The 144,179-nt window shown below is 36.1% G+C and overlaps 1 protein-coding gene across 3 annotated transcripts; it reads left to right on the top strand.

Annotated features, from left to right (window-relative positions):
- The first annotated feature begins 45,207 nt into the window (after nucleotides 1-45,207).
- On the top strand, nucleotides 45,208-120,461 carry FUT8 (fucosyltransferase 8). Of its 3 annotated transcripts, XM_066321070.1 has the most exons (12): nucleotides 45,208-45,284; nucleotides 64,946-65,036; nucleotides 72,672-72,803; nucleotides 74,145-74,561; nucleotides 82,801-82,916; nucleotides 83,072-83,240; nucleotides 89,165-89,279; nucleotides 95,290-95,527; nucleotides 107,705-107,951; nucleotides 109,107-109,283; nucleotides 115,552-115,702; nucleotides 119,487-120,461. In XM_066321070.1, exons 4-12 carry the CDS (start codon nucleotides 74,359-74,361, stop codon nucleotides 119,802-119,804), a joined length of 1,734 nt encoding a protein of 577 aa, XP_066177167.1. In that variant the 5' UTR covers nucleotides 45,208-45,284; nucleotides 64,946-65,036; nucleotides 72,672-72,803; nucleotides 74,145-74,358; the 3' UTR covers nucleotides 119,805-120,461. The 3 variants fall into 3 exon arrangements, with proteins under 3 accessions (XP_066177167.1, XP_066177168.1, XP_066177166.1); XM_066321071.1 differs by lacking the exon at nucleotides 72,672-72,803 and having other exon boundaries at nucleotides 83,075-83,240; XM_066321069.1 differs by lacking the exon at nucleotides 72,672-72,803.
- The last annotated feature ends 23,718 nt before the right edge of the window (nucleotides 120,462-144,179 follow it).

The raw sequence follows: 144,179 nt of genomic DNA, 5'->3' as shown, positions 1-144,179 counted from the left end.
CAAGGAAATAAGATGCCAAGATTTATAGATATATCTTTCACCTACAGAGTTATCTCATGCGGATCAACATAAAATAACAATAATGGCAAAGTCTGGAAGAAGTTTGTACCATTGCTGTCACAGGTCTGTGGCTACATGCAAGATTTTGGCCTCAGCAACCACTGTCACCAGCATCTTCTCCACCATTACACAGTGCATCTTTCCTTTTGCTCAGACCAGCCTGAGCAAGGTGCTCTGTGAAGAACTGTGTGTGCTATTTGTAGGTAAAGGACTTGCACAGTCTGATCTATTTATAGATAATACAGTTAATCTCATCTTGAAAACAAGGAGAAAAGCGATATAGACAGTGACAGCTGTGACACTAATATATTATATTTAGCCATCACATCCTCTTCTAACCTGCTGTTTATTGAATGTCACGAGTGCACACAATTAGTCACTGTTTTGTTGTTGCTGGCTTGTGTGGTCTCCTATTCTCTGTTCAGCTTTGCAGACTCGTTAATAGTTAACTTGTGGTTTTCTGCAGGGAGCTTAACCCAGTTTATTCAAATGTTCTAACCGTATTTAGCTGGGAGTTTTATATTGTTCCAGCTTCATTTCCCACACAGCTGTACGTGCTTCTTGCAGACAAAAGGTCCGTACAGTCCTATTTATTTATTGATTACAAGATTTACACTGCTTGGGAACAGGAAGAAAACAGCAGCTGGTGGCAGGTAGAACACTTTTTTCCAATTATAGTTGAGAAGTCTTTATCATTAGTCCAGTTATACCCATCAGAGCACTCTAAACTGACCTGCTAGTATATCTTCCTTGGAAAGTTACCCCATCCAAGGCTGTGTACTGAACAAGATTGTCAAGTCTGCATCCAGAATTATGTGTTTTCTTGAGCTAACCACTGGTTTATACTGATCTTTTCTTTTCTTTTCTTTTCTTTTCTTTTCTTTTCTTTTCTTTTCTTTTCTTTTCTTTTCTTTTCTTTTCTTTTCTTTTCTTTTCTTTTCTTTTCTTTTCTTTTCTTTTCTTTTCTTTTCTTTTCTTTTCTTTTCTTTTCTTTTCTTTTCTTTTCTTTTCTTTTCTTTTCTTTTCTTTTCTTTTCTTTTCTCTCCCACATATAAGAAATCCAGAGCTACAGATTAGAATTAACTATGAGACCCATGAGAGGAAACAAACATGGTTACATCAGCAAATGATCTCTTCCAGATGGCCATGATTCTACAGTTCCTTGCTCAGAAATGGCTTGGTCATTATTTTTGTTTTGTCATAGACCAGAAACTTGCAATAAAAACCTTGCCCCAAAGCTGATCTATGTATAACACTAAACACATAAATAATATAGGGAGAATGTTTATATCTAGAAGGATGATTCTACCTTACAAATACTTGAAATGGGTGTCAGTAATGGTACTAGTAAAGATAACCTTATAGTTACATAGTACTCACAGTTGAGGGTTAAATATTTTTTCTATATTTTCCATTTTATACCTACATGCTTAAACCAGATAAAGAAGGCTATTTTTTCTTGTAATGAAATATTTTTCTCTAAATTACAACATGTGACATGATAAGGTGACATTTTAGACTTGGTCTATGTCAGAATGCTACAGAAAGAACAGCTAAGACAGCAGCAAGGAGAGATCATGTTAAAGGCAGCTAACTTCTTTCTGATAAGTAACAAGGAGAGTAGCTCCTGCCAGCTTGTCACTGCAAGAAGAAAACCCTATGATCTTAAACAGTTTCCAACTTCTGTGTTTCAGCAGTGGCAGAAAGAGAAGCAAATCTGCTTTTTATCATCCTTGTGCAGCCTGCTGTAACATCACTGTGGCTAACCTCTGGCTGTGTGAAGGACAGGACATTGCAGCAACCTCAGAGAACATGACAGAGAAAGGGGATACCATAAATAGCGAGAAGGAGGAGAAATTAGCTGAAGAAACCTTTTGGAAGAGAAGTAACTCTTTTCAGTTTTGTGTCATCTTTTGTGTGTTTAGAAAGTTTGGGTTTTAGTGAAGCTCTATCCAAACAAAAAAACCCAAAAAATCCTCCATGCTGTCCCCAAGAAAAGACCCACAGGCATCTTCTGGCCTCTGTAGACACTAAAATTATTGGGATTGCATCTCAGAGTATAAAAGCCTGTTTCCTATTTACAGATGGTGAAATATAAGTGCAGTAAATCATAGGTTGAAAATTTTGAAACTTCTCTTGAGTTGAGGAACGAATATTCCCTCACAAAATGCCAACAATGAATGTTTACAGTTTATTGACTCAGTTTGTATTTGTCTGTTCTGCACCTTTGCTGATCTGGAACAGCGTCAGCAGAGGGTCTCTTCCCCTTTGCATGAACTGCATTTGGGAAGACTCAAGTCATGCCAGAAAGATTTTATGTACGTTATCAACTTAGTGATGTGTATCGAAGAATGATGGACAAATTTCCAAGTGCAAAAACCATTTAATGATTCACCATGACTCAGAAACCTGTGATCCTGCAAGTAGCAAATACATGCAGCAAACAAAGTTGGCCAAATCTTAGAAATACAGATATATTTTTATTTAGATTGGGAAAGACAACGTTTTCTGATGTTTCCTGTAAGGTGGAATTTCTGTTGGAAAGATAATCTTCAAATACCAACACATGGGATTTCTGAAATGAAGTATGACCCCTGGCAGCTGCTGGCTGAAATTCGTGTGGTGCCCACTGGGCTCAGTGCTGCCCACCTCCTGAACAGCAGCTGTGACTTTCATGATTGTGTTAATTTTGCTCAGTGTCTGCTCCCTTCCCTGGTCTGGATTGCTGGGATATGTCTGCCCTCTGGAAGCAGTTTCAGAGTTTCTAAGTCCCCAAGCCAGTTGGCTCCCTTGCTTGTAGGGGCTGGATGCCTGGCAGTCCCTTGGAATCCCACTCCATGATTCATCAAAGATGCTGATCACATCCCAGTACTGATACCAGCCTGCTCTGACAAAGCTATTTCTTGTTGGAAAGTTCACAACCACCTTTGACTGGTAAAAATGATTAATTGATACTCCCAGAGACACTGATACACAGGCACATCATTATCACTAGTTCCCTTGCTGTATAATTACTAGACATAATTCAATATTTCTCCCATGAACAAAGCATTTACCAGTTATGCTCCACCTGCCCCTTTGGCAGTGTCCACAACACAGAATAACTGAGCACGCTTGCCAGCCCTTTCCAGCCTTCATCCTCGTGCCCTGGCACAAATTGCAAGGCAGAAGTGATCTAATGCCCATTACCCAATTGTCTTCACACAGTTCATCCTTATGTCAGCCTATCTTTTCCACATATCCACATCTCTGTCCTTGGCTGCCTGGGCCCACTGCCTTCTGTCACTTCAGTTAGGTGGCACTACTGTATTTTCCACTGCTGCATATGCTCACTTTTCTTCTCATTATCTCCTCCTTCAGTTTACTGAGCTCTCTTCTGCCTTCAAGCCTCTTTTTCCATACTGCCTATCACTGGGGAGCCAGAGCTTCCCCTTCCCATTCCTACTTCAGAAACAGTCAGACACAGCCTTTTCACATCCTATCCCTTCCTCTTCTGTTTTTCAAAAATCAGTCTCTTCTGCCTTTTTCTCAGATCTCTTCCCATTAAACACTGTCTCAATATGTTTTACCTCCTCTTTCACCATTTGTCCTGGAGCCATGACCAAGTCAGTTTTCTCTTTGTCTTGCTTCATTCATCTCCTTTCCACTCAATAACCCTAGCTCTTCTTCCACTGGGATTTGTTCCACCCAATTTGTCTTATTTCTTAAGGCTTATTTGATTCAGCTATGTGTGTGTTTATGTGAGCATTTAAATCTAATGACCCATTCTTTAACCCATTGGTAAACGGAAACCTCAGCAATAACAGAGTGAAGATCTTAAAAATACCACCTTCCTGCAGTTTTAATGGAGATTGATGATTGGGTGAAGAAAAAAGTTTTGCACTTGTCTTTCCTGCTGGAAAGGTTGCAGCATGTGCTTCTTCTTCCAGTGAATGTACAATTACTACTTATTATTCATAGTCAACACCAGGAAAAGCTTTGCTCAGAGTTTGCATTTTCCTTGACAAAAGAAAGTAAAGTCATAAGAAGCAAATTTTTAAGAAATCAGATAACAGGAATTCTGTTGCTCATGGAACTGCTCTTTTTTCACTCTTTCACTCAATGTTTCCTTATGTAACTTTGAAGTTTTACTTTTTTATTTCATATCTACTTTTATCTTGTTTTTATCAAAATATCTCATACAAATTTTTAGTCACTCAGGTTTCTGGTTTGACCTCTGTTTGTGAACCTGTTCTTTCTGCATCTTGACTTCTTTTTCAAGGTATCTTCCTTCATGTCTCCAAATTCACCTTTATGCATTGTCTTGTCCCTTAATGCTTCTGTTTCTCTTATTTTCTGTCTGAGGACTCTTCTCACGAATGTCAGTTCCTTAGTTTTATCCCTGAGCACCTTCTTTACCTTCTTTGTAGTCTGTGCCTCTGTAAGGAGAAAATTGCCTTTTAAGTGCAGAACTAAAAAAAAAAAAAAAAAAAAGAAGAAAAAAAAAAGGAAAAAAAAAAGCATTTATTTTTCTAGATGAATACAGAACCTTTCTGTAACCTTGTAAATGAATTCATAGCCACAGTGAAAGCTGATCTGCCCTTTTATCAGACTTGATAAATTTTCATATAAATGTTCACAGTTCTGTCACATGCAGAAGAAATCTTTCTCTTATTACAAGTTGAGATGCAGATTTGTTTCTGAAACATATAAAGTTATTCTGCACTATAGTTCATGCAATAAGAAGGCTGTAAGGCTTTCAAGTCATACAAGTCTTATTTTGCTTATTTTATTCTCAGTGATCTCTCAATAGTAAGTAATATTAAAAAAAAAGTGAGAAATAAAGTTGGGATCTTCTGAATAGAAGAATATCAATACTTGGCATGGAAATGTATTAAAAAACAACAAGAAGAAGAGACAACAAAAAAAAAGTTGTTCCTTCATCCTGAAATATCATCGGAATTGTTTCAGAAATACCAACAATGAGTTAAATTCATAATTTAAGAGCTAGGATCCTAAATCATATACTTGCTGAGAGAATTTCTTACAGCCTGAAACACAAATATAACTGATACAAGAAATCAAGGATAGAAGTCTTTTATAATTGAGTGACAGATAATGAGAAGCAGCAGAGAATAGATGCTCTTTAGTGGGCCTGGTTATGAGGGATGCTTCTCATTTTCAGACCACGAGCACATAGAGCAATCTCTCCAGCAGAGTTTTCAATCATTGCATTTCATATATCCTAGAGACCACACTCAACTGCCTGCATAGGAGTGAAATTAAGATCCTGCACTAAGTGAGAATTTGATTTTGCCCTTAGCAATTTCTGCAGAAAATTTTCTTAGTACTTCAGCCTGTGAAGTGTTACAGGCACAGTGTTACGACAGATAGCTTCATTCCACAACCAGTAAGAGCTCATGAGTGACAGTGGGTTCAGCTCCCAGTTTCATATCTAAATTGAGCAAAAGGAAATGAAGTAAATAGGAGCAATGAAATTGCAGCTTGCTTGTGCACCATCAGATCAGACCATAGCTCTTACACTAACATGAGATAAATGGGCACATCATACTTGACAGGCAATAACCTGAGTTCTGACCAATAGGTGGAGAGTTTTGAAATATTTTCTTTTATCTGGATTTTAGTCTTTATGTCAGGCTAGAAAAAGAAAGCTTCTCAAAATATTATTTAATATATGTGTCAAAACCTATTGTGCAAAGAGCAGTTTATGGTTTAAATTTGTAATAGCTGGCTGCCTTGTAATGTACTACTATTCATGTAATTGCCATCAAATTTTAGTGTTTTGGTTGAATAGTTATTTGCTGTTAAGTCACAATCTGCTTCTTATGCACTGCTTGTAGGGAACCATGAAATTATCTGTCTATGATAAAATAGCTTATGGAAGTGGGTAGTAGTTGAGGCTAATAGTAATGGTTATGTAATTGCAGTGAAATGTGGAGAGATTCTTCAGGTCAGTATTTTTCTAGCGTCTGTGCAGACAAGTAGTTAAAAAGTGCCTACTTTAGTTATCAGAAACACTGACTGTATGAAACATGCAGGAGAAAGGGGAAGCAATTATGAGTACATATAAACAGAGTTAAACAAAAATAAAAGTAGGCCTACATATTTTGTCAATGAGAATCTTCTTCATATGAACATTTCCAGTGGAATCCAGCAGACATCACAGACAGACTGAATCAGCTGCTGGAAGAAAAGGGTAAATTGATTCATATCATCTCAATAGCATTGATTTTGTACCTCAGATACTATGATGTTCATTCTTTTCTCGAGACCATTTTAGTGAAAACAGTTAAGAAGCATACTTGCCTTATTGCCTTATATTCTTAAGTCTTCTCAAAATTTCCCTTGCCCCTGGATTAAATGCCAAACCTTTCCTCACTTGATTTATTTTGCTTTTCTTCAGTTTTCTGTTTGTTGTTGATTTCAATTTTCTGGCATTTTCTTTTAAATTTGTGGGATTTTATTCAATAAAATTTATCCAGGAAATTGAGTGAAATGCAACCACTTAGGTGGAATATTTTCCCCAGATCTTCTGTAGCAGAAAATAAAAGCAGTGTAAACCTCTGCCATTATCTCATTTAAATCTGTTTCTGCTTTCAGCTTATAGCCTCACTAAATTAGCATTAGAGAAACAGACCTTTATGTTAAATTCATTGCAGGGCTGTGCCAGCAGGACTAGTTGCATTTTAGTGGTCCCTCATTGCCTGTTTGCACAAAATTATAGCAAAGCCCTGAATAGTAAATTAAAATGGAACACAACATTTTTATGCTGAACTTCGAGTAGTAGAAAGCTTAAGCTTCTGTAGAACCCCATTACTATTGCACAAAGCATGTTTCTCATATTTAAAATTCTGATTAATTAAAAACACTTGCAGTAATTAACATGCATGCTAGAGGAAGCCAGAAATTATCTACACAAAATTGCTTGTGGCTTATTTTGGGGCACATACAAGAAAACTTGATATACAAACTCTTTTCCTGGACTTTCTGAGTCCATGAAGTAACACTATCCTCGTATCTGGCTTTATGCTATTCCTTACAGTAGGTTTTTCTCTTACAGGCAGCTCTGTCTCTTTGAGCAGCGTTCTGCCTTGAGTGTATTTCATCTCCCAGTTTGTGACCCAGCAGTTTGCTGACCAGTTCTCCTCTTGCTTACTACCTCTAAATTTTTTTTTTTGTCAATGAGCCCTTCTTTGTCTTCTTCACACATATTACATGTATTATTATAATATAAGACACAGTAGGAAACATAATAATTAATAACTATTGCTACCAATGCAGTGTAACGAGGATTGTTGAAAGATGTTGCAGATGAGGTGAACTCAATGGCACTCAACAGTATTTAAGCCCGTATTTTGCCTTACCTCTCTGCCGTTTATTTCTTTAAAAACAAGGGCTCTCTGGGCCATAATCCTACAAAGATCCATAATAAGATGAAGTGTCTATACATAATTTAGGACTAAAAATTGCTAAAAGGATATAATAAATGCCCTAGTTTTATAGCACTGCATCTCAATATGCTCCTGTTTTATTTTACAGTCTGAGCAAGAACAAGAGTAAGCCAAGCCATCAAAAGAGTAAAGATATAGCGGTGGCTTTCATGGAGGCTTTTAACAAAATCTTCTCTGAACAACAGATTTTACTTGATAGCTAACCTGCAAATGTATACTGAATGAAATGTGACATTACTGAAATGGCTTTCATTCTTTCATAAATACAAATAGGACTGAAGTCCATATCAGCTTGTACCAGAAAGTGGGCAAAATACTTAATCCACAGTTTGTGTTGTTCTTGTTTGTGTCTGGACTGCTCAGGAACACATTGCCAATACATGTGGACCAGACAGACCACTGAACCTGCTTTAGTGTTGTCACATCTTTTTGATTAATCTCCATTTTGAGCTTTTGAGTTGATTTTGATGATACTTGTAAAAGATACTGTAGAGTCTGTGGGTGATCTGTTTATTCAGAGTGCATATGTGCCCAAGCACGCACACTGGATGGAAATTGTTCATCTCATAAAGCTGGCAGAAGACACATACTGAGTCTGCTGCTCCCCTGAATGCCCACCCAGAGTTGCAAGAATGAGTTCACCTACCAAGACTGACTTTGTGGCTCTCGTTTTTTCTACCTATTTCTAAGGTTGTGAATTCAGTGTGGTGGTAGATGTTATTCTTCTCGCCTGGTTTATTAACCAAGGAACCACTGTGCTTCTTCATGGATCTTCCACTTGTGTATGAACAATCTGTGGAATACAATTCAACGACTTTCAAAGACCTGTGCATTCTTCCAGTCAAATCCAGCACAGTCTCCCCAACTTTACAATTGACAGCTGCACATGTATTTCAAAGAAAAATGTTCTTTATATGCAAAATTTCCTTATTAAAATAACCTCTGTGCAGTGCCTCATATGGGCAACTACAATGTTTTCTGTGCATGACGGTGTAAAGACTTCAGGTGACTAAGGATGATTTTTAGACCATAGAGAGAAGGTTTTTAGCAGTTAGAGAGACCATGATACTTCTCACAGTGTCTGTCACTTAGAACTTTGTATAAATCTAAGTTGTCAGGTATAAAATACTGTGACATTAATTTTTTCCTGCATGTGGAAATAGACTATAATAGTTAGTGCAAGCTGCCTGAGATGCCTTGGATTTATCTCCTGCTTTATTGTGCACTGATTACCCCTTGTGGACAAGCCCATTACTTTCCATTAATGTGTTAATGGTTTCCCCAGAACACTCTGCAGCAGGACTTGTGGTGATGGAGTCACTTCACTTCACAAGTAAAGCAATTTGAACAAAAATCAAATTTGAATCATAGCTTTCCTAATTATTTAGGAAGTTATTTCCTAATTATTTTTCCCTCTTCGCTCTTTCTCCTGTTAGTATATGAAGATGATTTTATACCACACCACCATGTAAGTTTTTTGTCATTGAGTAATTGCATAACTCAGTCAAGAAAAGCATAACCAATATAAATTCAAGGTGGTGACACCTTTTAATACCAACAGTTATGTATTCTGTATAACATATAAAGTATGATTAACTGTTTGGGGTTACACAGAAATCAGTTAGTCAGAGTGTGAGGATGTCAGATTAAAAGGCTACGTATTTGCTGTTATTTCAAGTTGGTGGTAATTTGTTTGATTAAATATTAGCATATCCAGATTTTGCCATGCTGTGATTATGAGGGCTGATCTAGCAACAAATTGTAAACCAGGCTTATTTGATAGTGTGCTGCTCTAGAATAGGAAGAGATGGTTAAGTTTACTATTGCATGGAGTCAAGGAGGTAAGGCTTCATTTACTCTGAAATGCATCTCTGATGTTTTCACCCAAGATCCCATATAATCTAAGAATCTGTACTGGGTGTACTGGGTCAGACAAGAGGCCCAGTAAGCCCTGTGCCCCATGTCCAGCACCAGCCAGACAAGAGAGGCCCAGGAAAGAAGTACAAAGCAGGCAGGAATGACACCTTTCTCCTAACACATTCCTGCACTCCAGCTGTTTCCAGCTGTCCTTCCTAGAGCTGGATGTTATTTGGCAGTCCTAAGTAACCCTCAGAAGACCTCTCTTTGTGCCCATGTGGACTTTACTATCTGCAATTGTGGCAAGATGTTGCACAGGTCTACCATCTGTCACATGGAAAATTACCTTTCTTGTTTGCTTTGAACCTGGCTGCTGCCAGCTTCTTCTCTGTAAGATGATCTGTAAGGTCCCCCCAGTCCAATCAAATCCAATCCAGCCTGGGAGCCCTAACTAATTTAAGTCATGCTCTTAATGGAAATATTTCCTTTTGCCTTTCAGCATTACTGCTAGATTAGACCCTTCTGCCCTTTCATAATAAAAATTGTTTGGTAGCTTTTAGAACAGCTGACTTCACAACTTCTATTGCATGGAAATATTTTACTTCCGTGTATTTCTATGTACATATACGCCTGATTCTGGTACAGTGCAAATCTGTAAATTTGCTGCTTTCAAAGCAGCTCTATCTGTTTAGAGCAAATGAAGCTGTCACTGGGGATCTGCCTTTCTGTTTATTGATGATGATGTAAATTTAATAGGTCTTTGAAAATTTTTACAACTTTTGTAGCCTACCTTAAAGATAATCAATGACCTAATTCTTCAAAATAATCTCTGTACAGAATTAAATGATAAAGAGAAGTGTGTAAAACAAAGTAGAGCTATGTATTCTCCTTTTTGGACTTAATCCTACTTGTCTGATATTACTGCTGTGGTGAGAATTTGGATTATGGAAACAGGAGTCCCTTATGTAATTTATTCCATGGGTAGTAGGAGAACACAGCATATTTCAATAGTGGATACTTCAGTGCAAATTTGACAACAGTGTTTGGCATGGACGAGTAGCCTCTATACATGAAAAGTCTTTTAAATTGTGCACGTTTAGAAGAAATATTCAGTAGCATTCAAATTAAATGTGAACTCTTTAGTCAGCAAAGTGAAGCTAACTAAATGCTTTATTCAAGGAGTCTGTGGAAGAAACAGGAAAAGGTGTAGGCACAGTCTGCCTTTTTAATTTCCATGGTAAAAATCAACATGCAAATTGTTTATGCAGAAGTCAAAACCAAACCAAGCAAAGTACCTCAGACCTGGGCAGCATTCCACCCGCAGAAAATTTGTTACATCATGCCTAAAAACTGCCAGCAAGAGCTTCGGGGAATGTCAGCGCTGCAATGTCGCAATAGTCCAAGCACCACCCAAGGAACTGGCACACAGAGCACATTGCTGGGCTATGCTTTGTAGTTCTGGTCACAATTTTATTGCACGAATTCAGTACATAAATATTAACTTTGATCCACACATATGCACTTTTTCAATAGTTTGAGCAGTCATCTGAGGCAATAAGGCAATAAAGGGTTTGTTTACGATTTCTGAATTTCTGAAGATAACATTTAACAGGAAGCAAGTCATAACTGACTTCTACATTCAAACCTGTCACATGACAAATTGTATTTCACGTTTACAATATAAAACAACTCTGTCATTCCTTGTTGCCTATTGAGCCAAATTTTATGCCTTTATGAGAATAGATTTTAGCTTCTTTTTGGCCTAATAAACTTCGGGTAGAAGGTGGCAGCCTGAATAATTTGCTGCCTTATCATAGTTTCCATAGTTTCTCCTTCAGAGATACAGATGTCCAGTTTTAACCAGCTAATTTTGCTAAAGCAACGAAATGAAAGGTTGGCCAGGGATATAGACTCTCACATTTAACTAATTAAATGCCTTTTATTACTGAATAATGAATGGAGATATTTGCTGTGGCAGATGGGTTATTTGGTAACTGCTAGTTGCAGATCTTTCTTTACCACTGCTCTATTAGTCTCAGCTTACAGGGAACCCTCAGCAGTGTTTTCAGAAGACACAGGGAATGCTGAGAAGCCATGGCAAGTCACAGCAGAGGTAGAACCCTGAATGCTGAATGGCGTTTCAGCTACCAAATCCTCCAAAACTGTCAGGATAAATAGGACTCTCTAACACTATCTTTTTAGTGTCAGTGAGTAAGGCATTACTTTATTATTAGCCTGGAGGCATGTGTGTGGCCAACAAGACTCTGGCCTCTACACTAAGGCAGATACAAAGCTTATTCACTTATTTATACATTTTTAGCAAGCAAAGAAATTAATGTTCATTGGTTCTGAATTACCGAATTGTCTTCCATTAATCAATATTCTGATGTCTATTGGTTTTTGATTTCTCACTTCTCATGCTAATTAGTTTATATTTTTCAATCTTCCCTTCCAGGAAGTGACTTTGCAACACACATATACTGAGTCTTTATTAGCTTCTTCTCTATCTTCTAGTTTCTGCAAAATATCCTTGTAGTCCATCAATTCTGTGCTTCTTGTACCCAATTTCAATAATACATAACTCTCTCCCAGGCCTTCTTCACTGAAGCATATCAAGGTGAGCTTGGCAAAACTTAAAGTTTCAGTAATTTTCCCAAGCTCTATTCCCACACTAGCTACTTAGGACAACTTTGCTAAATGCTTGCGAAGAATAATTTAAGAATAACGAACTATTTGTAATTAATACATATATATTGGTTGCAATTAAAAAAATAATTTAGAAGTTAATTAAAACCATTAACTAAAATTATTAAGAGATTCTATTATTTCCAACACTTCCAGAACAATTCACTACTTCTGTGCTATTTCATAGTGCCAGCTTGGGACATCAGTGCCTATGCTGCTGTCTCTTAGTTACTTATACAATCAGCTGATTTATCAAATAATAATAGTTTCTATCAGTTTCCCTAAATCATGCATGGCACAGGATGTAAACCTTTTCCAAACTATTTGTCACTTCCACCCATCAGTGTGGATTCTGGGCCATAACTTCCTCTTGATGTCAAAGTAAAGGACCAATTCCTTATGAAATTACTGCCAAAACGATACCATTAGCTGGAATTAAGCTGGTTAGCCTCCTGCAATGAACTGCCTTCTGTGCTACATGATCATCTAATTTGTGAAGCCTTACTTAAAAATGTGTGCCAAGTGGAAAAAAGCTGCATGGAACTTGATGCTAATCACACTTACATAAACAGAGGGACTGTACTTATATTGTTCTGTGTCCACATTTCTGACATTTTCCTTTAGAAAACTGGTGGCATGGAGTGTTCCTTTGGTGTGCATGCAGCAGCATTTTGGGAAGTGTGGCCTTATATTCTCTTTTGGCTTCTAAACTGACTCTGTAGTACCTGAGGTCCATTTATGCAAAGCCATCTATGTAAAAGAGAGTATTTTCAACTGCTCACTCTGCAGGATCTCAGAGCATTTTCCAAAACAATATACATGTGTCATTTACTGAGCACTGTATGGGGCTTATTACGGCTCAGTAGATATTTCACCCATTCAATAAAACCTGCATTCAGAGCCTTCATAGAGTGGGTGTCAGTGAGAGTTCAAGAGTTGAAGAGAGGTGGCAATACCAGAGAATATAAAATCTACTGAAATAAAATTTGAACCAATAGGACTGTTAATAGCCAAAAATTCCCCCAGGAACAGGGTGTGTGATGAAATCTTATGATAAAAAAGCAGCTCACCTGCATTCACTGAAGGTTTGAACTATAAAACAAAATACTCCAATGCAATTAACCGCCCCAAGATACCAATAAAAGAACATCTTTGTCATGCCAACAGAGAAATAAAACTTTGCAATAAATTCTGATGGAAATTCAGTGTCCAATACTATTTAAAAAGAAACTGTAGCATCAGTACTTGATACATCCCATTGCTTTCCTGTGAGAGCCACCTTCTATCTGGTGATCTCAGATCTCTTCTGCATGTGTGACCTTGCTGCCTTTGAGCTGTTATCTCACCATTTTGCAGATGAGAGCAGGAAAGGTAATGATGAATAGAGTTATAAAGTGATCAAAGTTCACACAAAAAATCAACAGCAGAGCTGACAGGAGAAAGATTTTCATTCTAGTTCATCTACTCATCTACTGTATCTAACCATATTTGTCTACATTTGCAAGGTTTATCTGGTGGTGGTTTTATCCAGTCAGGTTATTGCATACAAAGTGTGTCAGGTTTTGTGCAGCTGCCCTGCCATAGGTATGTGTTAGTGTAGCACAGCTACACTTCAGCTACTCACTCCAGCATGCCAGTTCCACACCTGTCCAGCAGAGTGATGGAGTAGTTTTACAATTTACTTGCATAAAATTTCAAAACCTAAATTTAAAATCTGGACAGAATAAGTTAGAGAAGAGTAGATTAGGAAAAAAAAAAAAAAAAAAAAAAAAAAAAAAAAAAAAAAAAAAGATTTAGACAGGAAATCCAGATCAGTTTTACAGTGCTGGTGAAGCTCATAGCTACTTCAGCCCAAGAGAGCAGTTGTTCTTACTGAAAGGCAGATTGCATGAATTGCATGATTATCCAGGAAACTAGCAAAAGCCACTTCATGTGTTTATCTTTTGGCCACCTCAGGTGTTTCTCTTACTTGGAAAGAGACTATCCACACTCAGAGTAACAGAACACCATGAAAGTTTCTTTCCACTAGCGACCAATAATAATTTCTGGCAATAGCAGCTATTTTGTTCATGCCAGTGGATATTTTGGTTCATTTCAGACTATTACAATAGAGATCCAAAATGTTCTTTTACATGTGCATGTTCTGATTCAGAATATTTAGAAACTTGTTAACAAGAACAGCTCTACTATTTTAAGAGGTGAAATGGTCAAAGGTTTTGTACGTATTTTTACACCTGTATTGATGATGAGCGTGAGGTATGGCTGACTGCCACACAGAACTCAGAAGTCATTGGCAGATGAGACATGACCTGCATCATTTGTTTTGGTGGGAACAGAAGCTGCTTTGCTCACCCTGGATATGTAAAATATAATGTCAGTCAGATGGGCACACACATTTCTTTCCCTGAGTTGCTGCTGGCCACCCTCTAGGACTCTGCCTTTAGAAAGTACTCCTGAGTTGCTTCTGCATCCAAATCTTTTTGGGGTTTTGACTGACTGACATATTTGCAGTAATTGGAAATACATGTGCAGGTACTTCATAACAATACAATTTATTATTCTATTCTTTAATTGTATTATTTTAGCTATGTAAAGTTTGATGTTACTCAAGTGTGAAAGAGAACATAATCAAAAATAAGCTTATAATAATTACTACTGGTCTAAAGGCTTTTTCAATTGTGACTTTCTTTTATGACATTGCTTTAGAGGAACCCTGGAATGATTGAACCCTGCTATATAAATCTTTCTGCTCCAAGATCTGTGTTGCCATTAATGTGTTTTTGACTCCTCAGTATTTAAGCTGTTTCTAAACATGTCAGTTTTTACCAGTTCTCTCTCATGGCACTCCTATTTCTGTTATCAAATATGAACTTGGCTGTAGTATCAAGAGGAAATAGAAAGATCAAAAGGAAATAATAATTAGTATTAAAATATGTTTGTAAAAGATTACGTAAACTTTTCACCCTTGATGTCTCAAATGACAGAGGAGCTAAGCTTTCTTCAACTCCTCCCTGGAGGAAACTCTTTGAGTTCAGACAAATAGCAAGTCTTATTTGAACACAATATAAATGTAGACCATGTTGGCTTTGTAAGATTGCTTTGCTGCGCTAGCCATCGTAGAGGGTGGAGTAAAATGCTGCAACTTATCAGTTGTTCTGTGGCCACCGTGCAAAGATAAATACAGTTAGGGGGAATTAGGAAAGAATTTTGGGTTACCTTTGCTAAGATAAGACTAGATAGATTGTTCATGTGTTCCTAGCTCAGTCTATCTACCATCTGCAGCATACAGGGGAAGAGAAGAGCACAAAAAGAGGCTCATCCAATTTGAGTCCTTACGAGGTAGGAATTCTTACTTACCTACTGCAGACTTTTCAGCATAACTCTCAAGTTAGTAAACCACTTCTCTCTTGATTTCCTGTGCAAATTAAAGTTTTGTGCTACCAGTTTAGATAAAATAAATTTTAATCTCACACATGCATCATATTCATATCCAAATTTCACCTCAGAATCAGAAAAAGCTTGCAAAAGTTTATGATTAGTGCAAATAGACTACACTACAGTAGCCAAACACAAATTTACTTAGAAAGTAAAAGCGAGTCTTTTTAGCCCTCTTCCAGCACTGGCCAGATCAGTAGTTGCCTTTGTAGCAACCAGGTCCTAACCTGGGCCTTGCTCCGTTGCTTTTTGTGTTGCTAAAAGGCGTTGCAACAGGTCAGCTTAATCTGGCACAGCTGAGGAGAGAAGGCTCTCAGGCTGGGTTTTTTCACCTGAGATTAAGGTGGTTAAGAGTTTTTTGCCTCTGAAAGCCCTGAGCCAGGTCGCAAGAAAGAAGTGGAGTCTTCAAGGTCTTGTTTTCCCGATTTCTCGTGTTGTTTATTATTTCATATCTCACAGTGTTCTCCGTGCCCAGCCGAGATCTGAACAGCAGCTGGGACACGAGGTAGCTCCTCCCGCAGTGGGATGTCGCGGCCTCTTTATACAGAAAGTTACGTTATCGCCTGTTTACAGTTATGTTCCAATACCTATCACCTGTACTAAAGAGTCAGCTCTACTCTGACCCAATCCCCTTAAACTACTTTGTGCCACCGTCTCCAGAAGTTGTAGGCCAGGGGAGAAGGAAGAACCAAGGGCACTACCCTAAATCCTCCATCTTGTTCCCCATGTACCTACATTCTAAAAACTCAAAACTACATAATTTTTCATCCTACACTAAACTAAACTACTGTTTTCACATTTTTGTGGTTTGTCATTCTTCTCTCAATGTTGGAAGCCGTTCCCATGGACTGAAGTCAAAGGCAGTGCCTCCTGGGCTCTGTGCCAGGGTCTATTACCCCCCTGTACAGGTTCAAGACCCCCCTGTACAGATGCAAGACCCTCTTGCTCGAGTCCCAAACCTCTTTGCTGAGGCCTGTGGCCTCCCAGGGCACCCAAAGGAATGCCCTGGGCTCCAACAAAAGCTGCCTTAGGCAATGCTTAAATACTTAATCTAAGAACTATCAGACTTTACAAAAAGTGTACTTGTATATTACTGGAATTTAACCCTCCCTGGCTGATTCTTAGAGATGCCCTGAATTAATCACTTGAATGCTAATTCAAGAAAGGTGAAAGGTTAGCAAAGAAAACAGTTTCAATTCTTCATATCATGCAATATAACATTTTTCAAGATTACTAGAGAAGTCTTAATTATTTGGCTTTTCTAACTATATTGAATAATTTTCCTTCGTTAAGGTTAGAAGTAAATTGATCATCAAAATAATCCAGAGAATATTACAAAATGAGATAGCCAGTTCTAAAGCCTGGTAACAGCGCAGTGCCCCATAGCATTACTGACAAAAGCTTTGTTTCTCTCCACTAGCTGACAGCTTTCTGATTACAGTGGGACACTAAGGGAGCTGCCACCAAGATGGAATGCTGGATGTTAGAAGCAAAACCTTAAACAACCTTGGCATTTGGTGGAGAAACAACACAGATGGGCATCTCAGAGTAGCTTGCTCACAACAGCTCTTCATTCCCTACAGCCTTTCTTTCCCAGCAAAGAGCCTGGTATGTTTTTAACCATATGGAGGGTTTTTTTCCTTTTTTTAAAATTATTTTCTTTCTTATTTTATTTTTGTTTTGTTTTTGTTGTCTTTTTTTTTTTTTTTTTGTGTGTTTTGCTTTTTTCCCCAGGGATAATGCAATTTAATAAGTTAGAAATACAGTCTTGAGTACATCCCTCGCCATAGCAAGACCCACTTCCAGAGCTGCAAGTAGATGTTTTGCTTCAATTGTAGAAGAGCTGGTGGAAGTGAATGCTTTATTTCTTGTTTGTGACTGTGGGGAGTTTGTTTTATTTGATAAGATACAAAGCCGTGCTGTGTACTTAATTGTTAGCCACAATCTTTGCTTTTTTGCAAATTTTTGCAGCAAGTCAGTGCTGCTAGAAGCAGGAATGCCATTCAAGTGAAGGCCCCCCACATAACTTTTAAATTTCCAGGTGGGGTATGGTATCTGGTTTATCTGGCACTTGCTAGGAGGTAGATCCTTTTTCTTAATCTACTTGCTAATGGAAGGAAAAACTGGTCGTTCAAGTTACATGTGGGGCATGTGACGTGAGAATGGGCAGATAAGTAAACTGCACCGATAAATTGATTTTGCTAGCTTATTAGCTGCTTTTCCATTTGCGCCAAACACTGATAGACGCAATAACAATGAAACGCCCGTGGGAAATTTAAGAACTATTTCAATTGCAGCTACTGATGCAATAATAAATTCACATAAATTAGTCAAAAGGAAAACAAAATAATTGAGTCTAATGAAAGCTTAATTGAATAAGATGTGTTGGTATTGCCTGGTTTTAGTTTCCAGAAGTATTTATGTCCAGAATGCAGCAGAGCTCCATGTGACATGCCAGGCCGGTGCTGCAGACTGTCCTTCTCCAGCAGATCTTTTATTGGCTGCTCATTCTTTGAAAGCGTGTGCATAAACCTCTTGCAAAGGCCATGCTGAGAAAGAGGACAGCTGGGGTTATTATTTGAAAAGCCGATAGTATTTTCTCCATAAGCCACAGATAAAATGTTTCACGTTTCTATTTCAGGCTGTAAACCAGACCGGGCTGTTCTTGAGTGTAAGTTTACCTTCACAGGAAATCCATTGTTTGGAAAGCTAATGGAATCACCACGCCCTGTGAGCATACAGATGAAGCTCTCAGATAAGCTCTTGTTCTCCATGAATACCTAGAAATTATCTGATAATGCTATTGTTAAATTGCAATATTGAAAACCTTACAAGAAATGATACATTTATTTACACAAATCTGTTGGGGTTGGGAACTTGATCTGGAAGAGGAAGCAAAAGAGTAAGTAAGATTTTAAAGTCCAGTCCAATGGACCAAGATAAATCATCAGTCTGGAATAAATTACTGCAAGTTAGCAAGAACCCAAATTCCAGGGCTAAGATCTTAAAATGAGAGTTACACAAAAACACTGGCAAACTAGCAGCTTTATTTATTCCTCCCTGGATGTACACAAACCCAAAACTACTCTGAAGAAACATTTCTGCACACTCGAGCATAAAAAAACCCCAACCAACCAACCAACCAACCAACCAACCAAAAAAAAAAAAAAATTAGCACTTTCCCTTTCTCTCTTGTGGCAGAAAGGCAGAAATAGGAGCTGAGTAAAGATAGGAAATGTGTTGGTAATGAACAAGTGCATTTTCTCCATAGATGGAAAGAAGTCCAGAAGAGAGAATGAATACAGCTGTAAAGTACAATGAAAATAGTGTAGACACCAGCATTCTTTTGTATGCCTTGCACGCAATTCTTATAAAATGAATCTGAGCAAGCAAACCTTGAAATATTGTGGCAATTAACATCTTAGCAAAACCACATTAACATATTTAGAAGTTTGTAATTACTACTCAGCTCTATAAATGCTGCTTCTTCTAGTATTTTACAGTAGAAAAAATGGTGAGTTTGTCTGTCTGTAAGGATATCCTAGCTCCTTTGGGTGCAAGAAATGCATGGAGACCATGTGAAACATGAGAGAGAGGACTTCCTTTTTGTCCCCATATACAGCTACAAAAGGAACTCAGTTTCAGATTAGGTCCCACTAAAAGAGCAGGCCAAATCCATTAACATATTCAGAAAATTTGATTAGAAAATGTAATTGCAAAACTTGATTTGTTTCTATGGCAGTTCTTTCCGAGTGAGTGAAAAGTCTGATTTTTAAAGTCATATCCTCTCCCTTGCTCCTTCTATGAGTAGTCTGGCTAAATACAAACAGATTTTTAAAGGAAAAACTAAAGGCACATTTTTTTACCAGCATAATACTGAGATACTTGAAACTGTCACTCCAAAACTTAAGGCACTTGAGAAAAAAGGGACAGAGCTTTAAAAATACTGGTCCAAGTGGCTGACAGTTTATGAAATCAAGTATTTTTGCTGTCAGCAACTGAAATGAGATCTTAAAGTGAAAAGTGCTGGGCCAGCTTCAGGTGTTAGTGTCTACAGTGCAGCTCATCCAGCTTGTAATGCAAGTTACATTGTTGGATTTTAATCCTGAAGTAGCTTTTACTATGCATAGTTTTGGATAATCCAAATTTTTTGATTACACAACCCACCCAGCACATTTTAATTGTGTTTGCCCTTTGTGCCTTTTGACCTTTAAGACTTTGATTGCAATAAAACCAGTAAATAGACAGAAACAAACTGCTATGCCACCTCAAGTCCTGCTGGATTTCAAAGAGAAGACTTGTAAATGTGGAAGCGCCAAGAAAGGGTAAGTTTGCCCTGATTCATATAAACACTTTATTTAAATGCTTTGGGTACAGCTAAACAGTCCTTGGGCAATGTTTGTTGTGGTTTCACCTGCTTCAAGCTGGAAACTGAAAGTGTTTTGGTTAATGAGACAGAAAATTTTCTTGAGGTGCTCTGCAGCTGCAAGTACTTCTGTATGTTATGCTGAAACGCTACCTCCCATCTTTTAACAGCGATGCATCTCAGTAATTCGGATCTTTTGTTTTGCTTGTTTTGGTTTGTTTTTCTTCCACAGAGGAGGAACCATTGCGTTGTACTGCACTTAGAGTGACTAGCTGTACCTGCTGGCACTTCTTGGAAAAGCAGAAATAAATACAGATTTTCTTGATATCCTTTAATGGACACAGGTATAAATCTTAGTAGAAATGTTTTAAAACTTTTTTAATAACACTAGTAACTTGGGGTTGAGGGTGCTGCGAGCCGTTCAAGTATTGAGAATTCTTTTCTATATGAACGTGAGACTTAACAAGTATGAGACCTGATTTCAAAACAGTGGAAAAAAGCAACAAAAGTTCTGAGGGTTACAACAGAAACATTTGATGGATCATTTAAAATGTTGTTTTAGAATTCAAGAAATTTTGGTTTATATTACATGATTGGTAATAGTCTTAGATTTTTTTAAAGTTTTATTAAACACTGGCAGTTTCTGTAATCTCATTCTTGTTGTGTCTTAAATTTCCCTTAACCCTTGTGACATATTTTCTGTAATTCTTATGTTACATTGCATTTCTGTTACAGTTGCATTTCTGCAGTTAGCTGACTGGTGCAGTGTCTGGGTACCCAAAGTGTGTAGACTTTTACAAAGAGGAAAAATTAACTGATTTAGATTTTTCCCCCCCGCAACTCATCCTCCTCAGTATATACAGTCTTTATTTGAGGGACAAAGACATAACACCATTCCACTCCAGTTGCACTTTTCAAATGTAATTTCTACATTTGTTTCTTGTATATTCTGGTTCTCGAGCTGTTCCTACCCATGTCTTCTTCCTACTTCATATGACAAAACAAAGCTTGGATAAATTATGCTAGAAACTGTATTATTGTTTATAGTAAGCAAAGAGAGAAATACCTGTAACCGTCTCCTGTTCTGATTTTAGTTATCATTGAGTATTACCATTTTATGGTGGTCTGCAATAGGTAATATAGAATAGCTGGTATGAAATAAAGCAAATTTGTAGCACCAAGCTGCATATGGGAGGATTGAGATGTGTGTTTAACTCTGTTGTCACCTGGAGAATTGGATGTCTTTATAAGTGAAGTATTTCCAAGGTACAGTTATATGGCAATAAATATAAAACTAGGTCCACAAAACCAAACTAAGGTAACCAAAGCCTGAAACTGATGCTTAATAAAAAAACAAAACAAAACAAATTAATTTGAGAAGTACTTTTTAACATTCCTTCCAGCTCTGGTGATTCTTCCTTTCAAGTTTACTTTTACTACTATGATAGCTAAAACCTGAATTTGCATCTAATCATTCAATACTAAGGAATAAGGATTTAAGGTAGTTTTTGGAGGAGTTCTTGTTATCCATTAAGACTGCTGTATGGCTCTGGGGTTCAGAGACAGTGAAGACTAAGAGACAACTTGTTAACATTGCACAGAGAAAGAAATAGTTCATGAAAGTAGAATTTTGTTTCTAGGGAGATTTAAATGCGGACTTCAGTATGTGTTCATGAATTTAGGGGGAAAAGCCAAAATACCTTTACATTCCATTTTAGCTCAAGTTGCTAGTCAGAGGAACTTCTGAGACAGGTGGCAGAATGTCTCATCAAAGTGAAACTAGAGTTGCCCTGCTGAGATTCCACCTGCTATGTAAAAGTGCTACCACCTTCTTGCCAAGTGGAAAGAATTAGCTGACTCCAGCAGACTTTGGGTCAGTATCAGGTAAAAGTGATTCATTAGGCTCTGAGATTGAGCACTAGAAACTGTACACTCCACAAGGAGAACTAGAATCTTCCACCTTAAAATTGTCTAAGAAAATTTTTTTCTTAACCATGGTAGTGAAAAAGTGTCCCATATTCTAGTGTAAATTTCCCTTTCCAAGGGTTTCAGAGCGCAAACAGATTAAGGCTCTGCCCTTTGGTCACGGGATGAAGAGGTTGTTGAGTCACAAGAGGCATTCTATACCTAAAAATGAGCTTTTTGTGGTGAAAATAAAATAAGCTGTTTGCCTTTCAGTGTAATTTGGGAAATGTACTTCAGATTGTATGTACCTGCTGCATTTAGCATTTGTAAAAAGTTAGTGCTCTGTAACAACACTCCCCTCACCAGCTTTTCATCTCTCTCCTCAGTAATTTAATTTTCTTTCTCCCATTATGTCATGGCTTAGCACAGCTCAGGTCACAAATTCCTCAAAATAAAAATGAAGCTGATAGCAGTAGGTGCTGTAACGTGGCTAGTATGGTTAGAACTACAATATAAATAAAAACAGCTCCTAACTGTACAAGTTATGCGCAGACTGATGACATTTTACCCAATGGTATCTCCAGTGGATACTGGGTATGGTATGGCGTTATTTTCTAAGATAACATGCCTGTAGCACAGAATATCATGGGCTTGAAAGCAAGTAAACCAGCAATAGTTTCTTAGTTGCATTAAAGAATCACTTGAAATGAACATAATTTCACACCACATCACCACGAGTGTATCAATGAAGGAGCCCATCTATTCTGGCCTGATTTTTTTCCCAGTTTGAAAACATTGTATCTAAGAACTGTTTGCATTGAAAGTACCCTAATATTTTGTGGGTTGGTAATCAGATTTATGTCTATAAAACAATATTTTCCTAGCAGACAGGAAAGACCCATCAGATTTCCACTTTTCAGAAGTCTCCTGAACAATTTTACTTTCTTTTAGAATCCTTCTTTGGGCGACTTCCTCCAAGCAAATGCAACATACAGTTAAATGTATCATTTGGAAAGCCATGCCTTGGTTTCTGGATCATAAGCTTTGAGTCACAGAATGATTTGTGTTGGAAAGGGGCCTTTAAAGGTCATCTAAGCTCAAACTCCCTGCAGTAAGCAGGGACATCAACCAGATAAAGTTGCTCAAAGACCCATTCAACCTGATGTTGAATATTTCCATGCATGGGGGCTTCCTTCCCTTCCCTGCACTGCACACACTTTTGGCCCTTTTCCATATACCTAGACTTTTAAAATGTTTTTGATTTATGGAACTGGGTTTTGGAATACAAATCCTTGACTAAATTGGTCAAGCAATAAGCAATATAATTGTTAGTAGGTATAACAACTTTCGCAGTCACAGGAGCTAGCAACTGCACTCAGCACTTGACAACCATCAGCAATCTGCTTATGATCTCAATTTCTCAACTAATGTCTATTATTGTCAGTTAGGAATCAAAACCTTAGGGAAAAAAAAAAAAGATATATTAATTATTTCTGCATTTCCAGATTGCTCTGGAAGGTTGCTATGGGCACAGAATGCTGTAACTCTTCTTTCCATCCCCCAGACAATGCTTGTGGTGGTTGTGCCCCAAGCTCCATGTTAGCACGCAGCTGATCCAGAATGTATGAAGCCAAAAAAGAAAATCCAACAGACACTGGCATAATGTCTCACACCTTACAAGCACATTTGTGAATGTTTACTAGTTCTGGGGGAAACAAAACAAATACCAACAAGAGGGCTTGTGAAATAAACCAGAGAAGACAAGTGTGAAGGAATACAGGGACAGAACACCAATATGCAGGACAGTTCTTCTGAGTCTGGGAGGGGGTGCAAGGAGGATATGATAGTTACAAAATATCCATCCTTTCCAGCTCTGGCTTTTACTGAAATCACAGTATCCCCGAACATACTCCTACTACAATTTCTACTTCACGTGCTACCTTCCCATCTCTGCCATTTAGTCTCCCAAGCACACTGAAACATTACCAGCGTACATTACAAACTTTTAAAATGTATGTAGCTTTCCCACATGAATGTTTAGGAAACTATAGCTACGTTAAACGCCCTGAAATTCCATCCGAGTTCACCCGTTTACGTGCACTTTGGGGAAGGGTTTTGTTAAGCCGCAAAGGCGGAACAGTCAAGGGTGCTTGGACAAGAGCGGGCCTCTCCCAGTCCTGCTGTCACCCAGCAGACACAGAGCACTCCTTTTTCTCTCCTAATAGAAAATTCCTTGAGATTTCTGTCTTTTGTAGGATCTTCGCACTAAACCCCCTCCGCCTGCTCCCGGGCAGGATGCGCTGGCGCTGCGGGCGGGACCAGCCTGTTGCGGGCAGCAGCGCTGCCGGGGGCTGCGGGCGGCCCTGGCCGCGGCACGGCATCGCCGCCGGGGACAAAGCCACGGGGGAGGGACGCCTTCCCGGAGGGATCGAACGGCAGCTCAGGGGCGCCCTGCAACGCCGCCCCCGCGCCCCACGCCGGCCGCGCTCCCCCGCGGGAGGCAGGACCGCCGCGGCGCCGCTCGGCCGGCCGCCGCTGCTCCGCGCCCATCGCCGGGGTAAACGCGGCCGCTCCCGCCCGTCCCGCGGGCTCTCGCCGCCGCCCCGCGATTCCGCTCCCGGCGGGGACGGCCCCGCGCAGCGATCCGGGGCCGGCGCCGAGCCCGTCCCGGCCGCTCCCGGGGCGGAGGCGCGCGGGAGGAGGCGGCGGGGCGGGGGGAGCGGCGGCGCTGGAAGGTCCGGGGCGCGCATGCGCGTTCCGGCGCTCCGTGACGGGGGCGCTCCCGCGGCACCGGGGCCCGGCTCGCGCTCCCATAGGCTGCTTCCCCCGCCAGGCGCGCGCCCGCGGCGCGGCTCTTCCTACAGCGCTCGCGGGGGCGCGCGCTGCCCGGGCCGTGCGCCGCTGTCACAGCTGCCCGCGCGCCGCTCCCCGCCCTCGGCGCGCGCCCTGCCCGCGCCCCGCGCCCCGTCCCCGCCAGCTCCGCTCCGCCGCCGGCGGGTTCCTGCTTCCGTCTCCTCCCGCCGCTCCCCCGCCCCGCACCCGCGGCAGCGCCGGCGCGGGCTCCGCCGGCGGCGCCGGCACTCCGGTAAGGGGATGCGGGGGCTCAGCGGCAGCCGCGGCGGCGGGGAAGCGGGTGCCGAGGCGAGACGGGGCTGCTCCGGCCGGCGCTCCCCATCCCTTCCCCGGGCCTGGCGCCGCCGCTTTTGCGACTCGGGCGCTGCTCGGCAACCGCTGCCGCCGCCGCTGGGGCGGTGATGGCGGGGAGGAGGCCGGTCCCCGCCGTGTGCCGGGGTCTCCGTGGGCTCCCTCACCTGAGTGTCGCTGGTGGGGCCCGAGACCGCCGGAGAGCGCGGCGGAGGAAGGGGAGGCCGGGGCTCGGCGGGCGGCCGGGGCATCACCGTCGGCGGCGGGGCCGAGCCGGGCCCGGGAGGGAGATGCGTGCGAGCCCCGGGCGGCGGCGTTGCCCCGGGCGCGGCGCGGGCGGCGGGGTTCCCGCAGCGCCGAGAGCGGCTGCCGCCGTCCCGTGCGCCGCGGCCGCCGGGCGCGGGAGGCGGCCTCCAACTTTCCTTGTCCCGGGAACTGCGGCCGCCCGAGGGGACGCCTGCTTTTGGCAGGGAGGAATACACGGGAAACGTGGGCTTTGAGGACGGACCTCACGCTCTAGGGCCGCCTGGTACCTCGAGAAAGTGCTTGTCTGACACGGGTACAAGAGCCATTGGTTGTTGCCTGGGGCTTTTCCCACGGCGACCTTTCCTGTATTTCGGTGCAACTGACTTTGGTCGTGGATGCTGTTACTGGTAAGGCTCTGGCGATTTACCCGTAGGCGAGTGAGTACTTGATGTATGCTCAGGTCTTTCACACGCGTGTGCAGGTGGTGTGTGCACCGTGTTCCTGATGCACTGCAAAAACCAGGCTGCGACCCTCTCCTTTCAGAAGCTCCTGGTTGTGGGTACAGGAGGCAGGAACTATAATAGTGCCGTGGTGCAGGTTGTACCAAGAAGCCTAAGGGCAAAGGCATCAGCTGTAAAATTGCTTGTTGAAAGACTGCAGCTTCCTCGGGGCAGTTCCTGCTGTCCTTGTGCCCTCAACGCACGCATGCTGTGTGTACATGGATGTGGCGAGCAGCCCTGTGTTCAGAACACTCCTGTACTTCATCTGGGATCTTGTATTAGCACTTGACACCTCTTGTTCTCTGTGTGTGTGTGTGTTTGTATAGTGAAACATACACATCCCCTGAAAATTGTATGTTTCAGTATACATGTGTATATATATATACATACACATACTCTTTCTATCCCTTCGTACAGTATCATAATGTCTAGGCCTGAAAGTTAATGGCGTAAATACTTCAGAAAGAGTAAGCCTGAAAAGGTTTCTTGATTTTATAGTATTAATCTTATTTATTTTTCCAAGTAATTTTCCACTAGAAGTCATCAAAAACTTCAGAAGAGTCTGAACTGAAAAGTCAAATAAGTGGCCAACTTACCTGTGCTGCTGGTGCTTGGGATGCTTTTACAGATGACTGTTGTAATTCCTTTCATTATTAAAGGAAACTAGCTGTGAGGAGTTGGTGGCTCTGCTTTGATGTATTTCCAGTAGCGTCTGTTTCTCCGGTTATTGCAGGTATGCTTACTGCCAGATTTTTATTGATGCTTGTTAGGGTTTCATATGTATATGTACCTTAAGCAGACACACTAGCATATTGCAAAGTTTGCATATTTTCCCAACTATGTGTAATAAGACAGCCTTTTTCAAAGTTGGAAGTATAATTAATTACTCGTATTTCCTGACCAAGAAGCTCATCAGTGAGGGGAAGGCAGGAATAATCAACTTGGAGTGTTGAATCAGGCAAATTCACTCTTTTAGTGATGTAGCTGGCAGGACGTTTGACAACTGAGAAATACTGATGGTTGGTTGGAAGTTGTAGCTTTCTTTCCCTTTTAGTCTGTTGCCTTCATTTGTTTAAAATTTTGGCAGTTTCATGAGCTAAACAACTTAAAATATACTAGTTCTAGCTAATATGAGGAAAAAAATGTTATCTATACTTGCTGGAGTAGAAATGGAGCTGCTTCACCTTAAGTGAATCAGTAATGATTGTACTAAACCACATTTGGTTTGACATCTGTGGTTTATGATCACTTTATTGAGACTGCAAATAGAGACTTGATTGTATAATTGAATGCTTATGTATTACAAATACTGCGCACCATTCATAGCGTAAACACTTTATTTTTGGTCCATTTCTGGTTTTGTGTGGCTGTATGGGATAGGTGCTTTATCTGTCAGATCTTTTCTAAACCAAATGATTTTCCCAGGCTTGGAATGTATATGCAGTTAAAATAATAGATGATAATTTTATTTATAGTTTATCAGATCAATCTGTTCATTGACATTTCAGCGGATAAAGATGAAGAAAGTTTGGATTTGAGTATTTATATCTTGTTGCAGAGTCAGAATTAAAGTAAAAAGTCATTACTATAATCTTAATCTGGTCTGGAGGGGGAGCTAGTGTCAAAGCAAAAGTGACTTAATTTTCTGGACTCCTTCAAAAGCTTCTTGTTTGGTCATAGAATATGCTTCTAATACAGTAAGGAAAACAAATATAGATGATGCATGCTATGTATGATTGCATTAATATGCATCTCCTGTATGATGAAAGCAATCTGCAAGTGAAGTGATGTGGGATTATTTTAGGGAAATAGAGTTTTGCTATTGTGCAACAAAAACTGTATCCGAAGAACTTTGAAATTGCAAGATCAAGCTCTTATAAATCATGAAATGGCAGAATTAGAGATTCTTGTAAGACATGTAATGTGGCCTGTAAGTGTAAGGTTAAATGTTACATTTTTCCCTACAATGTTGCTTTCAGTTTATAGCATAGAATGGCATAGATGGTGTTCAGTGTGTGATACTGAATCCTTTTTCTTGCTGTCAAGTAATGTGTGGCCTCACTATTTGTTTATGTGCTGTTCATGCTGTACTTTCTTAATTTCCTCTATTGCTGTTTCATTACCTTCAGTCTCTAGTGTCTGCGTGTTTCACTAGTAATATTTTCACATAAGTCTCCTGAGATATATTATGTATTCCTTTGTGTTGGATATCCAATTTAGGGCCTTTATTATATGATTTTTCAAAATAATCTATCAGTGTTTTAATGATTTATGTGTTCTAAGATGTTTTCCCATAAAGGTCTAATTTACTAACAATAATCTGGCTTTTTTTTTTTCTGTTGTTTTTCATAAACCCCTCAACAGGGATCCATGAATGCATATCTAGAGAAGGGTTCATTGCTTGATTTGTAGTATGATGTGTGTTGATTTAGACTGCAGGTATAAATACTTAAATCTGTTGCAGTGTTAACCCCAAGGTACTAAGTCCATATTTTTGATGAAGAGTGGATTGCTCGTTAAAAGTTTGTGGGGGGTTTTAATATATATTTTTTTTCTTTTAAAGATTATTTGTGTGCAAGAAAGAAGAAGAAAATAAAAATTTCCAGGACAGTAGTAATTCCCTCACTTTTCCTACAGTACCTGTCTTATTAACTACACACTTGCCAACATTTGCAGTGCATATGGCAAGGTCCTTATATAATATAATGTTATTTTTTTTTCTAACACTTTGTTCAGTAACACAGCAAGAGTACCTTGGGCACAAGGGCACAGAGAACAAAATCAAATAACCTTTGATTTTTGTGATGTGACTGTATATTTTTTTTTTGAACCAACAGTTAGGTTTGTGATAGTCAACTGTATAAAATGCTATGAAATTCTTTTCATGTAACCAAAATGTTCAACATTCGGGATGAAAAAAAAAAGTCAGCAAGCCTGGTGGACAGGAGGAAACTCTGTCTTGTGGGATTGCACATATGACTAATACACATATAGCATGTAAGTCTTTAATAATGCTGAAATTTTTCTATTTTGCCATGAGACTTGTGCCACTTGAGCCAGCTGGGATGTGACACTAGTAATGTGTAATTCAGTTGAGCTCCAAATGATGTTGTCTGTGTGTGGTTTTCTGAGATTTTTAAGTGTTTGAAAGTAGAGGTGAAACTCTGGAATCTTGGGTTCTGTTCCGGTCTCTGGGAGTGAGCATGTTCTGATGGATACTGATTTTTCTGCTTGTTCCTTGTGAGATATCTCCATCCCAATCTTCTTTGCCCTATTCTGAAATTGTTATTGCTATCCTATTTTCCCCAAGTAAACAGTTTGTTTCTTGCTAAAGGGCTTCTTATCTGACATCCAGTACTGCTGTGCATGGAGGTTTTAACTCATAAATTGTTTATCCCAGTTTCTTTCACTGTTTGAATCCTTTCTGGCTTGTCACAGTCCTGTCTGCTGGTCTCAGGTTTCTGTCCATTACCCTCAGTTTCACATCCAGTTCTCTGTCAGAAAAAGGATCTCTCCTCTCTGTGTTTCCACTGGCTCCTGTACTGTCTTCTGTAGTTTTCCACCTTCAGTTTTGTGCTTCATTCTTTCTGGCTTCCCTCATCTGAATTTGTTTTTTCCTTTCCGGCCTGTCTTCCTACCTGTCTCAGACTTGGTCTGTATCCCAGACTCTAGATTGTGTTCGCTGTGTCAACTGTATCAGCTTTTTCCCACATTGCAATTCTTTCTTAAGTCAAATTTTATTGGCTCCTCTCTTTTCCACCCTTTTGTTTATGTGGGTAGCTTGTGTTTTCATACTCGTTGGATCCTGCAGGGGTATCACTGAGAATAAATTTAGATGCCAGTGATCCATCTTGATAGTCAGGAAAGCAAGCAGGCCTATCAAGAGATGAGCTTGACTTTGTGAGGAACTCATGTCTGAGCTGCAGTGCAAAAATGGGATGTACAAACAAGGGCAGCTGGGACAGGCTACAAGGGAGAAATTCAGAAAAATTGTCCTGTGAGTGGACAGGACAAGAGTGCAGAAGCTCCCCTAGAGGTGACACTTAGGAGGGAGATCAAGGGCAGCAAGAAGAGTTTCTTCTAGTACTTGAGTAGTGAAAAGCAGGTAAAGTAAAAGATGAGCTTCTTTTGGAATGTGGTGTGTCATAGAGACAGTGGATACAGATAAGGCTGGGATGCCCCGATCCCTCTGTTCCTTAGTGAGACATTGCCAGAAAGGTCTCCCAGGCCTCTGTGCACAGTAACAAGGGTTTGAGGAGAGTAGCTGCCAGCAGTGGCTGAGGATTCATTTGGGGATTGTTGAGAAAACTCAAATCCTGCTGGTGCATGGGGCCAAATGGACTGTGCCTGTGAGTCACAGAGCGGGCCAGAGTTACAGCGAGGTCCCTCCCCATCACCTTTGAAGCATCGTGGATACCAGAATACCCTCCCAATGGCTGAACAAATTCATATGTTGCAACCTCCAAAAAAGGCTAAAATACAGCCCAAAGAGCTACAAACTGGGTAGCTTCAAAGAGCTACAAACTGGGTTGCTTCCTGTTGGTCCCTAGGAAAATAAGGGCATGGGTGTTCTTGGAGCATGTTTCTGGTCACAAGAAGGAAGTGAATGGGAGCAATCAGCATGGATTTATCACAGGTAAATCATTCAGGACGAGGCAGATTGCCTTCTGTGGTAAGCTGACTGAATGTTTGGATGAGGTAAGAACAGTGGATTTAATTTTCATGGGCTTTACCAAGGTCTTCAACTCCATCTCCAACAATATTCTTGTATCCAGATTTGGACATTACAGACTGCTGGAGAACTAGATGATCTGAAAAAGACTGGTTGGATGGATGGACTCAGAAAGAAGTGCTTAATGTGTGATTTAGGGATACATATTGGTAACAAGAGGGATACTGCAGGGATTTGTCCGGAATAGTGACAAAGTGTGCTCTTGTGCTTGCAGATGACACCAAGCTGGGGGCAAATAGTTGTTATGCATGATGATGGGGCTGCCATCCAGAGGGATTTTGTCACTGTAAACACAATGCCCATCTGGAGCTTTATTCAAGAACAACTGCAAAGTCCTGCCCTGGTGAAAGAGGAACACCTTGCAGTGACACAGGCTAGGGGTTGACAGGCTGGAAAGCAGCTCTGCTGGAGGAACCTGGGGTCCTGGCAGACAGCACTCTGTCATCATGGATCAGCAGCAGCATGCCCCTGCAGAATCACAGAATGGTTCCCACCTACCAGTGTAAAGCCCAGCACTGAGGGCTGCTAAGGAAAAAAAACCAAACTGAACTCTATCTCAGTCAGACCCTATACAAAGGGACACAAAAGATGGTCCGGTTCCAGCCCCCCTGCCATGGGCAGGGACACCTTCCACTAGACCAGGTTGTTCAGAGCCCCATCCAGCCTGACCTGGAACACTTCCAGGGATGGGGCATCCACAACCTTGCTGGGCAACCTGGTCCGGAGTCCCACCACTTCCACAGGAAAGAATTTCTTCCTAATATCTTATCTAAACTTCCCCTTTCAGCTGAAGGCCATTCCCCCTTGCCCTATCACTACATGCCCTTGTCAGAAGTCCCTCTCCAGCTGTTGTGTAGACCCCCTTTGGGTGCTGGAAAGTGCTCTAAGGTTTCACAGGAGCCTTCTCTCCTTTTCCTCTCTCTCCGCAACCCTGACTGTCTCAGCCTAAAGAAAAGAGGGCAACAACATCCTGGCCTCCATGAGAAGGAACATAGCCAGCAGATGGAGGGAAGTGGTTGTCCCTCTCTGCCTGGTGCTCATTAGACTGGATCTAGAGTGCTGTGCCCAGTTTTGGAAAGGAAAGACGCTGATAGAAAAAAGTGAAATTGGTGGAGAGCTACCAAGATGATTCGTGAGCTGCAACACTTGTCCTGTGAGGAGAGGCTGAGAGAGATAGGTTTGTTCAGCTGGAGAAACCAGTGATCTCAGTGGAATCAACCAACAACATACCGTGGTTTTTTTTTTTTTTTTTTTTTTTTTTTTGAGAACATTGCTGAGAAGATGGAGTCAGGCTCTTTTACTGAGATGTGTGGGGAGAGAACACGAGGTAATGTTCATAAATTGAAACAAAGAAGGTTCAGGCTGGATATAAGGAAAAGCTCTTTCCATGGGAGTATTGAAGCTGTAAGAGGTTGCCCTCAGAAGTTGATCAGCTTCTGTCTTAGAGGTTTTCAGGACCCAAATAGGAAAGCTGAGCAATCCATGCTTATGTCATATCTGACTCTGAGCAGGAGATTGGACTGAGGAACATGTGGACGTCCCTTCCCTTCCCTATTATCCTGTGAGGGTACAGCTGTGGATCTTTAGTTCCCAGAAGCCTTACAGGAGTGGAGTAAGTACAGATGGAGTATGTAGGTGGCTCAGCTGCAACATATCAAAACAAAATCAGTAACAGTAACATTACAGTGAGCTTGACAAAAGCATCACTTGTATGTCAGGATAAGCATTTTGCTGTCTCTTAGAAAGATTCATGTTGAGCTTAAAGTGTACGAGTGATTAAACTTTTTGAAGAAAAACCACCTCTTGTAATGAGACAAAAGTGTATTTTATGTAGCTTTCCTTGGAAAGAGGAAAAATATGTTTTGCATACCATGTAAATGTTGAAGCAGCTTTGACATGGACACCTGGCACAGAATGGTTCATCTTGAAAAGCCTTTGGCAACTTAAACTGAAAAATGATTCTGCTGCAAGGAAGTACCTGTCAGCCTTAAAAATTGGTGATGTCTCTTGGTCATTTGTCATGATAAATATGTAAATTCATATTATGTAGCCCATAATGTATCATCTCAAGGTGATGATTTTCTGACAATCTGTTAAATCAGTTGCAATCAATTCTGATTTTACCCTCCCACCCCCAAATATTATATACTAAATTCCTCACATGATTATTACTTCTTCCTTGCCTGCCACATTTTCAGGGTGGGGAATAAATAAAGGAAGAGAAGTTATCCTAAGATGCAAGGAGCCCAGTAAATGTTTTGGAAAACTTTTGGCTAAAAGTCTTCAAATCAGAAGAGTTGCCTGTAGCAGAGAACTACTGTGAAATAACAGGCTGGGCATATATGTATATTTAAAATTTATTTTTCATTTTTGTTATTTATGTATGACATGTTATATGAGGTATGATCTTTTTCTGAGGTTTTTGCCTCTTCATCTGTATTTTTTAACCTGTACTCTTTAGGTATCCTCCCTAAAACAAATGGTGATTTCCACAGCAAAGCATAGTTTCTATAAATCAATGATTGTATTTAGTTCCTTCAAATACTAGATGCTTAAAAAGCATAATGTGCATAATTTATTTTCAGAATATATAACACAGTAAAAAGAAATACTTCGTCTGTTGGTTGATCTAGAACTTGATGAAGTTTGTGCCGCTACAATTGCTTTGTGGTAGCAATGTTCTGAATGTAAATGCTTTTTAGGAATGTGCTTTCATTATATCTTTGCTTCACAATCTTATAGTACGTTGAATAATTTTCTGTAATGTTTGAGAATTTCTTTTGGGAGGCAGTTAATAGCAATAAATATCACCATGACATTATTAATTCTGCATGCTACAGACTCCTTAGAAGCTTATGGAACATTTCTGTGAATATCTTATGGACATCAATTTTGACTTGCTGTGAATGAAACTCTTTTCTTCAAAGCATTGCTCTTACAAATGTTTTGTAAAAGAGCAGTAGGAATTCTCTTCCAATAACCTGTCAATGTTCATCTTTAGTTTATTATATTACTTATGTTTTGCTTCACCATAATTTGTTTGCACAGTGCCACAGTAACTTTTCACGGTAAATCTGATTTGTATGGGTACCAGTATATTTGTTAATCTTTTTGGAGTTTATTTTTTGAAGGTGGGGTTTTTTTGTGCATTTATGTAATAAATATTAAAGTAAGTATTTATCCAATATGCTGGTTATTGAAGAGTTCATAGAACATATTTACAAAAATATTTGTTTAAATTATTAATGTATTCAATTGCAAAAATTTTTTCTTAAGACCCTTTGCCTCTAAGGAAAATCCTGTTGACCAAGTTCAGAATGTGAGCTTTCAGCTGGAACCTTTGTCTTTAGCTCTGTGCCTCTGTTTATGATGATAAAATATGTAGTATACCTGATATGCTGTGCTTAGCTCACTTTTTCTCTCCTTTTGAGTGTTTGCTAAACAACTTGCTTTGTTTGACAGTTTGGTAACAACAAAAACTGTTCCCTTTCAAGGATACAATCATCTAATGTGGATGTAATGTGTCAGTGGCTACTCTCTCCCCACACTCCCTTTTTGATTTTTTCCCACCCTGGGCTGTATAAAACCATTCATGGCAGGGCTGTGACCTGTGTCTTTAGTTTCTCTCAGCTGCCTAGGCAAGCATTTGTTTCTTATTTAGGGCAAGAGCTGAATATACAGGAGAAAAACTTAAAACCAAACATAAATGTTTTCCTTACCTTTGAGGGTTTCACTGAGGCTCATTTGTGGTATTGTGCCATGTCTCAGTGTGCTTAGGTAGTCTCTGCCCTTCCTTTTTCTGTAGTCTGGGTTTAGAATGACTTGTTCACAGTTTACAATCGTGTCAATGCATGTCTTCACATTTCTGTTCAATAACTAAATCTGTTTCACAGTTATCTTGGAATTTGTTTTTTAACAGTACAGCATCTGACTTTTTGATCTGCCTATTGCTTGGGGTGTTTTTAAGTTATAGCAGCTAGGACAGCATGAATTACACCTTTTTCTGTATGTGGCCCACTGGAGGCATTCAGTGGCATTGAAAGATGTTCTCCTTGAGTTATTCTTCATTGCAGATGCTTCTTCAGCAGTCTGTATTTTGGACTGAACTGCTAGACATTGTCTTTGCAATGGTTTTTGTCTTCTAACGTCAATGAAGTGATGCTGGACTAGGTATCAGTACTCTGAAGTTTGCTCTGCCTGGCCGTCAAGATGGATGGCAGTTTTGGTACTATGGCAGCTTACATTACACTCTATGACAGTGTTTTCAAATTCTGCAGATACATGCCTTGTGTACTTCCTAGGGAGCAGGGGATGTTCCCTAGCAGGTTGTTGATGATTTTTTCTGATGTAAATTTTTTTCAGTGGCAGCAGGATCCTTCTAATGCATGTGAGAAAGCCCTTTTTTCTTTCTTCGCTTAATTACAACAGATAGTGCTCTTACAGATGAGGAATTCAGTATAAGTAGAGCAAAGAAATATTGGTCTCTTAAGGAGCCAGGCATACATATGAGATACAGAGAGATCAGCATAATTTAAAATGCTTGCTTGGTTTTCCTGTACAACATACTGCAGCATCATGCATAGGTAATGTTAATAATTCTGCAGATTCTGTGTCTACAGAAGAGCTGAGAGAACATGGGCTGTATTCAGTTGCTTGCTCTTAAGACCCTTCTGTATGTGTGCACAGTCACTTGCAGTTTATCCTCAGACACACGGAACACATCTAGTTGCTTCAAGCTGTTAGGACAAGAATAGGAAATATCCCAAGTACTGAAATCTGACATAGGGTCATAAAACCCTGTGTTGAGGTATAAGAGGATATGCTTCACCTGAGATGTTTTGATGCTAGACTTCCCAAAGAATGAGTTTGAAATACTGTTTTACAGAGCATTGATTTTTACTTACTTCAAATCCACTGTTTCCTGAAGTCCTGCAGCAGATAAGATCCTGCTGTCCTGGCTTTGAAGAGACAGTCACAGTTTTGTGACCAACTGTATTTTCAGTTAAGACTTCCAAGACTGTGCCTTTTGTGGTACATTTCTTATGTAGATTGTGAGTACATTTACCATTCCAGCTGTATCAGTCTCAGGTTTGCTGTTTGAGTGCTGTAGCTCTTTGGGGTGGGCTTGCTCATTCTTCACAAGGATAGATAGGGACTGTCACATTTGTATGCCTGTTAAGTGGATTGGTTAATGCGTGCATTTCCCCAGTGTTGGTTCGTTCACAGTTACAGGTTTCACCTGTGGTTAAAATACCCTATTATCCAACTTTTTATGTCAAGTGGACATCAGTTGTCATTAGGAAAAGATTAAATCTAAGACCTTTTTATCTGCAGTTTTGGTTGATGTGACATGTATTCCCCCCTGCCCGGTCTTATCTGTGATTGGTCCTTTTTTATTTGTTAACTTTGGGGATCCCTTTTGTTGTACTTTGACCTGTCTGATTCCAGGTTAACTCTTGCTTACATAACATCCTGCTTTTCTTGGAGAAGAGATTTGGAAGACGAGCATAAGATTGACTGTGGTACAATAAAGTATAGATTTTCAGGTATTTTCAAGTCATGCCGTGCTGTTTAAGGCACTGGTATGATATCCTGAATGTCATAGAGTCATAGAATGGTTTGTGTAGGAAGAGATCTTAAAGATCATTCAGTTGCAACCCCCCTACCATGGGCAGGGACACCTTTCACTAGACCAGGTTTCTCAGAGCCCCAGCCTGGCCTTAAATGCTTTGAGGGATGGGGCATCCACAGCTTCTTCAGGCAGTCTGTTTCAGTGTCTCACTACTCTCACAGGAAACAATTTCTTCCTATTATCTGATCTAGATCTATTCTCAGTTTGAAGCCATCCCCTGTTGCCCTGCCACTACATGCTCTTGTCAAAAATCCCTCTCTGTCTTTCTTAGAGGCTCCCTTCAGGTACTAGAAGGCAGCAATTAGGTTATCCTGAAGCCTTCTCTCTTGCAGGCTGAACAAACCCAATTCTGTCAGTCTTTCCTCATAGGAGAAATGTTTTGCTATAGATTGTGTAGGAAATGAAATGATTAATCTTGGCCTTTTGATTTTATAGATTTATATGACTAATTTTTTTATGCTTTCAAAAATCTGAGCTAGTAAATGGAGGTAATAGTTTAGTGTCCCATCAGAAGTGTTAACCAGGGTATCAATTACATGGTTATATCTAAAAACAAGTGTGAAAAATAGTAAGCGGAATTGTATCTTGTTTATTTCAGAGTGCTGTCTTGAAGGTGCATGCAGATTCTGAACTGCTTTCATGCTGAGTCATATCTTTTGACTTTTTTCATGTTTATATAGCTAATATAAATACAGAAACACTTTCACAGTCCTTAAATTTTCATTTAAATATGTTGCCTCATGATGCCAATATGAAATGCTACAATATGCTCATACTGTATTAGACAGCAAAGGTGCAACCTGGGTATTCCTGAAAATTGTTTCCTGCTGAGACATTTGTAAATAGTGAGTAAAATTCACTGGCAACTGCAAGTCAAACATGTTTTGTAGCCATTTTTTTGCTTCCTTAAGGGATTTACTGTGATCTGACTTCTAGGACAGTAAAGAACTGCTTGTGTACTTTATGTTCTCTGTGCCATTCTGTTATGCAAGAGCACCTTGAAGTCATAAGCAAATAGAGAATCTTTAGAGTGATAACCTTTTGTTAGTGGCTTTTCTTTTGAAGTCTTCTACAGTTGTGTAGTATTTAACTTCTTGCTATCCCTGACAGAAGCAACCACAATGAAATTCATTATTTATCTGGTTTAAGCATATGTTATAAAAAGGTCGTAGTTTTAACTGTCCTTTTTGAAATCCTTAGTGCTGTGAAATAGAAGCATTTGGAATGCTTTTTTGGACAGTTCTTTTCTTGGCTGTTGCTCGAAAATATTTTGTTAATATGGTGTTTATTTACGGTCATCACCTGGTGTTGAATCGTATCTAGAGCTCAGGGCCCTTAGATTATGGGTTTTTTTTTTATTCTTATGTTAGGTCAAATATGATTGTAGATAAAAAATGCTGTGAACTGTGGATTCCCATCTAAGAATTCTTCAGCTGTGTTTGGATGTGCTGTGTGAAGACTTCCTGTTATTTTGAAGGTGGATAGTCCTAGGTGTGCAGTTAGTATGTGCTAACAGAAAAAAATACAGTGTGACAGTATTTAAGAATAAGCAATGGTAAACCAGAATGGAATATTGTAATTTGAACTGATTTCTAATGACACTTGTACTATTACAGGTGTCTGTCTCCCCTTAATTGCACTAATTACATATGTGTAATTGGTGACAATAATGTTAGAGAAAAGATATTTGGAAGGCAGACTCATTAGTTCTTGCGGGTGCATTTTGAGCTTCAACAAAACATTTTGTCTCTCATCTTTTATCTTGCACTTCTTCAGCCTTAGACTTTCTATTTCCTGATGGAAATGTATCAAGTGTAGTGACAAGTTTGTCCTTCTTTATCCAGTAGGCTCTCTAATGAGTTCAATGATGGACAGCACTCATATCAAACCATATCTCTGTAAAACTAAGCGTACAGTGAAAGCTGCTACAAATTTTGCTTGTATATTAGGCTTAAGATTGCATATGATTTTTTTTTAATATTTTCTCAATGTCTTTTCTTTCATGTTTCCCAAAGTTCATCCATATACTACCTTTTCTTTTCCTATGTCCTGTTGCTGGGATCAGGATTTAGCAGGAACCCTGTTTTCATGGTTCTGTATCTCTTGCTGTTTGAGTACAGCCTTGTTTTCTTTGCTTGGTGTCTGTCAGCATATCTCTTGATTGATGGGAAAGAGTGATCTGAGGTTAAATGAAGCAGCTGCTTACAAAGGAAAACAGAATTTATTAAACAATTCATAAAGGTCTTTGCCGTTTGAAAACTGGGTTATATGTATAGTATAAATTAGACATATCCATATTAAATGCTTATAGACAGATGTTTATACAAAACTATGTAATTATACCGGATTATACTGGTCACATAGGGTGGCTCTTACCACAGTCATTGGGTAGTATTGGGAAACCTGATTTACTACCAGTGTGTACTTGCTGTGGGTGTGAATGAAGCACTTTTTTGTGGAGCCTTTAACCTGTAGTAAATTCATTGCAGTATCTGTCTGTTCTCCGTCGTACATTATAAACTGAAAGAGAAAAGAAGATGAAATTCAACTTGACTTAAAATCAACATGTAAGTTTTTCACTTTTTATCCCTAAGTAGGAAGGACGTCTGTATAATTTGCTAAACATTTTCTTCATAAATTAAGCATGAGAGGAATAAGAAAGCTATACAAGATTGGCTAATGGATAGTAAAAGTGAGAGATAGGAAAATAACAACCACTTCAGGAGGAACATTGAAGTGTACATTTGAAGGAATAGTCTCTTAATACCATGCTCTTTTAGTCTGTTTCTGGTGAAGCCTGCTCAAGGAAAAGATGTCAAAAATTCTTCAAATACCAGTAGCTTAAAAGACCTGAAATCTCTCTGAAATGAAATATACTCTAGTATTAGTACATATTTTTCTCCCTAACATTTAAGTTCTGTAAAACTTGGTGTGTAGTATCAAGAAATATATTCAAATTCATTTTCTGTTGCACTGAATGATATAAATTGTATGGGTTTTCTCTATAATATTTATACTGATGAAATTATATTTTATACAGATTTTCAGCTTCCTTCATTATCAGGCACCTAACAGACATTGGAGGAAGATCTTTCAGATTTTGTTATTGAAAATCCTTGACCACTTCTTTGATCTTAATTGCCAGGATCTTAACTTTGGTAGTCTTCTTGACTTTGTTTGAAGATTTATTTGAAGACCTACCTTTGATTAACTTGTCTGATGATCATGAACGTTTACCATGTCTGATAAACATGAAGCTGTGCTGCTCTCTCAAGGGAAGCAGTGTTGTGTGTTCCTTTTTTTCTCAGCTTCCTGGTTGCTGAACGCTGCTTGCATCTGTTCTTAGCCTTCCCGGGGAGGAGCAGTGGCAGCAGTACAGAATTGATACTGTCTTTGAAATCTGCACAGCTGCTGGTATGGGTCTGAGTCACAGCAGTGAGGTTGACCACAATCTTGTTAATGCACTGCTACTTGACCAGTCAGTTCATAAAAGCAGAGTCACTCAAGCTGATCGACGGTAGACTTTGGAATAAAGTGCTATGATTTCTATTTGATTCTTGTTTGAAAAGCTTTAAAGGAAAGACAAAATTATGTACAAATTCCTAGTATAATTTCCTGAGCAAAATCAAACCATGTGCTCATTGTGGGTGGGTTTGAAGAACTTAACTTTTTCAGAAGCTAGAAAAAAACGAAGAAGGAAAAGGGTGGGGCACCTAAGGCACAATATAGGAAATGTGGTTTCTTTCTTTCAATTTAGCAAATGAATTATTTCAATTTTATGCATAGAGGATTTTTAATAATTTTGTTAGTGTTGGTATTTCTCTTGTGTGTTCACATCTCTTTCAGTATGAATTTTCTTAGACTGTAAAAGACTTGAGTATTGGTATTTGTAGGCATATCTGGTATTTGCAGTGGATAGTAAAGGGTATGTTTTTAATTTTTGAAAAACTTTACCTGCTTTATGTCAGAACTTTGATAGTGTGAATTAAATTCCACAGTTTAAAATGATCCTGCAAAATTAATAGCAAGGTTCTCTAGCTTTTTTGTATAAATATGAACTAGAAACAAATCAGATTTTTTTTTAAATTGGCTTACAGCCATGTTCCTTTGTGTTGTGTTTTCAACATCATAGTTGTTTTTCAGTGACATGCATGGTACTGTCTTTCTTCTTCTGTGAAGCTTGCTGATTTTTTTTTTTCTTCCTGTGACTGTCAAACATTGTCTTTTGGTAGGATGAACTTTCTCTTTTGAATTATTACTGCAACTAGTAACAAATAAACATGAGGTTATACTGCATGAGCAATTTCCTCCCTCAAATTCAAACTCAGGTTTGATTTTTTAAATTTTTTTTCTTGACCTGATTTTAAATGAATGGGTTTTACCAACATTCCAGCTTGTAGATTATTTCTTCTGTATGTTGACTGTATTCTCACTTAACATTTTTAACTGGGTTTTCCTGACAGCTTTTATTCCAGTCTTTTCATTCATTAGCCTGTGTCTATAGAGAGTGTTCTTTGTATGATTTTCCTTCCTTTAAATTTTCTCATTCTTTTGGTTGAATTTCTAAAGATAGTTACTACTTTCTCTGCTTTTTAATGTACTTTTCCAGACTTTATCTGCACTTAATTTTAGTTTCCTTAAGCTGGTTAGATTTCAAATCCCTTTTGACTGCATCATCACTAATGAAGTGGACCATTGTCTGTTACAGAGGACAGCTGGCACAGATTGAGATTTGTCCTTTCTGTTAATCTTTCAGCCTTAAAACAGGTAGCTGTGTGCGCAGTACTGTTGGAAGTTTTCCCAGCCATGTGATAACCCTCAGATTGTTCCCAGAGGTTGGGAGAGTGCAGTCAGTTGGCCTTTATCAGAAGTATTTCAGGACTTATTCTGACATGATGATTTGCATTTCAGTGTTTGGGAAAGTTTTAGTCATTAATATATTGATGCAACCTTTAAGGTTAACCTTGTAAGGCATTGTGTTGTAAATTCAATAGTTAAGCCAGTTACCAGCTAGAGGCTAACTCAGTTTATCTGTGATCTGCTTCCTAAAAGGCCTACTCTGTGAATCATTAATATTAAATCTTAGGCTTTGAATGAGTCTGCTAGCTGTCTAGAAAAAACCCCCAAACTGTACCAAACAACCAAAAAAACCCCCAAAATAAACACCCCCCCAAACAAGCAAACATACAATCAATCTGAACAGTCCATCCAACTCCCTCATCCACTTAAATTTTCTGGTTTGGTAATTTTTAGGAGGTTTACATTTTCCTGCTCACTGTAACTTCTCCATTCTAATGTTATGTGGCGTGTTTGGCTTCTGTTGCATTCTGTATTTCAGAACAGATACACTAATCTTAAGATTTTTAAGACAAGATTTTCTGCCCCACCCTGTATATCTGTCCTCCCTGAGCCAAGTATGCTTCTAACAGGAGTATCTCACAAAATGTGTTGTGTCAGTTGAGTTATATTTTTGTTTACTTTCCGAGATTTCCATCTACCCTTGTTTTTATTCCCATAGTTCTTGTGTTTGCTGAGAAGCAGAAGTTCACAAGGAAGCTCTGGAGATATTCTGCTGTTTGCCACCTTCTCCTCCCTGTCACCCTTTAGCTACCCACACTTGCCACTCATTTCTTTGGAGCTGTGATCTAGGTTGCCATTTGTAAGTCTTGTTATTTTATTAAAGAGGACAGTCTTTGCCTTTAATTTGCTCACTGGTGATTTGAATGACAGCAGAGTTTTAGCCTGCCAGGCTGGGAAGCACAGATGGCACTTCACATGGCTGAGAAAAAGTGGAACTCTGGGGAAAAGAAGCATATGTTTTCCTGGATTTGAGAGAGCTGAAAGAGGTCCAGTGCTTGAAGTGTTTTTCCAAATTTTCCCCAAATTTGCACTACACATGCAATAGTGTAATGTATTAGCAATGTCACTCTAGCATACACGAAACTTTGCAAAGTGAAAAATGTGGGCCTGCAGACACTGAACAACAGTGATGTGTCTTCCAGGAATAATGGGATGTGTCAGCTAGGACCATGTAAATAAAAGGGAGAAATCAGTCAGGTGGTAGAGGTGTGTTTTGAAGGAGAGGAGCAGGAAAGAACTTGAGAACTCTACAGTGTTACATAGGTTTATTACCTTCCGAGTCACCTACCTCCTGGCAAGTGGATAGATTAAAAATGTGTTTATATTTGGGATTTTTTTAACACTTAACTCTTCATTTGGCCCTTTAATATGTCCGTGAAAGAAGGTAGCGGATTGTGCACTGTTCTGTGTACTGCATCAGTTTTCTAGAGTGTTCTGAGTTTGTGCCTTGAGGAACCATTATGTGTCAAAATTTCAATATCATGAAGAGACTTTGTACTTTAAAGCAACTATTTATACTTTCTTCTGTAAAGGATAAACACTTAATGATACAAAATTTTGTTCCTTGTTGTCTTAGAACAAGGTCAAACTAGCAAAGTAGTGTGACAAATTAAAGCAAGTGTGGGGAGATCTTTATCTTTTATACTTATTTTGACAAATATTGAGGAATAATGCTCCCAGATCTGGCTTGATTGAAAGTGGAGCTTCATCGACCAACTTGTATGTCCTTCTCAAATCAGTGGCAATCAAAGTTTATTTGAAGGTGAACCTCCTATACCAAATTGAACTGCAGAAAGAATCCTGTGCACTTCTCTGCAAAACAGGAAATATTTGATGGTTATTTTATTTTATAAAGTTTTCAGTTTTACAAATACTGTACCTCAGAGCTACCTCTGATATCCTGTATATATCCGAAGGGAATATTTAATTTTTTCTCCTATTAGTGCATAGTTTATCTTCTTCTGAGTCAGACACAATTTGCCATTCTCTAAAGGTGGGATTTTGAGAGATGTGTCTGATCTGTCCTGTGGTATTGGGAAAGTAGTTCTGGCCTGGCATATGGGTCTAGTGTCTGTGTTCAGAGTTAAATCAGTTTGCCCCAGTCAAATGGAGAAGGGATGGGAGAAGTGTTTCTTTTTTTTTTTTCCTCCTTGCTGCAACCCTCTGTATTCCTAAGGTGATGCAGGTATTTTCGTCTAACACTTCTGTAGTTGGAGTCACTAAAGCGTGGCATCTTTGAACTCTATTACCTTGCTCTTTTGCTTACAAATTTTGCGTCTTTTTAAAATGCTACTTAAAGTATATGAAGAGTTTTGATGAAATGTTTTGGACTTGGTTTTGATTGTAATGTAGGAGACTCGATTGAACACTGCAGATGTTATTGAATCCTTTATAAGAATGTGAATTTCTTTAATAAATAGATTAATTAAAAAAAAAAAAAAAAGATAAGAAAAAAGGTAATGATGAGTCTGTGTACATCCAGCAATTCAAAGTCAGAATTGGGCATGTAACTAAAATTTCCTCTCCATAAGATCGCTTCATGACTTCTATTTCCAAAAAGATATGTGTAAGAGGGCAAATTTATCTGGAAGAAACTGCTGTCTAATTAGTGATATTTGTAAATACTCTAGAAGTGGTTGAAGCACAAGTGCAAAGATTTTTTTAAATACTTTACATTATGAATAGAATTCAAATCTCAGGAATTTATTTGCAATACTAGGCTGCAAAATTGTAAATTTTTGATATTTTGAATGTTTCAGAGTAGGCTGGCTGTTCTAAGATAATCATAATTTATGTAAAGTGACTGTCTATTCTTTTTATGGAACTGTGGAAAAAAACCTGAAGAGCTTTATTTCTGTCCTCTTAGTAATGTAGGACATGGTGATTTGCTCAGCCTAGTAGGACTGGAAGGCCTTTTGGTACTGCTTGCAATTTTATTGCTTACAAATAAATCAGCTTGTAAATTTAGTAATAGTTCCTTTTGTTATATGAAATGTAATTGTTTCCACTTCATGCATACCATGAACCAATCTATCTAAATCTATTTTTCCATGTGTGTGGCTCACATAATGTACTACCTTCTACTTGTTAATGAGGTTGGAAATATGAACTTGTCAGAAAGTACATAATATTTCTTCATACAAAGGTAAGATAAGCATCCTTCTAGACCATACTCTAATGTGTTCCCTGTAGGGCTACCTCTTGGAACACGTGGACTCCAAATTTTGTTCTGCTTGGCTTCTTGAGTCACCTTCAGCTGAAAGTTTCACCTCTCCATTTTTGTGAAGCAGGCAGTGTAGTTGATTTGATGAGAGCTACAATAAAAGAAGGAGTTATTTGTCCTGATGTTACTTTTTATACATACAGTAACTCGGTTGTATTCTTTGTTTGAATTTCTGAGATACTTTATCACAGCAGAAGCTATAACCTTTTCATTGAGCACCTTAGCCAAAGTATATCCAAACTATCAGTCTCAAATAGAAGTGAAAATAGGCTATCTCTGTATTTCCCTCAGGCTTTCCATTTTTGGAAGTTCATGGGCTCTGACTTTGTAGGTGCTGATTACTTTAAATAATTTATTACATGAATAGGAAAACACTGAATTCAGATTTGTTTTTTATCACTGTTGCTGCTTTTGAGTGCTTTAGAGTTGCCAGTTCATCTTGTTCATATAGCAGTACAGCTGCTGAAGCTTCCCTTTGAAATAGAAAATCACTTAATTTTTATTCAAAAATAAGACTAATTTGTCAGAATTCTCATTGCAGTAAAAGTCAGTTATCTGAAACATTTATAATTTTTTTCCCTTTGTACCTGTTCCTGGAACTATTGTTGCTTTAATTGGTTTCCTGTTTATTTCTTTTTTCTTGCTTTCATTCCTTTCCTTGAAGTCAGGTTCACAAATAAGCTTTTTCAACAACCAGTTTATTGCTATTTCAGAGTCTGATAGTGCAGCTTTTGATTGCTTTTCTATTAAATGGCCAGGAATCAAGGTTTGGTTTGGTAGTGTGCTGCCATTCTGAATTAGTGAGACAAGTGTTAGGAAATGATGTACAAACTCCATGCCTTGATAACCCCAAAGTAAGATTTTGTTTAAAACTGTTGTTTTCTTCACTGAAAGAGTTGTCAAGCACTCTAGCAGGCTGCCCAGCGAAGTTGAGTGTCCGTCCCTGAGTGAATTTAAAAGATATGTAGGTGTGACTCTTAAGGACATGATTTACTAGTGGACTTGGCTGCGGTAGGTTTATGGCTGGACTTGATAATCTTAAAGGTCTTTTCTAACCTAAATGATTCTGTGATAAAAACTAATGATCTTTTCCTCTTCTACTTTCAGAAAATTTCCTATGCTTCAAAATGAAAGTGAGGAAGAAGAGTCCCCAAAAGTATTAATTTGAACAATAATTATTACTTGTAAGTACTTCTCATTCTTTGTGATGTTGCCTTCACAACTGAAAACTGCTCTTCTGTTGATAAGTCTTTGTCAGCTGAGAGAAGGATTGCAAAAGAGAGGTCAGGTCCTCCACTTCTCACTGATCACTGACAAAATGGGTCAATCAGATACCTGTTTCACCTTTCATCTCCTTACACCTATTTTTCTCTCCCTTCTCCTCTTTTGCCTCTCATCTCTAAAGAGAAATTCTTTGGTAGGTTCATTATGTCCCCTCTGTATTACATACAAAATCCTGTATTTCTTTGGCAGTATTTCTGGGCCCTTTCCATCTGTATTGCAGATATTACATGTATTTCTCAGAGATAAGCTGTACCTCTGCAGAGGTTGGGCACAGCCCTACTCCATGAAGTTTTTCAAGACTTAGAAGCAACTAAGCTGTTGTGGGTGGACAGTATTGTGTGCTCTGGGATATCCCAGATCCAGTGCTAGTTAATGTTTCAGATTCTTATGGTTTTGAAGGCCTGGGCAAGCCTCACAATAGTCATGTTTGAGGACACATTTTTTTTATTTGAATAAAACTTAGCAGAAAGGTAACTCTTTTCATTTTGAGAAGAATGCTTAATGAATGAAGTGAATTCACTGAAATATGAATCCAGGTGTGAACTTGGAAACCAAGCATATAACGACATTATTCTTTTTTTTTGCAACTGTGGAAAAGACGGTTATGATCAATATTCTTAACTATGATAAGAAAGTAGTGAAAATTTCTTAAACTTCTGCATTTGAACAAGTCAGACTAAGAGTTCATGCAAATTTGTTGCAGATTTGATGCTTTTACAGTTCACCCAGCTTCACTAGTGGTTGTCAAGCTGGCAACACCTAAAGTGCTCTCAATTACTTTGATTTATTTTGTGCACTTATAATACTAGAAGTACTGTGGTACTGTAAGAGTTTAATGAATCGTTTATTTAAAAAAAAAAAAAAAAAAAAAAAAAAAAAAAAAAAAAAAGGAAAAAAGAAATGGGATTTCAAATAATGTTCTAGGTACCTTCTGGCCAGGCCAGAACAAAGAATATGGTGACAGCTTTCCGAGTGTCCAGGTAGTGTCTTGAAACTGGGTTAGCTGTTGTGACTGCTTCCTGTTGTTGAGAGGACTTGTTTCCATTTCCTGATCCCAGCAATTTGTGGTTATGCTCTCCTGAAGTTGTTAGGCTGGGAATACATGATTTGACTTTGGAGAAGAGCAGCCTTCACACTAGAAGTGGCTGATCTTGCCAGATCCCTCCCAGCCATTGCAGTTAATCAGAATGGTTTATTGTAGAAACAATGATTCAGAGGGGAAAAAATCTGAGCAGGTAACTAGGAAATCTATAACATCTTTCCCTCACTCCACCCTCCAACTCTCCAGCCCAATGTGTGGTATCTGTGTGCTCCAGGCTCTGAAAATGAATGAAAGGTAGAAGAACTTTCATGACTTCTCAAAACCTCACCTGTAGTCAGAATTGGTTGGTCCCTTTGTTCTGGGTCCAGGACACCCTTGTACATGACGTTATGTAATACAACAATTTGTATCTTGATTTGATGTTTTGAAAATTAAAATTTGTTTCTTTGTGAAAGCCTGCTTGCATATGTAGTTACTTACTTTTGTACTTCCTGTTGTTCGGTGTTCACACTAACTTGATTTGTCTGGAAGCTGTGGTCATGGTTTGACTGTCTTTAGCAGAGATGAGTTCTTTCTTTTAGCAAAAAAGAGGCACAGTGGTTGAGAAGTGCATGAAACCTTTTCTTCCCTTTTCTGTTTAGTTTGTGTGGGAGGGTAATTAAAAGGATTTGTGCAGGTCTATGAACTGCAGTGCCTGGAGCTATAGTTAAGCCAGTGTTTGGTATGTGCATTGCTCAACTACTGAGGAAGGTTGGGCAGCAGAGGAAAGCTGATTTGGGCTAGATGTCTAGGGAAGATCTAGGTAGTGCTGGTGGCTTGAGACGAGTAACGGAGCACTGCAGTGAAGGTGATATCTTTCCTGTATTACTTGATTATGCAATCCATGGATTGTGTTGGATTTCTGCTTCTTTTGTTATTTTGCTGCATTTGAAATTATTTTCTGCTATCACAGTCTGGCTTGAGAAAACTGTGTTCCCATCCATATACTTATTAAATATTTTTTCCTGATTCTTTTCAGGTATAAAAAAATGTTTCCATGGTAGCCTTTCCTTTTTTTTTTCCCCAAATCATGTTTCACACTTAGTCTAATCCATTCCATCTATGAACTGCTGTTCTGTAGTTTGTTGAGAAATAAAGATGAAATCAACATTTTTTATTGCATTCTGAAACACTTTCTTGTCTTTTCTCAGATATTCTGTAAGTCAGATTAATCTGCGATAGGCTTTTCAAGATAAACTAATCCCTGGAAAAGGGCCTATATATCTTGAATTTTATTTATTGTAGGGCATCTAAAGTCTCAGATAGATATTCTCTGTTTCTACATATCTAAATGGATCAGTGTATGATTCCTGATGGAAAATACCTTTTCAGGAGGATAAGTTGCTGATTTAGCTCTGCCATTTTATCAGGACTATCCCTCTGTAGTTCTGGAGTATCTATGATCTTTCTTGCTACTTTCCCTCTTGCCTGAGGATCAGCGAAGTCTGTTTCTTGTTCTAACATTTGGCTTCAGTGTGCTCTTCTATCCTGGTAGGCATTTAGCTTGGATTCTTCTTTGAAAGATTGCTTCCTGCTCCTTTGTCTCTCTGAACTATAGTCTTTGTTAAAAGTGTTCTAGATAAGTAATTTCTGATGCAGCAGCACAAACAACAGACTTTTATGTTTTTCTTTTCAAGAAAAGAGGATGCTAATGGATCCATTGACACACGTTTACTGCAGTGAAAAATTATACCAGGCTGAGACACTGCAGAGAGGTTGGAAGATTGGTGGAGAATTTAACAAGAAGCAAGAAATTAGAATGAGCAGGGAAAATGGGTTTCAAGCCATTTAAGGGCAAATTTAAAATACTGCTTTTAAATTAAAGGAAAAGAAAACAAGTGAGTCCAGGAAAAGGAATAGCTGAGATTTCTGAAGAAAGAAATTGAGGGTTAAGAGCTGACCTTAAATTGAGGGTATCATGCACAAATAGTAGTTCTGAGAATATAACATCACACCAGGATGAATAAATGAAAGCGCTGTCATTCAACACTGTAAAAGTGATGTAAATCTCTTTGCACAACCTAGGGTAGAAATAGAGTCAACTAGGTCATTCTGTCCAATTTGGAGCTGTGCACTTAATGCACACAAAGAAATCAAAATTATCTTGCTGAATTTGAGAGTCTAGAAGAAAATCGTATTGAAAATATGATGCTTGATCCAAGACCTGTGAGGAGAGGTTGAAATAATAGGAGGCTGATTAAGGAGCAAAATTTTTCCGCCCTTAATTGTCTTATCTCTTTTGTGAATGAAGCATAGGGAGAGCAGCTTTTTGCTAAAGGTGCTGATAAGCACCACAGGATCTCTTTCTGCATATTGCAGTGCTTTTTTTATTTCAATTTTTTTTAGCTTAAATACTTCTTCCAATGGACCAAATAATGTTTCATCTTGAATGCATTTAAGTTTAGACTTAAATGGTCCAAATCTCAAACATCAACTGAAAATTTGAAAAAAAACTAGACATGATAACATGGATATTATTTGGCTCTGAATTAGTACTATTTTTACAGTGTCTGAAAAGCTGACTTTCAGGTACCACGGGTAGTCTGTACTTTAAAAATGTCTAGGACTAGTCTATTACATAAAACAGAACTTCTGTGTTGACTAATTGTTTAAGGGGACAAGATCAAAGGAAACAGCCAGGCAAGAAGTTTCCTGCTTCACAAGTTCTTTCCGTTAAATAGGTGGGGATGTACATCACAGGGTTTTTAAAAGCTTGTTTTTAGTATGAAATACATTTATCACACCTACACTATCTCTCTGTATCTGTGAGTTACGAGTTTTTATTTAATGTTGTCATTTTTAGATGAAATGGTAGAGGAGGAGATAGTCTTGCACATGTTTTACTGCTGAGTGAAAGAAATTGTAGTTGTCACGGGGAGAACAAGATGTGGATAAATGTCAAGGCAAATTCTACAGTATAGAAATATTCTGCAGTTGTTTTGGCTTTGCTGTTTTTTAAATGATGTAATTATACTATACTGATAATTCAGTACTTCTTTATTGTTTGGATTATACTAAATAGTGGTGAATAAACACTTCTGAAATTGGCAGATCCTGTTAGCATAGGAAACTCTTCATTTAATTGTTTGCACCTCAGTCTTGCTGGGTTTTTTTTGTTACTTCTTTTGTTCTTAAATAAATGTTGAAATAAGCCAAGTCTAAGGGGAATGAGAAAAATTAGATGCTTTCCAGTATGAGGAAAAAAACCTAATCAAGACAGAGGTTAATTATAGGGTGATTCACTTGAAACTGATCCTAATGATACTGTCTTTTAATTAGATTGATTTTGCCTAAGCATATTTGCTGTAACTCATGTTAACTGTATTCAAATTGGTTAATAAATCCAAAAACCTGTCAGTAAGGAGGGAACTTTCAAGCTCTAAGGAAGGCTCCCTCATTGCTGCATGGCAGGAGGTTCTTGGTCATTGGCCTTAGCTCTTGGGAAGAATACATTGCTCCTAATAAATGTCTAAATTTGATAGAAAGAGATTGCTAACTGTTAAAATGCTTGGGAAGTTGAACTGAAAGGTATTTGGATAGAGCCAAATGTGTGATTCCAGGTCTAGAGACCAATATTGTAGATTGCACTTATAAATTAGAGACAATGGTTTTGAACAACACAACCAGTAGAAGGAATGTAGAGGAGGAGGTATTAACTGCTGTATACTATATTAATGGGCTGTGGTGAGTGTATAATGGCTGGTTTGGAGTTCCTAACATTAATCAGAAAGAGTTCTAAGAGGTTTAGAAGAGCGCTGTGAAAATGCAGGTTCTGGGAAAGTGTATCTCGTTTTAGAGGTTTAAGAAGCTTGTTCTGTTGAAGTGTTACTTGAGAAGTTTTGAAGATTTGAACTTTAATCCTATATGAAAAGGCATTGGTGAGAGCTGAAAACAGACGTTTGGTAACTAAGTACTTGAGCAATTTATATGGGCATTATTTGTTCTCTCTCATTCTTTCTTTTAATGTTTGAATCTCATGGATGGTCTTAGTAAAACATGCCTTTTCTTGAAGAATATGTGTGGTGCTGGTGCAAGAAATAGGAGAAGGTGTGTGATCATTGGATCACAAAGCAAAGATGGTAGTCATGGTGTATTAGAATGCAACAAGACAGGATAGCAGAATATACACATTGTATGGAAAGAAGGCAGGGGTTGCCATTGGTCTTGCAGAGGGAGCTGAGGCCTCATATTGTCGCTCAGGAAACAAAGCTACTACAGAATACTACAGAGGAATCCCAATTCAATTCCTGGTGCAAATTCCAGTCCATATTCCCCTCTGGGGGGGGGGCAGGGTATTAATATACCCTTACCCAAGTCAGCATGTTACTGGTAACATTTTTCACAAGTACTATGTAAAATACAATGTGTCACAATAACAGGAATATAAATCTGTGGAATCCATCCTTGTCTCAAGGCGTTACCAGCTCCTTTTCTGCCAGCCAAATGCATTTTCAGACATCATGTTGCATCTTCTTATGCAGTAGTTGTATTACTCCTTTCTCTTTTCTATATGGTGTATAGTTTTTTCTCCTGTCAAACTAGTGGTAGAATCCTTCTCAATGAATGTTGACTTTGCAATTCTGCCACTGAACATGTTCTTTTCCAGGAAATACGCTAATGTTTTCAAAAAGTTCTATTTTTAATGGACTGCTTTTTGCGCCTTCCTTCCCAACCATATTAATATTTGTAGTATTATTATTTTTCTTTTTAACTGTTGAAAAGTATTCTTTTCCCATCTGTGCTTCAGATTGGCTTAGGAAGGCAGAACTACTGTATGTCTCTCTCTTGATTCATCACAGTGTAGAAATTCCCTTGTCTTGAAATGTGCTTTTTCCTGCATGTTACAGTTGCAGCACTGGGCAATGGTCATGGTTTTAGCATCTCTAAATGTATGAACTGTTTACTTTATATTTCCCTTCAAGCAGATAGTAGTCTGGAATTGCAAGCTTCTGGAGGGCAATCTTTCTGATTTGCACCGTTGTCCGAGGACTTTGATTGTGTTAGAGTTATGTGCAGTTGTGTTTGGCACAGATATGGTCAGAAGGGTACAAGGTGATTGCTGGTTGTCCTGTAAGTGTAAGAGTGAATGAATTTACAACTTGGTGCTTTTCTCACAGACCTGAGAGCACCACTCAGGGCTGTGCAGGTGGTCAGTGAATACTTGGTTTTTGTGCACCATCTGTGTCATGCATCCTTTCTTCTTGATTATCTTGTCTTCATTTCAGTGTGTTTTGGTGGTTGCTGAAGTCAAACAGATACAGAAAAATTATGTATGCTATTGTTACATGTTCACAACACTCCTCTGAGAAGAAATCGTGTCTTCTGGAGAGTGGCTGAATGAAAACTGGTGTGACGAGCCACATGTATTTTATAAAGGGTACACTAAAAAGCCACTAATGAAGTTGTGGGAAGTGGACTCTTGAGTCCTCATAATTTCCTGACTGCTGTGATTAGCATCCCACAGAGCATTGTAAAACAGTTCATTAATCATAGTCAGTGATAAAGAAGGCTCTGGAATGTCAGCTGTATTATGCATCTTTCCGTGGTTACAAGATCTTGGGAACAGGAGCCAGAATATTTACAAAACCGAGTATATGTGTGCTGTGATGGGCCACTCTTAGCAGCAGTATGACAATTAATGCTTTCTGGAATAAAGAATAAATGCAATAAGACTTTTTCTAGTGTACCAATGCTATTAGAATAAGTTCTTAAGTTATTTTGCTTAAAATGTTTTATGATCTTTGAATTTTTCTGGTACTAAACTATTTCTCTTTTAAATGAACATTCACATTAAAAATGCTTGCACTAGTTTTGTCCCACCTACTCCATTCAAACAACTGATGTAGTTGTGTTCAGTTTGCTGATCTACATGTTTTCTTATTATTTCGTAACCTTCTAGCCTAGTGTTCAAGATATTCCAGAAAACTAATTTACGTATACCTGGAATCTCTGTTTTTCAGTTAATAATTTTTGCTGTTTTTTCAGATCTCTGTGTAGTGAGACTCAAATCTCTTCTGTAAAGAAGCATCAGAAAAAAAATTGATATATTGATACAGAAAATAAACAGAACTTTGATGAAATTCAGTACTCCTGTGCATGTATGTGCTCTTTCCATGTAGCTGCTAACTAAGTCATGACCAACTACTTCTGTTGCTAGCTTGTATTTCAGTGGTATTTTAACCTGTACTGTTTCTTTAGAGATGTTACGGGCATGTTGTGTATCCATATGCACACAGAAAAGAATTTTAAAAAATTTTTCCTTTATGCCCTTTTTAGCAGTCATAGTATGAGGAAATGTTTTTTTCTGTTTTGTTCGCATCTACAGTACTTTTTCTAAAATGTAATTTATTCTGGTACTCTGCTTAAGGATGTAACTTTTTTGGTCTAATTCCCGGCCTGTTATGATGAGTAATCAAGTGTTCCTTTCATCTAGAATGATTGTTGTCTTTATGAATTGATTATCTTTCTTCAGCTGCCGAATTTCTCAATTCTGTTTCTCAGGGTGTTCAGTGCTCTTCAAAGCAAGGAGAATTTTACCTTTCTTTTCCTCTGTTCCTCTGTCCCAGTTCATGCAGTCAAATTGTGGAGAGGGTTCTAGATTTTTTGCCATGTGAGCGTGTTTTTATCTTTCTCCACCTGTCATTTAATTAGACAAGATTAAGGAATGAAATACAAAAATGCATTTTTCCTAAGCAAACAAGGAAGACAAATTTTTCATAGCAAGCTAATAACCAGACAATCAATAAATGTTGTGGATTTGTTTAAAATATCAAATACATTATTTTTGGGATGATTTGGATGAACTGGTTAAAAATTGATTCCCATTCTCCCATTTTCTTGTTGATAAGTCTCCTCAAACATTTTAAAATAAGGATTCTCATTTCTAGAAAGCTCAGAACTGTACGTTAAGAGTGTTTTGGTGGTGCGTGATTGTAATGCTGTGTCCAGTTTTGTGCCTTTTTATTGGAATCCTAACATTCAGTGTGTTTAATCTATAATTTTTTTGGTCAAGGAGAGAAAATCTGAGAGAATGGTGTACGAGAGAAGAGTCAGCTCAACACTCAAAACATTAAAATGTCCCAAACCAACAAGCAAACTAACAACAAAAAAGAAGAAAACAAAAAGAAAAAAACCCCAGAACCATAGCCAAACTATTCCAAAAGTCTGTATTGCATGTGAGAAACCTTTATCAACAGGACTGCAAAATGCTCCACATAAATGTGACTCTCTCATAGTATACCTTCACCTTATTGATTGTATTTCTGTGCTAGGATCAGATCCTGTTAATTCTATATATAGAACTAACTTCCTTGTGTTGCTTATATTGATCTCAATACCAGGAAACTAGAAGGTGCTAAAGGTTTTATTTAACAGAACCTTATTTTACAAGAATTCCAGAGGTGGTCTTTGAGTTAAAAAATCTCTAAGTTTAACTCCTGTTAAACAACCATGAAAAGAGTAATTTGATATGTGTTCAAGTATGGTATTTTGAAGAAGAGCCAATGCAGAGGTGACCTGATCAATAAACTATAATTAAACTGCCTGTTTTTGGCAAGGCTTTTCAACAATTGCTTTTAAAAAAATGAAATTTTGGGGAGGAGAGAGAAGCAGGTTTTTTTTGTGAATTTGTAACCCCATAATGGAATAGAAAAAACCAGAATATATGATTATTTTCATAATGGTAAGAGTCTAATACAAGGTTTCATCTTATCCTGCTCAAGGGCCTGTGCTGGGTCCTGTGTACTTCATCATAAGAATAAATTGTCTGGGAAACAGTGTCTCTTGAGCTTTCCTGGACAGAACCTATATAGGAAATGTGAGCATTATATTTATGACCAAATAATCTTGGCATAATGTTTTCATTTGAATTCTTATTTTGTGTGTGTGCTTCTCTAATATAGATAGGGAGTGAAGAAAGTTAGAAGTGAGTACATATTGATATTTGGGAAGAGATCTTCCTATAGTCAGGTAATAAAAAGAAAAATTTTGAGCGGTACTAAATGAACTTGTGCGTGTAGCATTCCATGCAGGTATGACTGTATGATACGTGTTACCCAGTGCAGAATGTGTAGAAATGGATCCATTTCAAGCAAATCAGGGTCATGTGGCTTTTTAAAATACTGGTGTTGAATTTTTGATCACCTAATGCTTAGACTTTCATCTACCATCATAGCTCTAATAAAGAAGGTATACTAGTACTATATTTAAAACACATATTCCATTCTGTGTGTGTTTTTAAAAAGCTTGACTTCTTGTGTATGATTGAAGTGAATAAATATCTCCAAGCTCAACTTTGGATCCAAATTACTTATTTATCTCTGGAACCTGCTGTGTAAATCACAGCGAGATAAACAGAGTGTATGAAATTTCTATCAATTGTTGCATAGAGATTTTTTCCTAGGGGAGTCTTATGAAATCAATTAATAAATATTTAGACTAGTTATGAGTGATGTTGTATAAAAGTAGGAAGTAGTGGTTGTTTTTATATGTCATTAGGGAACCTTTTTGTAATGTTTTATATTTCTGTGAAATAATGAGTACATGTTTACAACCATAAATTATATGCCTATCAATCCATTGTTTTTCAAAAGAAAATGAAGATATTTTGCTACATAAAATAAGTTTCTGAAAATTAGTTAATTTAGCTAATAGACACATCCTGGCCTAGTACATTAGTAGGATGTTGTGATATTGCATTAATTTTTTAATAAGTGTCTGGTTATTCTCGACTGTTTTTCTGTGAATATTGCTGCCTTTAATATTGATTTGAAATGTGTTTAGTAAGTAGATAGCAAAATTCATCTTGCTGTCATATTCTAGTAGCTATTTTTTTTTCTGTCATCTATTTAAGAAAGCTTAGATCAGTTTTAACCTCCTGATATAAGGAAACTGATGTCCATCACCACTACACTTCAGAAAAGTCATGGGTATATTGTAAAGTACAACATCTTGCCACCGTACCTGTAAATATTTTAAACTGCTAAAGAATTATACTGACCATAGCAGAAGACTTATTCACTTGTGTTGAACAAACACTTGGGTAGTGGGAGACAAGATAGCAATGACAGAAGGAATTTAGTGGTGCTGCTCTAGGTGAAAAAAAAAAAAGGCGCAACATTCTTATTTAACCTTGGTGCTATAGTTTATCACTGTGTTTTGTTCTGAAGTTAAAAAGGAGAAATGTTATTGCAATATTTTTGCACGTCTTCTGAAAAAAATTCAACATGAATGTTCCTTCTGCCATACAAGCTGTTTAACTTCATAAAGCTAAGATTTTACTCCAAATATGTGCAGTGGCAGCTACTAACAGTCTTGAAGTCATTTATGGGGAGTTAATAGAACTGTTTTTCAGAGGAACCAGTTATGATAACATTTTCAACCTCAGGTGATGTTACTATTGCTCAGCATCTCAAAAACCAGATGCCAATGTGTTCGTATTAGTATTATATTTCAAGTTGGTGCCTTTAGGAAAAATCTGAAAACAGCAAATGTATGTGGTCCAAGATTATTTAGGTTTATATCAAATTTGAAATAGCTGTGAGTAGAGGAGACAATTAGAATTGCATCTGAGACACTGCAATGATATTTTGATTCTCATGTGTTTGCACACAAGTTCATGTTTGCAAGTTACAGAGGTTGAGAAAAAGAAGATTGTAAAATACATGTTGTATTGCAAATTTTAAATCTGTAAAATACAGGTTGAATTTTTACAGATTTAAAATTACAATTGTTTGCAGATTGTAAAATGCAGTCAGAATTTTGGTGGCTGTTTGATTCAGTCTCTGTGAAAGCATATGTATATGTAGCAGGCAGAAGCTGCTGGAGAGCTGGTGTATCTGAAAAGTTCAAGTGAGCATAAGGAATCTGTTCTGAAGAAAGAATTCCAGGGCTTGTTATGCTGGTAATATTGTGTAGTGATGGATGGAATGCAGTAAGAAAATCAGTTACCACTTAATCAGTGTTATTTGTCTAATTTTCTTCATGTTTCTCTATATACTACACTTTTGGGATATCTTAATAGCAAACATAAAGAATTTTTAGAATTTCTAGAATTTAAAACATATAGTGTTCCCTGAACATTGAACATGTTTTAGTATTATCTAAATTTACTTTTTTTTCCCCTCTGACTGACTTGAAATGTAATGCTTTATGATTTCATATATTCAAAATGAAGCCTCTGGATTTTGGTATTTTGGCAATCTAATTGTTTTCCTCTATATAGTGTGGTTAGAAAATGGGTCAGGCACTATTGTGCTGAGAATGCGATGTTGGTATTTCTTGGGCTTTCTCCCCTCCAATAAGTGTACTTAGTAAATAGTTAATTTATTTTACATCAGTTACAGAAATGGATGTGGGTAAAAAAAGAAAAAATGAATAGTTTTCCTCCAAATTGATGATTGGATATTGTTCTGAAAAGATTAGAAATAATTCAGACCAGTTTTTAGAAAATGAAAATGTTTCATACTATCTATGAAAATCACATAGGTGGCATGGAGTTCTGTTTTGTTTCTGAGAATTCTCCTGTGTTGATTGCAGCACACTTTTAATGTGTATGGATGCTTCTGTGAATGCTGGTTGCAGGATCAGGATCTAAGTTAGGGGTGCAAAGCAAGAACAGTTAGTCCTTTGAATACAGGACTTAATTATACCAACAGCAGCACGTGACACCCTGTGAGCACTTTTATTTATTACACTGTTCTGAAAAGTGCAGTCTGCCTGTGTTTTAACTACTACATATACAAATGAAATGGTGAGGTTCCTATGATAAAACATGAATACAAAGTGTTCACATGCACAGATTTCATTAGGATTTGAAAGTCACATACAGTTACAAAATTTCTTTGATCTTGTTTTCCTAATAGACTGCTTTTTGGAGCCTTTAACTGTGTTTGTACTAATGATGCTCTGTGAGTTTGTAGAAGAGTAATTACTGCATTTACAAAACTTATTGTTGGGATTTTTTAATCAATTTGTTATGAGGGATGGAAAGCTGTCTGATTAGAACAAAGTTACAGACAGAATGTAAGAGGTTTGTTTCTAAGCTCCAATACTGATTGTTTTATAAATTACAGGTGGAAGGTTAGGTTTCATGCTTTAGTTTACCATCCAAGCATCTTTCATAACATTTCTTTTGTAGAAATGCTTGTGTTATCTCATCGTCTTCTGTTTTCATGCAACTGGTCACATGCTGTGACTTCTTTATTTCTATGGTTTATTGCTGCTTTTCATAAAAATAAGGGTGTGAGAAAGAGTATTCTTAAAAGTAAAATCTTTTTTATCTATTATATATTTAATCTGTATTAGCATTGATGTGGTAGGGCTTAGTTTTGAAGAAGTTTTCCCTAAATTCTCCGGCAGTATGGGTTTGTTGAGTATCTGCAGAATTCAACTCTTGCTGCCTACTTCCAAATGCGTACACATGCACTATGTCATTCCAGCCAACTCCCAAATAACTGCTTTTGAAATTCTTGCAGTGAAGATATTCTCCATAGCTCTGGTGCTTCAGAAGTTCAAGTTTATTATATTAGGTATCTTGAAGACTCTTAAGAACAGTATCCAAGTTCTATCAGAATGGGCTGAGTTCCGTGGCACTGTTTATTTACTGTATTTTGTTGCAATTTTCTTCACTTTTTTCCTTCACTTACTGAATAGATTTTCAGCAATGATCATGCCTACATAAGATCCAGTCAGAAAAAGTCATGTTTAAAATTAGTGTGATCTGAGCTTTTGTTTGAAAAGGCTCCCTGTTCTACTCCAGTGTCAGTAGCAGTTACCTGTGGAAGTGGAAGCAAGCAGCCATGACCCTTCTAGCTTACTTTCTGAGCTTCCAAGACTTGGGTTGTTCTAAGACAGATGCAATATAGTATCCATGGATGGATTTTTGTAGAAGGAATATCTAAGTTTGCTTTGTTTAACATATCAAATTCTTTAAACTCAAACATTTTAATTACAGTGAATATCACAATCTAGTAGTGCCTTCTGAAAATCCTAATATTATACATCAACAGCTCTCTCTAATTCCATGCTAATTTAATTTATAAAACTTAGTCACCTTCGGAGGCATGACATTCCTCAAAAAACTAATGTTTTTTATTTCCCAGTATCTGGTGTTAATTGATGTGCCTGTTGTTTCTGATGAGTATTGCAGTTTTCTAGCTGCAAGAATTCTTCTGTCATCTTCTTTGTATATAAAGATTTCAATATAGGCATCAATTTAAGTTCTTTCTAGTAGCTGTTAATGCATTTATTTCATTTAACTTTCCTGCTATGATCCTGTATTTAATGTGCTGTAATAATCAGCTCAAACATTGTTTGCACTTATGGAGTCTATGTCAAGTCTTTCAGTTCCATTGTGCTTTAAAAATATTTGATATAGCTTTTACACATGTAAGAACTGGCTTCTCAAAACTTCTGTAGGCTGTCAGTTTCATATTTTTCAATTAAGCTTCATCACTACCTCTGCTTGGTTTATGTATGTCACAGGGTGCAAAAACTTGGTAGTTGTTATTTTATAAAGCAGCTTAAATTATATTCCAAAGACTTTTTGCTGCTTCTAATGTTGTTACTGGAAGTGATTGTGGTCTTGAAGTGACCAGTTCCTTCCCAACATTTTCTAAAAGACCATCTAGTTTACTTATAAAATTCTGTATTTATAATCAGCAGTCATTTCACCACAGAGCATTCACTAGTATTAAACAGCCTGCTATCTTACACGGGTGATATTTTTATACCTTACTGTAAAACCTGTCTTCTATCCTTTAGAATCCCTCTTAGTCTCCAGATAAGAAGGATGTTGGTATCATCTACTTATGGGATCATTTTTTTTCTCAAAATATTCTTCAGGCCCCCTTGACTTGTGAGCCCAGAGTGCTCAAAGTATTAAAAAATTTTGGTGTACTTACGTGTAGATGTGGCACTTTGGGACATGGTTTGGTGGTGGACATGGCTGGGTTAATGGTTGGACTACATGATCTTAGAGGTCTTTTCCAACTGAAAAACTTCTATGACTGTATGAGTCTACTTGTCTGTCTAGAATATTTTGATTTTAGCAAAACCAACTTCAAAACCCAGTGTTTCACTTCTTAAGTTCCTCACTTACCTCCTTCAGTGTAGATAATCATGTGTATAATGCAGCATGATGGAGTAGCCCCTGCCCTCTAGTCTTCTGCTGACATTTGTTATAGTCTTCATTTGCAATTTTCAAATTGGGTAGCAGACTGATTTTCTTGTTTCATTTTTGCATTTTGAATTTGTGAGTAACTTAGGGGCTAGACATGTAGATCTTTTATGCTCCCCTTCCTTTTGGAACTGAACTCTAAATGCCATCCAGACTCTCCTTTAAATTAATTGGAGATTCTGTCCTGAGACTCAGTTTGCTAAAGCAGGGTTGCTTGCTTTAAAAAGAATACAAAGATTTATAAACCAAAAGCCTACTATCTGTGTTTGGGCCTTAGCCAGACTCTTGAGTAAAAAAGAGTTTATGGAGTGTGTGTGACTCTCACAGGAGGCAGCTCAGAACCATGGAGAGCTCTTTAAAATTCCAGTATAGGGAATAATGGGCATCCTTGATTTTTTTCTTGTTATTGTTGCTAAAATTAGCCTGAGCTATTCAGAATTGAAGGAAGCTGAAGGGCTAGAAAAAGCCTACAGTGAAAATAGGAACAAGAATGTAATGCCTGTTATAAAAGAGTAGGTGGAAAAAGCCTAACTTGCAAGTTAAGGAATTGTGAGATATTACTGGGGAACAGCTAAACATTGGAGCTGCTGGCTACATTAGTCACATCCTTATTATAATGTGTTCACCACAAAGGAAAATACTGCTTTTCTCACAAATAATAAGTTTATACACAATTATCCTATGAAGGAAATGGCTGTGTTGCTATGTAAGTTTGCTTAGGAAACAGTAAGCATAATATGAGTTTAGGTTTTTCCTCCAAGTGCTTGACTCCCAGGTTGATTCAAATGGTGATTTAAAGTCCTGCATTTTGTTAATTATTATCAGTCTGAAATTCTTGAATGGAATTTCACTAGAATTACCTTTGAGAACATATGGAAATTTAGCTTTTAAGTCTTTTGTTACTATAAAGTATTAATATTGCTTTTATAATCACAGACTTCATAGGGAAAACGAATTTAAAATCTTTTTTTAGAATGTTTAGCTTATAAAATAAAGTATTCTTTGGTAAAAACATCAGGCTTGCTTCAATTGCTGTAGGAAAATTATGTATTTCTGGGCACACAGACACAAAAATCCCATCTTACATATAAAAGAAAATAGCTCACTCATTAAAGCTCATAGCTGCTAACACTCGCTATGGTTTGACAGCAAATTTATGCATTACTGATAGCTGTTATAAATAAAAATGGGGGAGTTCTGATTAACAGTGTAAACTTAAAGTATTGAATTTAAAGGGACATAAAAGAAGCTAAGCAAGAAGCTAATACTGTCAAAGGTGTTTTAAACTCACCTGTCATTTTTCCTTAATAGTGTGTCACACCAATTTTGAGAGGAAAAGGCATTGGCAGCATTATGTGTGGTTTTGACTTGCAACTTCACGGCTCTATTTTATTCATAGCTTTACTATTGTACAAAGGGCTTTGAGTTTTTCAGTTCCTTCACTTTTAAATAAAGAGATAGATCTTAGATCAGTGGTACACTTGAGCCATAATGATGGTGAGGATCACATGCAGAAAGCAATCAATTTTTGGTGGCATGGAGCTCTGCAAAACCTGTAAACCAGTGTAAATTAGACAGCATGGACCTATATGCTAATGCAAGTAAATTGTTTGCCATTCTTGAATTAACACATTAGGTACCTTTTTTTGGTGCTTTTTAATGTGTAAAATTCTTTATCCCAAGAAAAAGAAAACTGGAGTGCCAAGGGAAAATTTTACACGATAAGATTTGCATATTTTGGCAGAGTGGAATTAAAGTTAAAGCAGATACTTCTTTATCATATGGCAATATTACTATTTGCAGTCCCAGTAAAAATTTGTCTTGCTCTAATGAAAGTATTGCATAAAACATTGTTCAATTTGAACTAGAAAATGGTGATCCAAAGCAAGTTTGATTATTTAGTTAATGATCCCATTTGGCATTCTTTCCCTGATGCAGCCCACTCAAAACTGTATTCTGACGTTTCTGTCAAATCACCCAGTCTCCAAGCCTGCCATATTTAAGAAGAAAGTCTTCTAGCTCAGTTCTGTGACTCTTTTTTTCTTTTTCCCTCAGCATCTGAATACTATATAGCCTTCACTACGCTTTGATTTTGCAAAACCTCCTTGTTGCAAATATCACTTCAGTTTTCTTATGGCTGCCAAGTGTCATATATTTTTGCATAACTATTACAAACTCAGCAGCTCTCTCATCTGCCTGTTTTTCATCTTGATTTATAAACATCCAGCTGAGTTGTGAACAGACTGATGTTAAGTTTCCTGGTTATTAGATTTTTTGCATGTTGCTTTGATGCCAGCCAAAAGAGGAAAGATCTTACCTCTGATCTTGCTTCTGATGTTTGCAGGCATTAAGGAATGACATGGGGAAGCAACTGGAAAAGAAAAGAAAAGAAAATAAAATTTAGTGGAGTGCTTCAGCAGAAACAAGAATGAAAAAGTCAAATATTATTAAGGTTGTCCATTGGGGTTTTTTTTCTCCCTCTCTGTTCGTTTCCCAAGGTATCCAGATTATTCTACTGATAGGGAGCTGTACTTTCCCCAAGAAGAGGCAGCTGTACTTTGGTCCCAGATGAGCACTGGAGCAGGAGGCAAACCTTCTTTAAGTTCTGTTAAGAAAGGAATGCACCATTTCCATTTGTTAACTCTCAAATGACCAATGCAGGGCAGAAAGCCCTATTCTCTTCAGCTTCTTGATTCAATACTGTATTTTTAGAAAGCATTTTTGGTGCTTCAGTTAAAAAGAAATGATCAGTTTGGAATCCATTACTTAATGAAATCATCTGTTTAAGTGGCTGTTTCCTTTATCTGTTTTGCACTTACATGTTTAGGAACTACTTTCTCCTACCTTATGAGCCAGATTTATCCAGGTGGAACACCTAAACCCCAGATTTTACAATGTGTTTATTTGTGAGTGTAAGAAACAATTTAATGTCACAAAATCTTTCTTTTTATAGCAGATAAGGTATGTTCTTCTAACTTCCACAGTCTGTTTTTTTATTCGTTGCTTCCAGAGTTTCTCTTCCTCTTCCTGTGTTTTTTTTTTTTTTTTTTTTTTTTTTTTTTTTTTTTTTTTTTTTTTTTTTTTTTATTGGAATGAAGCTTCTGCAAGGGTTATCAGCAGATTATTAACTTACTACTGTGGAGGAAGATCATGCTTGATGTTTGAGTTAGAGGTTTGAATTTTTATTACTCATTGACTGTGGTTATATTAAAGTAGGGTTGTATGGAGTCAATACAGTAGGTCAACAATAAAAAAATATACCTTTACTGTCATGTCATTGTCCTGTTCATTTTCTGAGGTAATTTTTGCCTTACAAAGATTTTTCATTATTTCGGTTTAAATGGAGATAGCTTCTCACTTCACTGTGTTTCTGGTTAATGTATTACCTTAATAGTTAAAAAGGACTGTAAAAATGAAGACTGCTTCATTCATAAATATCCATATACAATATATAATTTCCTAGGAGGAGTGCATTGTTTTTTCAATTGACTGTTTTATCTTTCTAAAAGAAGAATCACCACTAAGTTTTTGTCTCTTTGACAGAAAATCTTGTGTATATTTGACAAGTACGCTGCTCTTTTTCTTTCAAGGTACAATTCTCTCTTTTGTTCAAAATAACATGAATTAAAAAAAGAGAGAAATTACTATATCATTTATGAAGCTCTCACATGTAATATGTTACAAGAATCATGAGCGCCAATATTTTATTACTGTGTTTAATATAGAGTGTGTATTTCAAACTATGTTTGTTACTGTTGATGTGCTGTTGATTCTTTTATCTAGTTTAGAAAAGTAATTACTTCTGATAAGATTCTTAATTCATGATAAACTCTTTCAAGGTCAATGTTCTATGTATAGATTTAGCTTAAAAGCCCCCAAGTGCTGTGGGTATGGATGTCTCTGAGCCACGGCTGTTGTGATAACTGAACTTTTAGGTGTTCACACAGCACAGTTTTGAGGAATAGTTGGTCTCTGATACTAAAAGTACATAAATTAGGGTTTTGATTATTTTTTAGCTCTGACCAGAAGCTATGTAGTTGAAGTAGGATTAGTACTTAATTCCATTGTGGTTTTGTTATTGTTGGGGTTTATTTTCTTCCAGTAGAAATAAATTTATTAACTACAGGGGCATAGGGCCCATTGGCCATAATTCTTATGTGGCTCACTTTAGGTGTTCTCCATGTAATTAGCTCCTCAAAGGAAACCAAATGTTTTTTAACTGAAAAGGTTCCAAGTTTATTTAGGATAACAGTTAGGATAATTAACACTTTAAGTATTGCAAACTCAGTGAATAAGCAAGAAAGAATAAAAGGGAAAAAGTTTTTATGAGGTTTTTCTCTGCCCACATTGCAATTGTAAATGTACTGTTGCTTCTACTTGATAACAATTAATTCAGTACCTTTAAGCCTTGAACTGCATGAAGAAAGCTTATGTTTCTTTGGAAGATAGCAGGAATTTCCCTGAAATTTTGGAAGCAGTATTCTTTTGCTATGGACTTCTAAAGAGCTGTTCAACTTATTTGTGTTTTGTTTTCTCTAGATCTCCAGATCTGTGATTTCTCCAGTGATTATTCTAGTGATTTTAAAATTTTGATTAAAAGAATTTTTTTCCAAGGTGTCCTTAACATATTCATAATTTTTATAAATGATAAAAATACGTAAATGAAAAAAAGATATGAAAGAATATTTGAATGTCCTTCTATTAATTTTATTAAAATTAAGGGTAAATATTCTATATTGGATTTCATTTTTTTTTCCATTTCAAAGTTTTGCCTGGTATTTTGAGCAGGGAGTAACACTTAGAGATGGGGAAACAATTATTTGACAAAACTGCTAAATGGCTGAACTGCTTTAATTGATTATGCAGATTTATATCTTTCATTCTACATGTATAACATCTTTCAGCTGCAAATTTGATGGTATCTGTAAATATTAATGAATCAACTTCAAACATAATTTTGAAGTTGGCAAATATTAACAAGGGAAAATGGGGCCTGGTGAGACTAACTTGTAAAATTTACTCATTAAATCAATACAGAGCCTAAAATATTCTTTGATTTAATTCTTTGGTAGTTAGATCACATTGTATCTAATCTAGATAAAATGAAAGATGGTAGTTAAAAATATTCCAATTGAGTGATTGATATTCATAGTTAATCCATGATTAGCTAAATAACAAGTAGAAAATGTGGTGTTTTAAAAGAAAACATTAGATTCTTTCTCACTGTTATGATAAAGAGTAAATCAAAAGGAAGTTGTTCTTACAGATTGTGAAATTAAAGGGACTTTCTTTCTTTCTTTCAAACAGTTACTAATTTGACTGCAGGAATAGTGGAATTGCATATTAATCTCCAACCTCCATGATGCAGTTGTGTTTGCTTCCTGCTGTCACAGAGAGGGTAAGCTGTTCTTCATATGTGTTGCAAAGATTGGATATTTTAGGGTGGAGTGCTGTCTGCGTGACCCATAAAATTCATTGTACATTTGCATGTTATGCCCTTTAGAATAATATGTTTTTACACACCAAAAGCTGTAAAAGTCCTTTTATTTCATGGAATCACATCATAGCTGGCTTTGGAAAGTTTCTTTGAGGATCTTCTAGTCTGACACCAGTGATCAAGGTAGGGCTGATTGGAGTGCATTGCTTGGGTCTTTGCCCAGCTTCCAGGGATGGAGACTTCACTGACACTTTTTGCTGTACTTTAACCAGTGTAACCATGTGATGTACTAAGTACAAGGAATTTACTCCAATCTAACATGCTGTATAAAATAAGCTGTCATGGGAACTTTTAATAATGAACTGTTTTTTTGCTCATGAAAAACAAATGACTAGCAATTGTCCTGCAGTTTTCTTTTTCTCGATATTTTGAATCAATCTTTTCTACTTTTTCAAAAATTTTTCATCAAACGTTTGTGTTTATTATAACCACTTTTTTTTGTTGTTTTCTCGAGGGATCATTTCCATTAACATCTAATTGATTGATTGATATGAAACTTCTTGAGTATGTGGGTTTTTGTTTTGTGGTTTTGTTTGTTTGTTTTGGCTTTTTTTTTTTTTTTTTTTTTTCCTCCCCTTAATGATTGATATTTATACTTGCGGAGGATAAAAATCCAGACATTTCCTGGGTAATTTGTTCCATTTTGAGCAACAAGGAGATAATGTAAAGGAATATAATAAAATAGAAAGTAAAATTAGAAGTTCTTTTGGGTTGAAAGAACTAAGACCTTGTTCAGTGCTTCACAGATTATTGTTATTATCAATAACAACTCAGGTATTTGTAGTTAGAGATCACTGGTGGAGGAGGAGGCTTATAGGAAATAATTGCATACATTTCTTAATTACTTTTCTACATGATTCTGGCTGAACTTAGGCTTCTGAGGGAAATAGCACTTATTCTCTCAGCTTCAGTTTTTCTGCTACACAGCAGCTTAAGACCTTGAAAAATGCAGTAGCCACCTTGGTTTGGTGATTTCTATCGTGTCTTCACTGATCATCAGTCATTTGGGGGAATTTTTTGATGCTGCTTCAGTTGCAAATGTGGCAACTCTTCAGCTGTTGATCATCTCTCAGTTTGTATTCTATGTATTAAATTTTGATCCTGTTGATTTATTTTGGTTGCATCAGTAAATACTGGCTTCCTAAAGGAAGAATAAATTTGGCACAAGATTACTAATTGGTCATTCTGAGTATTTGTCCTCTGCCTTCTATTCAGAAGGTGTTTTCATTTAAAATTTTTGCAAAGTTGTTTTCAGGTATAAAATGCTATGCAGTTAAATTGAAAATGGTTTCTGTGCTCCTCAGCTGAGCATTTTGCATCAAATACACACTATAAGCTCGAAAATAATACCAGAATCTTCCCCTACATTCATACATCCCTGCTTTGAATGTTTTGTTTGTATTATAACATGTATTCTGCTAAAGCTTCTAAATGAATCTTCAAATGACTCTTCTAAAGTTGATAATCTTGCTTTTAGAGTCAAGGTTTTAATTCCTCAAATCCTAGCAATTTACCTTCTTCATAATCTCTGTAAGTCTGAAAAATCATCAAACTTCTACATTCAGTGACAGAACCTCTTCAGTGAAATTTTGGGAAGGATCAGTCACGTGTCTTTCTCCAAAGCTTGTTCTGATTGATTTTGTGTTCTAACCAAATGAGTGGGCCTGTAGTTTTCACACATTAAGTTAAGGAAGTCCCTCAGTACCATCTCTTCCTTCTCAAATGTTTCATTTGAGAATAATCTGCAGATTGTATCAGATGCATAGACTGTATTTATTCATGTACAATATATGAAGAGAATATTCTGCAAATTGCACAGAGCAATCTGTACAGATATAAAATTAGACTTTTACAGAAAGAAGTAGGGAAAGAGGGAGTTGTGGATGTATGAGTAAATAGTGAGCAAGTCTAATGACTCAGCTTAAGGCCTCTGATATGTGCGAATAGAAGTTAAGAAAAAAAGAAATAAATTTCTACAATAATTAAGTATATGTACGGAATACTACGAATTTTATGTCCTTGTTCAAGAAAAAGGAGGAAGTGGATAGTTTTTATGGGGATAAAAAATTATAACTAAAACAGTGAACTTGACTAGGAAATGAAATTAACTTCATTTTGGACACTTTTAGAACATAAACATTAATACATGCTCTATGAATGGGTTTCTGGTCTCTGGTTGAAGAAAACAATAGATATAATTTGTATGTTAATAAAGGTAATTAAAAAGTTATAGATGAATGAAATGCTTTCCAAATTGTTTCCAGTCACGATTCTAAAAATGTTTGCTACTAAATGGAAAAAGATCTCTTGGGATATATATATATGAATGCTAGAATTAGAAATAGTTACCAGTCCTGGCTTGATCGCAGTAGTGTGCAAAGCGTGGGGACAAGTTTCAGAGAAATGATGGTTAACAAAGTAGAGGTAGACAAAAATGGGAAATTGGATTAATGCAACATAGATTTGTTATCAAAGATTTTTGGTCTGTAGTATTCTGGGTTTACTTACTGTTTCAATGAGGTCAATTTCCCAATGAAACACAGTTGGGGAGATAATGCCTATGTATCCCTTTCAGCATTTCTTGGCAAATAGAAACTTCTATACTGAGTGAGAGAAATCGTGGATGAAAAATAGAATAATTTTTTAGAAAAGGAAGTAGCTGAAGGGATGAAATGACAGGGCCTTGTGAAGCAAGGAAGGGTATCAGCCTGGAGGAGCGACCCTATTAGTGCAGTGGATTATATGTGTTATCTGTCCATCTTGGATGTTTTCAGTAGTGAGAATGTCACAAAAATATAATAGTTTATAATGAAATATAGGTCATGAATTACAGGAGAGTTCTGATGGGGTTCAGAAAAATGTACAAGTATTTTTTAGTTGGGATACTGGAGTGGTAGAATGGGATAAAGTGTAATAACATAAAGGTAAAAGGATAAAAAATAAGAATTTCTGTATATAAGATAGGAGCTTATAAATTTGAAGAGAGATAGATGCAAAATAATTTGAAGTATTATGTCCTCGTAAAATGGTTGCCGACTGCCGAGTAACGTGGCCACGTAAAGAGAAATCCTGTTTTGGGATATATCACAGTAGGCAGGTCCAAGAGAGAAAAGAAAGTAATTGATTCATACAAGACTCCAGCAATGCCTTATGTTACATGCAGAATTCTGATTCAGTTACTGTGTAAAAACTTCATAAAGAATGCATTGTATACACTGTGAATAATATTTGTAAGGTTTGCTTATTTTTATCAAACACTACAGAAGGATTTACTTGTTACTTTTGTCCTTTGATCCTTAGTTTTATCTTAATATCCTAAAAGGATTATTTCCTTAGGCTCTAATCCTTTGTCAGAGGCTGTGCCATCACATTATTATTAAATAGGAGCTGGAATCAGAAAGTTGGTTTTAATTTTCACTTTTATGAGAGCACAACAGGCTAACATTACTTAGAGTAGAATTCTTTCCTAAGAAGGTCATTTTGTTCGTTAGAAATCTTAAAAATCTTAGAAATCTTAAAATACTAATATAAGTTTACCTCTAAGAGAAACTAATGTTCTGAGCTGTATGTCTGGTAACATGCTTTTTGAGTCTTTCACAATTAGTAGTAAAGCATTGTGATAGTTCTTAGAGTGGAATGAAGTTCATGTTTTGTACATTGTACAACTTTAGGTAATACACATGCCTTAAATGTAATGCTGTAAATGATAGCTATAGTGGTGTGTGTGCTTTACTTCATGAGTAATTTTCTCCTTGTCAGCTTACATAAGGTGCACTTTTTTTGAGTGAATCTAGGCCAGTAGGTGGTTGAGCCAAAAGTAGACTTGCTTAGTTTGCTTTGAATTTAATCTAAAATAACTTGAAACCATACATTGCCAAGAAAAATCATAATGCTATTCTGAGGCCATGATTCTGTAGGAAGCAAAAAATACACACTGCGTCACTGAGTTTACTATTGAAAGCATGTTTGAAATAGTACATTGAAAAGAACCTCATTTAGGTCATAGAAGATGTCTGTCCATTTGAAATTATATGGTATTGGGCTATTCCATGTTCTCATTCTTAAGTACATTTTAAAGCTTTAAAATGTAGGCTTTATTGGGAGCAAGATAAGGAGAGATAGTGGGGTGTAGTTTGGCTTTTTTTTGTTTTTGGTGTTTTTTTTGGGGGGGGGTTTGATTAATTATTTTTGCTATAGCAAAATAACTTTGACATGGATGCACATTATTTCTCGTTAACATATTGGTGCTATGCTTCAGTCTCTTTTTTTAGTTATCATTTTAATCAGGTCTCTAGTGTTTCATTTAGTTGTTTTCACTCAGTCATTCAGTGCATTCCAGTGCATTGAAGCAATGCTATTTTTAACCAAATTTTTCCAGTTAATTTGGCAACAAAACATTTTCACATTCTTACAATTAATTGTGGCTTGCATGTGTAGTATGCACAATTTGATTTCCTCATTAAGGCTTGAAGCAGACCCTTGTTTTTAGGTAAATATTCTGTCTTCTTTTCATGGAGTCTAAATAAGCTTGTGACACTAACCACATTTTCTGTGCTATGCAATAAATAAATTTTTTTACAATAAATAAATTTTAACTTGAGTTCCTTTCTCACAGTGTTATTTTTCATTCAACTGATGCATTGAACATTATGTATTTCCAGTGATTCATGGTAGCCACTACTTACCATACCTATTTTGTTTCATTAGATAATGCTGCACATTTTGTAGTGACTTTTTATAATAGACCGACAAGATTAAATTAAACCTGAAAAGCAGCTCACTGTATGTGATAATTTCAACTTAGCATTTGCTTTTAATGTTACTTCCTTCTTATTCTACAAAGCTTTTTCTCAATGTTGGTTTCATGTCTTTAGTGGCTTAAGTAACAAATCAATTGGTAAGGAGTGATAGAGAGCTCCTACATTTAAAAATGAAAAGCATTCATTTTAATCAACATCAATGTACTGTTTATTTCTCATTATGTTGGGAAATTTTATAGATGTCTGTACTCTCTTCATCTTCTCTCTTAGGGTACCAGGAGACCTTTGTAATTTGTATATAGAAGTTTTTGCACTGTTCATGTCCTATCAATTTGCTTCATTTCAGGGCAGCTAAAAGTTGTGTCTTTACAAGCATACATTCAGGAGTGACTGAAGGTTACCAATTTCACTGTGGCACCTGCAGTCCCTCACTGATACTGGCATTAAAGCTGGCTTTGATTTACTATCCTGATGTACTATACTGCTTCTTGCACCCATGCCTAGCACCTGTGACTGGCATTTCAGTGCTTGGTAGCTGGGCTCTTAAAAATGGGAAATGATTTACCTGTGGGATCAGGTTGAAGAACCCTCTTAACTATGTGTAGTGATGAAATTTGTAAGGAAAAGTGGTTTGAAAGATGGTTCTAGAGCTGCTGGGGAGAATGGAGGAATACATTCTTTTTCATTCCATATATCCAGGGTAAGCCTTTTGAATAAGAGATATTTTTTTAACATTATCTTAGAGGGTGACATTGTAAGAATGAACTCAGCCATTCATGGAAACCCTAGAAAGGAAACAAAATTATTCTAAAATTGAAGGGAAAAAAGTTAGCTAATTGCCAGTTTACTATGTTTTGATGTGCTTATGCCCTGGAAAATGACAGGGTATGGGTAAATCTAATCAACTGTAAGACAAGAAATCATGGTAAATCTCAGAGGATAACTAACTGCTAAATTAAAATTGTGACTTTCTCTGGTAAAATAAAAGTAACATAATATTGTTAGATAAAGGACCTTCACTACATAATTATAACATAAATTTATAATAACACTAACAACTGCTATTTAGATATTTTTCTGGCTTCTGCTTAATAAAATATATTTATTGGTACTGTTCTGCCCCACCTTTTGGGTTTGACGGACTCTTATTTAGATATTCAGTGTGAGATCCATGACAGGTTTGAATTGCTACATTTGTGGGCTGCTGCTGCAGTTTTTTTCCTAACTAAAGGCTCATACTTTTGGTCTTGGCAATCTTGAACTTAGTTTACTCTATGAAACCTCATAAACAGCTGTAGAAAATTAAACAAGTATAAATATTGACATTACATCTTGACTTGCTGTCAGGCAGATAGCTGTGGCGTGTGTCTGTATGTGGAGATCTTTCAGAAGCCTGAGACAAGCTATAAGAATTGAACTGTTTTAAAAATGGGATGTTTTTTCCTTTAATTTGATTTATCTAAAGATCTTGTGTGAACTTCGAAATAATGAATGACAGAATGGTTTGGTTGGAAGGAACCTTAAAGATTATCTAGTTCCAACTCCTCTGCCGTAAGCAGGGCTGTCACTCACTGGATCAGGTTGCTCAAAGTCCCATCCAGCCTGGCTTCAAACTCTTCCAGGGATGGGGCATCCAGGGATACTGGATATCTCATCCCTGGAATGTCAAATACTTTGACAAAATGTCAAATACGTTGACATTTTGCATTCCCAGAACAGTAGGAAATAAAAGAATTAATGTGAAAGCCACATTACAGTACAAAGTTGATAGCTGTTGTTGGAACTCATTTATAATTGGATACACCACCTTTGAGATACAGGCTTTTTAATGTTTTCTTTCAGAATGTTCTTCCTATTCATTCAGCTATTTTGGCATCCGTATTTTATATTTAACTCTACTGTGACCTAACTTATGAAAAGAACAGTGACATCTTCAGAGATTGATAAAAATTGGATAAAACCTGTGAGGACTTTGTTGTGTTTAGGCCAATGCTGAACTGATATTTCACAGAATTGCCAATTGCAGCTAAACCCCATTCCTAAAGGGCCTCAAAGGTCATCTCTACACAACTCCACACTGATGAATTACACACTGATTTTTTCCCCATTTTTTGATTTTTTCCTCATAAACATCTAGATGACCTCCTGTTCACTGCTGTTAGACTTTTCCCCCTCATGTTTCACCTTGTTTTCCAAACACCTACAAATATGTTAAGCTGTGTGGAGTCTGCCATGGCTGCAGAGAGGCCCTTGCTCACTCTTTCCACTTAAACTGATTGCCTAGTCTTACTGTACGTTTCTTCTCTTCTAGTGGGGTGGGGACTCAAATGATGATCTGTCTTCTTCCATTCAGCTTAGGGTTTTTGGAACATTTTGGGGACCTTGTTGAATTGAATTTGAAAATCCATATTGACTAAATCAATTATGTAACAATTAGAACTGGTTCTGTCTTGCCTATGTGTTTGTTTACATCTTCAAAAGAACTTTAATACATTTATGGGGCACATTTTGTCTTTCTAAAATTAATAGTACTTTTTAACTTCAATTACTTTCATCCTTATTCTGCAGATCTATTTCATCTTATTATTTCTGCCAGTTTGGCTGACAAGAATATATTAATTTTTTGGCCTGTAATTGCAGGGTTCCCTGCTGTAGCCCTTAGAAGTAATTCAGTTTACTTTTTTAATTTTCCATTCCTTTGCTACAAAGATGTTATAAGTAAGAGGTTGCTCACCTCTGTTAATAATTAAACCATTGCATTCTTTAATTTCTTTAGAACTATTGGAAGAATACCGTCTGTTCCTGATGACTTGTTATATCAATTTTGTGGATTTTTGATTGTCTGATCTACTAACACTGTTGTTTGAGACAGACCAACGCTGCATGTGATAAAGAGGATACCTGATTTGTGAGTCCGCGTAAGCTCGTGTTTTATGAAAAACAGATTGGGGAAAAAAAAAAAGGTCAGTGTTTCATTTGCAAAGTACTCTCTAAACAATTGTGTCCCATCTTGTTAGTCATAAGTGGCTTTTTTTTTTTTTTTTTTTTTGCCTCTTTTAAACATATACAAACTACCCTCTTCTCAAGATAACTAGCAAAAATTTTCAGCATTTTCAGTGCTGTTGAAAACACTAAGCGTTTTCAAGGTTGGAGTTATTGTATCTGGAAGTGTTTGCTTCAGGCATATTTCCATAACTGGGGGAGTTTGGAAGTTACTGCAATTAAGGAAGATTTTGCTCTAGAGTTTAAATGAGTTGGAACTGCATAAAATAACTAAATGAAATTAAAAAGAAGTAAAGATGAAAGAAGGATCTAACAGAATAGAATAATTTGGGAGAAGGTAGATGGGGATGATATCTCAGAGGAAATACAGTGGATTTAGAGATTTCAGAATTCAAAAAGTGGGTTACCTTGAAAATTGAGTCAGAATGGCATATATGTGCCCTCTAAAAAAGGTAGAAATGTTAAATTGCTGAGAAAGAGGAAGAGAGGGAAAAACTACTTAAAGAAGACTCTGGACATGCTGTCAGTTGAAATTTGATATAGATAGATGAGGAAATTTTTCCCTCATTGAATGATATTTTGCCAAGTAGAAAATGAGTTGAGGTGATTTTGCATTTTTTAAAATGGCATGGTGATTTTTTTGTGAGAGAAGGTATTACCTTTGGAGTAGTTTTTTTTTTTTTTTTTTTAAATAGTTTTAATAATAACTTGTCAAACTGAGTTTTATAGTTTGAAACAGCAGAGAAGTGTTTCTAAAGTCATGCCTGATTTTTGAATACTTGTAGATAGCAGAATAGACTGTTAAAATGGCTATAATTAATTTGTTAGAGTAGCAGTGATGATAAAAATGGAGAATAAAGTTAATAAAGGTGAAAAGATGTATTTGTAATTAAATAAAAGCCATTTGTTGATAGTAAAGGAAAATGTCAAGTTTACACAATGACTTTTAAACTATTTTAATGTCTGAAGTGACACATGAAAGGGTAAATATTTCTCTTATAAAAAGCAGCATTTCTTCTGGTCGTTTCAAAGCCAGGGTTAATTGCATATTCTTTGTCATTCATTGGTGAATTCAGAATAATGTTCTGTGGAAAGTTAAAAGCTTTTTTCCTTGTCTCTGTGACAGAAAGTAGTAATATGGTCTATTATTATTCTTGAATGTTAATGACAATACATTTAGCTCAATTGCAGTCCACTATATTTTTACATATCAGAATTATAATTTCAGTTTTATTTTTTCCCACAGAATATAAATGAAGAATGATGCAATATTTTTTGTATATACAGCCTTATAAGAATCTTCTTTAAGGAATTGCAGTAAGACAAACACTGAAAATAACTTTTCTCTGGTACAATGTGTTGAAGCAGAGGAGCTGGAATTGTCCACCTTTGTACAGGCTAAGAAAATGTTTGCTATTTTGTGAGTGGAAGCAGCTCTGGAGTGAATTGAACTTCTGAAAATGCGGCCATGGACTGGTTCCTGGCGTTGGATTATGCTCATCCTCTTTGCCTGGGGAACTTTACTCTTTTATATTGGTGGGCACCTGGTACGAGACAGCGAGCACCCGGATCACTCCAGTCGGGAATTATCCAAGATCCTTGCTAAACTTGAACGGTTAAAGCAGCAAAATGAAGACTTAAGGCGCATGGCAGAATCTCTCAGGTAGGATCTCAAAGTAACTAAAACTGTTCAGAAAATGTTTGAAATACGAGATAGCAGAATTAAATTTTAAGGGTTTCTTGTGGGAGTTTTTGCAAAATTATATTTCACATTTAAAAGTATATGTATAAGTGCTATAAGTAGCTGAAAATATATTGCAAAACCTTTAAATAATATACGTTTGGTTCTGGTCTAATGTAATTATTACTTAAGAACCATTTAATGGTGTGGAAGTGTTACTGTCACAATAACAGAGTTCTGTAGGTGATTCACCCCTCATTGCCAACTTCAAACAAGTGCACTTATTATGACATTCATACAAATTAGAACATCTAGTTCTTTATACTTCTGCATGCAGTAATTGGAGGAGCTCGTTTTAAAATTGCTGAAAATATTTGTAAGCTTGTTGAAGATAAATGCTGACTTGCTGAAGATGATCTGCAATAGATTGCTGCATTATACAAATTCTTTTAAATCTAAATTTTCTTCCTTGCCTTGCTGCTAAACTTGTAGAAATACTTGTAAAACAGTAGGATCATCTCCTTTTTTACAGTTACACAGTCATTGAAATATAACCCATTCAAATTACACAAGTGACTAGAAGAGAGTAAATGATTTTACTGGTGGCAGGGTACTGTTTGCCTCTCACGGAGGCAGTCGAGACAGAAATGATAAGTAGAGGCTAAACTGTATTTTAGGCAGTGATGATTTTTCTGAATACCTTTCTATATTTCATTAACCTTATCTTTATTCTGATAAATATTAAATTTTTGGTGGGCAAGTTTTAAATAATAGCATATACTGTTGATAATTTCCCATGATTTATAAAAATAAACCTAGCAGTTTATATGTACTCTAAACATGCTACAGTATTTCAGCATTCCTTCTCTGTGATTCCATTGATGGTGTCAGGATGCTGGAATTAGATTAAAAACTGTCTTGACTGGACTCCGTTCAGCTTTTTTGTAAATATGTTTTTTAACAATATTTCTCAGAGTTTGTATATCATAACCACAGGAGAATCTGAAATTCTAGTATGAGAAGGCCAAAATGACTTTAAATACCAGTTGAACAGCCACACATGTCCAGGTTCGGGAGTCAGTAGGCTCTCCAGGAGTGGGCCAGCGTGAGACTGGAAGATCATCAAGCATTGTTTTTTGCTGGAAGTAATCTGAGATTGGTGAAGTACTGGACTTCGAGGGAAATGATGCATGACTATATAGGGCTTTTTCATTATTTTTACTGTGCCCAATCCATGGTTCTGTTTACCTAGAAACATCACAAGTAGGTTTTAGAAATATCCTGGTCAGCCTCTGTTATGAAAGTATCAAATCATAATGTGGTACAGAATTTCGGTATCTCATTTCTTTGTTTGTCAGATAGAATAAGCTGTGTTGAAAATATCTATTAGCTTTAAAATTGTCCCATTTGTAGTTTTGTAGTGGTGTGTCTGTTTTAAATGAGGCATTAACCAGAAGTTCATGAATTGAGTATCTGTGTCCTGGAAGAGATCACTGCTGCTGTAACCATACATTATAGAAACAAAACACCTCTTAACTTTAGAAATCCAATTAGATGGAAAAGATTACTCTTGCTCCAGTTTACATCTTCAAGTAAAGACAATTTATTTTAGGCTTTACTGATCAAAGGCAGAAAGACTGGAACAATTATTTGAATATGATTTAATTGCTAGAATTTTTTGTTTTGTATTGAAAACTCTAATTACTGATAGTGGCAGTTGAATCGGAGTGGATAAGACAACGCTCTCCACATCAGTACAGCTCATAAAGGGCATGAGGTAAAAACTCGGTTTTGCTGCCCTTTTCCACTAAGATTTTGTATCTAGAGAACAAAACAGCATGTTTTGTGGTTTAAACATAGCATATCTTATGGTATGCAACAGGGCTAAGATAATGCCTGAAATTAGGAATATTCCAAAAAAGAACTTAAAGTTACTTGTGGATTAGTTTATACAAGATGAGAGCGCCTACCTGTAAAACTGGAACAATAAGCAAACATCTGACTATTTTAGTTAACTTTACTAGTTAAAGTATTTTGGCACTATTAGATAAAACTTTTGCATGGTAAAAATCTCCAAGTTAACAGAATTTACCTTAGTGAGCAAAGAAGTTTTGTGAATGTTGGAAAATTATCATAATGAATATCAGTGCTATATAAGCTAGTAGGGCAGGCAGGAAGGGGCAGAAGGCAGGTATGGTTACAAGAATTAGTAGCTTAAAAAAAGTGTAAGTTGATTTTATGTACCATTTTGAAGTTAGAGAAAATTGGTAATTTGTCTTTAATAGTTAAAATGATAAAATGCATTTGAATACATTTCAATTGCCTGGACTTTCCCATGAAAATGGCTTCCTGTGACTTCCTTATCACCTGATAAGAGCATCAGTCTTCTGGGATGGTTGAAAACAGGAGCTGGACTGTGCTTGTTTCTATCCATCTCTCTATGAATGCCAACATACAATGACAAGAAGTGATCTTGCCACCCTGAGATTAGAATCCTTTGCTGCCAATTTATGTAGCAGCTTCTCATCCCCAAAGACAACAACAACAACAAAAAAGGAAAACCAAAAGTGTGCTCTGTGAGACATACATTATGTGTATGCAAAACCAACCATTCAAAACTTGACAAAGATAATATCTGTGAAAAGGCTTTATAAAATCTTGCTTAATGCTTTTTTGCTCTGTGATACTTAAATAATAGATGAATTTCTAATTCTCTTCTGCTTCCTTCTTTTCACACAAGATGTGTAAGAAGTTGGATTAGGGTTTTAGGACAGGGATAGGTATTTGTTTGGGTTATTCTGGTTTATTTCCCACTCACTGCAAACATTTGTATGTTCGATTTCAAAAAGTATGTTGTTATGAATTTATGATTTTAAAAATATTTTTAATTTATTATCCATATTGGTTAAGAGTAATTCATATTTTTGCAAGGATTTTTGGTGAGCATATTTTTGATACTTATTTTCCTAAGATGTACCTTTGCAAGAGTGCAAGTTGGAACAGTCACATATTTTTGAAAATGACCTGGAAAAAAAAAATATTCTTTAGGAACTGAGTACACTTTTGTGGTGCACTTCTGATTGCTTAAAATTACATCAGGTGCCACATAGTTTTTATGGTGTATTTAAAAAGCCTTAGGTGACAAGTTACTGTAGTTTTTATTTTGCCAATATGATGCTCTGTAAAAACCTTCCTTGTGGGCTAGAATGAGGCACAGATGTATATTAATGATGCAGAAGATAAATAGAATTTGAAGTGCTTTGTATTGTTTGAGTTTTAAAAATTATGTGCATGAATACAGTGAGTTTGGAGATTTACCATAGTCTGTATATGATTATAAACAATATTGTGTGAGCTTATCTGGATTGATTTTAGAAGCATTCTAGATTTCATTAGTGCAAAATAGTAATAAATCTGAGTTTTTTTATAGGTTGTTGTTTTACTATTCTATATCCAGTAGACCTGGAAGAGCCCTTTCAAGGACACTTATTACAGGTGTAGTAGGTGTGACAGCAAAACTGGAGATCTTACTACAGTTTTTGTAGTTATTTAAGTGTTTGTGAGGGAATAATTATCAAATCAAAGTATTACATAATGTTGTTTCCTAAAACAGGTAGATTTACCTAAAAGTTTTACTTACTATTAGGATTATGATATGACTGCTAATGACTGTTCCCATTGCATGGAGATGATACAAGGCTTTTAGGAATAGGAGAGCTTAGAATTACAAATTTCTTAATGTCTCATTTTCTTGGATGGAAACTGTGAAGCTATGTATGCCTTCATCCTTGTTCTAGGCATGCTTTTTTTTTTTTTTTTTTTGCTATACATGAATGCTTTATAGTATTCATGTGCTTCTTTGTATATTGCTGGGTGGTAGTCAAATTTTTGTACTTTAGCGTATTTTGATGGAAGATAAACCTGGCAGTTTAGGAACCTGTAATTTCAGAGTTCTCCGCAGGGAAATAGAGAATCTTGTTAAATAGATTCATACTGTGTTCATGTTATGAATACATCACATTTGGACTATATTTGCTTCCTAGAGTCTTTTAAATATTGCATTTTGTAGAACCTGCAATTCTTTTAATAAATATGATAACCTGTTTCTTACTCTGAATTAGGAGTGTGTGTTATAGAGCAGAACAGACGTGGAAAAGAGCAAAATGTCATCAAACACATAAAACCAAACACCACTATCTCTACACAGACTTCTGAGTGTAGCTTCAGAAAGAAGAAACCAGATTTTAGTTTTGAAAAAGCACTAGAGTACTTTAATATAGCTGGTGCTGAGGATGGTGGAGAATCCAAACTCAAGATCAATTAATCATAAGCAACTCTATTAGTAGTTCTATCAATTACTCTAGGCAGTTTTGGGTCTATTAAACCTGTAGAAAGCGTTAAAAGGGACTTGGATAGACTAGCTCTGGGTTGATAAAAATTTGAATACTAAAGTACACTTTTCTACTACATGTATTTAAAATATCTCAGGTTTGAAGCTCAGGGTATTGCATAGGCCAGTGTGGGAAGAATGAAGATAATTGAACTAAATCGTGGGCACCTCTGCTCCTTTTACTGGTTTTTGTGCAATTCTGAGTTAAGGGAAGGAAGACATGCACTGGATATAAATCAGTGCTGATCAGGGCTGTGCTGATCTAAACTGATAAGGGATGCTTGCTCTTTATTTGCAGATAACATTGACTATTTTATTTCTGTTTTATTTACTGAGGAGGTTTTATCTAAGAAGGATAAAGTGACAGCCTGTATTCTTTTTGTTTGTGTGTGCTAGTGGTCATTAATAGTTGAACATGATTCACTTCTTGGAAAAGAGAAAAAAGTGAAAGAAGAAAAGACAATCATAATGTGGCCTTAGTTAGTTATAAACCTTCTAGCTCCATACAAAGAACTTGGATATAAATGAAAAAATGAGAAAGTATTTGAGTGTGAACTTGTGAAATCTTACATTTTTCCTTTAGCTGATAAATTAGTGTAACCTTTTAGATACCTTGGAAATAGGAAAAGGTTAGAATGATTTTTATAATTTATGGGTTTTTAAAAAACTATTTTTACAATTATTTTACACAGTATGGCAGTTCTTCTAGCTAAATTGAATGTCACTATGATTAATTTTTAAGGGGTTCTTTTTGCCTTCAGAGATCCAGACTAGAGATCATTGCTTTGTCATTGCCCCTCTGTCTCCTGAAGGTGATGAAATTGTGGCCTCAGTCATGTGGATTATGTACACAGAATTATTTTTTTTATCTGGTTTACTAACAAGGGACAAAGCAGAAACAGGTTATCTCTACAACATAATCTTTCTGATGTTTAAAGTTACACAGTAATATCTTTATTTGATGAGTCGATTGTGGAAAAATAATTTATATTTGCTATCAGATGGCAGGAAGCAGCATGCAAACATCACACCTTGTAACTATTGAGAATTTAAATAAACCCACTACTCTGTTTATTAGCTTGACTGACCATTTAAGTGGATTATAATGGTGTTTATTTTGTGTTCATAACTTAATTTACAGTTTTACTGTAGTAATAGCTGAAGAATACTCTGTACTAGATGCTTACTGGTGTGGTGTCTATTACTGCTTAGAATCATCTTAATTTAGATGAACTTACTTTAAACTCATCTCTCATATTTTAAGGAGTAAAATAGTTGTCAAGACTTTAGTAAGAATTCCTGTTTTTCAATAGGAATTCTTACTCATAAGTATGCATAATTACTAGGATATTCTGCACTAGGAATTACCTGCATACAGGATGCCATAGGCAAGGATTTTAATTCAAACACTTCTCCCTCAAATGTTGTCTTAACTCCAGCTCAGTTGAAGTACTTATAGGGGGTAATAACAGCCAAGCTGTGCTGGTTGCAGAGAAGAATCTTTTCCTTAATTTTGAGATTGGATGAAGGTGAGAAAGACAGCAATTCCAAGTCTGATGAGGTAACAGATGTAGACACAACTGAAAAAAGAATAAGTTATCTTAGTTTCATCTTAAAAAGATGTGATTTTTGGACGTCCAGGCAACTAGCTTAGAGAATGTCCCCACATCCCAGCTCTTTTATCTAACAGCCCAAGTATAATAAAAAAGTTCATTGCAGTGTGCCGAAGCAAGATGAATGTTAAATGGCATAATGGTACTTTTCTTTTTAAGATCTTAATTATATCAAATGATCAACATTACTGTGCTTCTTTCATATCATCCACAACCATCCTTCCATTAGGATTCTCTAATTGCTACTTTACAGACTTTCCTTATGCTAGAAGGATGTGTGCACTGTCTCAAGACTTCTTATGGTAATGATTTTCTATCCTTTCACCCTATTGTTCTTCACAGATTCTACCTTTAGGGTATGTGACTTGTACAAGATAAACTGTTCCATTTTTTCCAGTAATTTTGTGGTTAGTTGTTCCTTCACAACTCAAATTGTGTTACCAAGTCAGCAGATCAAAACCACAATTCCATCTGGTGGTTTTAAATTAGTATAAGAACGTTATTGTCTTTCAATGTACTTTTTAAAGGCTTTTTTGTATTGTCTTTTATATAGCAATACAATACTGTATCTCAGTAGAATGTAACACCGTACATTAGTTGTACAAGCAAATTCACAAATGGATTGTTGAAACAGAGTATATTTAGGGAGTGCACATGTTTAAGATTAGGATATTTTACACAGTTCTGACATGCTTGTTCTATCAGTGCATGAAGAAGCAGGTGTATGAGCAGTTAATGATAATTCCTTTTTGTTTACCATAGTACTTTTGGAGCACAAATATTTTTTTCAGTAATCTATTATCCCTATTAAGATAGGGATAAGATAGCTTTCAATAGGAAGCTTTAAGACTGCAGAATTTTTTTCTGAATTTCTGTCAGGGTACATTGCTGCTTCTTTTTCCACCTCTCCTACCGCCTTCTGAAAAAAGGTGCTTAAATGCTATGCATCATGTGATGTACATTTCTGATGCTCACATTATGTATTTGTTCTCTTCAGCTGTTCCAGGGAAAACTAACGTTTCATCAGTTCCTGCAATTTTATTGGCATTTAGTTACCCATACCTGAGAGGCATTAAAATTAATAGCATATCAGTAGGATATTTAAAATGCTGTCATTTCTTTTTTACAGGGAAGGTGCTCCCTCAAACCACTGTTTTCTCTATGCTAGAGGCATCTTTTGTCTGTCAAGGACTCTTTCTGTGAATGGTGCTGTTGAACTGTGTGTTTGTGCATGGAGAGAATATCTGTTTCTTTTTATGTTCATATTCCTTTATGAAGGAAGAATCATCTTCATGTTCTGCAAGAATTCTGTATTCTTTGCAGTTCTAAAGATTTCTCATTGCATGTCTGCTTGCTCTTTTTCTTTCTAGGGTCAGCTCGTAAAAAAAGATTATAGAAGGTGGAATAATTTTTAACCAGAAGATTGTTTCTTCTTGAAATGAAAAGGGTTTTTTTTTTTCCTGCATTAAATTTCTGAGGCAAAAAGAAGTTAGCATCTAATTTTTAAACTTTAATTTTGCTTTGTTAATATGTGGGTTCAAGTTGAGATGATGAACAAATCTCAATAATGAGGTTGATTTATGGCTCATGTATATCCATACATCTCCTGTGCTCATATGTCAGAAATTTAACAGATGGATATTACAGTTGCTGGTGGTTTTTTAGGTGATTTACACTTTAGAATACTTGAGTTGTCATTAAAAAAATCATGATAGTGGTACATTTAAGAAGGTTGGATCTTGTTCTGAGCCCAGACAATATGTTGAAATATTGTGTGAATGGGTAGGAGACCTAACTGAGGTCAAGTGCAGGAGCCCTGGTTCTCTAAGGGTATACTGCCACGGTTCAAGAGCAGGATGGTTTGTTTGTGTGCCAGTCTGGTCAACAATCAAACTGCCACAGATAATATTTTCACAAGCAGAGCCTTGGATTGTTCTCATTGGTGAATAGAAGTCTTGTAAAGATCACAGTTTAGGATGAGGCTGAATTGTACCTTGCAGCTGTGGTGTGCACTGTTTTTCTTCTGTGGGGCTGTGCTTTTAAAATCTTGTTTATGTTAATATGTTTCATTTCTTCTGGTTTTAAGGAAATCTGATGAAGGTGTATCAGTACAACAGTGTGAAATAAAAATGAGAGGAGAGCTGAATTGTTAATGCACATAATTTATCAAATAATTGTGTTTATAAGTCATGCAATTTCTTTATTTTCTGTATCCTAGGATACCAGATGGTCCCATTGATCAGGGACCAGCTGCAGGAAGGGTACATGCTTTAGAGGAGCAACTTCTAAAGGCCAAAGAACAGATAGAAAACTATAAGAAGCGGACAGGAGAAGGTTGGTAGATGAGTTTTCTTTTACTTCTAAAACAAGTTTTGGTGTTTTGGTATTTCAGTATTTCATTTGATATATCACAGATATGTTGTCTTCTTTACAAGGAATTCAGCTACAAGTACTGATGCTTCTATGCCTTTTTTTTTTCTTTTTTAAAGTAGAAGGCCTTGGAAAAGACCATGAAATACTAAGAAGGAGGATTGAAAATGGGGCTAAGGAACTTTGGTTTTTCCTCCAGAGTGAACTGAAGAAGTTGAAAAATCTAGAAGGAAATGAACTGCAAACACGCATTGATGAATTTCTGTCTGATTTGGGTCATCAGGAAAGGTACTTGCATTAGTTTGTTCTGACCTTCAATTTAACTGTCATTATGTTGTTCAGAGATGTGTGGCAATTTTATTTTTCATTGCACCAATCATCAGGCCTCCTTATTGTTGGAATACCTTTTGTATTATATTATAATATTTTGTGTGAGTTTTGTTTGTGCTGAGCAAAATTAATCCAGGAACTGTTAAAAATTCAGTGACGTCTGTCTTAATAGGACTGCAATGACAGTTTGTGTCTCATCAGTAAACAGTTATACAAAAATAATTGAATCAACTAAATATACTACCTTAAATCAATGCCCTGAAAAATGCTGTGATCTCCATGTGTGAACATCAGGAATTAAGCAAGAGCCTTTGAAAATAATGATATAATAAAGGGAAAAAAATCATAAGAATTTTCAATTCCTTAGAAATAATGCAAACACTATTTAAAACATAAAGACAATATGAATTTGATTATAAATATAGGCAAATAGTATAGTCCATTAAATTTTATAATTTAATATTCCACAATTCCAAAATCCATTTTGTCACAGATTGAGTTGAAAGTGAGTAGGGACTCTTCAATTATTGAAAGTTATTATTTATATAAAAGACATGATTAAATTTCATCCAATTAGTGCTCTGCCAAGTGCAGTCTTATATATTTGACAGAAATAAAGGTAGGTGCTTGACTGAAGCAGAATTTCCCAGAAGACTTGAGATCTTTGCTTGAGCAGTGAACTGACAGAGAAGCTGCCACTTCTCTGGATGGTTTGTTTCAATAGTTGCCTCCTCTTAGAAATACTTGTTCTCCATTGAAGTTTTTTCTGCCAGGGCTTCTTGAACTTTAGGTCACGGATTCTTAAGTACCTTTTAAACTATCTCTGCTAAAAACAGGACCACTTAGTCTAATACTAGACTTTCTGACATAGGTCATGGTAACAAAATCACTTGTGTGCACGTTATTGCTCTGTTTATAAAACCAGGATGAGGCAGGCCACATGAAACCTTGAATAATGTTGTGTGTGTTTGATGCCAGAAGGTTTTTATGTTGCCATCTCCCAGAATGAGTCCTTTTCCTTAGTGCTTTCCATTCTACACCAATGATTATTAATTCATTTGGTCTTAATTTGCAAGTTTCTGCATTTCTGTCGCCCTTATGTTCACATCTCTCTACACTTCAGGATGAGGTGAAATCCACTCGAGAGGTGCATAAACATTGAATTATAAGACTGCCCTGTAGACCTCTTGAAGTTATGAGATAAATCTAACTGTGGTACCGAAAGAAGTTTGTATATGATGCATGCAATCACAACTGCTCTTTTTTGTTTTCCTCTGAGAATTTTTGTTTTGTTGAGTACAAGTATTCTTTCAGTTGTCATGGTGGTTATTAAATATAGAATAATCTGAAGTCTGTTTAGTCTTAGTAATAGGTCTGTGTAGACTTTCCTGTCTGGTGAGGTCCTCAAAGAAGACTAAAGTAATTTAAGTTAAAATCAAACAGCCATAAACTAGTTTTTATTAAACTGAATCTAGACAATCTGTTTACAGTATAGGAATTCAAAGGAACTGCATTAGAAAAAAATAGATACAAAAATGTTTCTACAATATTCAGCCTGTGTTCCTGGGGCATTTGCAATGTTGCCTTCAAGCAGTAGAATTATCTTGTGTTGCAGAATGCACTTCTTGGTTGCCTCTAGTCCTGAGGCAGTTTTCTCCTGCATCTTTAAGGTCAAGCTGTCACCTTCTTTCTTTCTCTTTAATCTTTCAGTCTTGTAGTATGAATTGCAGGAAAATTCGTAGTTTTTTGTGTGCACATCCTTTGGCATGTGATGCAGTGCTGTCTCTGGGGTGTTCTTTTCCCTTACAATGCACAGTAGCTCCCCAGGGAAGGAGCAGTCTCATCTTCCCTCCACACTGTCCATCTGGTCTCTTCTCGGAAAGGAATGTACCATAAGTTTGGAATGAGAACATCTGATTTGCTCTTTGTGCTGAGAATCACAGTGTTTTGGGGTTTTTAAATTATTATTATTTTCTTTATTTAAAAAAAATTTTCCTTTTTTTGTTTTTGTTTGTTCGGGTTTTGTTTGTTTAGATTTTTTGTTGGTTTGTTTTTTACTTATTGCCTGTTTGTTGATTTGGTTTGGTTTTTTTAAGTACACGTGCGCTTTTTAAATTTTTTTAAAGGGGTTAAGCCTGTTGCCAAGTGCTCTTTTGTTTACAGTTGTGTCTAAAGAGGTTATGTTTTAGATAAATGGAACACTGCAAGTGCAGCTTTTATTACTTTTATATATATACACTCACATAAATATACAGAAAGATATCTCAGAAGTTTTAGTATATATTATAATCTAATGTTTGGGTTAGAAAGATTAGTATTAATTACAAGCACTTAAAGGAGTTTTTCATGCTGTCCTTATGTGGGAAAACAAAGAGGTAGGTATCAAGTAATGAGATAGCTCTGTAAGGAAAGAGGCTGATATTTACTTTGTTTTGTTTGAGGAAAGCCTACTCTGTCATAGATTAAGAATTGCTTTCTAAGAGATGAGAAATTTTAGTTTCTTTGGTTCTGGACAAGCAGTATTAGAGTTCTTTGTTAATTTTGGTGATAAACAAATTGTATACTACTCACATGATAGTGCTTCTTGTTGGATGCCTTAATCACTGTTGGCTATGTGGATTTTCTCTGGGAGAGTGCTGCTCTTGCATATGTTTTTGTCCAGTATTTCAGTACTGATTCTATTTGATTAACAGTGTTGCCCAACACAAGAGTTTCCTTGAGAATTACATAATTGTATTCTTGTAGTTGCTATAGGGAAGAGAGCTGTTGAGAGTAAATTCATCTAAACATTGGAAAGACTATTTGATACTGAGTTATTAAAAAAACCCCAACCATTTATCCTCTAGTTGTCATGGTTGTGTCCTGTGTTGACAAAAGTTGTTTGCAAGGTGGCTGTAACTGAGTTAGTTTCATTCTTTCTCCCGGGGAGTAGCTGTCATTAGGGATTTTGTGGTAACTGACCAACATTTGATGCATAATGTTTGGACAATTTTCACATTATTTCCTTTCAATTACATATTTTCCTTTGAGTTTTTATTTGTTGATGTAAAATTTTTAGGAGGTTTAAATTTCTCCATGTGACTGGAATAAATGTCTAGACTGATTTTAAAAACGCCCACTCTTCCTTTTTTATTTTGGCAGTCAAATATAGATGAAACACAGATTTTTTCTTCCATTCTACTTTCTAGAAGCAAAATGCTTTTAAGTGTAGCTCCACGGTTTATTTTATGATATGAAGCAACAACAGCAACAAGTTAATGTTGTTGGTTAGTAAGTGAAGTTTCCTGCCATTTTACCACCTGAAGTAGCCTCTGATAACCCTGTGCAGGCTCATCCTTATCTGCACTGAGCTATTGTGGGCTCATGGGTCACCACTCCCGGTGCTTTTAACTCTGCATGGAGCATGACTCTGGTCTTTGGTATTTGTGTCTCTTCTAAATTTGTATTAATAAGTTATCGCACTCAAAAAACTTGAGCAGATGTAGCCAGAAAATGCACATTTCTGGGCAGTAACAATGAAAGAAGGAAGGTCTCTGTGACTGTGTCTTAAAATAGCACTACCTTATAATAATTTCTGTGTCATAGCACCTGTGAATTTTTCACTTCCTGGTTTACTTCAGGGTTCTATAAATTTTTTTTAAAGAAGATTATGGATACTGTCTTATACTCTTTCATGAATTCATAACATTTCCTGTGCAAATCATTTGATACTTTTTATGGTTTCTACTAAGCAAAGCTGCCTTCACCTAATGCAGTGAGTCATTGAGGCTGTGTAAGGACACTCTCACCATCTCTCTTACCTCAAAAATTAGCCAAGTTATTATATTTCATCTGTAGGACTGATTATTAAAACTAAGCTACTGCCTTTTCTTTGTCATGATCACCATGGCAAATAATATAAAAAATTAAATTTGGGCAACACTATTTTTCTGTAGAAATAGGAAAAATTACTTAGATAGATAGATAGATTCTGTCAGTTCTTATCTATAGATATAGATATATTTTAGTTGGTAAACTTTGTATTTTCAGTTATTTTTTGATATATAATGGAAATATATTTCTATAAATTATAGGGGAAATGCACTGATTACTTACATCACAGGTACAGAAAACTTTTTTTAGGCTAACGAAAGTGCATTTGAAATTGGTTTAAAATGTGACTATGGGGTTGCACAGCAGCTTTCCTAATGATAGAGGATTTCTTTTTAATTTTTTAATGTTTAAACCTTAACTTTGTATTTTTTCTTTAAACACCCAACATGGTTACATCCTGATTGGGAGGAAAAATATATTTTAACTCCCAAGAAAGTGCATTGGTTTCCTTTTCCAGTATGCCTATTATCCTATGTGTTTTGTATTAACAGGGAAAATGGTCTTAAGAGGAGCAGACCCTTTATCTCTTCAGTTATCTGTATATAATACATTGTATTAGAACTAGTCCATCATTAGGTCTGTTCTTATTCTCTTTAATCTGTGTGTGCATGTTACTGTGAGTATTATGTGTCTTTAACAGTAAGCGATTTAAAACTAGTTACCCGGTGATGCTTTAAATTAATTTTATGCAAAGCCGCAATAGGGTGTTTCAAGCTCAGTTACCTTTTAAAATAAAATCCAGTTTATATAGTTTCAGATTAGAATGTAGATCAAGTTCTTCCAGTTGATTGACAGAAGGTGAGGATTACTGCTGCTGAATAATTTGGGTAAAATATTAAATTAAACACAACAATAGTAGATGCCATAGTCAGTGTCTCTGTCACCCTGTGTAGCAGTGTGGGGATAATGACAAAATGAGAAATATGAGAATAAAACTGCAGATCCATAAATCCAGTTATTAAATTAGCAAGACAGGTTTGTCTGATAACTCTGCTGATAAAGACAGGGCTACCCTAATTTGCATTATCTCAATTTTTACTGCTTAAATATTGTGTCATTGAAAGTAGTTTCCTAGTAGGGATGTGCAGCCTGCCCCTCTCATTTATGTACAAGAGGTAGCCTTGGTGAATTTGGTTTGTACTTCCAGTGCTAACAAGTGCTGCCAACAGCTTGACAACAAATGTTGTTAGGAAATTTATTTGTCTTACTCTCACGCTCTTTTTTGGTCACCTCCCAGATTTCTCTAGCTCTGTTCTGTTGCTTCTCGTTCTGAGTGATCAAACTTGTAGTTTATCAAGAATTTCAGGCAATAAATGGCAGCATCTGAAGTTCAGATGAAAGTATTAAGAAAAGCAGTTCAAACTTACAACTTTAGCACTGTTATGGAGAAATGATTAGCAATAATAAATATTCTCAATCTATGAAACCAACTCTGAAATTACTGGTTCTGAACTGGGCCACCTTTTACTTTTGGAATAACCATTAGTATTTCTAGAAACACTTTGAATAGTTTGTCTCTAGTTTTCTATTTTGTCCCCAAAGCCACACAGATTTTAAAAAAAAGTTTTCCAGGGTGGTTTGGACAAAATCAGTAATTTTGGCTAATCTGCAAATTTCAACAAATGAATGTCATACAACATTTTTATTTTCATGATGATGAGTTCTTTATTCTTTTGTTTGGCCAATGAAATATTATAACTCTAAGAAGAGAATCTCTAATGTATTAGATAATCTCAAGTTAGTATTTGATAGTTTCTCAAATTTAATGTGTTGTAGTATGGACTTGCATGGCCATGAGTCTGTTTAGAATTTTTAATTGCTAATGGGTACGGAACGTTTGTTAGATGAAAGACGCAGTCAGTCTTTCTTGGCTGCTGTTGGAATTGTGCAGTAGGAGGTGTCATGAAGAAACTAATTTTGAAGCTACAAGTGAAGTATCTCTTTGTCTTTGATTGCATTCAATCCTCCAATTTAGTAATGTTAAGATTGTTTTCCATTGTTGTTTATAGGTCAATTATGACGGACTTGTACTACCTCAGTCAAACAGATGGAGCTGGAGATTGGCGAGAAAAAGAGGCCAAAGATCTAACAGATTTGGTACAGAGAAGAATAACTTATTTACAGGTAAGAGGATAGAGCTTTTGAATCAAGGTAAACATTTTTTTCTTCTTGTATACATAGCACTTAGCTAGAACCTTGCAATAGAAAAATTACATCACAGTTTAAAATGAATGTTGGTATATAAGCTAATTATGTAGAAAAGAAATTATTACATTTGTTTCAATTATTATATGTATATGGAAGGTAATATTCCAAGGCAATCATTGAGGTTTGTACTTCTCTTGTTGGTTATTTTGGTTTATTTGTTTCTTTGTTTGTGGGGTTTTTTTTTGATCTGTGTTTTTTACTGGACTGTTCTTACCTGTTTGAAATTTTCACTTTATTGTAAAAGATAATTATCTGCTTGTTTTTTTTTTTTTTTTATTTTACTCTTTAGAGTATCAAAATGCATAAATTTGTTTGCATAGTTTAATTAATATAAAAGTTCTTGTATCAAATTTCTCAACTAGCAGCCCATTTTTAAAAACATAAGGAAGCAAAATTGAAGTGCTTGTATAGTGTATTGTCTAGTCCTAGATTGTTGCAACAGATGTTTGAGACTTCTCTAGATGCTCATATTTTTGAGTGTATAAAGCCTTTTTAATATATGTGCTTTTGTGTGTGTATAAAATGTAAATAAAACTTGATCTGAAGGCATTGAGACTTCTTTTCATGACTGAATGCATGCAGCTATTTATGTAGTGATCAAAAATGTTTAATGTAGCCTATTTTATTTGTACTTGGTTTATTTTTTATGGCATGTGTGCACCTGTTTTGTATGGTCACTCCTAATGTCTGATCTTTTCTCTTGTGTAAATAGCTGAATCTGTTTCTCAAATTTTCATTATTTCAAAATTCAGCTGTTGGAACCTTCACTTCTGTGACTAAGCTATGTGTTTGTTGCTTGTTAAATAAAAAAGAGACACCCTTCTGAGGAAAAAAATCTCTCTAAATTGTGCAGGAGTCATCACTTTATTGCACTTCAACTCCTTTCTGAGAACTGTTCCTTATTTTTTCATTTTTATACCACTATTTGGCAGTAGTATACTGTAATTGCTTTTCATACTGATAAATACAGCCTTTCTCTACCTTTTCCTTGTCTTTCACTATCCATTTGTTATCCTGTTTAGTAATATAACTGTGCAAGTCATCAAAAAGAGCACAAAGTTATTTGCTTTAACAAATATGCACCAATAGTTTGAAATTGCGCACACTCTGTTAAAAAAAACTGTAAAAAAATAAAATGAAAAATTCAACAACCCTTGCCCCTCAGGTTGATGCCAAAAAAGAATTATATAGGACATATTTGTAATTGTTTTTTAGTTAAGTATGAAAGTACTGCATAGCTTTTTTCTGGTACATGTTGAACAGTGACAGCTGCATTATTTTGGGACATCTCACTGGGAAGTCATTTAGCTGAATGATTGTGAATAGTAATGACTGCTACTTCATTTGGATGACATTACCATAAATTTGATTTAATGAGTCTACATGTAACTAGTTCCCTATAGTTGGAGCAAGATTTAAAAAGCTAGGACTTTATATTTAAAGAAAAGACTTTATTTTCAGAGACTTTTTTTTAATCAAACAGTTGAAAAGAATGTGCAAGAGAAGTCAGATAAGAGCACCTGTAGTTCTGTAATCAAGTGAGCAAATAATTATGAAGGCAGCAGTTTTCTTCTCTTTTGTGCTTATTTTTGTTCTGTTTATTTTAGGAGGTTTGTGATTCAGCATGCAGCAGAGTATTTTTGTCTCTGATTAAAAAAAAAAAAAAACCAACCCTAAACCTTTTGTTCAGCTTTTAAGGTTAAAAATAAAATCAGGTGAGAAAGGTTACTAAGTACTCAACAACGAATCGATTATATTAGTCATAGTTTGCCATATTCTAGTCATATTCTGCCATACTATTTAGCTGGGGCTTTGTATGTATGCAAAGAAAAGAAAGTTGGTCACAAGACCTTTTTCTGAGGTTACCGGACTTCGCAGTATTTTTGGCGCTATAATGTGTCACCTAGATTTTTCTGTCTTGAAGTGTATTAAATCCTCTCACATTAAAATTACTAATTCATATTCCTAATAAAAGTGCTTGTGCTAAAATGACAACAGCAATAAAAAAGGCTCTGGGCACTCTTCATACATGTAGAGGGATGCACCTCATACAACTGTAATCAATCAAATCAAAAGTATATTATATGGTTTCAGTACAATAACCACCCAAGAAAGTGATACCTCTGATTTCTCTAGGACTGAGGAACGCAGTGTATTAAAGTCCTTCTGCATGCTGGGATGTTTTCTTAAGCTGAAACTTGTATGTCATAGGAGAGTAGGTGCAAACTGGAGGAATTAATATTAGAGGAAGGTTTGAGATCTCTGCCTCTCAAATCCAATACCTACTACTTCTGACTAGGGGGAGAAGAACATTTTCTTCCAGCAGCTGGAAGAAACTTCTGGTGGTTTGTTTGGTTTTTGTTTCTTAGGATTTTTTCTGCCTCCAAAGTCATGAGAGGAGCAGGTATGAAAAGGAAGGATTACAAATGACATCACAGAAGGAGAATAGAAAATGGTATGAATTAAATTTGTGATAACTAGGATGAGAAACACCCACTTTTGACATATTTCTCTAAAAAAAATGTGATTTTTCCAAAGATGTTGGGTGGGGCTCTCTTCTCCATCAGACTGTAGGATAAAAGAATAAAATATTTATTGAAAATATAAAAGAAGAACAGCTTTGTTAATGATCATCATACTGTGTTTATTAGGTTACTTAGTAAATGATAGCAGAGTGCTTTCCCACTCCACCCTAATCTCTTGTGATTCACTGGATTAAGTACATGTCTCTGAACTGTTTTAAATTCATTATCAACGCAGTCATTTCTCATATAGTAAAATATGTTAAGGTGCAGGGTTTATTTTGACAGTTCGTCGTGTGTTTTGATGGTTGACTACACACTTGAAAGCACTGGAAGGTGGTGAGGCTTTGAGGCAGCACTTGAGACATTATTCCCTGATTATTCCCATATCTGAACCTACTTTATGTGACTAGGCCAACCAAGAGCCCTGGATGAAGAATACAGTCGAAATCCTGAATTTTATGAGAGCAACAGTATATGCTCATTTTCTTTGTAATGAAAGAGAATTAAATCCATCTTGCCAGGTAGAAAAAATCTACTTTTATTTTAGATGGTATTCTCTTCCATACAAATATGTAATTCTAACCATTTTGCTATTCTGAAAATTTGTTAGTTTTTTCAGTTGTACTGTTCATAGAAGTTATTCCAAGGAAAATAAAAGGTGTAAACTCTGGATAGGCTTGATGATCCAATCTATATATTGAAGTATGTTTTGTGTGATTCCTCAGTTGTAGGTTTTGTGTTTGTTTTTGATTTTGTGAGGGTTTGTTTAATTTTTGTTTGGATTTTTTTGGTATTTGTTTTTACTGCAGTTGTATGCCTGTTACATTACAGGGCTTGACATTCATGGAGGTCCCTTTCATCCCTCTCTTCATTATGTAGATCATTAAATTGGAGATAGGAGTGTGATGAGCAGTGTCATTAGGGTTGAGAACAGAACGTACTACCCATTCAAATCAGGGATTTATAATCCTTTTCTGTGACTTTGTGCCAGGAGGAAAACTCTTTTGTTAGTCTTAACTGGCTTTGAAATTGACTGTTATCATTTATCAGCTCAATACTTTTACTGGTTGCTTTGGCTGGCAGTTTTGGTTATGAACACCCAAGCTGTTCTGATGCTTGAAATGTAAGTTTTCTTCCTTATCAATGGTTGATACTTCCACCTTTTCCTGGAAACACCAGTTGGAATTGCTATATTTCCAAGTATCTCTACTTCCCTTTTTCTTTTAAAATTCTCAATAGACAATTGAAGCTCAAATACTGTTTTGTCTTTTTGCTACTTAAGTATAGCAATTTGAAAAAACCCTGTAGTTGTAAAGAAATTAGTTAAATAGCTTCCTTTTAATGTCACAAGCTAATACTAATATATATAGTTTTCATTTACGTCTACAAATAATGATAAAACCCATGTAAGTGCATTATATTAACACTGGTAAGCAGTCACACTATCACTTAATGTTTCATTGTGTGATTACTACTTGATTTAAATAATATTGTTCATAAGCTATTATATGAGGCCTGCATTTGCATGAAAGAAAGTGAGAAGGGCACACCTTGACAATATTTCAAATATGCCAATGATTAAATGCTTTCATTTTAGAGGATACAAGCATTTGGAAGTAATGGCAAGTGTAGAAAGCATTTTCTAAAAATTCACAGAGATTATCACTTCTAAAAAAAATAGTGTTATGGCTTTACCCAATCTGGCAACAGAAAACCTCCCAGACACCCAGTCTTCTTCCTCCCTGGTAGGACAGGGAGGAGAATCAATGGAAAGAAGCCCCAAACAAACAAAAAAATCACAAAGAAATCCCATTGTGGGTTGAGATAAGAACAGTTTAATAACTGAAACCAAGCAAAATATGATAATATTAATGACAATAGTAATAATAAAAATACAATACTACTGATAATAATATGAGGAGGTATTTTTTGTGGAGTTCTTTCTGTGTGGACTGGTAGAGAATACTAGAAAGACCCTTTTCTCTTCTGAAAGACTGTGGGAAATACATTTGTTGTAATTTCAGATATAAAGGTTAGTCTCAAGTTATACATTAGGTTAAATTTAGTCTCAAGTTATCCGTTAGATTTGTGATGACAAAAGTACTGGTCTGAGGAACAAAAATTGCGAATGGAAATTTTATTTAATTCATTGTTTTCATACCTAGTTAGGCTTTGAATCAGATGTATTTAAAATGAAAAGAAAAAAATGCTGAAGTTGTAGGACATGTTGTAGAATTTTGGGTTTGTTTTGTTTTGGATGTTTTATTATTCCTGCCTCCCCCCAGTATGAATTGTTGTCCCCTCCTTTATACCACTAAATGCACAAATTAATTTTCTTTTTTAAGTATTTTAGGACTCAGAATATTCAGATTATCTTTAGGATCACTTGAAGGAAGGATCTCAGTTCACCGGACAGGGATCACTGTTTTTTTAAGATTTAATTTGATTGTTACAAATTTGCAGAAAATTTAAAGTTGTTTAGATGTGAAAGAAACAGAATTTTGATTTTGAAGCAGATTATTGATGCTCAAATATCAGTATTCTCTTTTTTAAACTTAGATCCTAGAGATTTTATGGAAGAACTTTCTGGAATTTAGAAGTATGACTAGAGTCATGCAAGTATGACTCTAGAGAAGTATACATACAAAAAAGTACTATCTTTTACATAAAGAAAAACTTCTGCTGGTTATGATGTTGTGTTGACTACATATCTAAAAATATTTATTAGTTTGTCCTTTTAAACATAGCATTCATTCAGTGTAGGCATTTGCCTACTGTATTGTGGTTTCTTGGTTTGTGGAAGTGAAGTATGTTATTTTATGGAAAGTGTATGCAGATTAAAATTCTGTCCTTTATCAGTCTGCTCAGGTATGTGTTTTACATTCCATATTTACTATGTGGTCAGTTAGTCTGGGAAGCAGTCCCTTAATAAGCATTGGTTTTATTCTGTACCATTTGTTTTTACCATTTGTTTTATTAGTACATTGTAGACAGGTGGAAATTTTCTTTTATTGGATAACATGCATGCTTATTGAAAGAGAACTAACAAACTTGAAAAAATGCCAAAGGAAAACGCATTCCAACACTCAGAATCATGTTGATGAAATGTGAACTTGGAGTCCAAATGTTGGCTTATTCTGACAGATTTACAAATGAGAAAGTAATTTAAAATCTTAAATGTATTCTATTTTACATTAGGATAGTGAAGTACGTTCAATAACTGTTCACGTTCACAGTGAAGAATTCACATAAAATTTTCATGGAGCTTGCTCATCCATTTTAATTGGAGATGTATTATAGCAGGATGGCTTCTGTGATTGATGACATTTGCCAGTTTTTCAGAAAAACCCAAGCCTTTGGTGCGTCTTGCCTTCAGCTCACTTCTTCATCCATCCTCACAGAACCCGAAGGACTGCAGCAAAGCCAAGAAACTGGTGTGTAACATCAACAAGGGCTGTGGCTATGGCTGCCAGCTCCACCACGTGGTGTACTGCTTCATGATCGCCTACGGCACGCAGCGCACGCTGATCCTGGAGTCGCAGAACTGGCGTTATGCCACAGGCGGCTGGGAGACCGTGTTCCGCCCCGTCAGCGAGACCTGCACCGACAGGGCTGGGTCCACCACTGGGCACTGGTCAGGTAAGCCTCCACACACACACCATCCCTGCCTCCTGGCTTCGTGCACCTTCATTCCCATGGAACTCATTCCTCATCTCTTTCATGTTGCGTGGAGCGTGATAACTGTAACTGTATTCACCTTTTACGTCTGGTTATCCCATCATATTTAAAAAAAAAAAAAAAACCTTGGTAAGATAGCTTTGCATTGGCAGAGGTTTTTTTAATATAAAAGTTTTGCATTTGAGATTTAAATTGAAAATTTTCAGCAGGTTGCTACTGTGTTCTCAGCTAGATATTAATCTCGTTTTCATGGGAAGAGTGTATTAAATAAGAGGCTATTGTTAATAAACTTTTTTAAAAGTAAGGGATGTTGCCAATATTAAGCAATAGAAATATAAAAGGGATGGTATCCAGTAGTCATTCACACCTCAACAAAAAAAAAAAAAAATAGTTGAAATAATTCCTAATGCAAGATGAACAGATCCAAAGTTCATGTTGTTAAAACAATGGCAATGTTAAATATGAATTTTATTTATACAAGAGCAAGTTGGTCCATTCTTATATCATGTGGAACAATTTGCCTAGAAAAAGCACTGTGCACTGATGTTTGGAGGATCAGGTAGCTTTGTTTGTGTCAAAGTAAACAATATTTGTTTTAAATGACATCTTTCGTCATGCGATTGATAGTCAAAACTTGTCAACATCTGCAGTCTTTTCACAGGGACACTGCATACCCAGTGCATGTGGAATCTTAAAATAGCTATTGAAGTTTTACAGGTCTGAAATTAAATTAATCGGATTTACAAAATCCAGTTTACGGATTGCATGTAAACTTGTGTGTCTACACATTGAAACAGCATTTGCACATGGAAATAGTATCTGTTCTTCAGAGCTTCAAGATGCTACAAAGCTTAGCTGTGAGAATTCAGATGGGTTTTGTGAATGAGATTTTTTTTTTCCAAAAAAATGTTTTTTAGGTTGGATGTTTATAAAAACAACTATAAATGGAAAACAGGTATTGAGAACTCCAAGTGAAGTTTTATTCATGTTTGGCAAAGTTAGTAAGTAAAACTATCATCTGGGCAAGGCTCTCAGTGGGCTCCTCTATGTGACTCCAGAATTTAGATGCAGGGAGTTTTGTGAGCAATTTTAGAGCACAGTAAGCTGGAAAATTGCGCTCTCATGCACACATGGCTTTAAAAGATTGTATGCTTTCATGAAAATCTATTTAAATAGATGATGATTTCCTGCAATACAGGAAAATATTGCTGATGAAAATACAAATAATGCTTCATTTGAGGTCCCTACAGTTTGGATTTTTTTGTTTGTTTGTTTGTTTGTTGGTTTGGTTTGGTTTGGTTTTGGTTTCAATTAGTTTCTACATCAGGATGAATAGCTTGAAGGCTGAGCACGTGAAATATCCTGATGTGATCCATTACTTTTGAAATAATGAATGCCACTAATTTGAGTTTTGATAATCTAGAGCTAGAGGACATTGAGCTATGAAGGACAGTTGTTCTGTAGTCAGCCTGTTGGCCTGCCACACATGCTATAAACTGTGTTAAATTCTGATCTTGTGCAATGGCTTGGTCAGTGAGGATGAATGAGACAGTTGGTCTCTGTACTAGCCTCAGTGTGGCTTCAGTAGGAGTCTTCACTGGATACTTTAATGCTATTAAATTTTAAAGACAGTGTATTTTGCTGAAGATTTCTGTGTGTTTTTTATGTCTCCCTAAACTTATATAGATTTTTATTTACTTGTGTATTTATTTATTTATTCTCTGGGTTTTTTTCAGGGACAAATAAGTCTGAAAGTCTTCACTCTAGTTAAGAGTAGTTTGTATGAAAAACCACACCTTTAATATTTTTTTTCTCTACAAATTCTGAACCCAGCATGGGATTTTTTAGATTTTCAAAATAAATTTATTAAAATGCATTGACATTTTTCAGTTTTTATTTTCATAAACCAAATGTTTCTCCTGTGTAGTGTAGGAACTTTTCATGATTTTGTAAAATTATGCATCAGAAATATTTACACAAGTGAATAATGACAGCAAGTGTTCAATGTAAATTATAGAAATAGGTCAACAAATCAGAAAAGTATGTCATCTAAGAGAAATGCTTTCATGTAATTTGCAGACCTGAATAGGTAATAATTGTGCTTCATGACAGAATTTTTTAAATTTGTACATTTATCTTTCTTCTTTTTATTTTAATTGCTTCTTCTTGACATTTTATTTCTAGCACAAAATTTTGCTGTTGCTGAACTTATTCTTCAGTGAACCAATATAAATAGTAACACCTTCTCCAAAGACTTAAGAGGCTTATATAAGCTGAGAATACATATAGTTCTCGAATTTTCTTTGTCCAGTCCTCTCCTAACTAGATATAAAAGCTAAGCTTGTTTTTGGAATTTGGGAAGTAGAGTGAATTTTAATGAACAAGCTGATATTTGCCTGATAGCAGAAGATTAGTAAGACCTGTTCTCATCTGTGAAGAATTAAGGGTCACCTCAGCCCACGTCATGTCTTGCAGGAGTTATTCTTTTTGTTTGGCATGGTAGTTTTGGAATCAAATTTAACTTTTCTGGCTTAAATGTATTAAATGATTGAAAATTCTATTGCAGATTTCTGTAAATACAGCAGTTATTTTACAGTGTGGCATAATTTTTACCTTTCCTTTGTTTCACTCATACTGTCATTCTAGAGAAAAAAAATCTTAAAAGATGGTAGCATATATGCTCTTTTTAGTTCTAAAATTACATCTTGCCTGTAATTGCATCTTTCTTGTAGCTCATTTTTCCTTTGATATCTATGGTCAAACTGTTTATGAATAATTAAGGTAGAATTTTTTATAAGAAGCATGAATGATTTACAAGTAATAAGAGTCAAAATGTAGAGAGCTTGTAAAGACATATTTATCATGAAATTTTTGATTAATTTTCTTTAAATTAATTAGTTAGCCAGGTCATAATGTTCTGTTATCATTGCTGCATGCTAAAACGGAGCCTCTTCTTATCATTTATTACTTGCTGATTTATGATGTTATGGTGGTATTCCTCAATAATAAATTTAAAGAGGTCTATAAAATAACTAGACAAAAAAAAAAGAAAGAAAACAGATTAATAGGAAAGACAGATTAATGTACTTTTAGAAGTCATATATATATCTGCATTTCAAGCTGGAGGATGAATGGATGAGGAGGTAAAGAAGCCATCTACAAGCTTTAAATAGTACTATAGGCTCCTTCCCATAAGGCCTAAAAACCAGAAAGATGAAAGATAACTTGAAAAAGGAAACCTGAAACAAAGTTTCCTGCAGTTATCCATGAATATTGATTCCGCTGTGTCTAACTATGGTTTGATGAATTAATGCTTTTGAGGAAGGGATACCCAGAGGGGAGAAAATGGCAGAGCTCTTCATTTGTTGGTAGTGCCAGCTTTTAAGTATTAATTGAACTACAATCTTGAAATATGAATTAACTAATATGTTTATATGTATAATTCAAATGTAAGGATACTGTGGGTACACAAAATGAATGTTTAATTTATTAAAGCCTATCTGGTAACAGTAATCAAAATGATTAAATAAAAATTTTAAAATCAAATCATAAAATATTGTACAGAATTAATTGCAATAAATTAAAAAGTTTCACTCCATGAACTAGATATTCCTTGACAGTAGTTTTTTTTATGGAAATCAGCTGAATATTTAGTAGTGGCCTAAAAACCCCTTTAAGTTGCATACAATTGTATGAATTATGTTTTGCTGCTACATCTCACTCTTGTTTATAAAATCTTCAGATAAAATGGATTCATTTCTAGTTCTAGTTCTTAACATTGTTTTTGTACAGTGACTTTCATTGTTTACATTTTACTTCAAACAAGTTCCATTTCTATGAAGCAAGCTGGAGAACAGTGATCTGAGAGAAGAGAACAGAGTGTAACAGCAACCTCTGAAATTTCCCTTTTTTCAATTGTGTTGATCTTGAAATCAAGCTACTAATACTGTGTAGACTTTTTTGTCCTCAAGGTGCCTTGTAAGATACTCTATATAAAGACATTTGTCTGTGTAAACATATAAATATATTTAGGAAGTGGTAACTTTTAAAAGGACCTTGGAATTCTGATGAGGTAGATCTGAGTTTTCAGAGCAATGCAGTAGTGTAAAAGAGCTAAGTGATCCTTATTTGTATCCAAGTGGAGGGTTATTGAATAGTAGCAAAAAGTTATTTTCACTGTGCAGAGCAAAGACAGGCTGCAGGACACCATCTACTTCGGTTATCTGGCCTTCAAAATGAATATTGATAAATATGAAACAATTCTGAGAAAGACCTACACTGATTCAAGGACATAAAAAGCTGCATTACAGTAGGAGATTAAAAACCATAATTCAGTTCTAAAATAAAGCAAGTTTTAAAAGCTGGCACTTTTTATAGGTATTTCTATATGGGAAGTATTTCTGCTTTTAGACAAAGATGTGGCTGGACAATTTTGATTGGAGATGAGGTCTGCTTTTTAACAACTCCCTGCTGCTGTTGACCCCTGTTATAGTAACTGGTCCAGAAGCAGAAAAGCAAAAAGAATTGCATGATCTGCAATTGGAATTACAGGAGATGCAGTCTTTTCTTGTAACTAGCTTTATTTCTTTTGGAGATTTTCAACACAGAGGAATGTTTGCCTTTGGCTTTTGAGTGGGCATGGGGTTTTTAAAAGTTATTTGCCTTGTAGTGATACTTTTAATATTGTCTTACAACTTGTGTCACAAAGTTCACTTGTGCGGTCCCAAATCTGCCATACTAAACTAAATTAAATTATGTTTTACGGAGGTTGTCATAAAATACATCTGTGTATTCTTTCAGGCTATAATCAATCAAATCAAGTTGATCCTTATTAAGCCATTTATGTGGCTTAGATGTACCACTGATTCTCATCTAATTTTATGAGGAATTTAATGAAATCTATTCTTTGTAAAAGAATGGTGTTCTTGGAAGTTGTTTCGCATGTCTGTGGCATCTTTTAACAGAATGGGAGATAAATGGGAAATACTTTCAATTCAGCCATCATCTAGTAAATATTCTAATAGCAGAATTGAGAATATCTGTATTTCTTTAAAGGCTGATGTGTATAATTGTGCTATCAAAAAATGTTCAAGAAGCAAAAACGTTGGGATTGTATACACTGAGTTCTCCTTATGTCATTGCTAGTTTAGGTTAAGATTTGATGTCTGTATAAAATGCAGTTGAGTCTTTGGTAAGAGTTCCTTGCATGGGCAGGACCATAAGCAGATTAACAAACCTTTTCCATGAGCTTCCCCTGTGTTGAAGTGAAGGAAGGTAACCTAAATGTGCCCACTGAAATAATTACTTTCCAAATAGCTGGGGCTTCTTTCCCTACATTTCTTGATAAGGGGAAGCTGAAGCTGAAGATTCAGAAATCCAAGAGTCCATGGAGGCGGGGAAGAGGATTCTTGGCTTTGTTCTGTTCTGTAGGAATAGCCAATCACGTATTTGATCACAGATCTTATGCTGTTCAAATGAAATACTACACTTTGTAGCATGACTTTCCCTTTTTCCTAACAGATTGATGTTGCCCCCCATGATGTAGTAGCAAAATTTTTACCTGTAGGGTAGTGGTTAATGGCAAACTTTCCTCATGAGCATTAAGTCATAGATGACAAATTACAGATTGTAAACAAAGTGTCCATTACTGTAAAAAAAAGATTTTTTGCCTAACTGTTGCCCTTTTAAGAATTGTTTAATAAGCAAAAAAGCTACAAATTGGTTTAATATTAGAGTTTATTTGATTTAAGGTAACCATTCTTTAGTTGAAAAGTTGTATTGCAGCATGCACAGTAGGGAAAAATAGTGTGCTTTGTACCCAAATGGAAATTCAGGTTTTTTTTGAATATAAAGAGATGGTGTGATGTAAACTAACTCAAACAAACTGCAAAGTTTGAAATGCTAATCTCACTTCTTTGTTTGGCTGCATAAATTTCAATCCAAACTGAAGCATTCTTAGGTTTTTGGAGAATCATAACCTGTGTTCAAGTTTTGAGCTTTCTAATGTATTACACTGGTCATTACAGTGTTCTAGTTCAGTAATATTACCTATTTTTAAGCAATCTTTAAACAAGAGTAACCTGAACTGGCAGCTGTGGAGTTGAATTGAAGTCATCCAAACCCTTCTTATGTCTTGGAAATGACTACTGAAATTTGCAGGTGGGAGACATCCTAGAGCACCACCAGCATTATGGGTTATGGCTCTGATGCTTGAGAATATATCAGTTATTATGGTGGCCATTCTTTGTCTTCGTGTGTCTTTGTTTTTTTTTTCCTAATACTTCCATTACATTTCCCCCTATGACTGAAGATCAGAAAAATATCCTTTTCCATTATTGCAGGCTTACACTCTTGATTTTCTGCTTTCATGTTGTTAGACCATTTGAAGTAGACTGCATCCTTGTTTCTTTCAGATGCATTGTTAAGGTGACGTGAGCCTCACTGCTGTGAATCTCAAACAGCATAGAAGGTTTATTCTCTTCTGTTTTATTTATGGGTAACTAAAATGTCCTTTTGTGTACAAATACCTTGAGAGCTGTGTTCCATCTGGGCTTGCATATGGAGGTACTTTTACTAATTTGTTGAAAGAGGAGTCTTCCAAGTGTTCAAATTAGAACAATACGAGACTGGGAGTTATAAACCACTATCTCAAAAGGACAGTAAATGTCTTGTCTAAACTGGGAGTGCTTCTCCACTAGATGCCTGGACAGCCAGCTGCAAATATTAAGCTCCATTGTCATGACCTGTTGGAAACTTCTGGGTCATGAGATATGAGAGATTGGCTGCATGTTGTATAAGTGTTTTACATACTTATACATGCCTGTTACAGGCGTGAGTGTATGTCCAGTCACCATATGCATGCAAGAGATAAGTCCCTGAAGCTGTTGAAGGAGTATTATAAAAATAGGCTATTTTCTATTCTGGAAAAGATAACCTAATATTGAAAGCAAGTATTTGGAACCATTTTCAAATATATAATAATTAACATTAGACTGAAATAGAGAAAAAGCTTCAGTGGGATTGTTTGAAATCAAATCCAAGAATGTTTTTTCATCAATATAGCTGTAATGATCTTTTTTTATGTGTTCCTGAGTTATTTCAACTATCCTTGTGTATGATCTTACTTTTAAAACATCAGTTCTGTTTACTCTTCACTTGAATGACTAGACTTGGGTAACATGGCAAAATCCCTTTGCATTTATAGAAGTGTATTTGCCTTTGCAAATACATATAGTGATATTTTCTGACAGCCGTGGAATTGGAGCTCCTCTTTAACTGGTACTCCTTTCATATCTGCTGTTTAGATGAAATGGGGCATTGTTCAAAAGCAGTTTGAATATATAAAGATAAAAGGAAAAACAAATTGCTCGTAAGCATCTTGATTTCTATGTAGTTTGGTCTTCTGACTGTTTTATGAAGTCCATTTGTGCAATCTCTTCATCTGTAAACTTTCCAGCTGACACACTGGGTATCTAAACAATTGAGGATGGGAAAAATCTTTACTTTTTAATGTTCTCTCAAAGTGATGTGACAGTTGCCACATAAAGCTGCTAGTAAGCGATGAGAAGTTTTCAGTGGAGTGAAACAGAAATATAGGTCTTTGTAATGCAGCTCATCTGAGATGCTAAAAAGGGAACAGAGGCTCTAAAGGCACCACTGCTTTTGTTTTGTAAGAGACAGAGCTATTGCAAAGGCAGAATTGTCACACTCAGTTGAGGCCTCCATCAGGTCAAAAGGGAAAACATTCACTGGAATCTCATCACTTGTTAGGACAGTAAGAGCTCTGTTCATCTTTGTATTGTGGTTTTGATTATGGGTAGGATTATCAAAGAACTGGAATAACATGGGAAAATAAATATTATGGCAAGACTGTCACTTGTGTTACAAAGACATGTTGGTAGTTCAGTAGCTCTGGAAGTTCAATGCTTGCAGGAGTGGAAAAGACTATCATTAAAGTTTTAGGTTTTGGGAGGGAGATGATAAAACAATATCTTTACAGGTTTATTTTAGACTAGTTTCTTGTGAGAGCAAAAATTTTGTGCTTTGCCTTTCTATCTGCTCTTTTTCTTCTTAAGCCTAACTTAGTTTAAGTTCTCAGTTTGGCCAAACTTGACTAAAATAAGTAGGTCTTGTTAAGGTCTCTCAAAAGTCCTCAAGATAGATAGACCGGGTGTTGTAAAGAGCCACTGAAGTCAACATTCAGACCTGTGGGGAAGCAGGAGGCAGTGACTGATCACAGATGCCACTTTTCAACACACAAACAGTATCCAGAGAGTTAAGACACGTGAGAGCAAGTGAGGGTAGTTGCAAGAGTTGGAGAGGAGAGGAAAGAATGCAGGAAAAAAAACTTGGAAGTGCTGGATTGAGAAAAGTAATAGAAGGCATGTTGGCATGTTCGAAAACATTTTGGTTTATTCACTGCTGAAGGGATCGAGATTCAGCCCCTTGGGATGACAAATGGGATGGCACTATCCCATACCATGTGAAACCTGGGACAAAAAGGACTGTATTTTCAGATTTTTTTAAACAGAATTACAGCAAATTTATTCAACACCTGTCTGCTTTAAAAGGCATGGTTATATAAAGGATGATAAAAAAGTTAGTAAGAGGAACATGAATGAGATATAATTCAGAAACCAAGTTTAAAAATTATGTATTAAAATTGTGCAAAGCAAAAGGTTAGAGAAAAAATCATTTAGATATATGAGTTATATTTTACATTGACTACTTTAAAAGAAAAGTATTATTTTTACCGCATGTTAATTCTATTTTATAATTCAACTATGGCATAAAGCTCTTATGAGGTAACTTTTTTTAAGTTTGCAAATGCCCAGAAGATTGTTATAGGAGGTGTAGTCTGCATCACAGAACAGATAACAGCACACTTTTACTTTCTTCTGAATTATTTGACAATTCATACAGAGAGTAATGTGCCATAACTTTACATAGTTTTCACTTTTTACTATGTCTGAAAAGAAGAGCACTGAAATATCATAGATGAACCCTGAACCTGCTGTCCTTTGCAATATGTAACAGGAATGAGCAGGACAATGAGGAGCTTTGAGAGAATTCTGCACAGTCCTCTCACCATATTCTGTGCTAATCAAACAGCTTTCCCAGCACTCTGACATATCTCCTGAGGTTGAATTTAGAGTTGCTCACTTGGGTAAGGTTCCAAATTGGCAGTCAGCCCATTGTGCTGTAGGGCTTGGTTAAGTAGATATGTGATAAAGTCTATGCAAGTTGGTATCAGCTTAATTAAGTATATTACAGAAACAGAAAAGCAGGAAACTATTCCATTTTTACATCAGTTTATTCACTTGTGTTTCTAGCAAGACAAACAGAAATTAAATTGAAATTCTCAGTTACAAGACAGGAATATCCATAGCATAGTGTTCTTTGGCATACTTTTAAGGACTTCTTGAAAAAATTGAAATTAGATGATGACTTTTGAAATAATAGGAGAATGAATGATCAAACAGGTTTTCAGTTAACATTAAAAGTAGTGATTGCGTGGTAAAATGTCAGCCTTCTTTCAGGTAAGAAATTAAGCAACACCCAAAGAAAATGCCCATCCAAGTGGAGGTATGAGCCAATGTTCAGATGGCAGGAAGTAAGGTTACCTAAAATGATAAAGTTCCAAAGGTCTTTTTCAATCAAACATTTTTTCAAATCTTCTTTCAAATCAAACATTTTCAGGCTTCCAACAAAAAGAAGTTTGTAAGAAAGATAAAAATAGCAAAAGTACTTAAATGAGCTTAACTTAAAGTAGAATAGACAGACGGTAAGGTTATGTCAAATCACAAAAATTATGTAAGTCCTGAGAGCTATAAAGTGATTAAGGCACATTGGGATGCTGCAGTGAAGCAGAGTTATGCTTTTTGTAACACATGGAGCTCCTTTCAGTATTTAAAAAGTATTCAGTGGATGTGGTGGAAATTGAAACTGTGTTATTGATGTATTAGTGATGAGCATATCCAGGAACTGGTAGTAAATAAGAACTAGATGGTGCAATTGGCATGGGTCATCTGAATTAACCTTTCTCCAGGATCTTCCTCCAGAGCACGTTGTTATGGGAAGAGTCAGTGTTTTCAGTATTGTAGTAGTTTATGACTCTTGCAAAAACACCCACTCTTCAGTTACTCAGTGAAGTAAAATCCAAAACAGGATTAAGTTACAGAACTCTGGAAGACAATTATTGAGATTATTCTGAACGGAAAAATAGCACCTGGATTCATATGGAAGTTAAGCTATAAATAGAATTATCGTAACAAATTTTGACAAGTGTAGAAGTAAAATAAATCACATCAGAAGAAGTAACTTGAAGTACTGGTGACACGTAAGTTATGTATAACAACTCTAGAGGTATCTTCCAACCTAAATAATTCTACAATCAAATGTCAAATTTGTACTACCACTGAGCAGGGAATTGTACCAGATTGACATGATAATGTTGAGATTAAAACTACCAACATGGGAAAAATATGTAAACATTAGTATGGATGGAACCTCAAGCATTCTTTCATGCCATTCCCAAGTTAAACATTTATTGTCTAAACTTTTGCCTGATACTTCACATCTGTACCAGATTTAGCACTTCCCTGGCTTCATGCTGCTTTTCTTTATTGCAGTTTTCTGAAGTTGTACCAATAAAGTATTACCCACCATATTATAAGATTTAAATGCTCAATATTTCTGCTGAATTTATGAACCTCTATTAAATCTTTTCCTGTGAGTGTGATATAATAGATGGTAAAAATATGAACTGGCTTCTGGAATTAAAAAGAATCATCCATACCTGTAGTATGGGAAATTCTTCTAAATAATCCCTTACAGTGATAGTGTACAGTGCAGTGATGAAATACTGACATATAGATACATCTTGGAAGATAGATGTCCAAATGTGGTAAAAATGAAATGAAAATTTACCCAAGCATAACAAATATTCCTTATTTAAATAACCATATCTCAGAGAGTTACTGCAGAACTTTGACTAGTCTTGCAAAAGTGTTTTAACCTTTGAGATCTTTTAACTATTCTTAAACTCATTATTCTTTCCCCGAATTGATTTTTTTCAGCATTAAGATTTACTTGGTCATCAACAGCTATATGAGTTTGATTTGCTTATATTTAAAGCAGGTTTTTTTCCTGGCTGGTGAGCGCTTAAGGGAGAACTAACCATCTTTGACAGTAAATACTGCAGACAATGGAAACATTATTTTGACGGAAATAAGCACACTAGAAATGTTAGCTGAAATGTTCAATGCCTTAAAAACGTAGTGCTTTGTTTTATGTTGTCGTGTTTTATAATTTATTTCAGTATATGAACGTAGCTTTGAATTATCAGTTATGTAGACAGTTGTGTTTGTGTAATTTGTGAAAGCTCTGAAAAGACGTTTGGTAGCTATTAAGCCTTGAATTAAAATCCCGTCTAAACCATCTGTATATTCTACTGTAGTTAATATTTAAAACATAACAAATTCTTACCTGTATGTACATCACATGCTTGTATGGTGATTGTGTTTTCTGTGGTCTATTTAATTTGCTACTTCATAGTTTAGGTTCTTGAAGACATGAATTGTCTTTCTCCTCTTCTAAAAACAGAGTAGCTAATTCAGTGGTTATAATGATGTCTAAAATGCTGAAATTTATTGCAATAAAATGTCAAAAGAGCAGCAGAGTTGTAGTTACTTTTTTAGTGATTTCTTATGCCTTAAAATATTTCTTTGTTTAGTTTTTAAACAAGAAACTGAATTTTAGATGTTTTAGATAACCAGTCTGTCCAGATAAGCCTTTGCACACAGTAATGGCATAGTTGTATATAAGAAAGTATCAATATATAAACAGGAGCACATTTTATCTTTTATTAACTACCAGCTGCTAAGAATTCAAGAACCTTCAATTCTGTTCTACTTGAGTGCTTTGTTAAATACAGTTTGTATATAAATCTAGTCTAAAATTATGATTTTTTTATTAGATGTATTAATTCTGTTTCTGAAAAAGTAGAGCAGGGGTTAGGTAGTCTTTTTAAAATTGAAGATACAGATGGATTGATATGTTTGGGATATTATTTGCCAATGCTAAAGCTTATTAATAAAGTAAACTACTTGACTCATCTTAGTATGTATTTTAAAACAGGTGAGGCTAATGATAAGGATGTTCAGGTGGTGGAACTTCCCATTGTTGACAGCTTACACCCACGGCCACCCTATTTGCCCTTGGCTGTTCCTGAAGACTTGGCTGATAGACTAATTCGTGTTCATGGGGATCCTGCAGTGTGGTGGGTCTCACAGTTTGTGAAATACTTGATTCGTCCACAGCCTTGGCTAGAAAAAGAAATAGAGGAAGCCACAAGGAAACTTGGTTTCAAACATCCAGTGATCGGGTGGGTATTTAGTTTTCTTTTTAACTGTTCTGTGCTTTAGTATGTGTATGTAGTGATTCCTGTTCAGGAAAAATTGTTCTATGATGATAATCAGATTCTGGAAGTATTCTGTGGGGAGAGAGGGTGATTTCTAGATGAAACTCTTGTTTTTTAGCTGTTCATAATACATGTTGATTGCAAGTACTTCAGCACACTTGTCTACCTGTAGTTGGACAGATATATAAAAGGCAGCACAATAGAAGATTTTTTTAACCTGTCCTTCCACATCCAGTAATAGAGAATTTCATTAATGTAATTGCCTTACAGCTTGTATTCCAGGCACTTTACTGTCTGTGTCTTGTTTCCAGACAAGTGCATATAGCTTTTACATTTGAGGGAAGAAGGCTAAGCCTACATTTTACATGCCACAATTCACAACTAATTTTATCACTGGCTACATACAAGCATGGTATATGCCTGCTGGTGTTTTCGTAGTTGTTGTTTCTCAATGGTAATGATGAATTGGAAAGGTCTGTTTGGGGAGATACAGGGAGAAGAAGGAAAAGAAATAAAAAGCAGCTTGTGGGAGAAAGGATTTTCCATCATGTAGTGTGAAAAATGTTGCTGCTGCTGTGCTAGAATCTTCTTCCTTTGCCAGAATTTCCTTCAGTCCTTAAACTTTCATTATCTAGGAGTACACAGTAGGTTGTCCAAATGTTAGTTGGCTTTTGACCGTGAGCCGGTAGGGCACTTCACTGCTGCTGCATCTGAAGACTTGTTATGTTTCAAAGAGGTGAAAAAAATGCATTTGTAGCTACCTTAATTTAAACTATGCATTATATGATGCAAATATTCCTATTTTCCTTTTGACCTGTATTGATCAAGCATTATCTATCTACAGCAGATAACTTAACCTTGTGCACAAAAGGAATAGCACCTGATTATGCTGTAATTCCATGTCCTTCATTCCTTTCTTTCAGTTACCCTTTGCCTTCCTTGTCAGATTATTGAATTGCTTTTGAGAACAGACTCACTTAATATTGTCAGTGTGTCTTGATGGACACGGGTGTGTTTTAATCCCTCCTTATTCTATGTAGGGATTCAGTTTAAAATTTCATTTGCTGAAGCATGTATAGTATTTATGAGTGTAATTTCGAGTTTCTCCCTTTTTTCCAGTGTTCACGTCCGAAGGACAGACAAAGTAGGAACAGAGGCAGCATTTCACCCCATTGAAGAGTACATGGTACACGTGGAGGAGCGGTTTGAGCTTCTTGCTCGCAGGATGCACGTTGATAAAAAAAGAGTGTATTTGGCTACAGATGACCCTTCATTGTTGCAAGAGGCAAAATCCAAGTAAGATGAATTATGTTTATATTACAGTTCCTTCCTTCTGGTTAGCTTTACAGTTTCTGACTACTGTGCAGTAAAATAAGTTTTAGTATAATTTTATTTTAATCCTTTATTCAGTGCATTTCATTTTCCAGTGATTTTGATTTTTCTCTCAGATACACTTTTTTAGGATTTTTTTCCTCACAAGTAAGCGTTTCAAAGCTTAATGTTGAAAATCCAGAAGAGTTGAGCAAGGTATATCTATGAAAAAAAACAAATCAATGCTGGGAGGTAAATAAGAAGGGAGGTAAATAAAAATAATATACATATATATAATATAAATATAAATAATAGACACACAAAAAATCTTATTGAACATACATACTAAAAAGAAACTACTTAGAAATATCGTAAAACCTGATTAATATAGTAAGAAGTATATAAAACCTGTCCAAAAATACCTCTTTGTGAATAATTGCCAGAGGAATTTTTTTAAGTGGGTTGAAAAGCTTATGATGAAGCTCTTCCCTCTTTCAGAAGAACTTCTATAGTGATAACATAGAAGACACTCATCCCACATGTTGAATAATTTTGTCCTTAAATATAAGTGGGATTCTGAACTTTTTACAGTGTCTTTGTCTTTTTTTTTTTTTGCTCTGTATCCTCTTCTAGCTTTCTAGAATGTGGGTACACAGTAAACATTGATTTACTCCTACATGGCCTGTATTTCCTTGTAAATTAATACTTCTAATTAATTAATTAATAGTCTCTAAAATCAAAGCAACTCTGTAGTGGTAAATTTTTGATCCAAGGTTCTATTCTTGGTGACATCCTTGGAAATGTATATGAGATGACATAACAGAGTTTCTTTGGCATATTCAAGGTAAGCAGAAAATATTTTGTAGCAGAAGAATTTTCTACAGCATTGAAAACTTGTCTATTTCATTTGTGCTGTTTCTGTTTTTCTTTCGTATCTGTCAAAGACTGGTGCTTAAAATATGGTGTTTTGTCAAAACTAAATGAACAAACTCAACTCCAGATGATGGCAATCCTTCCATTTTTGTATGTGTAGAGGCAAAAACAATAGCAAAAACAATTACAGAATTTAAAGTGCAAATTTAAACAAAGAAAAGACAGATTATCAAAAGTTGAGATTATAATATTTAATTCATTATATTGTCCTAAATAACTTTAATAACTGTTTGTAACATAACAGAATTCAATATTGATGTAACAATCTTAGGCATTTTTCTTTATTTTTGTATAACTGTCAAGTCTTAGCATTCTTTGTGAATAATAATAAAATGCTCTACCTATGTAAACATATCATCCCAAGTTTTTAATAGCAACAAAATCTAATTGTAGAATTGTAACTTACTCAGTAAGAAAATACTGAATTTTATTAAGAAGTACTTCCCAAGTTCATTCCAAGTCACAATTTTACTTTAATATTGTAAGATACAGCTCAGTCAAACAGCATTATTTTTATATTTTCATCATAAAAGGCATAGGATCCATAAGTATTAAGAATTTTTTATGTGTTACTACTGCATTTTCAGGTCACAGCTTACACTGAAACATAATTTCCTACATTGCTTGCACCCTACTGTTGCTTGCAGCTTCAGATGCCTTGAGAAGAAGGCATTTGAAACTTCCTGTGATTTCACAGAAGGCAGGATGCAGTTTGATGTTTGGGCATTTAATAGCATCTGAAGGCAGGTTAAGGTCATGTTTTGGCAGCAAAGAAGCTTTTCTTTCTCTTCTTGTGAAATAGACTATAAATTGGTTTACACTTCTGACAAAGATGTTCGAGTCACATTGAACTACCAAGCTTTGATGGAAACAGCTGTCACATTGCAGTAGCTTATGTTGCATTCATTATTTGGTGCAATAATATTAGTAAGTACTAGATACTGTATCTCTCTACAAGGGAGTGACTGGCTGTCAAACAGTGTTGGCATTTAAGTAAAGAAAATTTAGCCAACATTTGCATGAATTGGCATGTTGTTTCTAGCAAGAGAAGTATTTTAAACTACTCATAGTCGTGAAAACAGAAATGTTTTGACTTAAGTTTCAGAAATTTCCCTTGCAGTCAGATGTCTACAAACTGCAAGTACAGTAGTAAAGATAGTGCAGTCACTACCAGTTTGTAGAGTGTTTGTGTTCTATTTCCAAAAGAAGGAAAGAAGTGATATATTTTCAGAAGTAGGATCATGCAGAACAATTTTAGTGGAGAGTAGCAGGGTTGAGAGTTCAACAACTGTGATGATTGGGGGATTAAAGCATTTGACAGCTTCTGGTAAGCAGGGGTCATGGCATTTATCTTGGGTAAATGATGTGCTGGGATGGTGTAAATTGCTTTTTCTTTGGCTGATTTAATAGTTTTCACATGCAAATTTTTGAATGTCTAATACATGTGTTTCTAGTCTATAATACTGCTTACAATATCTTCACTCTTTAAGGTATTCAAAATAATACAGATGAACCTATTTAGGTCTTTCTTTTCTTTATGAGCACAAAAATTCAACAAATCACATTCTTCCTTCCAGAATGTTTACCTGTAAAGTAACCTGTATTTTTTTTTCTCTTTTTTTTTGACTGTATATTTACTTCCACAACAGCAGGTTGATGTCTTTTCTCCCTTTCTACTATCTGTAGTTTGGTGAACCCTCTCCACCCCCCCAAGTCATAGTATGCCTGATATATAGAATTCAGCAGTGCTTCAAAGGACTAAAATCTGATGAACAGCTCATATATTTTCCGATTTTTTTTAGGGCAAGACCCAGGAAAACACATTATTTCTTACTCAATCTGTTGACAAATACACTCACAATCATCTTTCAGAGGGAAGAAAATTTTCAGTGCCTGTTCTGGACACATCCACAGGCCTAGCAAATGAGCACAGGAGCCTTGGCCTGGCCTTGCTTTGCATGTGCAGTGATAAGCTGTCGTTGCACAAGGAGTTGATCAGCTTCTGAAACCAATGGAAACTTGAAACAGTGCCATAACTTTGCTTGATCTGTATCCTTATTATCTGAGGCTCTTAGGTGCAGGAAGGAAAGACTTTTAACTCTCACCTCCCCACCTTCTTTTGATTTCTCATTTTCCCTTTCCCATAAGAGGGGAAAAAAATCCTTCCTGGCCTGTACAGAGGTTTCAAGAATCTAGTAGATAGCTTTAGAAGAACTGGGAATTATTTTTAGATACGTGGAAGAGATACACTACATTTAGTAATCCAATACGAAGAGAACAGAGTTGTGCCAGTTTCCATTGTTTGGTTTTATCTTTGAGCAGGCTGCCCAAGGAAGTGTAATACCACTGTCTCTGGAGGTATTTAAAAGTCATGTAGATGTGGTACTTTAGGGACATGGCTTAGCTGTGGACTTGGCAGTGCTGGGTTTATAGATGGCTCAATAGTCTTAAAGGTCATTTCTAACTTAAATGATTCCATGGTTCACAATCTGGGCCTTTTGTGTTTCAGAGAAGAGACTATGTGAGAAAAGCTGGAAGGCATTCTACGCAACATTGTTTTTTGGTGATTCTGTCAATAAAAATATGGCAACTTATTATGCATGAATCATTTTCTACACATTCAGGAATCCTAGTAATAGGATCATGCCTATGTTCTTCTTAAAAAAGAAAAAAAATCCCTAAAATCTTAAAATGTAGGCATTGCATTAATCATAATAAAAAATAAAAATGGAAAAGGGAATGGAAGGAAGCAAGAGCTAACTATAGAACTTTGATAGTTTCATTTCCTTTATTCTTTGCAGTCATTGTGGCAAGAATAGCTTCAAATAGAATCTCGAGCACTGTAGTGAGTGGGAAGGAGAATTAAACCTCTCCTGTGCAGGAACTCAGTGGGCCACGTACAGCTTGAGAGGAGTGTGCACCTGGCCTTTTCCTGTATTTTTCTTTATGCTCTGCTTTCAGCCTGTGTTGGAGACAGGATAGTGGACTAGAAGATTCTTTGGTCACACTGAACATGGCTGCTATTTCACTCACATTTTAAAAGAAACCTTTTCCCAAGCGTTGTGTGTGGGAGACAACATAAAAGTGCTTGTTTGAAAACGTAAATTTGTGAGTGGATAAATTACAAGCTTTGATGATTGTTTTGAAGAATGGGCTCTGAAACCTTTGGCTAGATGAATTTGGATCAACTTTATAAAATGGAATTGAAGACCAGATCTAAAAGCACCTCAACGACTATTTCCAGAATAAAGGAAAGAAGGAGAACATTGTAAATGTATGCATAAAAAAGATGTGTAAATAATTCTGACCTTTAGTTTTTTCACCTGATCGAATATGACACTTTTTTCCTATTGTTTCGTTTCTTAAAGTTAGGGTGATATTTTGGTAGTAAAAAATCAGATTCTTCAAGAAAATTTCTTTTGTGTCTGCTCAGCATATGGATTCTGATTTTTGAAGTCTGAAGGAAGTAATTAATTTTAGTGATACTCCTGATACCAAGATCTTGCAAAGGGGTCTGCAAATATCTTTACTATGTTTGTCATCTGTAGAAATTCCATCTTCTGCTAAATGTTCTTTGTGTTGCTCCACTTGCAGTTGTCTACTGAGATAAGACTGATGCTCAGCTCTGTTTCCCAGCAAGTTCTCAGAGTAGAGTATGATGTATTTCTGTTTGGTCTGTACTTTGTTCTTCTTTAAAAAAAAACCCATGAATATGATTAATACAATGGAAATTAGAGTATGTGACAAATATTGTGGTGTCATCTCTTGTGTTTTGAAAGCCGGTTAAATACTGACAAAAAATATTAGACACGAAAAGATCAGAGATAAAATAAAAATTGTGGAAGAGTTCTTGCTGAAAAAACTATTTTTAGGTTCATACAAGCTTCTGTAATTCCTCAGAAGGAGCATTATAAGTTATTCTAAGACTATTTCTACCTTCTCTTCCTTTTTTCTGTTGGCTTTCTTTTGTTTTTATTGTTTGTAGTCTAGTAGGAGCTTTCCCTGACATTGATGATCAGATGCACCCTTTAAAGCTGTTCCATACATTCCATATCAAAAGTGGACATTTTGCATATAGGTTTTTTGACTTGCTTTTGAGATAAATTTGCTGATTGGTAGTCACAAAAGGCAGCTATATCTGTCCATTTCACTTTTGAATACAGTTTCTCCATATATTTAAAATTAAATGGAATAAATTAGGCATGTTCTTATGAATATTATATTAGCTCTCTTGCTCTCTTATATAATGTATTGATTTATATTTGCAATGAAGTTACAAATTTGGAAAAAGAAGCTTTTATATATATTGTTAGTTTTATTTTACGATAAGCCGTGTAGTTGAAATTTTGTAGTTGTCCGGTTAGTCATGTGAGTTGCACTTGATGATTGAAATATGATTGATGTGTAACAGCAATGTAGTTACCACCTTTGTCACATCTGTAATAATTTTCTTGATAGGAGGCTGACTGAAAACTTAATTAATTTGTGCTCCTTGCCCCAGTTTCATTCAGATTTCAGTTCCCCTGTAGTGAAGTGTAAATTTCTGGAGAAACACCATTTCCCCCAGTATTTTTTCAAAGGATTTAAAAAAATAAAGTTATTGTTACATAATAAAATCTTTTATTTTAATATAATATAAAAAAAGTTTCATATTTAAAAAAAATTTGGCTTACAGTAGTACTGATTTTTTTTTTTTTTTGTAATAAGTCAAGAAAAGTGTATTGGGATGGAATTTTACACTTATTTCCTTTTGACTAGTGAATTGCAGAACTTGTTCTCTATGTGGCCTTAAGAACTGTGAAAGACTTCTTTTATTGTTTTCATTAGTTAGCATGCATTTATTCAATATGTCCCTTTTACAGGTGACTTTTTTTTTCTTTTTTGCACAGTGTCTTAATCATTATCTAATAGTATGATAATAAGTGTAGCCTAGTAAAGTCAGAATCCCATATCCTATTTAGCAGTAGAGAAAACTTAGTGGTCTGAGTATATTTAATCTAAAATCATTTGCAGAATGTGGTATATACCTCTGCTATTTCTTTCTTCTACTTTGATATTACTCTGATATTTCTAACTTCTACTTTGTTATGTATCAGACAGACTTACAGGAGCTTTTTATTTAATTAATTTTTTCTAGATAAAGAGAGAGAGGGCATGCTTGGAGGCAGCAGTGACATTCGAGAGGGTTCAGCAAAATTGTAATGAATTTCCTGTAAAGCAGAGACTTAAAAGAAATTAACAGCCCTATCTTGCAGCAGAGGTAATGCTTCTTAAAAAATAAACAGAACAGTGGTGTTAACTGTGTATTGTATTTTCACAGGTATCCAAATTATGAATTTATCAGTGATAACTCCATATCCTGGTCAGCAGGACTCCATAACCGATACACTGAAAACTCCCTAAGAGGTGTCATTCTGGATATTCACTTTTTGTCTCAGGCAGACTTCCTGGTCTGTACATTTTCATCCCAGGTAAAGTGCAATGCAGAGACAATGCTGATTATATGTACCAGTCTAAATCTTAGTTTTCTTCATGCTTCTGTTTATAAAAAATCTGTTTTAAGTTTAAAAGCACAGCAAAAAATCACCAGGCAGTATTTTGTGGCTAATATCCTGATCCACCTTATTCACATATGGCAAGATACAATTTCTTTCACATTGAATGTTTTTACTTGCTGTTGTCATTATTCTCTTAGGTGACACAATCACACATGATTGTACTGTTAGATGAAAGGGGAGAGAAAACTTAAATGTTAAAATCCATTTAAAAACTTAATGTTATACACAGCCTGAAATGTAAATTTTCTGCTGCACTGTAATGACATATAGGTAATAAACACAATATTAATATTAATAGGTGGTTAATACAGTGACTTTGACAGGCAGAATTCTTAATAAAATTGCCACAGCAAGAAGGCAGAAAAATGACAAAAAGTATAGGAATATAGGAAAGCCTCTTATCCCTGAACCAGGCTTGTGGATACACTGTGTTTACCATTCACCACATCCTGTAGAGAGAATGACATTTTATAGCATATTTAGAAGGTTATTAATACAGGCTGTTTCAGACCAAAGACCTGAGTAAAATCCAAAGTAAAAATCCTCACTAAGAAGAGCTGTGAGGAGCCATCCACTTTAATAATAATGTTTGATTTAGCTGAAGCACATCCACTGAATGCATATTACTGTGAAAGAAACAAAACCTATGTCTGTATGTCTTAAATGCCACACGTGCATTGGTGCAAAGACAGTTCATAGTCTGAAGGAAGAATTATATAGTCTTGGATAAAACTTAATGAAAAATCTGTAACATTTTCTGCTATTATTATATTCAGATAGCTGTGTTAAAAGTGATAAATGTTTGCTTTAAATAAAACTCTGGGTATAAACATAGTTTAAATACAGCTGCGAATGGCTTGGCCAGAATATATTGTAATTGAATGCTAAGCATTGGAGTAATTTTGAAAGAAGAATATATGTTTAAAATACATCAACACAGTTAAGGTGATACAGGTTGATCAAGACCTCTGGGGGGCATCTGATACAATCCCCTTTGAGGTACATGGTGCCTTTGAGCTCAACTCTCATTCTCTTTCACCATGCCTTTGACAGTAGACTTGTTTATTTGGGTAACATATTTGGTTTTCCAGAACTGCAAAAAATTCTACTGAAGTGCAGGAGATCCAGTGTTAGAGTGTTGCTGTCAATAGGTGGACTATGAATTTGGTCCAGTATTTTACTTAATTTATTCTAGGCAATTTATTGTGCTTCAATAATTCAAACTCCTCAAAAATAATTTAATACCAGTTTTTCTGGGCATGCAACAATGTGTGTCTCTACAGAATCTTAATATATTGTGTTTTTCTAAGGTCTGTTGCAAGTTTTCCCAGTATTCATAAAGTTTCCTTTTAAGGGATTTAAAATTTGATTATCTTATATCTATCTTTGAATTGCTCCCCCTGTCCTTTCATCAATTAAATCAACTATTTGATAGTTACTTTGGCATTGAAGGTAAGCAAAATAAGGCAGTTAATGACCGTCTTTTGTCCAATAGGTATGAAGAGAAAGTAAGGTTAAAATGTATTCTTATTTTTTTCCATTGTGGTTTTAGACCTTCTCATTAATCAATTCTATGCTGGTTTTTTTTTTTCCCATTTTTCCAAAAAGACTCGAAACTTCATTACAGAGGTATTAAGAGAAAATGATGCTATATATGAATAGAATCAGGAATTCCCCTCTATTAATTCGGTTTTGTGATGTGGAAACTAAAAGAGCACTGGTAGAAGTTGAAGAATAGGTATTTGCTTAAAATACTGTTGTTAAGGAATTAGTCCTATCATGTAATGGAGAGTCAAGGAAAACAAACTGCCTTGGCATTACTTTTCAGCAACGTCACATTAATTGAATAGATTATTTAATTTTATAGAAAAGCCACATGACAGTTACAAAAACCATAACACAGTAGGAGGATTAAGATTACATGCTAGAACAGAGTGGTTTTGATTCTTCAGTCTTCATTTAGATGAAGTCATAGCTCCCTCTGACTGACATAACTGCATCTCCTTCCAGAATTTATTAGTTTTTGTGTTTTTCATTGTACAAGTAAGTAAGTATACAGGCTGCAGAACAAGGGATCTGGGAATGAAAAATGGGAGGCTGGCTTTAGGTGTATTTCTGCATGTGGGTGTTTTGCCTGCTGTCCTCAACAGTTTACAGTTTAATCACCCAGGTTTGGTGCTACAAAGAAAACAATTGCTGAGAGGAGATGTTGAATGTTTTGTCAGATATGCAGGACACACTTACTAAAAGCATTTCTCCAATAAAATCTTTATTGTGTGTATTATGTGTTTCTACTTCCTGGGGTTACATAGACATGCAGAGAACAAAACAAAAACAGTCACAGAATCTATAAAATAAATAGCCTTTTGCAAATATATGGGTACTCAAAATTGTTTCTATATTATAGTGTGTAACAGGTACTTCGAAATAATTAACTTCAGCCTGATCTTTTGAAAGATACTTCTGAAAAGTTATTTTAAAGTTCAGATGCAGAGGGATAAAAGGAAATCTATTACATTTTTAAAGCAAATGCCTCTCTCAAAGGAGCTAAGAAAGTACAAATATGTCTCGTATGACTGATCAAAGTTCTATTCACTGTATCTTCAAAGGGAGAAAATAAAAGTAAAATCAGGCTTTACTGTATTAACATAGACTGAAAATTATGAAGAAGCTCAAATGCTTCTTTGTATTGAAGAAATCTGCTGTATTGTTAATCGGTCTTTATCAAACTTGTGCAAAATCAGAAAAAGACACTAATGGATGACAGAAGTCAGAAAACCCACAGTAGCCAAGTCAGACACCTGACACAGAAGATCTTTCTAGCAAGTTGTTGAAAAAAATTTTTTTTAATATAGTTATAAGCTTTTGTGTTTCTGGCAATTCCTAGAAATACAACATAATTCTGATGTGGGGACATCTGTTCAGTCTGAAGAAAATTCCCTTCATAAAATGGGATACAATAACAAGTAAAATTGCATCTTTCTTCTTGCTGACATAATGATTGTCCTGATGGAATTCACTTTCATTTATTTGTCTTCTAAGTTGCCAGCAGTCACAATTCTATCACTGTTCTAATATAAATAGATTATATATTTAAAATACATTTTAATGTATTTTAAAGCCTTGGACTTAAGGTACTGTTTGGTTGTGAAAATTTCAACTTCCTTTAGAAAAGTAAATGCAAGGCCTCATTATTGCAGGATAAGTTTGAAAATGTAAATTCTAAAGGTTCATTGGGAAGTAAAATACAATTTGTAGTAATAGAAAAAGAAAACTATTTTGCTTTTTCATTTGATTGGCTACAGATCATTAATTTTAAAAAGCAGAATTGCTAGTGTTCATATAGATGTTTTCATTTTATACTAAAGAGTAGACTGTACTAATTATTTATCTCACTTATCTATAAATACTGAATATTTACCAAATCTGATCACTAGAGGCCTAATTAAGATTCTGCAAAATTTCATGCTTTTTAGTATCAAGTGTGTGGGGGTTTTTTTGTGGTCTTCTTGGTTTGATTTCACTTGGTTTTAATTCTTTTGGGGGCTTTTTTGTTGGTTGGTTAGTTGGTTTTTTTTTTAACCCAGACATTCCAGACCCTGATATTCTTGGGAAATATTACTATACATTGGTTGTTGATTTTGGTGGTATGTTTCAGTCACACACAATATTAATGACTTCTGTTTTTATTTCCAAGGTTTGTCGAGTTGCGTATGAAATTATGCAGACGTTGCATCCGGATGCTTCGGCGTATTTCCATTCTTTGGATGATATCTACTACTTTGGGGGACAGAATGCTCATAACCAGATTGCTATTTATGCTCATCATCCACGAACTGCTGATGAAATTCCTATGGAACCTGGAGATATAATTGGAGTAGCTGGAAACCACTGGGATGGTTATTCAAAAGGCATCAATAGGAAATTAGGAAGAACAGGCCTGTACCCATCCTATAAAGTTAAGGAGAAAATTGAGACAGTCAAGTATCCTACATACCCAGAGGCTGACAAGTAGATTGAAAGGAAGACATTCAGCAGTTATTATAAAAAAACTCAATTTTGATTGGTCCAAACCAGTCAACAACACACTGACTATTGGTTTCTATGGGAAACCAATTTGCATTTTATCATGTGGTTAAAATCAAAGCCTTTGCAATGAAACTGGAGAAGAAGCTGAGAACAAGTGGATGGGCTGTTGTCTGAACTTACTCTCAAACATTTTTGTTATATGCAGTCTCACACATGCACACACAAACCCACGTACAACAGAAGACTGTTGTTTTATACTTCTTGTCTCTTTTCAGGAGTTGTCCCAGTCATTAGTCTTATGTGAGCTTTGGGCTCTTTTCTCCGCCATTAATTGACAATAATGTTCAGACTTATAACACTGCCACATTGTGTAATTTGAGTGACATGAACATATTTTGTATGTGCAAAATTTGGAACATGGTGCCTATATTTGAAAAGTTTGTGACCTTTTTAGAAGAGCCATGCCTGTTTCACAATGGGCAAGAGTCCACTTACATCTGGTGTTACCATGACCACTGAACTTGCTTCAAACAACAGATTCAGATTTCAGACTAGATTTCTTTACAATTTTGGGGTTTTTTTAGCATTCCATTGATTACTTCTCATCATTAATAAAATAAAGGTTACATTCAACAATAAAGTAGTCACTGTCTCTTAGGAGCTTTTGTAAACAATGCCATGAACAGATTCTTCTAGTACTGGTGATTTCTGGACATTGCATTTGATTGAAAAAAGACAACAACAAAAAATCCATAAAAGAAGGAAAACATAGCCTGAGTTCCATTGAATTTTAAAACACTTGTGTAGTACAACAATTGCATAGGGCACAGTGCTGCTCAGCTTTGCAGATAGTAGGTAACAGCAGGATTATTTAATTGGCAAATTGCGTACATTTACCCTCTGACGCTATTTTCTTACCTTTTCTGTTTTCTTCTGAAAATAATTCAGGGTTTAGTGTATTATGGATGTCCACTTATCATTTTGGCATTGAATGTAATTACTTTTAAGCAAAATACTTCAGGTTATCCCATTTATAGAACCTGTCAGTCTGGACTACTTTAAAAAAAATCTAACAGCTTATCCAAAAATAGTAGGTTACAAGAAGATATACAAGGATGAATTTTTATACATGTAATAAGATTGTTAGTAATTCTTAGTGTTTTGAAACCTCTTGCCAGTCAGCTCTCATTAAGAAAAGAGATAATTTACAAAATAATTTTACAAAAGAAATCATAGATTTGATGGTTGAATATATAAATATGTATAATATGAGATTGTTTCCAGATAAAAAGAATATTTAATAGCATTTTATAGCTTCCAGTGCAATCCAGTTTGGATTACTGGAAGTGCAGAAAATGTTTACTGTTCAGAGACTGAGGAAATGCCACACGAGTAAAGATTAAAACAGCATGGCTAGTTGACCTTAGCAAAGCAAAAATATGCTTAATTATATTTATGAATAGACCAAGGACAGTGTTAACATAATGAATGGATGCACTTGACTATGAATAAATTTTAAGCTGAAAAATAAAAGGAAATCTCTGGCCATGTGCACTTCAGCAGCAGGCTTCCAATTAAAATAGTGGTGAGATGGAACTGGATTGGTATGTGAAGGAATTACAAATTAGTACTTTCTGACATTGTTTGCAGGATTGATCCTGTAGATCCTCCCCAGTAATGTGTCCCTCAATTGAAAAATTATTTTGTGTCTTGAAAACGAATAACAAAATCAAAGTTGAAAAACTTGTGGAGGAGGGCAAAGATACATTTTCCAAAGTGTTAAATAGACATATCAGTGAAAATGAGCTTAGATACCAAATGAGATTTAAAGACTGATTAAAGGATAATGGAAAATTAGTAAGAGCAGCCAGGAAGTGCAAAAGATGAATTTTTGTCACAAAAGATGCCTACAGTCAACTGGTATTTTCTGTATTTTGGAGCTGCTAAGGAAGCAGCTTTATGTTAGTTTCCTAAATAATGCTGATAAATTTTCCACTAATTCAGGCAAGTGGGGTATTTCAGAGGTAAAAATGTAGGCTACAAATAATAACTTTTTAAAAAATTTATTTTGAATGGTACATAAAGCTATTGCTACTTTCCTTTTCATCTTGAAAAAAATTCAAACCCATGAACATTTTATCCTCAGCAATTAATGCATTTTATTTTGGGGAAAAACTAGTTTAGTTGTTTCTCCACAAATACTGCATAATCTAATTGATACAGATTTATACATTTTGAAAATGTTTTATTTTTTAAGCTATTTACTTACAATGTCAGAGCCCCTCATTTCTAGCTCATTTCTTAGTGTGGTTCAGAAATAGTATTCATAAATAAATTAACACTAAAGTTTTTCTGTAGTCAGGTAACTCAGTTAAAAATATAAAAAAAGAAGATAAATAACAGAATATTTAAGATGAGCCCAAAGGCAAAAGCAGATCTGTTGTGGTAATTAGAGGACTGAAAACACTGATGTTGTAGAAGCTGTACCTGTATAATGTGGCAATTCCTCAGCAGACTATCTGACAAAGTATTGGCAGGGTACACATGCCTCCTTACATATTCTAAGTACCTAATGAATAATTAGGTCATCATCTTTGAGAAAATGATCATGAGTGATACAAAATTATAGCATTACTGTTAATAATTCAGAAATGTACTAATGTAGATGCTATGATCTTATTCCCCAGGATCATATGATCCTCTAGTGCTTAAAGTTCAGTACTTCTCAGAAGAAGAAATCTAGCAATATCCTGCTTGCTAGATGCATGTTTCTAGAGATTTGTTTCCTTTAAGACTATCAATTAGTTATATTTGGAATCCTGGGACATCGGTACATTAAAACTGATTTTGTTTTATATTAAACAAAATGAATATTCGAGACTTTATTCTCGGTGTACAGTGGGGTCCAGGTAATTTAAAAAGATTGATGGGAACATGGAAGAGACCCTCAGATATTTTTTTTTTTTTTTTTTTTTTTTTTTTTGGTAGTTCACAGAAAAGTGAATAATAGGAAATAAAAATTTTGTCTTGAATACCTGGGAGAAAGCTGAATCTTTTGAAAGCTATGAACTCATTAAGTTACCAGCCAGAATGCTTGTGAGGAGGAAGCAAGCATACATCATGTTTCTTCTGTTTACCTTGTAGCTCTGCAGCAATCTAGTCTTGCCTCATACCAAACCACCTTCTCTGATATCCATAAGACAACAAACCTTCATAACCCCTTAAACAACTGCTGTTTAATTAAATTTTTCCTCTCTAAAAAACTTTGGTGCGTGTGTGTGCATATGCATGTTGCATACATAAACCTCAATATGAGTAGCACTCTTGTGTTCTTTGCTATTTTGCATTAGCACTGTCACATTCTCTGTGAAAACTTACTTGCCAGGTAAATGTAATTTTTGGAAAGTTTGTATTCTACATGGTGCTTGGAAGCTAAGAAGTTTATTCTGAGTGGTTCAGTTAACTGGTCTTCTGCAACGTTGATGTAGCACCAACCTGAGTTCTTGATTTTCAGGCCAGCCCACAGTGAAATATGTGGTATTTACAGGCATTCTTCCACCATCCTGTCTGTGTGAATTTCTGAGTATTATGGATTTGTTCATGAAGGATGATGTTTTATTTCCAAGTTTTACATATTTAAAATTTTTAACTTCAGATAAGTCTTTTGTTTAACCCTTCTATCATTGAATTTTAAGAAAACTTTAGGGAAAACAGAGATTTTTCTCCTTTACCAATTTTCTGAAAGGAGATCTGATGATACCTTTTTTTACAGAGAGATATTCACAATGTAAATGTTTCCTTCATAGTGGGTTTTATGTTTCTTTCATTTGCAATTATAAAATAAGGGTCTTCTGAGCTAGGAATATAATAGAAAATAAGTCGAAAGTTTTTAGTACAAATTCTTGATAGAGGGAGGGAGATTTTTCCTCATGTCCGTGGAGTAGCACCTACCATTTGGAACCTTTTCATAACAGTGAATTGAACTTCGTTTTTCCCGGTCATTAGTTTCTTCGCAATGTAATCTCTGATGTGACTGAAGAACCCAGATAAAAATAATTTGCTTAGTTTGGGAAATGGGAAGGAGAGAGACTCTAGTAAGACATTCTGCTTTTAATATGAGTTGCTATATCATCTTATAAAGCCACAAATAAACATTTCTGTACTGGGTTAAGGACCTCTGCTGTGAAATCATACATAGAAATTGCAACCCCCTTTTGATTTTGCCTGATACCAGTCCAAGTTGTGTATAAGCTTCATGGTCGTATTCTGATTCTTGGTTGTTATTATACTACAGTTTCATTCCTGTTTTGGTGACATGGGAGCAGGTTGTTGAGGGGCTCAAGAGGTTTTGGGTATTCTTATTTTATGGAATTAAAGTTGCATTTAAAGCTCACTTAAATTCTACTTCCCTAAGGTGCCCCTAGAATTGTAATTATAGTCTCCAGACTTTTGTCAAGGTCGTCTCTATCTACCTGCAAGCTTACCTGGAGCAAGACTGAAACAAAGAAAGTTATTTATAAATATGAACTGCATACAGTTTGTGTTTGACTTCCTAGTATCCTGTTGATTTCCAAAAAGCATGAAACGTGGCACTGCATGATACAAATAAGAGGATAGTATGAGTATAAAATTCCCAAGTCTGCAAAAAAGAATTGCTTGTCTGTTTGCCTGTATCACGGGTCACATTCACTGTGTAAGAGATTATTTAGGAGTCTAAGTACATAAGGCAGAGGTCTTTCAGCATTACTACTGAATCCCTTTCACTGATGTTTGCTGGTCTTTAGTCCTTTTGGTACTGTGCACAGACAATGCTGGTGATATTTGCTATTCAGTGGAATCCCTTTGTATTTATGCTTGTTTCCTTTGACTCAGCTTGTCAGCAGAATCCTATTGCCACTGCAGTTCAGACAAGTTTGGATTAATGCAAAGGCATGTCAGTTGTTTGCACAAAAAAGTCTTTGCCATTGCTCAGAATTAATGTCGCACTCAGGATGGCTCCTTGGGAGGTGCTGTTGAGGGAAGGAGCTGTCTCCACTGCACTATATTGTACACTACTGGCAGTACATGTACTGGTTTTACTTTCTTTTACTAGTTTTACTTTTTACTAGTTTTTGCATGTTTTTTCCACTTTATCCAGGCTCAAGATTTTGTTTTCATTTTAGTATATTTATGAAGGGTTTTCTGGAGGATGGTGAGATGAGGTCCCAAATAACCTACGTTTTCTTCAAGAAGTATAACAGACCTCATCCCATTTCCTCTTAACTGTCTTAAAGACATACTTCAGTTGCACCATTTTAGTAGAAGCAGCCAGCTTGATGTATCCTGAAGACTCTGACATTTTTTTGCTCTTCTGTTAGCCCTACCAACTCTACTTACATCTGATCCTGATTGACTGTGGTTGTATGAAACTTCTTCACGCCTTTCTTCTTCACATATTTTGATATCCTTACCCAGTGGTCGTTACTTGACCAAGGTTGCAAGGGACAAGTCTGTATTTGGTGTTTCATAATAACGTGAAATTACATTTCTTGCATGTTTGCATTTTTGCTTTTATTTTTTAGAAATGCGTTTTTGTGTTGTCCCTCATTAGTATAGTCAAGGATTCAAAGAGGAAACACTATAATCTGATGTGCCTGATAATTGTTTAGGAGGCTTGCAAGGCATAGAAATGCCTTTAATAATAAGATTTACAGCTCATACCATGACAAGTATCTTTACCAGATGAAGGATGTATTTTCATAACATTCCCTATTCATTTTTGGCTAGTGATTATTGTACACTAATGCCTGCAGCTTAATTTGCAAGCCATACAGTGCGGATGCAGTTATTTTACAGGACCAGACAGATAATTTGCTACTCTTCAGCCTTGGAATCCTTTTTATTTAACTTATTTTTAATGTTCCTCTCTGGCAAATTGGAGATTTTGTGTAATACCTATGCACCGTTCTCAGTTAATTAGTCCAGGGCAAGCAGAGCCATGAGGATATTGCAGCTCAGCTGTGAGAAGCCACTGAATGTAGAGATTGCTGTCCAGTTTGGCTGTCTACAGAAGATCCATCTCTTAAAGAAGCCAAGTATATTTCCTGACACATTTCCAAGCAGCAGCAAACTGGAAGAATGAAAAGAGACCAAAAACCATGACGTCCTATTCGCTTCTTTGTGAATGAGAAGGAATTGGGCCTCTATAATGTTGGTGGGAGTAGTTTGCTTCAGACTTCAGCTTATTGCTGGAGAATGACCTGTGATGATGAGTTTATAATTCTAAATCTCTGGTCAGTTTGTAACATCTATAACATTTTGTTTTCAATTGAGAATAAAATTGTTATACACAGTAAGTTCAGACTTGTGGAATTAGACAGTTTTATTCTTGCCTCAGATCATGTGTTAGCTTTCTTAAAATGATGGTTGCTTATGAATAAGGTTCAGTTATTCAGCAAAAATAGAAAAATCTTTTAGGCTGGCTTGACCATTTTTTTACCCGTACATCAGTAGAGATTATAAAGGGGCTAGAGAAGAATTACGTAATCGATTTAAGACTGATAGATTCGTTTCCTTAACTGTTCCTTTTGTTTATAAACAACAGAAGAATTGTTTTGTTAATATTAGAAAGTTATAGTTGCAATGTATCTCCCTGCTCAAAATGTATTTCTTTAGGGCTGGTGATGTGCTGTGACTGCTTTTTATTACACTGATTGATATTAGCTTGTTTGTATGTTTCTGAGTGTATTGCTCATTACTTTGGTCCAGTGTTTGGACTATAAGATTTATGATCCAGGAGTTGTCTTTTTTTTGTTTCCACCTCTTTGTCCCAGTGGGATTCTTCCTTCAGTAGGATCACTACACAGTACAGTAATTAGAATAATACTGGTAGCCATAAAATGGCTTAAACATTTAATCTGTAATGTTAAATTCAATATGATTTTTTTAGTGTTTGCTTTTATTTATGTAACATTAATATTTCATTTAGTTATATATATTGCTTATTTACCATTATGTGTGTATGAAAAAAAAACCAACAATCCTCAAGGAATCCAAGTATCAGAAGTCAGATTCAGGAAGTTACATATCTCCTACATGCTTAGTATATTTATAATATTTACATCTTTGGTTCTGGAACAGCACAGTGATTTAAGAAATCATCTTGTGTACTTTTTGTGCTGTCACTCCTCCTCTTGGAAGTTAATAACTGACTATGTGTATGCTAAATCTATTTAACTGTGAATTGAAATGTTCATTTCCATGCTGATTTGTTTGGTATATGTTAGTCAATGATAATTTTGGCAGTAAGCATGAGTGTATATTCTTCATTTCTGTGCTTTTAAAATTGAGTAGGAGTTTAAGTGAAGGAGCCATTGGAGTAAGAGTCTTTTCTCACCTTTTGGTGAAGTGTCTAGAGCTTACTCATGCCCTTTTAAGATGCACACATAGACAGCAATCTATCGTATATAAAAGGATATTGTATCTTATATAAAAGGATAGAGGCTGTTGAAGCATCTGAAAAAGCCTCGAGAAGACCAGGATGCAATCAAGGTAATGTTTGGCTTGATAGGAAAGTGTGCCAGTCTTGCATTACCTAGAGGTCTTGTTCTCTTCCTGGGCTGTCCCTTCAGGATTCGTTTAACAGACAGGCATTATTTTGTTGTGACTTCATGCTGGATGGACACTGGCTCCAGAATGTCCTGTTTCTTTCTGATAAGATACATCATGTTATCACAGGTGCTCTGCTGCACTGCCTCTGTACTACAACAGTCTGGGTTTTCTCAGTGCAGTGTTGATGTTACTCCCTCTTCATAGTTTCTCTTGAAGGGTTTCCTTTTGGTAAAGCCACACACAGTGTTTGAAAAAAAGAAAATAATATCACTATTTACTGATAAGAGTCTGATATTTTATTTCTGAAGTAGCTGTAATTTGCCTTGCTGACATACAAATCCACAAGGTAGATTTTAACTTCTCTCCTGTAGCAAGTAGCTTACTACTGTTAGCTGTTGCCAACAATTTGGTGCTGAAATTTCAAAGCTTTAAGTCTTTGAAAATACTTTTGTCTGAGAGAGAGTGGTGACCCCTCCTGACAGCAGAGGTATGAGTTCTCAAGAACTAGTTAGGGCTAATTCCATGTGATACATTTTTTCTCTCAACATTGCCACTCTTTTACCGAAGTCTCTTTTATCCACCTTGAATAATTCTAGAATTTAGAAACTAGGGAATAGTGTTGTCTGGTTGAAAGGGAGTTGTAAATAAGTTTGCTAATAGTGCTGCTAGTACAAAGTGTAACAGTGTCCATTACTCTTTTCATTTATGCAATAACTTCTTCAGCAAGTTCTCTACTGTTTTTTTCCAATTTCTTTCATTTCCAGCTGATTGCCTTCCTGTCTGCTTATACATAGAGTGGTCTTCTACTCTGTGCCTTTGTATCTCAAACAAGCCCTGCATATGTACCAAAACTGAAAATAGAAAACTAAGTGCAAGACATTATCAACACATCTGATTTTTTAATCAAATTTTGTCTTCTATAAATCACATTTTTAAATGTTAGGTATTCAGAAGAAAAAAAAAAATCCTTTTTGTTCAGAATTTGTAATCCTGAAACAATAGACAAAAAGGTTTCTAGAAGGAGTAAAGCCTTTCCAGAAACAGTAGATCATTTAGCCCTAGCACAAACAATGAAAAATAGAAAGCTTATTGAATTCCCCAGAGTAGAACTGCATGAAAGAGTACTGAGAGTGCCAGTGGAAATACAGGCGATTATAATCTGTTTTTCCCCTGTTGGTTTCACAGCTCATCTAAGGTGCTGCTTATCTGTGAGGAATCGGCATTAATTTGCATCTGTGGAACTGGACAGACTCTTTAGTGTGCAGGCTGACTGTCAGAACATTTATATGAAATTAGGTCTCAAGACTTCTTTAATCTTACTATGAAATTACCTTGATTTTCTCTTAGAGTATTTAGTGGTTTTGCATCTTGAGGTTTTTGGATAACCACTTCTGAGCAGTGTATGACATGAATGATAGAACTTTAAGTATATCCATCTGGAAAGTGTAGGAACAGCTGTTTATGCATAAGGCGATACATTGATGTGTCATGTTAATTAATCATTTTCAAGTCATAGGAAGTACAGAGTGTATCAGTGTTTACTGCACAGCAATGTGGCTAGCAAATGATTAGTGAAATCACTGTCCATTCTAACTGGGATGTTTTTATTAAAGGACAGTATCTGACCAACAGTTTTAGTTTGAAGTCTGCCACTTGTTTATCATGGCACACACACAGTGACTGAGTAATCAAGAATGTGAACTACATATTACTTTTGGAGACAGATTCAAAGGGTAGTTGAGTCTTACAAATCACTTAAGAATATGTTATTGGACAAAAATGCTCATATTGATTTCAGTGAAGACTCTGATCTGGAGTTTTCAGATTCTGTTTGGGGAGGATTCAGTTTTCCAAGTGTGCATCAGAACAGTGCACTGTAGTCATATTTTCTTATTATTCCTACTTGTCTGAGGAATTTTGTGTTGCTGATGTAATGCTTTCTCAGAATTCCTCACATAGGTCAAGGTTCTGTTTGTGTATGACAATATGGTAATATATGCACAGGCAGATAAGGATGTTCCAAATTCCATAAATCCTTTTAACTTCTGTATACATTATTTTAATATATACATATATATATTATTTGTGCTCTGGAATGGGTGCCTGAGAGTATCATCAGATTATCATGTCAATACTGAAGTATCTCTAGTATGCCAGTGATTAGAGAAAATTATTTTCCTGGAATCACAGTTGAAAATTGCTTAGATGAGAGGTCCTTATTTTCAACAGTAGTACCATTTAGTGATGTATCTGTTTGCAATGGAAGGCAGCAAGCCTTTTGTCAGAGACTGTTGCAGTCCATGTTTTCCTGGGGAGGCATTTTTGATTTCAGGGAGGTGTGCTGATGGAAGCAATTCTCTTGCTACTGAGATGTCTCAAAAATTCAGATGAAGCATTTATTCTGACAATTTCTTCATAAACAAGGAAGACTTAGTCCACAGGGTAGTTCAAATTATCTGAGAGCTTTGTGGGAAAAAACAGTGATTTTCTGACTGCTGACAAAGTATTTGTTTCATGATATAACATTTTTCAACAGCATCTAGGAAGACTGTTCTTGTATGCATTTCTGATCTATACAGGCTACATTCACGAGAAGGTTAATCTGAATACCAGGAAAAAATATCTACCAAAAAATTTAATATAGAAATAAAGTTGTTTGTTTAACTACAGCTTCTGATGATAATGAGTGTATTTTCCTTCATAGTTTTCTTTGCAAGTTTTGGACTACTCCCAGGATCTACTTTGTGCCAGCAGTTAGAGTCTTCTGTCCCATAAAAGGCAGTATCTTGTCTTATACTCTATTAAAATTTCTAGATTTTTTTTCTTGCAGTGTTCTTCATGCATATGTTGTGTTTCTTTGTCTCTTTGTGATATGTATGTATGTTTAAGAGAGCAGTTGCTAGAACAGACTTTGAAAGTTTGGTATCAGAAGGCCCTAGACACGTGCAAATACTCTATGTTTCATCATTACAAAGTCTTCATGAATCATAACCAAAGCTCCTATAAATACTGATAAACAGTGTTTAGGCTCGGTTGCATAATGACTGTAGTCTTGGTTTGAATTGAACTGTTTCAGATTTGTCTCTTTTCAGGGTCTTACAAGTCTTATAGTTTGCACCGGAAAAATTTTAAGCTAGATATGAGTGGAGTGCAGTCCTGTGAATCGTCAAGGACAGGACTGCTCAGTGTAATCCAAACATGTCCAAAAATTTTCACCAGCTTTACGCGTTTGGCCAATACAGAAAATGACATAGACCTCTCTAGAGACCATTTCCAAAATATTTTTTAACAATTATTCTTCTGGGTATGTTTTTTATTCTGTCATTTCTTCCATCAGTTCTGAAAAAGGACTGATTTTCTTACCTCATTCATGATTGTCTGGAATAAAATGTGTACTGAATAGGAATAAACAGGTCAAGAAAGAGAAAAGTTAATTGCCTCTAACATATTATGTTCATAGTGTGCCATTCCCTAATGTATTCCAGTTTTCCCACCTTTCCACTTGCTTTGTATTTCTTTATACCTCATGAACTACCATAATGAAAAAGAAATAAGCGTAGAGTGTTTTCCTTTACACTGTGCTGAAGTGTTCTTGGGAATTGAAGAACCACAATTTCTTGATCTAGGTACAGGAATGCCAGCTCAGCCCCAGTGCACATTTTTGTGCACATTTTTGCAAGTCATCAGGAAAATATAAGATACTTTATGGGTATGTATTTTTTAATTATTAGGGTTTTAATATTGAGATAGTTGTGCATCTGCTGTTTTCTCGATAGTTGTCTTATATATTTATTCTGCCCTTCAGTATGAGGTGTCATGTTTATCACTTATCAGCCCCCACAGTCTCGGACTGTAACAGCTTCTTCTGAGGGTTTATATCAAGAAACCCAGATCGGTTTTCTATCAGTTCTTTTCCTTACAGCCTTATTAAAAGATGAAATAATTAGTAATGCTTTTCCCCAAACTTGTAATTCCCAAATTCATAGTGACAGTTTTCTGGCTTAGCCATCACTGACTTAAGATTATTTATCCATGTTCTAGAGTGTGTGTGTGTACCATTCTGTCTGTGTTATTTTTAGTTTGTATTTTGAGAGAATATTGTTAGAGCAGACTGAATCCTTTTATGAGAAAATTTAAGTCACTCATTTTAGTATTTTTTCTCTTATGTCCAGGTATTTAGAAATGATCGCAGTCTAAATGTGCAGATAGCGATGTGATAATTAATATTTTTACCATTTAGCCCAAATTCTTTGGTTCCAACATCTCTATATTTTTATATTTTGATTTTGCCAGGACTAGAGCCGGCTCAATTATTTCCTTAAAACCAGTGTAAGTTTTCCTTCTTCATTAAATTAGATATAATGCTAGCATGAGGCCCTAAGGAGACCTGAACTGCAGGTCTCAAAATTTCAAACTAGATACCAAGTTTAGCTCAGGATAATTGCAGTGATTCTAGCACTACTGCAAAGCCTTGTCTCCATTAGCACCAGCCACCACACTATCTGTAGCTATTATTGCACTGTGGTAATACAGCTGAGAAAAATCACAAAAGTCCTTCTTTGGCTCAGCAGAATTAAGAGATGTGAATTAGTGAAACCCAGACAGTTACCCTTAGAGAATCTAATTGCTTGGGAGGTCAAAGTTTGTTTAATCTTCACCCAAGTTTAGAGGGCAGGTACTAACATAACTCAGCTAGCAGTTTGCTTTCTTGTACAAACCCTCAGATCCAGCACTGTTCCATGTATTCTCGTGGTTAGAGAAGAAATCCCAGAAATTTGTTTTCCAAATGGTTATATCAATAGCCTGTGCATACATAATGCTAGAATTGTAGTCTCTTGATGGAGAATGCACTTAGACAATATGGAACGTGAAATGGTAGTTGAAATCTAGGAGTGTGTTTAATGCGGGCCTTGGATTTTTGCATGTATTGAGAGGTTTAGATAAAAAATCTGGTGTTCAGTAGTCTCACTCTAAAAAAGGGAATAAAGAATAGAGCTGAGCTGTCTCTGTAGGTTTGGCTCTATCCATCTACTGCAGCTTTCTGATTTCTTGACTGACTTATAACATCTGTCTCAGTATTCAGGTTGATTCACTACTTTTCCATTACATTTATTCAACTGCATTGTAATTTATGCATACTAGGGTTTTCTCTTTATTTCTCTTTTTTTTAGGAGCCACGTTGGTCTCCAGAAGTTGGCACTGATAAGGCTGTAATGGCTGGGAAAATGTGCCTAATTGAGCACATATATTATGAACAAGCGAACATCCCGAAAACATTACTCATGAGGATGTCACCAGGTGGTGATCTCTGTTTGCAGCTGCCCTGACATCCTTTAGATTAGGCCAGTGGCAGGACTAACTCAGCTTTCAGCCTGCCAGTGTGTAATACAAGCCTTAAAATATGTGAAACATAAGAACCTCATGTTTGAGTTCATGTTGTGTCACCATTTATTAACAGTAATATTTAATAAGTTTTTTGTTAAACAAAATATTACTGTTTTCTAAGTGTGGTCATGTACCTTTTATCTATTTTCAATCTAAGTAATGGACAATTTTTTGTAAAAACAAAGTAGAATTTATATACGAGGAATGAGAATGGGAAATATGGATGGAACTGTGTGTGCCAAGTGAAAGCACAAGCACTTAAACTACTCTACTGCTTGGATCCTGATTTTATAGGAAATGAAGCGTGCCAAAGACAAAGAGGAGGAGAATTCTGAACCCTGAAGATTAATGATAGTGCACTCTGTTTCAGATATGAAACCCCTCATAATTGGTCTGGATCATTATTTTGAAATTGCTTCAAGTGGTTCAATTCAGTTTGAAAGAGAACTTAAGTTTGTTTCAGCTTCCAAGATGTGTTAGAGAGTTTTGGTATTATTACATTTTTCCTTGTTAATTAAAGGTACAGATACTCATTCCCATTTCAACACATATTAAACCCCTGTTGAGAATGATTCCCCACAGCATCACAGCTCAGAGAAGCAGGTGTTTGACTAATGTTCAGTGAGGATAAAAACATTTCATGACAGATGTTCAGAGAAAAAAAACATAATCATTATTGCTGCATAATTATAAATTAATTGAATTTTGCTTTAATAGTGCCTTAGTCCATAACTGCTGAAAGATGGTACAGCTGTAGAAAAAGTCCTGTTCCTCATGTATATAAATTCTCAGTGGTCTGTTGCCAGTACTCCAGTGGATTGCAGTCAGACATACTTCAGATAGTTTTAATACACCAGGGAGGGAAACAGCAGCTAACCACAGTAAAGTGAAAGTCATCATAGCCTGATTACACCTCCATTCAGTGTAACTCTAGATTAAACACACCTACACAACACCGAAGTCCTAATTGTAGATTCACTTGAAAAAAATTACTGTTAAGATGGCCAGCAGGAACTTGCTAGTTGCCCTTGTGAGAATATGTCTTGAAGACAAAGTTTAATGTAAGATGCTCTTTTGAAACTCCTAATGGCTATCAAGCCTAATAAAGCAGTATGAACCATCCAAATATGGCTACCTAGTAGTGCTTAAATACTAATTAAAAATACTTATCATCTGGAATGGGGAACCTTATTGAAGTCAGTTCACAATTTCTGCTGACAAGCTATTATATTCTAGAAATGATAGGTTAATTAACATACCATAGCCATGGGGGAGGTACTGTTTGCTTTGTTTGTCCTTGGAAGAAAAATGACATCTTAGTGGATGAACTTAACATCTAGTGTTGTGTCCTGTGAAGAGATCTGTAGTCAATGTGCTCTTTGGAAAATGGAATTTCTCAAGTCTTTTTACCTGTGACAACTGTTTCTCTAGGAAATAAATTCTAAGGGAGGACTCAAGGATATTTAATGAATGTTTTATTTTTAATTGAATAGAAGAAGCTTTCTCTATGTTTGTACTTCATTTGTCTGTTACTCTTTTGAGCATAAGGTATACATAAAAAGTTTTCTTTTTGTTTGCTACCTCTCATTTATGAACTGTTATGCCTTGATGGTGGGTCCCTGTAAGACAAAACTTTTCAGCATGCTCCATTATCCCTGTTTCTAATTTTTTGGACGCTCATTATTTGAATAATGTTATGATTATTCTGAGACCATGAAAAAATTTCTGCTGCAAATCAGAAAGGCCTGTAGATGGAATAATTTTTTTTTTTTCTCCCTTAGGCAAGTATGTTTTATACTTTGCCACAGAAGGGTCCTGAGATCTGGCATGCTTTTTATTTTCTCCAAGTTTTTAATTATTTATTTATTTTTATTTAAAAAGTATAATTCTTCTGCAAAGCACTGCTATGTTACATTCCTGACAAAGACAAGAATCTTCTTTAGTGATACTCCTTTCCACAGCATATGGGGAGCCCACTGAGGTAACATAGTTTGAGCATGATAATTCTCTCTGAACTATTAAACATTGAGTGTTTAATTCCTGATCATACCTCAGTCCAGAAGAAATGACACTGCTAATCAATTTTCTTCTCTTAGTCTCATGCCCTCAAATGGTATTGAAGTGAATGTATTCCAGAAGATTCACAGAGGCTGTGTTGCAGTTTCTGATCACTGTATTTGTCATTCAGATTGATCTGGCATAAAGCAGGATTAGCAAAGTCCCCACGCAAGGTTAATTCAGGCATCTGCTGTGAGTACTTCAGTCATCTTTGACAGGATCAACACAGTCACACCTTCTTGCATTTAAAATGGAAATGTGTTGAGTGAGACTGGTACCTCTCACTGATCTCTTAGACCAGTGGGAAAGTTTAGGACAAGGGAGACTTACCCTTGGTAAAGGAGAGTTGGTTTAGGGAAGATTTAAACAAACTGGACATACACAAGTCCATGAGCAGACCTGACAGCAGGCGCTGGTGGAATTCGCTGATGTCATTTGCAAGGTCACTCTTAAGTGGTTTTGAGCAGTCATTGTGTTTAAGGGAGATTCCTAAGAGGTAGAAGAAGGGGAATGACATTCTTATCCTTGAGGAAGAGGATCTTGGGAGCTACAAACTGCCCAGCCATGCTTCAAGGGAAGGGAATCCGTAGGGCTGATAATCAGGAAAACTATTTCTAAACATATTAGAGACAGAAGGTGATTTGGAGTTGGCATGCAATTTCAAAAGGACTTTCTTGCTCAATCAACCTGACAGCCTGCAAGGTTGACTGGCTCAGGAGATGAGAGGAGAGCTGTGAACGTTGTTTATCTTGATCTGAGCTTTTGACAGAGTCTGAAATGCATCCTCAGGTCAAACTTACAAAGTAAGTTACGACTAGAGAAGTGGACAGTGGGGTGGAGTGAAAATTTGCTGAGCTGCTGGCTCAAAGGTTTTCCATCAGCAGCACCAAATCCAGATGGAGTTCAGTCACTGGTGGCGTACTCCAGAACTGGTAGGACAAATACTGTTTAGCAGCTTCATTGGATGATGAGGGCAGAGTGCACCTCAGTTTTACACCCTGATATTCTAAGGGACCCAGAGAATGGGCTGCCAGGAATCTGGTGAAGTCAACAGAGGGAAGTGCCAAGTTCCTTCTCTGCACCTGAGAAGGATCAACTCCATGCACTAGAGCAGCACTGAAAACCAAGTGGCCAAAAAAAAGCTTGGCAAAAAAAGACCTGGGGGTCCTGCTGGATGAAAAGGTGAATGAATCAGCAACAGATGTTAGCATTTGTCTTAGGATGCATGAGGAAATTATTCCCAGCAGGTCAGGAAAAATGATTATTCCCTTCTACTCAGCAGTGGTTGAGGGGCATATCTGAAACGCTGTATTCAGTTCTGGGCTCAACAGCACAAGAAAAATGTGGACTTGGAATGAGTCCAGGGAAAGGCCATGAAGATTAAGGGACTGAAAAATTGGCTGTGCTGAATCAGCTGGGATTGTTCATTCTGGGGAAGACTTGGAGGGAAGGAAACCTATCAGATATTTTAAAGCAAAAAGAATATCCTGCTTAACCAAGGACAAACTGAGGCCTGGCTGTGCAGCTATTAGCAATACCTTAACAATCTGAAAGGTCTTTCAAAAATAGGCTGGAAAAGTTGCTTCATCATAGCACATTTGTTGAGAACTGTGTTAGTGGTGACTTCTCCTGCTCTGTAAGCACAGCAGCTCATTGTAAGCCCTCATGTTTCAGAAAAAAGGTCAGTTAGGACACCTACCTTGCTTTTAAAGCTCTTTTTGGTGGCAGACAGCCTAGAAGGAATTGTTACTGATGAAGACTTGTATACACAGTCCCCAATATAGTCCTGAAAAGTAGTCAGGTAGTAAAAATTATGGTCTGTGTCCATGGTCTTGGAAAGGCATCAGCCAACCAAAGAAAGTGTATATAGCCAGATTGGTTTTACAGTTTGTGCAGCTTGGTCACACCTTAACTATAGATACTTCCACATTAGGTTGCTTCTGAGTTCAGCTGAATGATGCAGCTGACAAACATACTTGGGGCTGTGCAGTGTTTTTTATACTTACTGATACTCCTGACCACAGGGGTATTGCCCTAAATTTCCTTGTGTACTGAACATTAATGCATCTGAGAGAAGAAGATGATTAAGCAGTTCTGGCATTCCCGTCGGCATATTTTTTTGCTTCCCTGAGCCAGAAATGCTAAATTCTTGGATCATTATCTAAAAGCTACTGTCTACATAGGCTCATGGAGCTGCCTCTTCCTTCCACTTCAGAAATTTTCGTCTTCACGGTATTAACATACGCACTCATCTCGCTATTTGAGTCAGAGTCAATGTTCCAGCACTAATACCTTCTTCCTGTCTGCTCTCAGCTAAAACTTAAACTGATCATGTCAGAAGAAACACAGAGCTCTTTAGAATGCATTCAGAGTTTAAGGAATTTTCTTTAAACTCCCATTAGGAATTTAATTTAAAAATTTTCTAGCGTACTTGTTTTCCTGTAGCAGGAGTCAGAGCAATTGCTATTTTTGACGGATGACTAAAGAAACAACATATAATAAGTGGTGATAATGGCATTTTGTGAGATTACTGAAGACAAAAGGGAAGGCTTTGAGTGATATCCATGTTTGTTCAAAGTTCCAAGTATAGATTCTTAAAATTTCATTTTGCCCTTGTAGGAACACGTAGAAGCTTGCCTTAGGGTTTTGGGAACCGTATGCACATGCAACAAAAATATGTCAATGCTTTAAAATATTTTAGCTCATTCAAAGAATCTCAAATAAAATTCATCAATAAGTAAAATAACAGTTTCAGAATAGAGGTAATTTGTTGGACAGTTATAAGGACCAAAAGATTATTTATTACTCTACATTGAAAAGCCTGAGTTCTTTGTACCTCTGCCATAAGCTTGTATGTTGCTAGAAGTTGAAAAGGTACATATTTTGATAAGACCTTTAAAGGAATTTCAATTTTTTTGGCTGCAAGGGAAGAATAGACCTCATTAGGCAGAAAGTAAAAATGAACAATGAACTAATAATTCAGTTAGGAAAGAAACAAAATAAGAAATGTGGAATAATTATTAGGAGCACTGATAATGAACCATCTCTTTAGATTGCCTAGCATTTCCATTATGTTAGATTTTTGTAGTATGTTTTTTTCCTCAAAACTTAATACCTTATTGTTTTCACCAGCCTTTAAAGTTTTCCAGGCTCAAAGACCTGCAACAGGAGAGAGGTCTTTTGTAAACACTTCAAAATTCTCATTGAATTATAAAATGTTACAAATTACTGCTTCCCTTGCTTAATTTGCATTTCAGAAAGAGATTTTTGTAGGTTACTGAATATAAAGGCTACAAGTCCATGCTGCTGCTGTGATGTGATAATAAACTATTACTACAAACTTCTGCAAGTAATTAGATTAAAAAACAAAATCAGGATCTTAAATTTAGTCAGTGTAAATACTAAGTGCAGTATTTGGAAATATTTTAAGAAGTAAGCACAGCTATATATATGGTAATGATTTATGTTTCTTATTTTAAAGTGTGTTCAATGAGATACTTGCACGAAAAAAGACAATTTTTTTTCCTGTTAACCCACAGCTACCAAAAAGAAGACTGAGACCTGACTGCTGAAGGTGGAGAATTCTCAGAAGGTAGGTTGTTACTGATGATGTCTGACACTCCAATCTTCAATTCTGTTGTTGATATTACTGTCTATGAAATAGAAAATTCAAGCAAAGCAGTGGGAAAAAACCAGTTAGGGTTCCCATATTTACCTACTGGATGATATTTGGCACCCCAGTAATGAAAGATACTCATGAAAGGCCCCATGGAGTCTAAGCAGAGAAAACATGCATATGGAGAGGCTTGGTGTAATATTCTGCACTAATTAAGGCAATTTACATTTACCTCTAATTTTGACACAGATGCTGTGAAGGCTGAATAATTGATGCATAAATTCTTTCTGTTATGCAGCTGAGAATGTGAATGATAAAGATTTTATGGCAATGACCTGAAACTATATTACCACATTGTCTTATTCAGTCTTCAGTCTCTATTGTAAACTTTGGAAGATAGGGCCCTAAAAATAGACAATGTTTGAGAGGAAAAAATATGGGGATATTTTAAGTTTTGTTAATAATGCATAATGCATAATGTAAATAACAGCAAGTTATGAAAAAAATGCATGACTGTGCTGACCACTGATTGGTAATCATTTGGATGCACTTTGGTGAGAATCAAAATCACGAGCTGCAGAAATGCCAATGATGCAGATTTTTTCTCCATTTCTGAGGACTGTATGTTTTCTGCGTTTCTTCTGAATGTATAGAAGGTATGACATGATTACATTTGCAAGTAGGTAAATGGAATAAACCCTCATCCTGATGCAGTCAGTAATTTAAAGCAAGAAAGTTGTCTAGTTAGTCAAGGAGATGTGCAATTAGGGCTTGTACATGCTGAACACAGCTGCACTTACCTCAGCTGGGTTTGTTCTGCTCTCTACAGCTGGTGGGTGGACTGAACCAACTCTGAGCTGTACGGGAAAAGAACTGGACAGCAGGGGAGCTGCAGATGCAAGGAATGCGGATACACTAATGACCTAAGAATTCGCAGAGTCTAAGTGAGATTTTAGGCATATAATTCATATCAGAATTTTTTTTTTATGCTCAGCGATAGCAAGGGCCAATTGTTTCAGAGTTTTATTTGTTCTTGTTTGTTAATGATGCTAATGCAGAGCTGTTGATGATTAACTTGCCTGCCTCTGAGAATCATCAAGTCATTTGTTACAACTGACTTCCAAGTTCTGTAATAATCCTGGTACTTGGATATCAGTGTGCCATGGAGTAAAGCTGTGTGTATAGCTTTCAGATGAAGAAAGTAGGATATGTATGTCATTCTCTAGGTGGATTTTCTGAGTCTCTGGGAAAATGATCCGTAAATATGAGTTAGAACACAAGTATATGCATTACAGGGACTGCATGGATCTGTGGTTTGAAGTTGAGGAGGAAGAAACACTGGATATAGTAGCTTGTAGCTCAAAATGTATTTATGTATTTATGTACTATAAAGGTTCCATGGGTCCTGCTTGTGCCTGATTCTAGCTAACACTGTCACATAATTAGATTTTCTAAGTCTGTTATTTCATGAAAATAATCTATTTGCATTGTTCATATCAAAAAACAAACCCAAACAAAACCAACTAGCCAACCAACCATAAAACAAAAAATACCCTGTGAAAACCAATCCTACTAATTTTAAACAGATTATATTTACTTTCTAAATTAAATCAAAGGTACAGATTATATTTCTATTTAAAAAATGCTTGGCATGAGCTCTGGCCTTAGAGAATATCATAATTGAATGTGTGAGATTGTTGAAAAAGAAGCAACTGTTAGGTAGCATCCCTGCTGTCAGTTTTATAAACTGCTTCTGATACAGCAGTGATGTGTATATTTCAAATTAAACCCAGTTTAAGACAATTTCTTCTTTCACAGTCCAGATGCATCGAGTCAGTGTAATTATAACAGCAGTGTACTAGTGATATGGTTACAATGCCCAGATTTACTTTCTCTGAAAGACATAAATTTTAAATAAGAATTGAAGAAAGATTTTTTTTAATAGAATCCATTTAATATTCTGCTTGTTGGCCATCCTCACTGGTTTAAAATAGAATCAATTTGTTTATTAGCATATATTGTAGCATTATTTGCACAATACATAAATCAACAAAGATATATCCACTTTGTTAGCAAAAGTCTGCTCTGTGATTTCTTGGTATCTTCCACTTGAGGATATCAGAGACATCCATAAATGTCACAGGAAAGAGCCTACTTAGATGCTGCACTTAGAAACTTATAATTTATGCAATAAAAATTCCATATTCTGCACACAAGATTCCTGTTATCTCATATAAAAAACGAGATATTCCTTTGCATGGTCATATGCAGATATGGTATTTCTGATTAGGAATGGTGTGAAAACCTGGCTTCATTAATCCAACAGGAATATCCTGAGTGAAGCTGGGTTGTCATTTAGGTTTTTTTCCCAAAACAAAATAGCTTTGTTTGGGATACTAATAGGGAATGTTTTTTTGCTGCATATTCCACTTAAAGGTTCAAAGATGCTTGCAAAGTTGCTTCTGTTGTGAAATGAAGATAAACCTTTCCAGACAAATACTTCTAAGTAAAAAAAATATATTTTTCTTCTTCTGTGGTAGGAATCTTGTAATCAAAATAATACATAAGATTAGGTAACTTGTACCTGGATGGGAGCTAAATGATGATTAAATACAATTTTTCTTTCAATCTCTGTATATAGGACAGTCCTCAGCATTTTTTATCAGTTGTGTGGACAGACTCTTTTTCAAACCCTAAGCTTAAGAATGGGAATTTTTCATGGATTCTGAGTGTTACGAATAAGAAAGGCTTGGTAAACAGATTTTAGTCTTTCTTGAATGCCTTTAATGTGCCATTTTGGAGAATGGGTATTATAATATCAACCTTTTGTCTTTTAATCCCCTGATTTTTGCATTCATAACATAATAAATAATTGTCCTCTGAGCAAGTGTCACTTTCATCTATGTTGTTTAGACTGCTACAGCATTGTTTTCAGATTTTGGAGAATGTAAACCATCTGTAGTAACTGCAAAGAAGATTTTCTTCCATCCATGTCTGAATGATCCTCTTCCATCTGAGACAACATAAAGGTGAAAATTTAATGAAGTGTAGAATGACTAGCAATACTGTAAAATGTCATTACCTACATATACCTGATACATTTTCTCTGTTCTTGTTAGAAAATTGTTTTTTTCTGAAGTAGCCTAGAAATTTTTAGTGAGTGAATTGAAGAACAGTCAGAAAGTAGCAATGTCGATTCCAACAGCCTGGATTGTAGAGAAAGGCTCTGTTAAGTACCTACAGTAGTGGGGTAGTGCCAAAATATTTCTGACCTTTTCAAGATAATTGTTTTCAAAGTCACTGGCATTCTGTTTTTATTAGTAAAGCTTTTCCCTTGTAGTGTTCATAATTTAAATGTTTTCTAGCCATGTAGTTTTGAAAGTTAGAATTGCACAATGTAATAAAATAAAAGAACCTCGATATGAAACAAAGGAAGGATTAGGTAATGTCGATTACCTTTCTTTCTTCTGACTGACTGCTTCTTTTTCTATTACCTGTCTTTTTAAAAATGTAAGTACTATGTTATTCTACAGGGCTGGTGATCTTGTTAAGTAAATTACAGATACATCTGTAACTGTAGGGGAAACCAGATCTAATGCAGATCTAGATATTGTCATTCTTAGTTCAAGGGGGCATTGCTGTCTCATGTTAACTGTCTGTCCACCCAGGAAACTTGGATCCTTTTCTGCAAAGCTGTTTTCCAGCTGCATAACCTGTACTGGTGCAGGAATGGGGTAATTCCACCTCCACTGCAGGACTGGACACTTTGCCTATTGGCCTCCATCAGATTCCTGTCAGCTGTTTCCCTGGCCAGTTGAGATCCCTCTGAATAGCAGCACAATACTCTGGCTTATCAGCCACTTCTCCCAGTTTGTGTCATCAGCAGATTGCTGAGAGTGCACTCTACCCCATCATCCAGATCATTAATGAAAACACTGAACAGTTTGGACCCCAAACTTATTTGCTGTATTTATTGCCACTTTGCGCACTGGTATAAGTACTTCACTGGGTACAGCATCCAGTGGACCTTGGCTTTTTGACTGTCTCTACTTGCTTGGGCCAGTGTCTCTATTCCTGCCAGGTTACCTGTCCCTGCATTCACCTTATGTGTACTTCCTTTTAGTCCAGGGCTGTGGTCTTGCTTCTTTCCCGTCTCTCCTCTCAGGATCCTGAACTCCACCAATTTGTGGCCTCTGCAGGCAAGGCAGCCCCCACCTTTCACACACCCGTGAGCCTTCATCTTCACCTTATTTGTAAAAAAGCAGCAGAGCACCTTGTTTGCAAACAATGCCTGTATCAACCCCACCAAGCGGTAATTGTGAGATCTGTGTAGTTCACAGGGGTGCATAATAAATACATGTCTCATAGGACATCATTGACCAGGCAGAGATCAGTCAGTACATCTTCTGACTACTCTTACCAGAGTCATACTGAAAGGAGATATTCTCTGGGGCTTTTAGCGCTCCCTATGTGAGAGCAGGAGAACATTAATATTTATAGTTACATATATACCTGAAGTTATATTTTATGTCAAATCAACTAATTACAGGATTTGTACATGAAATTTTTTCAAGGCATGTAAAATGTGTAAATTTTTCAGAACTCTTTCTCTATGGAGTATTCAGGGCACCTTGTCAGGTTGTACATAAAGCGCACTGGCTGTGGTTCTCAAGAAAGTTCAGATAAGGTAAGTATTCCCCATATCAAGGAGAAAAGCTAACATGATGAAGCTGAGACAGACATTTTGGGTGGTGAGAAACCTGTGGGTGATAATGAATTTGATCACTGGAAAGCAAGACAATGCATGACAAACTTTGAGGAGGTCCTTCTGTGTCAAACTGTGTGTCCTTTATGAAGCTACAAGAGTGAACACTCTCTGAATAACTTATTCTGCAGGATTTTAAAATTTTTCTTACTTCCAAACCAAATTTCTCCTGAATGGTTGATTGACTCTTACTTAATTCCAGGTTTTAGAAGCCTTCCAGTTTTGGTTTTTTTAAGGGCTGCTTGCTTCAGTCTATCAACCAGTAGTGTCTGCTTTACAAGGACTGGATAGAATTGAGAGATTAGCATCAGTAATGGAAAATAGGAATGGGACGTGACTATCTAATGGAACTTCTTTTTACTGTATAGAGGAATGGAAGTCAGACAAACAAGTGTTGATCAGATTCAGTTTTCAGGTTATGTATTAAATAATCATCATCATCATCATCATAATATTAGTTCATTGATTTCATGTTCCCACACCCCACTGGGAAAGGTAGAAAGATCTACAAATTTGTCTAGAAACTAATTCTTCAAGGTTTTTAGGAGTAAGGATGTGGAGAGGAAAAGCAGAAGAGGGTTCCATTGTGGTGGTTTCTACGATATCTCTGCCCAGGGGCCTGAAGGCCTATCAGGATGGGTATGCAGAGTTTAATTAAGCTGTTGTGAAGTTGAAATTACTCAGTTATGCACAATAAACTTTCTGACAGCCTTGGTCTACCCTGACACGCTTCTGTTGAGTAAGCACAAAACATATACACAATTTCATTTATGAAGAATAACAAAACATATTTGAGAGAGAGACAGCAAAGACTCAGATGTATCTATATAGTTCCTTACAATCTACAAAGCAAGCAAAAGAGAACTTCTGGTGTGCTTGATTTATTGATTTTAATCTACAGTGAATTGACAGAATATTTCTATCTATATCACACCTGTTTAAAAAAG

The sequence above is a fragment of the Sylvia atricapilla genome, chromosome 6 (genome assembly GCF_009819655.1).
Source record: "Sylvia atricapilla isolate bSylAtr1 chromosome 6, bSylAtr1.pri, whole genome shotgun sequence".
NCBI classification, from domain to species: Eukaryota; Metazoa; Chordata; class Aves; order Passeriformes; family Sylviidae; genus Sylvia; species Sylvia atricapilla.
Note: the sequence above shows the minus strand (reverse complement) of the source record. Positions and strands in the feature narration are given on the sequence as shown.

What these genes read in the sequence shown, in the direction of transcription:
- FUT8 (XM_066321069.1), top strand. Translation starts at nt 74,359, where the DNA reads ATGCGGCCATGGACTGGTTCCTGGCGTTGGATTATGCTCATCCTCTTT. An exon ending in CGCATGGCAGAATCTCTCAG is followed by an intron (nt 74,562 to 82,800) that starts GTAGGATCTCAA and finishes TCTGTATCCTAG; the next exon opens with GATACCAGATGGTCCCATTG. An exon ending in CACCACTGGGCACTGGTCAG is followed by an intron (nt 95,528 to 107,704) that starts GTAAGCCTCCAC and finishes ATTTTAAAACAG; the next exon opens with GTGAGGCTAATGATAAGGAT.